General features: G+C 53.7%; 31 protein-coding genes across 32 annotated transcripts; 19 read left to right on the top strand and 12 right to left on the bottom strand.

The window, feature by feature from the left end:
* Nucleotides 1-9,598: 9,598 nt before the first annotated feature.
* On the top strand, nt 9,599-10,306 carry IUM83_12907 (putative storage protein LPV; the record flags this gene model as incomplete). The annotated part of the gene is made up of 1 exon (XM_067937553.1): nt 9,599-10,306. One exon carries the CDS (start codon nt 9,599-9,601, stop codon nt 10,304-10,306), a length of 708 nt encoding a protein of 235 aa, XP_067788155.1.
* Nucleotides 10,307-10,365: 59 nt separating this feature from the next.
* Nucleotides 10,366-10,650, top strand: IUM83_12906 (putative storage protein LPV; the record flags this gene model as incomplete). The annotated part of the gene is made up of 1 exon (XM_067937552.1): nt 10,366-10,650. One exon carries the CDS (start codon nt 10,366-10,368, stop codon nt 10,648-10,650), a length of 285 nt encoding a protein of 94 aa, XP_067788074.1.
* Nucleotides 10,651-10,851: 201 nt separating this feature from the next.
* On the top strand, nt 10,852-11,276 carry IUM83_12905 (uncharacterized protein; the record flags this gene model as incomplete). The annotated part of the gene is made up of 2 exons (XM_067937551.1): nt 10,852-10,874; nt 10,949-11,276. The coding sequence occupies 2 exons, from the start codon at nt 10,852-10,854 to the stop codon at nt 11,274-11,276; spliced, it is 351 nt and encodes a 116-aa protein (XP_067788073.1).
* A 1,449-nt stretch (nt 11,277-12,725) lies between these two features.
* On the bottom strand, nt 12,726-13,150 carry IUM83_12904 (uncharacterized protein; the record flags this gene model as incomplete). The annotated part of the gene is made up of 2 exons (XM_067937550.1): nt 12,726-13,053; nt 13,128-13,150. 2 exons carry the CDS (start codon nt 13,148-13,150, stop codon nt 12,726-12,728), a joined length of 351 nt encoding a protein of 116 aa, XP_067788072.1.
* Nucleotides 13,151-13,909: 759 nt separating this feature from the next.
* Nucleotides 13,910-15,316, top strand: IUM83_12903 (putative storage protein LPV; the record flags this gene model as incomplete). Its single annotated transcript, XM_067937549.1, has 1 exon — nt 13,910-15,316. The coding sequence occupies one exon, from the start codon at nt 13,910-13,912 to the stop codon at nt 15,314-15,316; it is 1,407 nt and encodes a 468-aa protein (XP_067788078.1).
* A 2,371-nt stretch (nt 15,317-17,687) lies between these two features.
* Nucleotides 17,688-18,938, top strand: IUM83_12902 (uncharacterized protein; the record flags this gene model as incomplete). The annotated part of the gene is made up of 1 exon (XM_067937548.1): nt 17,688-18,938. The coding sequence occupies one exon, from the start codon at nt 17,688-17,690 to the stop codon at nt 18,936-18,938; it is 1,251 nt and encodes a 416-aa protein (XP_067788077.1).
* Nucleotides 18,939-19,624: 686 nt separating this feature from the next.
* Nucleotides 19,625-22,822, bottom strand: IUM83_12901 (uncharacterized protein; the record flags this gene model as incomplete). Its single annotated transcript, XM_067937547.1, has 2 exons — nt 19,625-20,582; nt 20,676-22,822. 2 exons carry the CDS (start codon nt 22,820-22,822, stop codon nt 19,625-19,627), a joined length of 3,105 nt encoding a protein of 1,034 aa, XP_067788076.1.
* A 376-nt stretch (nt 22,823-23,198) lies between these two features.
* Nucleotides 23,199-24,182, top strand: IUM83_12900 (uncharacterized protein; the record flags this gene model as incomplete). The annotated part of the gene is made up of 1 exon (XM_067937546.1): nt 23,199-24,182. One exon carries the CDS (start codon nt 23,199-23,201, stop codon nt 24,180-24,182), a length of 984 nt encoding a protein of 327 aa, XP_067788075.1.
* Nucleotides 24,183-28,292: 4,110 nt separating this feature from the next.
* IUM83_12899 (Serine protease family S33) lies at nt 28,293-28,847 on the top strand (the record flags this gene model as incomplete). Its single annotated transcript, XM_067937545.1, has 2 exons — nt 28,293-28,664; nt 28,734-28,847. The coding sequence occupies 2 exons, from the start codon at nt 28,293-28,295 to the stop codon at nt 28,845-28,847; spliced, it is 486 nt and encodes a 161-aa protein (XP_067788186.1).
* A 582-nt stretch (nt 28,848-29,429) lies between these two features.
* IUM83_12898 (12-oxophytodienoate reductase) lies at nt 29,430-30,590 on the bottom strand (the record flags this gene model as incomplete). Its single annotated transcript, XM_067937544.1, has 1 exon — nt 29,430-30,590. One exon carries the CDS (start codon nt 30,588-30,590, stop codon nt 29,430-29,432), a length of 1,161 nt encoding a protein of 386 aa, XP_067788145.1.
* Nucleotides 30,591-32,771: 2,181 nt separating this feature from the next.
* IUM83_12897 (GAF domain-containing protein) lies at nt 32,772-34,907 on the top strand (the record flags this gene model as incomplete). Its single annotated transcript, XM_067937543.1, has 1 exon — nt 32,772-34,907. One exon carries the CDS (start codon nt 32,772-32,774, stop codon nt 34,905-34,907), a length of 2,136 nt encoding a protein of 711 aa, XP_067788151.1.
* A 417-nt stretch (nt 34,908-35,324) lies between these two features.
* On the bottom strand, nt 35,325-37,128 carry IUM83_12896 (lamin-like protein; the record flags this gene model as incomplete). The annotated part of the gene is made up of 4 exons (XM_067937542.1): nt 35,325-35,339; nt 35,416-36,724; nt 36,797-36,957; nt 37,069-37,128. The coding sequence occupies 4 exons, from the start codon at nt 37,126-37,128 to the stop codon at nt 35,325-35,327; spliced, it is 1,545 nt and encodes a 514-aa protein (XP_067788150.1).
* Nucleotides 37,129-39,587: 2,459 nt separating this feature from the next.
* Nucleotides 39,588-41,378, bottom strand: IUM83_12895 (putative serine protease family S33; the record flags this gene model as incomplete). Its single annotated transcript, XM_067937541.1, has 1 exon — nt 39,588-41,378. One exon carries the CDS (start codon nt 41,376-41,378, stop codon nt 39,588-39,590), a length of 1,791 nt encoding a protein of 596 aa, XP_067788153.1.
* Nucleotides 41,379-41,820: 442 nt separating this feature from the next.
* On the bottom strand, nt 41,821-42,303 carry IUM83_12894 (neurofilament heavy polypeptide-like; the record flags this gene model as incomplete). Its single annotated transcript, XM_067937540.1, has 1 exon — nt 41,821-42,303. One exon carries the CDS (start codon nt 42,301-42,303, stop codon nt 41,821-41,823), a length of 483 nt encoding a protein of 160 aa, XP_067788152.1.
* A 4,152-nt stretch (nt 42,304-46,455) lies between these two features.
* On the top strand, nt 46,456-48,867 carry IUM83_12893 (uncharacterized protein; the record flags this gene model as incomplete). The annotated part of the gene is made up of 2 exons (XM_067937539.1): nt 46,456-47,605; nt 47,756-48,867. 2 exons carry the CDS (start codon nt 46,456-46,458, stop codon nt 48,865-48,867), a joined length of 2,262 nt encoding a protein of 753 aa, XP_067788147.1.
* Nucleotides 48,868-51,252: 2,385 nt separating this feature from the next.
* IUM83_12892 (UDP-N-acetylglucosamine diphosphorylase 2) lies at nt 51,253-52,077 on the top strand (the record flags this gene model as incomplete). The annotated part of the gene is made up of 1 exon (XM_067937538.1): nt 51,253-52,077. One exon carries the CDS (start codon nt 51,253-51,255, stop codon nt 52,075-52,077), a length of 825 nt encoding a protein of 274 aa, XP_067788146.1.
* Nucleotides 52,078-52,554: 477 nt separating this feature from the next.
* On the top strand, nt 52,555-53,837 carry IUM83_12891 (uncharacterized protein; the record flags this gene model as incomplete). Its single annotated transcript, XM_067937537.1, has 2 exons — nt 52,555-53,577; nt 53,646-53,837. The coding sequence occupies 2 exons, from the start codon at nt 52,555-52,557 to the stop codon at nt 53,835-53,837; spliced, it is 1,215 nt and encodes a 404-aa protein (XP_067788046.1).
* Nucleotides 53,838-55,685: 1,848 nt separating this feature from the next.
* IUM83_12890 (uncharacterized protein) lies at nt 55,686-58,031 on the top strand (the record flags this gene model as incomplete). Of its 2 annotated transcripts, XM_067937536.1 has the most annotated exons (2): nt 55,686-56,349; nt 56,451-56,461. In XM_067937536.1, the coding sequence occupies 2 exons, from the start codon at nt 55,686-55,688 to the stop codon at nt 56,459-56,461; spliced, it is 675 nt and encodes a 224-aa protein (XP_067788148.1). The 2 variants fall into 2 exon arrangements, with proteins under 2 accessions (XP_067788148.1, XP_067788149.1); XM_067937535.1 differs by having other exon boundaries at nt 55,686-58,031.
* A 380-nt stretch (nt 58,032-58,411) lies between these two features.
* Nucleotides 58,412-60,712, top strand: IUM83_12889 (uncharacterized protein; the record flags this gene model as incomplete). Its single annotated transcript, XM_067937534.1, has 2 exons — nt 58,412-59,492; nt 59,994-60,712. The coding sequence occupies 2 exons, from the start codon at nt 58,412-58,414 to the stop codon at nt 60,710-60,712; spliced, it is 1,800 nt and encodes a 599-aa protein (XP_067788050.1).
* A 62-nt stretch (nt 60,713-60,774) lies between these two features.
* On the bottom strand, nt 60,775-62,208 carry IUM83_12888 (uncharacterized protein; the record flags this gene model as incomplete). Its single annotated transcript, XM_067937533.1, has 1 exon — nt 60,775-62,208. The coding sequence occupies one exon, from the start codon at nt 62,206-62,208 to the stop codon at nt 60,775-60,777; it is 1,434 nt and encodes a 477-aa protein (XP_067788051.1).
* Nucleotides 62,209-64,092: 1,884 nt separating this feature from the next.
* Nucleotides 64,093-64,663, top strand: IUM83_12887 (uncharacterized protein; the record flags this gene model as incomplete). Its single annotated transcript, XM_067937532.1, has 2 exons — nt 64,093-64,568; nt 64,642-64,663. The coding sequence occupies 2 exons, from the start codon at nt 64,093-64,095 to the stop codon at nt 64,661-64,663; spliced, it is 498 nt and encodes a 165-aa protein (XP_067788049.1).
* A 2,382-nt stretch (nt 64,664-67,045) lies between these two features.
* On the top strand, nt 67,046-69,490 carry IUM83_12886 (uncharacterized protein; the record flags this gene model as incomplete). The annotated part of the gene is made up of 1 exon (XM_067937531.1): nt 67,046-69,490. One exon carries the CDS (start codon nt 67,046-67,048, stop codon nt 69,488-69,490), a length of 2,445 nt encoding a protein of 814 aa, XP_067788097.1.
* A 198-nt stretch (nt 69,491-69,688) lies between these two features.
* IUM83_12885 (dead deah box rna) lies at nt 69,689-70,397 on the bottom strand (the record flags this gene model as incomplete). The annotated part of the gene is made up of 3 exons (XM_067937530.1): nt 69,689-69,944; nt 70,024-70,067; nt 70,149-70,397. 3 exons carry the CDS (start codon nt 70,395-70,397, stop codon nt 69,689-69,691), a joined length of 549 nt encoding a protein of 182 aa, XP_067788177.1.
* Nucleotides 70,398-70,709: 312 nt separating this feature from the next.
* Nucleotides 70,710-71,781, bottom strand: IUM83_12884 (malate dehydrogenase; the record flags this gene model as incomplete). Its single annotated transcript, XM_067937529.1, has 2 exons — nt 70,710-71,653; nt 71,715-71,781. 2 exons carry the CDS (start codon nt 71,779-71,781, stop codon nt 70,710-70,712), a joined length of 1,011 nt encoding a protein of 336 aa, XP_067788048.1.
* A 3,140-nt stretch (nt 71,782-74,921) lies between these two features.
* Nucleotides 74,922-75,726, top strand: IUM83_12883 (phosphatidylinositol-4-phosphate 5 kinase-like protein; the record flags this gene model as incomplete). The annotated part of the gene is made up of 2 exons (XM_067937528.1): nt 74,922-75,516; nt 75,653-75,726. 2 exons carry the CDS (start codon nt 74,922-74,924, stop codon nt 75,724-75,726), a joined length of 669 nt encoding a protein of 222 aa, XP_067788180.1.
* A 2,447-nt stretch (nt 75,727-78,173) lies between these two features.
* Nucleotides 78,174-78,533, bottom strand: IUM83_12882 (uncharacterized protein; the record flags this gene model as incomplete). Its single annotated transcript, XM_067937527.1, has 1 exon — nt 78,174-78,533. One exon carries the CDS (start codon nt 78,531-78,533, stop codon nt 78,174-78,176), a length of 360 nt encoding a protein of 119 aa, XP_067788181.1.
* Nucleotides 78,534-78,708: 175 nt separating this feature from the next.
* IUM83_12881 (Pleiotropic drug resistance protein 12) lies at nt 78,709-81,675 on the top strand (the record flags this gene model as incomplete). The annotated part of the gene is made up of 1 exon (XM_067937526.1): nt 78,709-81,675. One exon carries the CDS (start codon nt 78,709-78,711, stop codon nt 81,673-81,675), a length of 2,967 nt encoding a protein of 988 aa, XP_067788178.1.
* Nucleotides 81,676-82,732: 1,057 nt separating this feature from the next.
* Nucleotides 82,733-84,781, top strand: IUM83_12880 (GAF domain-containing protein; the record flags this gene model as incomplete). The annotated part of the gene is made up of 1 exon (XM_067937525.1): nt 82,733-84,781. The coding sequence occupies one exon, from the start codon at nt 82,733-82,735 to the stop codon at nt 84,779-84,781; it is 2,049 nt and encodes a 682-aa protein (XP_067788179.1).
* Nucleotides 84,782-85,662: 881 nt separating this feature from the next.
* On the bottom strand, nt 85,663-85,977 carry IUM83_12879 (uncharacterized protein; the record flags this gene model as incomplete). Its single annotated transcript, XM_067937524.1, has 2 exons — nt 85,663-85,842; nt 85,951-85,977. The coding sequence occupies 2 exons, from the start codon at nt 85,975-85,977 to the stop codon at nt 85,663-85,665; spliced, it is 207 nt and encodes a 68-aa protein (XP_067788133.1).
* Nucleotides 85,978-86,508: 531 nt separating this feature from the next.
* On the top strand, nt 86,509-117,561 carry IUM83_12878 (GAF domain-containing protein; the record flags this gene model as incomplete). Its single annotated transcript, XM_067937523.1, has 6 exons — nt 86,509-86,531; nt 86,601-86,998; nt 89,328-89,383; nt 89,509-89,571; nt 117,279-117,303; nt 117,413-117,561. 6 exons carry the CDS (start codon nt 86,509-86,511, stop codon nt 117,559-117,561), a joined length of 714 nt encoding a protein of 237 aa, XP_067788132.1.
* IUM83_12877 (uncharacterized protein) lies at nt 117,415-121,081 on the bottom strand (the record flags this gene model as incomplete). Its single annotated transcript, XM_067937522.1, has 5 exons — nt 117,415-117,595; nt 120,235-120,341; nt 120,415-120,732; nt 120,838-120,862; nt 120,993-121,081. The coding sequence occupies 5 exons, from the start codon at nt 121,079-121,081 to the stop codon at nt 117,415-117,417; spliced, it is 720 nt and encodes a 239-aa protein (XP_067788130.1).
* Between the last annotated feature and the right edge of the window lie 2,761 nt (nt 121,082-123,842).

Here is a 123,842-nt window from a genome sequence, read left to right as displayed (position 1 = left end):
GTCGTGCAGCCCGGCTGCACGACAGCATGCAAATTTCATCAGTGCGGTACGTTTGCAACCGCCCGCACTGTTTGCAGCGTCAACTCCCGGAGTTGACACGCCTTCGTCACCTCGACGCCATTCATTGGCGGAGCCCCTCATGACCGAGGGTGTGTCGGCTCTCGGAGCCGACGCGTCGTTGTCGACCTGACCTCTTCGGGTCAGGGACTGTCCCTTACTCGCTTGAACGTGGGTGTTGGTTCCCGGAACCAACACATCTTTTTCTTCCGACTCGGCAGCATTGCCGACGTGGGTCTCACTTGTGTGCGCCCTCGCGCACCCCTTGGGCACTCCGGGACAGCGGCATTAAGCGCTGTCTCGACTGGCGAGTCGCGCCCACCTGCTGGTGCGTGCGCTGCGGTAACAGGGCCATCGCTCTCTGTTCCGCTGTCGCGACCGAAGCGCACGCTCGTGCGCTTCTTCCAGTCTATTACCGGATCATGCCGCGCAAGCCACGGCATGTCCATAACAACGTCGAACTTATCGTCCAGGTCCAGGACGATAAAGTGTTCGACAAACACTTGTTGTCTGTACGAGAAGCGCACGTTCACGATGCGCTTCTCGGTCTTCACGATGGCACCTGTTGCCAGTCGTACTTCCAGAAGACTTCGAGGTGTATCTACCTCCTCGAAGTCAAGTCTCGGCAGGCTCCGTAGCCGAACAAAGTTGTTCGACGCGCCTGAATCTACCAAAGCTCGAAGAAAGTCACTCGCTCTCTTCGAGTAAACCTTCAAGATGACTAGGTTCGGCCTGTCATCTTGTTTCTTGCAGTGAGAGCTGGTCTCACCGGGGGCTGCAGTCCTCAGTGTCGCGTGCCCGATGTCGGCACGCGCGACTGCATTACCAGTAGGGCGCCCCGCGCCTACTGGATGTTCGCGTTCTTTGTTGGTCCGCGGCGATGCCTAGCATCGCCACGACGGCCACCTCCAGGGGGTATGGGAACTGTGCACTCCCGTGCAAAGTGACCGATCCTTCCGCAACGGAAGCATCGCACGTTACCTCCCTGCTGCTGGTAACCAGCAGTTGCGTTCGAGAGGTCCATTGGTTCTGGACCTCCCGTCCTCGCTACCGGGCGCGGTTGCGGCCTCGGTACATTTACATGGCGTTTAGCCTGCCGCAGGCTAAACTCCGCTTGCATGGCAAGGGTGATTGCAGCTTTGAGAGTACTCGGGTACTCTCGGAAGAGATAGGTCTTCACGGGCCCATCTCTGAGTCCTTTCATGAACGTGACGACCTTGGTCGCCTCGTCAATCGGGTTAGTCACGATATTTGATACCAAATATCGTGCGCGCTGCGCGTAAGCATGGACGTCATGCTTACCCTGCTGAAGGTCGAGGAACTCCGCCCTCGACCGGAACTCGTTTTGCGGGGGCTCAAACGCTTGTTTGAGCTCCTCTTTGAACACTTCGTACGTGCTGAAGCACGTAGAATCGGAGAGTCGGCGCTCGTACGCCCAACTCCTTGCGCGTCCGCCAAGGCAGGACATGGCGAACGCGACCTTCGACAGCGGGTCGACGATGCGTCGAGCCGCTATGGCTGTGTCGAGCTCGACAAGCCATCGGAGGAGAGGCTCGCCCTCTCTTTCCACGTAATTGCTTACGCTCAACTTTAATGGTTGAGCACGCGGTGACGTCCCTGACGACGCCGTCACTGAGGAAGCAGCATCACGCTGCTCCTTCATGTTGAACCCCAGAGCAACACCATGTTGCTCCGTCGGCGATAGCGTACGCAGCATCATAGCTATCGCCGCTTCTCCAATGACTGTTGACAGTCGTTGGAGGGTTTCCCACTCTGGGTCAGACAGGTGGGGGCAGTCAGCGCGTGCAACATGCGTTGCAGGCGTGTTGGAGCTCTCCATAGGCACCTCCGTGCTCATGTGGTTCTCGGCTCCGTGTTCGTACACCGCGTACGAACGTCAAGCAATCGGTCGTTGGACGGACTACAAAGTGCTACCAGGTGTAGTGGGTCTAACTTGACTCACTACTTTAGCTTACACGTTGCGCAACGTGTATGAGGAAGCGTAAGTACTTAGTAATTACTTAGGTTAATTATATTTGAATACACAAATATAAGTTAAGTAAGATAGGATTCCAAGTGACTTAGATTAGGTAAAATGAGAACTGTATTGTTTGTAAAATGATCTTCCTCCTAAATCTGCTAAAAACTGTTTATCATCTATGAAAGGGGTTGGCAGCGGCTGGCTGTCAGAGCCCCGCTAATATGCATGTCTCTGATTGGTAGAAATATGATGCTTTCTACCAATAGGATCTTTGGGTATGTGTGGACCACTCATTGTGGTGGACCACTTCAATATATCCATTGGTGTGTCTTACACCAAGGTGAGGAAGTTTCCAAAACTTTTAACAGATAACATATCTGTTAAATTCACAAGTGGCTTGCAGCCACTTGTGCGTGTAACCCCGTTACAACATGAGTTACGAGCGGCGGTGGTGTTTATAATTGCCGCAGACATTTAGGTGCGGGGGTGTTGCTGCTGGCTGCGAGCGAGGGGGTCGTGACTGGTGCTGGCAAATCGGTCGACCCTCGACTTGCGTGATGTATCCATTCCCGGGACAACCGGTTGAACTTACCCCGTACGCCGGACATGACGAGGATGTTGGCGGTGGCGGCGACCTCGCTGGAGGACCAAGGGCTCCGCTCTGGTCGTGGGCAAATTTTCTGGGTGCGCGAGAGCTCAGGCGCCGCTCTGAGACACCGTCTGATCGAGAACGCCGATCACCAGCGGCAACGGTCTTCGCTGCTGCCTTTGCGGGACTTCTTGGGCGGGGAAGGACTAGCTACAGCGGTGGTGGGGGTCCCGCGAACAAGGCAAGCCTCGCCGCGGGCAGGTGCCGCCAATGTGTCCGTGCCATGGACTCCATGGGCGGCACGGGGACGGCTACAGCTTTTTAGAACCCGACGGCACATCAGGTTCCATATTTCGCTGCAGTATACAAGTGCCCCAAAATCAAAGACTAACCGGACCCAATAATTGGGAAGAAAGACAGGAATGGATACTAATTTGGGGAAGAAATAAATAAAAAGGAACATAGTTGGGTAAAACCGCCTGCTCATTTAGCGACACCTATTCACCCCACATCCCTTGCACTTGGTCCGCTTGTGAGCGCTACAGCGGTAGTTTGTGGTCGTTGCAGTCTTTTGATATTTTGCGTTGAAAACCCCTCTGAAAATCCGGACGGGAACTTGGTATGTGTAACGGGGTTACACGCACAAGTGGCTACAAGCCACTTGTGTTTTTAACAGATAAAATATCTGTCAAAAGTTTTAGATGCTTCCTCACCTTGGTTGAAGTCACACCAATGGATACATTGAAGTGGGCCACCACAATGAGTGGTCCACACCTACCCAAAGATCCTATTGGTAGAAGCAGCATCTTTCTACCAGCCAAGCTCTACGTATGAGCAGACGGAGTTGTCACTCAGAAAGGTGATCACAAGGCGACCTGTAACCGATACATAGTATGCGGCACCAAAGTAGATCCAGTTCCAAATACGACAATTTTAGCGGCAGATATTTGGAAGCGATTGACGAGTTCGCTGTTTGTCACCCAACTCTCCAGCCGACTGCACTTTGGGAGATTATCCGGGAGAGCTCCTACGGAAACACCAACGCTTTGGCAAATGGTATCAACATGTCTCACGTTCAAGGCCGGTTTTACCGTACGAAGCTGAAATGATTCGGAAACGACATTTTCGTGGCAATAAAAATCGAGCCATTATGCAATGTTCCTGAAAATAATGACCTCAAGTTCTTTCAATATCACGGCTCATACTACAAAGGACCGGCACTTCACCATTTCATTGTTTGGGGATACTCCGCTTTGTTGGATAGACTAAAAGCTCGGCAAACTTCGATTTTTGTTGATGGCACGTTCCGATCTGTGCCGTCAAATATTCTACCAACTGGTTATCGTCATGGTCTATGACGCGATTTCAATTTGTCTATTCCCAGTTGCTATGCGCTAACAACTGGCAAAACGACAAAAGTTTACGATTTCGTGCTGTATCACACCAACGCAGCGGTATGGATTCGGCGTATGTTTTGTGTGAATTTGAACAAGCAATCGTGAGCGCAGTCAAGCACCTGTTTCCGCGCTCGAAGATAATTGGATGCCTTTTTCACTCTAAACAGACGTTACGACGAAAGACGCAAAATTGGGTATTTTGGAGAAAGAAGTAGAGATTGCGATGTGGCGAGGTTAGTGTGGCGAGGTTAGCAAGAAAATTCCGAACCCGCCAGTCGGCTACCCGAACCCGCTCGACCCGACCCAAGATTGACTACTTCGAACTTCAAGTGGACTGGCTCGCTCCTGGTGAAATGGCCTGTCTAGGTCTGTGACTTGAGCGTATTCCACCCAGACTCTGGGCTAAGTTGGCATGCAGCCGAGACCCGGGGTGCTTGATTTTGACCACCCGATTAGAGACGTTCATATTGGCGGGGCTCTGACAACCAGCCGCTGTCAACCCCTTTCATAGATGATAAACAGTTTGAGCAGATTTAGGAGGAAGATCAATTTACAAACAATACAGTTCTCATTTTACCTTAAACTAGCTACTTGGAGTCTTTCTTTGATTTATATATACTTGTGTACTCAAATATAACTAACTCAAGTTATTACTAATACCTACGCTTCCTCATACACGTAGCGCAACGTGTAAGCTAAAGTAGTGAGCCAAGTTAGGCCCACAACGGTATGTGTTCTTTGTTCAATCTTGACTCGACGTGGGCTTCTTCCTTCGTTTCATCTTCCTCATAGTTTGTTTGTCCTTCATCTATGTTGCGGTTGTAGTAGTCGATGGAAGTACCTGTATTGTCGCTTGAACAATCCGACCAGACTTCCGTGTCTCCAGACTCTTGAGATGAACGCGACGACACGGAGCGTAGAAACTCCATAGCAGACGAAGTAGGACGGAAGGAAGAGAACTTGTAGTTTGATAGAAAATGTGAAAGTGTGTGCACGAAAGTGAAACAAATACCACGAGAACAGGCGCCTCTGACGGTATTGATGCAACTAATAATAAGGATAAGAATGGCGACATTAAACTGGTAAGAACTACATTGATCGACTTTAACGATGTTATCAGCACAATATACAAGCTCCCATTCTTGCATATTCGCTATATACAATTTATCTGGGATAAGAACAGCTGCCCACAATGTATACGTTCATGAATAGACCTTTCTTTCAAAACGATTTTGTTTGATCCCAATTTTGATCCAACAAATGTTTTTGATCCTATTTTGGTAAAAAAAAAAAAATGATCCAAAATTTGATTCGTCTCGCGACAAAATCTAATCCAAATTTGACCTGTCCCGAGGTTGATCCAAAAAACGATATATCTTTGGGGCGACATGCCCGTGAACGAGCAATTCCAGGCGCTCCTGAACGAGACGTGGACCGAGGTGTCGGAGAAGGAGTACAAGGTGGAGGATGTGTACATGATGGACACGGGTCTGGCGCTGCTGGCGGCGCCAGTTGATAAATACAGTTGACCCTGCGCAGCGTAGTGCAAGTGCGGTAGTATAATTACTAGACTACAACATTCACACATTTCCTCGTGAGGTCGTATATATCAAGGTAAAAGACCATAACTTTACAACATCATTGTCCCCTGGACTCTCTGATGGAATCGTCCCTGTGATGCCACCTACGCAGAGAAAAGGAAGTTTCGCTTCTCCGATCACAAGCGTCAAATGTGGTTACCTTTTAAACAGGTCTACTCCGGGTCTGGTATGGTTCCTGGCCAGTCCGACCAGCACCGGACCCACGAATATGCATTCATGCCCGCCCAGACCAGACCCACCAAATAGCCATTATCAACCTGGGAAACGGTAACCAACATCCGTTTAACTACTGTACTAATATAACAGCCGTATTTATAGAACTGCTACGGTCCAATTACTATGCTGGATTAGTACCGTCTGTTTCGGCCACAAATATTCATAATTAGTCTATCCGAACTGGGCTCGACTTGGCTGCGTGGTTTGGTTCCTGCCCATCCATTCCCATGACCTGGGTTTGACTTCCGCACGTGATGACTATTCGACACTGGTGTTGAGGTGCAATTGCGCCAAGGACAGACGTTTCTTTTTTTTTCTTTCTTTCTTACGGGTCTGAGCTGAGAGTCTAGAGTCCGAGCTGAGAGCCCAGAGTCTGAGCGCAGCGTTCGCTGTGAATATGGAGTCTGAGCTGAGAGTCCTGAGACTGAGCTGAGATCCAGGAATCTGGGCCCAGCCTCCGCTGTGATCATGGAGTCTGAGCTGAGAGTCCCGAGTCTGGGCTGGAAGTATGAAGTTTGAGCTGAGATCACGGAGTCTGGCCCCAGCTCTCGCTGTGTCCGCCCAGCGTATGGAGTCTCGACCGAGAGTCTGAGATCTGGGCGAAGTCCAGGTTCTGAGCGGTTGGCTCAGAGGGGTCTGGGTGAAGTCGACTTGACAGTTTCAGTCAGTCACTTCATATTAGCCGTACCACCCTTAGGCAGGGTATAAGTGCCTCACCTGCAGTGACCAATTGGCATCGCCGTGGGCCTCTACGAGGCTGGCTTGACCTCGGTCGTAGTGGATACAATGATCTGCCCAGCACGAAGAGTCGCCCAAGTCAGTATTTGACGGATTTCATCTCACCATTGTTCAAGGTGTACCCAGAGGGAAATTGCGCCCTCACTTGATAAGTCTTAGTTTTTGCATGTGTTAAATTCAATCAGAGTTCGATTTGCCCCCCAAGACGCAGGTGGTGCTTCCGCAAGGTCCAAGGAGATCGTCCGCCCAAATTCAGCTCCACATACCAACTCAGTAGCTATTCCTACGGAGTGGCAGCGGTGGGGATATTTCATATTGCCACGTACTGGGGTACTTGCATGCACAGTGTCGTATTTCGTGTTTTCGGGCGGAAGGTGATTCGCCCTGAGGTTTCAGGCAGAGCAGCACCTGGGATAGTGGTTTCCAGGGCTGCTGGTGAATCCGTGTGGCGCGATTGATCTGGGATAGTGGTTCCCAGCGTCGCTGTTTCGCCTACATCAAGGCGTGATGCGCGGAAGTCCCAGGGCGCAGAGCGAGAACCCTGGATCAAGACAGGCTCAAGCCGAGCCAACTCTCGGGACCACCCTGATGTCTGGGGGGCGAGTGAAGACCTGTTACGCGGCTAACAGTCTGAGCCGCATGAGGAAGTGTCGTGACTGGAAGCGACTCGAAGCCGGAGTCGCAGAGCAAGGAGGAGACTGTTAAGGCCCAGAGTCCAAGGACCTGTGCAGAGAAGTGGACTACGTGTGTGTGGTGTCGTGCCTGCATATTCAAGGGGGTGAATAAGGCGAAGACACGTGCGGACTGAGATTTGCCAACCGAGGTACAAGTTTCGTCTGGTAACACTTGGAGACTTTTGGAATCGGGGGTAGCTGGTGTGGCCGACGCAAGTCTGGGCCCACAACGTAGCCCCATGAAGGACCGCACAAGGGATCACACGAGTGAGGAGGCAACACACGCCTCACCCACCTCGAACTGGGCTGAGCTAAGCCGAGCTGAGCTGAGCTGAGAAAAGCTGAGCTTTGCTGAAGTAGCGCTGAGCTGACCAAGCTGAGCGGTGCAGAAGGAGAGCTGAGCTGAGCTGTGTCGAGCTGAGTCAAGTCCGTGGTTGTGCGATCTGAGCGTCTTGCCGGTTTCGTTGAGAGGCGCTTCGCCACAGCGATGCAAGATGGAACAATCGACGAGCTGACAACTATTCGTCCAAGCGAAATATTGCGTTCGTGGATTCGAAAGGTGAGGCCGGCGATTATGAAAGAGTACCAGAAGAAGTGGCATCGGACACGTCGCTATCACCTGAGTTGTTTTTTAAACAATATATCCACTTTCGCTTCGATTGATGTAACTCTTTAATTACTGCAGCTATGTTGGTCAGCATCAAACCGGCAATTAAGACTCAATCGATATGTTTCAGACACATTTTGGCAAAATTAAGCATACAGATGGAACAATTCAGCATCTGTTCAGTGAAGAAATTTTGAGAAAAGCCTATATTTGGGTTTATGTATTTCTAAAGGCAATCGCTTAGAAATAGCAATTTCGAATCATAGAAATCTCCACCACAGTGTCCGTCCATGTAATAATGAGCGTGCACAGTGATGGGTCTGACGATTGTCAGCACGTTGTCCGAAGGTTCCACGGTGGTGATGTTGTTGCTCGACGTGCCAACCGCCGTGAGCGCGGCGTCTGTGCTGGTGGTGGAGCGTCGGAGTGTGGGACGGAGCCTTGATCCTCGTGTACACGCCCCAGGCGCTGAGGTAGTCGTAACGGTTACGATATGATTTCTTTTGTTTAACCAATTCCTTACGCTGCATAACAAACTGCGCACCGCACGCGAACAACTTGTTCTGGTGGCGTTTGTTGAGCCTGAGGCTCGACGGCCTGGCGCCGGTGTTGCGCCAGCCCCGTGGAACACCAGTTGCGGTAAGGAAACCGACCGGGCTTCCCGGGATGGGTACGCAAGCACCGATAAGATTAGGGTATATTTAGTTTAAGTATACAAAGGCAAGTGTCGATGTAGTCTACGGTACTACGCCAATGGCTGGTTTGGAGCCATTAGGATTAGGGATACTACCTCCTCTCTTTGATACATAGGCAGGATTTATGCGATGAGGAACGGAAGCAGCGGATCGGAAGCGAGGACGGCGTCCTCACTTCCGCTTTTGCTTCGGACTGAGCACGTCTGTAAGATATCATTAGGATAGCGGTAAAGTGACTAATAAAGCCAATTGGCAAACAAAACAACAGCGCTCTTTCACTTTAAAAGCGTTTCATGTTTCCATGTGTAGCAAAACGCTTCTTGCATTTGGGGCAAGTCTTGGAGCGGCGCGCCATTTTCCCAACTGAGCTTAAAATATATAAAATTTATCAGAATTTTGTATAATATTCTAAAGGTAGAAGTCCCGCGAGATGGAAAAACTTTTAGGTCAAAAACTATCTACGAATTAGATTATTCGTTACATATAAGTCTAATTCCTCGAATAAATAGTTGATCCAAAAGTTGACCTGTCTGGCGGTTGATCCAAACAAAAATCTCCGCCCCTAAAAAGTCTCATGCAACGTGGAGTGAGCGGCAGCGCTTCTTCTTGGCCGCCTTGTTCTCTGCCTTGACGTGGTCGACGTCGCCATCCGCAGCGGCAGTGGTCAATCTCTGGTACATACATGAACTGGTGGGCGTCGTCCACGAACGGATTGCAAACTACTTGTGCGGGTTGGACAGACTCGCGCTGCCCCACGAGCACGGTAGTCCACCACCTTCTCTTCTCCGTGGAACGCATTTCCTACAAGTGCAGCACCACACTACGCCGCTTGGCAGCCCTGATGAGACGAGATCCTCCACCGGCTGCAGTGCCCCTTCCAGAGGACGCAAACGCACCGCAGCCGATCGATCCAAGATCGGCGGCGACCTTCTCGTGTGGCTGGCTGAGTTCACCACTGGGGTCCGATCACTTTGCGATAGTCACTGTCCAGGAAGCATCGAGCACCACCAGACTAGCGGCACTGAGTGAGGGCTGTTGCCAACATGAAGTCCCCTACCAACTACGGGAGTGAGAACGAGGAGATGCGCTTCATCCGGCGCGTGGCGGCACCCGACCGCCTCAACAAGAAGCGGCGCCAGAAGAAGCGGCTGGCCGTGGCCGGCGCCACCATCGGCCTGCTGGCCGCGTCGGCCGGTGTGGGCTACGCCACAATGCGCGCGTCGAACGCGTCCAGCGACGTCAAGTCGGCCAAGCTGGAGGCCAGCATGGCCAACGACATGTTCGTGTCCAAGCTGGGCGACGCCTTCCACCCGTCCGACTTCGACCAGATCGACACGGACGGCGACGGCGAGCTGTCCAAGGACGAGATCCTGGCCGACCTGAACGACAAGGAGACGGCGGACGTCAAGTGCGTCATGACGTCCGACCTGCCCGACGACATCAAGAGCAACCTGGTGGCGCTACTGGAGGCCAAGCCGCAGAGTGACAGCAACTGCACCGGGAGGGAGCTGTTTGCGCGCCCACCAGCCGTGCGCCGCGAGGACCACGAGATCTTCTACTACATGCTGGACGTCTTCTGCCCGAGGGTCACGATTGCCGTGACGCCCCCCCGACCAGCGAGCCAGGCCGCCACGCCGGCCACCAGCCAGCAGACGGTTGAGATCCTGACACCCGACGGAGGCACCGCCCAAGTGCTGATTGTCGGTGACCCGGAGGACGGCAAGCAAACCATCGCGATCCGCAACAACTAGGGCGGCTACACCATGACGGAAGTGAAGTCCATCGAGATCCGACCGGCCAGCAGAAGATCTTGATCCCCAACGCGGACGGCGACATCACCCCGGTGGTGGTGCCGGACCTGCCTGCCGACGTGACGTCCCAGCTGAGTGACGACACTCAGGTCGTGGACGTGGTCACGCCCAGCGGGGAGACCGAGCCAGTCGTTGTCGAGGGCCAGCCCGAGGACGGCCAGCAGACCGTGCAGATCCAGGACAGCACCGGCGACTACGTGGAAACCCAAGCCCAGGTGGTTGAAACCCAGGCATATATAGAATGGGCATTCGTCGCTAAAATGGGCAACAGTGCCACTTCTTAAATTTAGAAATTGCCCAGTATAAGGAGGGGGGTTACAAGTGCTGTGAGGCGCCGCCAAAGCACTGCGAGAACGCCTTCTGCACTGGCGGCAGCACAATGGGGGAGAGATCGACAACAAGAACCGATATCTCTCTGTACGACGCGATACAGCAAACACCCAAGCCTAAGTCGAAGCAAAGGTCGACTCCTTTTCAGAGTGCCCATGAGCTCGAGTTTGGGCTCCAGGTTAGCGAGCGAGAACCATCAAATGGGAACAACGTGCTCAGCGTTCTTTGCCGTTTTTGCGCCGTCTTCGGCAGGGAAGAAAAGGTAGGCGCTAAGCGCAAGAAGACGACAAACATCAAGTACTTCCGCCGCCCCTTTCGTCCTGAGCACTATCGAAAACACCGCTACAATCAGCATCCCAACAAGTGGAAGCAGTACCAGCTTCTGACTGAAGCCGAGTGCAAAACGTTCTTTGACGACCGGTCTCTACATCGCTCCAGTATGCACCTGTACCTGAATGAGAACCAAGCTCCACTGGTCATCGAAGTTGACCGGGCTATTGTGGAGGGCATTATCGACAGTTTCCTCATCGGAGACGACGTGGATGATATCTCGTGGGATCGCATTCGCTCCCGCCTGTGATGCAATGTTGCCAACACTCATTATGTGCTGAACATATATTATTACAGTCAGCCTTCAAGACGCTGATGAATGGTAATTTCTATCGTGTTTTTACTCGAATGATAACCCACTTTCGCCGACAGCAAAACCTGATCTCCAAGATGCAAACTACCGCACCGCTACTCTCGGACACTAGGTGGGAATCAATGGGAAAGTGCTGCAAGTGGTTCAAGAAGTACCGGTCAGAGCTTGAGGCTCATCTTCGCGACAACGATTCAGGTTGTCGGCCACCTGAAGGCTGGTGGTTGGTGCTGACCATCGCCGAATCAGTATCAAGCAGCGCTATTATCTCCTTTCGTACCCTCGAAGGTAAAACGGCGCTCGTGGCCGAGCAGTCCGCGCAATTTCAAAGTCTTTTCGACAAGTACAAAGAGAAATTCAACGCGAAAGTAGGCCTCGACGATACTACACGCACGGAGGTCAAGCTCACAAATTGTGCGGCGCCCGTATGGCCGCCACTTCCTTGTATCTGCTCGCGGTATGCCTTCTCACCCAGTGGAACTATTGCGGTTGACGCTAACAGTCTGCTCGAACTGCTGAGACGATGGCAATTTCCAGAGCCTATCGCTGCCATGGGCGCGCGGACGAACTGTACAACCTTTTGTTTGAGGTCGCCCGCGTGTTAGCTGACCAGGTGATGGGGTAATACCTGAAAGGGATCGTCTCGAAGGCATGCCTCTCGAGTTAAACGAATCCACCACCGGTAAGCTTAAGCCCCCATCACCTTTCAGTTTGAGGGACACGCGGGCGATCTGTCTCAAACAATCAAGGTTGATCAACATTCGTCCGCGAAATCACGCATGGCAGCTAGGCTGAAATTGCCATCGTCTCGTAGCAGTTCGAGCAGACTGTTAGCGTCAACCGCAATAGTTCCACTGGGTGAGAAGGCATACCGCGAGCAGATACAAGGAAGTGGCGGCCATACGGGCGCCGCACAATTTGTGAGCTTGACCTCCGTGCATGTAGTATCGTCGAGGCCTACTTTCGCGTTGAATTTCTCTTTGTACTTGTCGAAAAGACTTTGAAATTGCGCGGACTGCTCGGCCACGAGCGCCGTTTTACCTTCGAGGGTACGAAAGGAGATAATAGCGCTGCTTGATACTGATTCGGCGATGGTCAGCACCAACCACCAGCCTTCAGGTGGCCGACAACCTGAATCGTTGTCGCGAAGATGAGCCTCAAGCTCTGACCGGTACTTCTTGAACCACTTGCAGCACTTTCCCATTGATTCCCACCTAGTGTCCGAGAGTAGCGGTGCGGTAGTTTGCATCTTGGAGATCAGGTTTTGCTGTCGGCGAAAGTGGGTTATCATTCGAGTAAAAACACGATAGAAATTACCATTCATCAGCGTCTTGAAGGCTGACTGTAATAATATATGTTCAGCACATAATGAGTGTTGGCAACATTGCATCACAGGCGGGAGCGAATGCGATCCCACGAGATATCATCCACGTCGTCTCCGATGAGGAAACTGTCGATAATGCCCTCCACAATAGCCCGGTCAACTTCGATGACCAGTGGAGCTTGGTTCTCATTCAGGTACAGGTGCATACTGGAGCGATGTAGAGACCGGTCGTCAAAGAACGTTTTGCACTCGGCTTCAGTCAGAAGCTGGTACTGCTTCCACTTGTTGGGATGCTGATTGTAGCGGTGTTTTCGATAGTGCTCAGGACGAAAGGGGCGGCGGAAGTACTTGATGTTTGTCGTCTTCTTGCGCTTAGCGCCTACCTTTTCTTCCCTGCCGAAGACGGCGCAAAAACGGCAAAGAACGCTGAGCACGTTGTTCCCATTTGATGGTTCTCGCTCGCTAACCTGGAGCCCAAACTCGAGCTCATGGGCACTCTGAAAAGGAGTCGACCTTTGCTTCGACTTAGGCTTGGGTGTTTGCTGTATCGCGTCGTACAGAGAGATATCGGTTCTTGTTGTCGATCTCTCCCCCATTGTGCTGCCGCCAGTGCAGAAGGCGTTCTCGCAGTGCTTTGGCGGCGCCTCACAGCACTTGTAACCCCCCTCCTTATACTGGGCAATTTCTAAATTTAAGAAGTGGCATTGTTGCCCATTTTAGCGACGAATGCCCATTCTATATATGCCTGATCATTGATCAACTTCGCGCGCGCATGACTAGGCTCTGGAAGGAGTCCGATCTCGATCAAATCGAGCAGGAACACTCAGCAATGCGGCAAATGTACGCTTCCAGCACTGAGTTCCGCGCGAAGGTGGAGCAAAACGTCAAGCTCGACTTTGCAAACTGCTGGAACTCGCTGGATGCTCAATATCCTGCGTTGAAGCGGTTTGCAGGTGGTTTAGCCACCATATTTCCGGGAACATCTACCGTAGAGAGCGATTTCTCGCTACTTAAGTGGGTGAAGCCGTCGTACAAGAGTCGACTGACGGATTTTTCTCTCGAGGGCGCTCTTCACACCAAGCAGTTTGAGGAGCTAGATAGCATTCCGCTCGATTAGATCACGGTCTGTCGCGAGGCTTCGCCTGGATATCTTGTACTTTGTATAATGCCCACCAATGCCCCTTCCAAACTATGCGATTTGCCCACTTTAGCTTATTTTCGTACAAACCGGCAATTGCCGATCTTATATATGTCTGTTGAAACCTCATCTGGCGAGCAGCAGCTCATTGTCGCGACGAGTGACGGCGACAGCATCCAAGTGCCAGTGGTGGAGTCGCTGCCAGAGTTGCTGCATAGTGACCCGAATCCGTACGCCAACCCGTACGCCAACCAGGAGGAGCCTGAGCAGCCAGTCGTGCTTACGGTGGATGTGGTGAACGACGATGGCGACCACGAGCAGGTTATCGTCGTGGGCGACGTCGAGGACGGCAAGCAGACCATTGAGGTGGCCAACGACCAGGATGATTACACCGAAAAGGAGGTCGTGGCTGTCGAGACCGACCAGAGCGAGTCGACCGTTGTTCCCGACGGAAATGGCGGCACCACAGTGGTGAATGTGCCGGACGTCCCGGACGTGATCGCTGACCTGGCGACGGATGACACCCAGGTGGTGAATGTGGTGAACCCGGATAACGGCGCGCAGCAGCAGATCGTCATTGAGGATGCACCGGAGCACGGTGAGGTGACTGTGGACATCGTGGACAAGTCGGGCGAGGTCACGACCGAGGATGTGACGGTTGTTGAGACCGACGACGGCCTAAAGCTCGATGTGCCGACGGACAACGGTATCGTGCCCGTTGTGGTGCCCGATGTGCCGCCGGATGTGCAGGGGGAGATTGCAGAGGAGGAGAACTCGGTTCCGCCTGTGTTGCAGACTGTTGATGTGGTCACCCTCAGCGGCGAAGAGAAGCAGGAAATCGTTGATGGTGAGCCCGATCACGGCGTGCAGACTGTTGAGATCCCGACTGACAACGGCGACTACGTTGAGACGCAGGTCGTGGGTGTCGAGACCGATGACGGTGTCAAGCTGGCGATCCCGGATGCTCAGGGCGAGACGACGGTTGTGACTGTTCCCGATGTTCTGGCTGCGGTCGCCCAGGAGGCTTCGGACGACACTCTGGTGTTGAACGTTGAGTCCCCGAGCGGCGAGATGCAGCAGGTGATCATTGTCGGTAAGCCTGAGAACGGCTTGCAGACGATTCAGATCGTTGACCAGCACGGCGAGCTGGTGACTGAGGAAGTGAAGGCCACCGAGACGTCAGAGGTCACACAAATCACCGTCTTGACCGATGGTGGTTACATCCCAGTGACGATTCCTGACGTGCCCAAGGAGGCCAAAGAAGAAATCGCAGACCAGCAAGCTGAAGCGGCTGACGCTGATGGCGACGCCGTGGTGGCGATTGTGCCTGAAGTTGTGGACGAGTTCGCAAAAATGGCGACGATGGAAGCGCTGACGAAGACTACTGCGAAAAACCTTCAATCGTGGGTGTACGAAAATCGTCAGTCGTTGAGGAGAGGCAACCCGTTCGACCAGGAGGAGGATGCTTCGGTTATGCAGACTACCGATGTGGCCAACGATTTCGGCGGACTGAGGTGAAGGTTGTTGAGTCTGACGAAGGCGTGAAGCTGGCGGTACCGACGGATGGTGGCTATGTGCCTGTTGTTGTGCCTGACATCCCGAGGGACATCCAGTAGGTGATCATCGAGCAGCAACCCGAGGAGCGTGTCACTGGAAGCAAGATTGCTGTTTGTGCATTTGATTTGGGTTTCTATGCATTTGCTTTTGTTCTGTGTGCACTTGGCCTCTCGAAAAGGTGTCTCCGTACCACTTTAAAAGTCGATGTGTTTATGGCCCTACATACTCTGACTCTTAAGGAATTTCACGACGACAACTGTATGTGTACGTTAGAGCAGCGAAGCAAACTGCTCGAAACGAGAGTGGCTGGTTCCTACTGAAGGTATTAAAGAGGTTTTACTTAAGTGCGAATTTAAATTCGAGGCTTCGATCGTTTTGCATCTACGACGCTATGCTATCCGACGAAGAAATTAGTATTTTCTGAAGTAATACATTCGAGAACAAAATTTGCACGCTGGTTTCATCTGAAGTGCATACTTCATATTCACTTTATATTGTATCTCTACTCTTTGTATTATAGATACTTATCCGGCTACGCGTACGATTGCTTCATGAGTCCGGTGACTGCTATGACTGCGAGGCCAGCAACTAGAGCTGTAGTTAATCGAGCTTGTCATGGACACTGTAGCCCTGCCAATTGCTAGTAGAATCTCAACGAACGACGGCTATAATTTGCCGCCACATTTATTTTCTTTGGTGAGCACATGAACCATCCCATTGATTGATATAACGGCCTTCAGTGGCTAAAGTACTTCAGGTTTGAAACAATTTCTGCTGACAGTAGGGATACTATTGCATTTCACTCGGCGTTTTCTTTTGGCACCCTAACGAACAGCACAACACACCGCCGCTGTCTAACTACAGTACACATTGTGCTGTATATGTGCTGCCCTTGCCAAAACCGACACGATCTACTTCAGCGTGTTTACCTGCAATTCCTATTCGTGTGTAGCCTCATCCTTCTTGGAAATATCAAATTGAAAATCCCCGCGCGTTTCGCTATGCAGCCCCAGCAGTTTTATTGTTCTGTCTTCTGTCTCAAGAGATATTTGGCTACTGCGTGCACTTATCACTAACCTCACGGAGCTCTGGTATATTACTGGATGAAATATTTGAAACCGTAAAACCTGCCATTATGTATACAGCTCCTGTTGGCTAACTCTCGACCACCCGATTTGTCTCGTCTGCTTTTGCAGTTAGTACTAGTGGCATGAGCTTAACTATTTGACTATCGCAAGCTAATTAAGTGGGTAGGCATCGATGGAGTCTCAGTGACGTGGCCCTCAACCACGCCTGACAGCTGAGGCAGAGCAAAACCTTTGTGAGTGGATAATGGGGCGACAGCTTATCATTGCCATAGCTGAGATGACGTGGCGCTGGTATGGTACAGGCGCTTTATGAAGCTTGGCTTCACGTGAAGAAAACCGTCCAACAACAGCTTCTCGTCCTCCCACCACCACGCACGTGGGCGATTGCTAACCCGTGAACTACTAGAGAACCTACAAGCAAAACCGTTCCCGACTGACACCGGTTCATACGGAGGTTGAAAATGCTCCAGGCGCACCCGAGCAATCGCTGTTTGAAGTTTAGTCAAGAGATAAGACAGACAGGCAAATCAATGTTAGTTACTGTAAGTCAATTGCACACACAGATGAGCAGATAATCATACCTTTATAACAGTGCGGAGAATTAACGTGTCCGAGGGGACTCGAACCCGCGACAACCATGCTCCCCGTAGGGCCCTCATTAAGCCAGCGGCGTTAACCGACTGAGCTGTCAGCACTGTCGACATGACAAATTATTTCCAAGATACATATCCTTTCAATACTGATGTGTTTGCGTTTTTATCGAGTATTATAGGTTACCTAATCACTGAACGAAAGAAACACTGTCCCAGTTTGAGAAATGCTGGTTCATACAAATACTAAGATAAAATGGAGCACTAAACTGGCAATCAGCAGGAAATAGGCCATTCACTACAGTCCATCCAAACTACCCAATAAGAGCCTCTCCATACCAGAATTAATCTGTGAAAGAGAGTAAACAAACACCTGTCTGGGCATGCATATTGCACACTGAAACTCACAGTAGACTTTCGGCTATCGCGCCTTGACTGATGCCCTTTGAAAAGTGCACTAAATTGGCAAATTCCCTTACTCGATTTCCACCTAGGATGGAGGTGAAATTCGAGTATATAAAAATGGCTACACTTTAGTCGACTCTGATAGGCTGGTTCATTTCGGTGGTCGCCGCAATCCACAATTTGATCGACGTTATAGCTACACCTTCCTCCAGCCCCCCCCCCTCGCCCACGACGCTGTCCTCGCTCATCATGGCTACCAAGCGGCGCAGCGTGGTGCTACACTTCGACCTGAACCGCACCGTGCTCATGTCGGACGCCGCGGGCGGGCGCACCATGGAGAACACGGTGGACTACCTGCTGTCCGAGTGCTCGTGGGGCTACGTGAGTCCGTCCAACCCGCTCGAGTGGGTCTGCGTCTCGACCGCCTCGTCCATCGATCCGCCAACCACCACCACCCCAAATGTAGCCAAGTTGATCACGTACAAGCAGTTCGTGGACGACGCCCACCCGTACCAGAGCCTGGCCTCTGCTGCGGGTGGCGACGTCGACCACATCAAGGCCGTGAACAAGGCGGCCAAGAAGAAGCGCACGGCGCTGCAGTCGGCCTTCACGAGCGGAGGTGACGACGCCCCCGGAAGTCGGGTCCGACCTTCCTTCGAGGAGGTCATGCACAAGCTGCACTTCCCCGAGGGGCAGCAGCGCGCCGCCGCCCAGCAACTGGCGGCCAACATGCCCCCGTCCCGCCTGCAGGAGGCGTGGAGTGAGGGGCGCTACTACCTGTTGCCGTCCTTCCTGCAGTTCTTGTCCTACTTGGCGTCCCCCAAGGTGGACGAGTCCGACCTGGACGTCAAACTGGTGTTCCGCACCTTTGGCGACGACATCGTCGAGGTGGCTCGGGAACTGGACCTGCTGGTGGACGGCCGCCACCCGGTCGGCCTGCCGGCGCTGCCGGAAAAGTTCCGGCTGAAATTGCAGCCCGGAGACCGTCGGGTGGGCACGTTCTACCGTGACGGCTTTGACGCCGACGGCACGGCGCTCGCTGTCGGCACGCTCACCAAGGTGCCGTTCTCGTCCAAGCTCGTGGAGCAGGGAGCGAGCGCGCCCAACAACTTCTACGCTGCTGCAGACCCCGGTGTGGAGGTCGTTCGAGGATTTCAGGCCATTCGGGAGACCCTGGAGGGCATGCTGAAGGGGGCTAGCACGCTCGCCCTCCGTGACTATTGGGAGTGGTGGAGCGCCCACGCCGAGGACGGACAGTACGGCAAGCTGCTGCTGGTGGACGAGGACAAGGCCGAGCAGGACGGCGATGTCACCGTGTTCTTCGACGACCACATCGAAGCCCACCACACGCACATTGTGGACGTGCGCGACGCTCGTTCGGGTACCCCCATGGACTTCGACAAGAGCCGCGGCAAGTTCCTCCAACGCGTGGAGCCGTTTGCGGCCATCACGGACCCGAACTACTTCACCGCGCTCTTCGACAAATACGTGGCCAAGTGAAGATGGTAGCTGAGTGATCTCTGAAGGTGATAGCATCAACACATTTGAGACGCCTGCAGACCTTACGGAGGGTTCAGTGTAGCTTATCTCACTCAGCAGCATTTCATCTTCAAGAAAATATCCTTGTTGTTGTCTTGGATCAGCGATTACGCACAGACCATCACAATGACGTTTTGGGTGTGAAGATCGGTCCGCAAGTCCAGAGGAGTAAAATTGTATAGTTTGGACCATCGGGAATTCATACGTTTTCTGCCAGTTTTGCCTCAAAAACTCGACGTAGTCCGGGACTAAAGCTCTCTTGTAGAGAACTTTAGATCCTGGATTTTTGAAAAGTCTGGACAACGCTTGCTCCTCCGGTTTGGACACGATTGGATGCGAATCACCAGTCAGCGCGAAGCTTTAACTAGGGCTTCGTGAAGACAATGGTACACCGCTATCAAATTGATAGTATCAACACGCACCACTACATGCGGTACGGCCGATCTAAAAGCAAAAAAAGCAAAACATGCAATCGAACCTTGTGAGATTTGGAAATTGCAAGTGCTTAATCCTATTTGTCGGAACTTGACCCCTCCTTTCCTTGCTCTTCTCTACAATAGATAGCACTTCGTCGCTTCCTATCCCAGTATAAACCGAAGACTATGATTCGCAGCTCGAAATCCGGTGTCTTTCGAGGGGTGTTATAGCTACACGTCTAGTATATACGCCAGCAGCTCCGGCGACTGCTGTCTCAGTGAAATAGCAAACATGGCTACCATCACCGATCCGATGAGCCACAAGATCGACACTGCGAGGTGGAATGCTAGCGCGTGCAGCGCGACCGAGCTCCCCTCCAATTCATTGACTACTTTGCGCAGTGTCACGTCGACGTAGATGGCTACCGCAGCCGCCACGATGTGCCCTAGTATATGTCGGTAGATGCGCAGGATGCTGAGTTTGCACACACCTAGCTGGTCTTGGCGCTGCTCTACCTTGGTCACTAGAGCCTCGCGCTGCGCTTGAAGCCCGAACTCGCCGCGTTCAGCCAGATCAAGAACATCCTCCGAGATCTCGTCCCGTGACGTGCGTTGTCGCTCGAGTCGAGTTTCAGAGAACCGTCCAGCTGCTGCTCCAAGACTGTAGATGCAGTGGATGAACCAAAGCGATAGCGCTACCAGCAGTACTGACAGGTCCGTGTGGGTCGACATGACGAGCTCCTGATCGCCCAGCATTTCCGCCTTCTGCACGTAGTAGAATGTATGCAGCGCTGCACCGCCGATGGCACAGAGCAACGCAGTCACCGCAATAGAGGGCAACACGAACACCACCCGCCGGATGAAATTGGTGCCGCTGGTCGGGAAGGCGAACAGCAGCAGCTGGAACGTCACGCCCCGAAACAAGTTGAACGTCGTCTTGGCGGCGAGAGCGACGAGCAGCTGCACAGGGTTTGCGTAGCTCGCGTGAATCGCAAATGAGTCCACGCTCAGCGCGAGTTCGTCGAAGCTCAGCGACTTGTCGGTGAGCAGACAGTAGAAGTCGAACCGATTCAGCAGCGATGCGTAGTTCACCAGCGTCATGAAAGTCACGACGAGCGTCCAGCCCATTGTCACAGCCAGGTGGCGACGCAACACACGCTCTTGCTGATACTCCTTCAGGTCGATAAAACTAAAAAATCAGCAACAAACAAGGAATTGGAGATCGTTAGGCGGCATAACAGGCAAATGCGAGCGGCAATTCAACAAGCCTTCGTAAACGTACTCGTCCTGTAATGCCGACAGCTTCGAGCGCAAACATCGAAGCACCAGGAGAGCACTGCACGATGTAAATATCGCTTTGGATACTAACAACGCCATGAGCCACGCGCGGTCCGTTGCCATTACATTTGAAGGGATCAGTAGGTATGACGAGGAGTTTGACGCAGATTCGTTATGAAGCGCGGACTGGTGGCAGAGTCCCCAGTCTATCTGCTGGCTTGTATATATCGCGGCCATGTTCTCTTGGTCCTGGAGCATATCGGGCGCCGTGTCTCCGTACAAAGTCAGCATTTCGTCCATTTCAACCATCAAGCCGAAGAAAAACCACGCATAGATGAGAAGTTCAGCCACTAGGTTGCAGTAATATCCCATGAGCTCCATCCACGTGCTACTTAGTGGAGCTGTAAACGCTGGTTTCCCATCAACCATCAACGCATGCGTACAGACTTCGGCGAAGACGTCGTTATTTCCGCCATTGATGCGCACCGCCACCTTTTCATCGCGATGAATCCATGCAACCTCGCCGTCTAACTTGGATACTTCTTTGCACGGACCTTCGACAATCATTTCGACTTCGGTGCCAATCCGCAAGCGGCGCAGTGATAGTCGAACACGATCACTGGGCACGTTCTTCTCTTTGCGGCCGTCTTCATATCTAATTGTATAAGTTTTCTCGAGATCATTCGAGCTTACGATTGTGCCAAGGAATACCCTTGCTCCATTCGAGACTTCCACAGCGCTACCAACCTTGAACATGCCCGCAGGGAGCTGAATAGACGGTAGCGAAAGACCGTCCATTACACCATCTAGCATTCCACTAAAAGGCATCCGAAAGAATCGCGCCTGGATATCACAGTTCTTGATTTCCTCGCGCTTACTATCACCATTTGGCCCAAAATACTCAACGATACAACATGCGTTCGACTTGGCCTTCATGATGACACCGTCTTTCCACACGACACGCCCAGTTTCCTTGTCCGTGCGGCGAAAGCGCACATTCATACCTCTTCGAAGAATGGGGGCGGAAAATAATGAAAAACTCGGCAAGCCAGGCAAGCCGTTCCAGCTTGGGAGGGAGTAGTCAAGCCACGGCACCGCTCGCAACTTCCCTACTGAAAGTTGTTTCAACATGGTTCCATCTAACAAGTCCTCGACATCGTAAAGAGTCTTGCCGGTGCTCTTGGACACTTTTAACACAATTCCCTTGCGTTCCGTGCCATCTTTAGTGCGATAGTAGACGTGCGTATTGAGCTGGAATGGTACAAAGTTTCGATTCGTCCCGCCAAACAAACGGCCAAATGCTGTTGTGGGTCGAACAACATCCAGAGCGATCCGCTTCGACACCTTCTCAGTGTCGCTTTCGTGCTCTATGTCACACATACGCTGCTCCCTGTTGAGCATTTTAATTCGACCACGGCGAATCCGTCCGCTTTTGTCTTCAAACTCGACCAATTGATTTACACGCAATTGAGCGAAGCCTGCGGCTCCATTGCGAGCTTGAAATCGCCCTTGCGGCCTCCGACCAACACTATCATCGCTGTCATCCTCGCTTGTCACCAACTCCCGTTTACCCTTGCCACCTCTCGGCTGCGCTTTTCTTTTCCGCATCGCACGCTTCTCGTCATCATTGTCGCTGTCATCGTCGCTCCCTGCGTCAGCATCAGCGCTTTTCTTTTTCTTCTTACTAGAAATTTTGATGCCGCTGCGCTCGCGAATATCTCGTCGCTCTACATTCTTCGCCACTTCATCGTCATCACCGTCCGCTGTGATGTCATATCGTCCATTGCTACGTACTTTGCCAATCTGGCCATCGCACCACTCACCCTTCTCGTTCTTAAACTGCACGATTGCGCCCACTTCCAGCTCAGCGCTGTCAGTTGTTTTCTTGTCTTCGTCGTTTCCATCCTCGTCTTGCCGTTTACGGGTTTTGCTCGTCCCTGCTCCCTTGTCAGCGCTCTGAATTCGGGCTTTTGGTACATTTTTCTCGATTTTGCCTGTATCCTCGTACTTGACAGTATAGTCTCCATTACGATGTTGGCGAACGATGATCGCGTCCTGTATTTCTCCATCATCACCGCGCACATGGACAGCCGTGTCTTCCTTGAACGACACCTTACCATCCTTCCCAGTGTCATCTCCATCGGAGCCCATGATCCGACTCGCACTTCGCGCACGTTATGTGTGTGCAACTGAGGTTTGGCAGTGAATATGCCAGACTGGGGCGTGTTGCAATGATTGATCGCGTATCGATTGTCCGATCCCGTGCTCGACAGCATCAACCCCACTATTTCTGGTGAACCAGCAACTAACCTCATCACAACCGCTGAACAACGACTCCGGCCGAAATAGCCACTGTTCTTGTTCTTTGTCAAGGTCTCCACTCGAACAACATCGCACAATCTATCATCAATATCCTGGAGCTGTTGATTATCGTGTCGCTATAAGAATGGGAGGGTTTGCATCTCATGAGTCCTATCCGACCGAGGGAGAACCTGCATCCGACACAGACTACCGCGGGTCCCTCCGGATGCTGACTGGTATGCTCACCCGCCAGCACGCGGCGAAGAAACATCGCGGGAAGTTGCTTCTGTTGGGTCTCGACGGCGCCGGGAAGTCGACGCTCGTAAATCACCTCTCACGGATTTCAATTGGTGACGACTTGACCCTTTACACCGCCAAAGGCATCGAGCTACCTTCCTACTTGTTCCCAGACCCGACGCGAACACTACAGATGGCATCCTATCGCTTTGAAACCAGTGACAAATACCTGCAGCTCGTCGATCCTCCGGGACGCCGTACATCTCGAGCGAAATGGTACAGCGCGACCGGCGACTGCTCAACCTTCGCTGGGAGCAGCAGCAACCTCAACAACCTCACGTCCACATCAGTCACCAATACGTTCCAAACCGCCGTGCCAATCCTCGCCGTGTTATTCGTCATCGACGCGTCTGACCCCGTCCGCTTCCCCGTCGTGGCAACGGAACTCGTCCGCTTCCTCAAGCACAAGTCTCGGAACAAGGTCTTCTTCAACACCCACCTACTCCTCGTGTTCAACAAAGTCGACCACTTTTTACCTCCATTGCCCGCCGAAACCCCGGAGGAGCCTCAATCCCGAGAGTACCAGCAACTTCTCAACAACCGCAAACAAGTCCAACGAGCGGCGATGCGCGACGCGCGGCGAGAACTCCGCAAATGCATCGACTACGAATTGAAAATGGACCAGCGCCGCCACCCAGTCCACTCGAGAGACTCCAGTGCAGCATCCTCCGCCTCCTCCTCTAAGTCGAAAGCTCTCATGTTCGCAGGCCCCGCGGCAGTAGCAGCGGAAATGGGATTCCCTAACCATCAAGCGAGACGGAACAACCACTCTTCCAGAGCTTCATCCACTCAGTCTCCCGCAGTTTCCTCCATCTTCACGAACGCCGTCGAGTGCTGCGCTCAAGACCGAGACAGCGTCCGAACGCTGCGTGATTGGCTCAACGAGGAGCTCAAGAAGACTTCTTCTCCCTAAAATATATATTTACAATGTTCTTCTCTTTCGTGATCGTTTTTTTCTTATCTTGAGAGAAAAATTATTCATCGTCGGATTCGTCGTAGTCGTCGTCTTCTTCTTCTTCTTGAGGGAGCTTCTTGTTCTGGTCTTGTGTTTTCTTCTCCTCTTCTTCTTTTGCTACCTCCTCTTCTAAAGCGCGTAGAAGCTCCGTCTCTGCGTCCGACGGCGGGGGAGCTTGCTTCTTGGAAGGAGAAGTGCTTAAACGAGCACGTTTGGGCACGTGATCCTCCACCGTCTTGTTCACGGGCGGAAAGGGGGGAGGTGATCGCTTCTTGTCCTCCATCTGAATTTTTCTCGGCTGCTATTGGTCGAAAAAATGGGAGTCAATAAATAATGTACCCATTTTGAAGGAAAAAGGAGCCGTACATGTACCATAATTAATTCAATTAATCATTTGTCTCCATGAGCATTCAATACAATTAAATTAATTGTATTGAATGTGCATGGAGACACACAGTGTACTTCACCAGTTGTGTAGTTGCTGGACGGGGTTGATAGAGCGTCCCGCGAAAGCTGGCTGATGGTGCTCAATGTTTTGGTGATGGTTCGGAGAGCCATGGTTTCTTCATGCGCCGTTGGGAGCGTCGTGGTAGTGCTGATCCTCAATTGGAAGCAGTACCGAGATACACAGGCGTGCAGTGGATCGGTGGGAGAAGGAGAAATGACTGTCCAGCTTCGGTCTTCAAGATGAATGCCGGTGTTGGGGTAGTACCACAGCGTTGCTCCAACTAGAACGACACGGCCCCGTTCGCAGTCTTACCCCACCTGGTATCGAACCAGTAAGCGTTTAGTGGTGACACCGTTGACTACGGGTTGGCCAGCAAGATAACTTACGAAGCGGAAGAACCGTCCAGGTCCGTGTTCGTGTTCGTGACAACATGTCTCCAATGTCTCGCGTTGAAGAGGCAACGGGTGTGACCAAGATGATGTGGGATGTAACAGCCTCTTCATGCGTGTCAATTGGTACATTTAGTGTACACGTCAATTGATAACTTGACCAGTGATAGTTGAGAAGAAGTTTTTGTCAATAGTTTAGCGGACGTAGCTACAACAGGGTAGTGCAGCAATGCTAACGACAGTTAAAACTCAATGTCACTCTTCAATTTCCATCGTGAGCGCTAGTACCATTACAGACTACGACGTTGTCCTCAAAAGTCGGTACCATCGCATCCGCCTCCAGGCGCAGCGCGTCTAAACTGCTGGCCAGTCTCGCGAGTAGCACACCAGAGAGAGTAGGCGGGGAGATAATGCTGTCGGTTGTGGGTTTGCGTGGAGCACGGACTCAAGTCCCTGTTTGGCATCAAGCAACAACAAGCACCGAGTTACATCAAAGATACAGCAACAATGCAAGAGCGTACTTCCAGAGTGGTCATCATACCGAGCAAGTAGCGAATAGAACCCAGAAATTTCAGCTGAGCGACCAAGGCGTCTCTGAGTTTCTGGTTGGTGTGCTCTGCGCAATCTTGCTCGGCGCGTGTAGCCACGGCGATGTCTTGCCATCCACGCGAGAATCTGCTCGCTTGTTGAACCAACGAAGACACGTGGTTGGTGTGTCCCGCGTGGGCTTGCTGCAATCGTTGGAGCTTGGCTGTCAACTCTTGGCTTCATATCGAAGTGCCTGGAGCTCGGCTGTCGTCCGGTGTTGTAAATGTGTTGAGTAGGGCAGTGGGCCTACCCGCCGACTTCGTTTCGATAGTTTAGGGGAATGGCGTTGAAGGGGCTCGACCTCGGGGCTGAGAGGCGCGGGGTTTCCGACGCGCTCGTCGCTCTCGATCGTGCCAATAGTGTCCAGAAATTCCAGAAACTCTGTCAGATCAAGTGTGCCGGCACCACTCATGATGCAGGACTGAGAATGGATTGTGTTGATCGACAGGCTGGTGATCCAGGCCGCACTGAGCTTCGCGAAGATGATTTCACCAACGTGACACCCGCATAATCTATGAGGCAGGACAAAGTGATTGATTTTATGCATTGGTATCCATCGGCGAGACAGATAGATGTACAAGACCCCTGCACAAGATCGCTTCAATTATCTCACAAGCATGTTACGCTACACGTCTCCATCGATACTTCAACCACCACAAAATTGCAGAGAAACCACGGATGATAGTTGAGTTGGTTTGGTCCAAAAGATTATTTACCAAACACGGGTAGGAGTTCGCTGGTTCTCGGTTTGAAATCATCCTATTCTTGTATTAAACCTGAGAGATAAGAGATATAAGTGAATTGAATAACAAGTTTAGAACCTGTCGTGAGACTGTATATCTAAGTGTCACCGGGCGAGGTATCCATACTTGCGCTGATGGGAGCCGTATACGCTCGACCGGTTCTGGGAACCTCAGGCGGAGTAGTACTGTCTTAAAGTCGTCCCCGTCGCGACGGAGCTCGTGCCAACGCTGGTAGAGAAACTGATAGTGCTAGCGGAAAGAACTATTCAACCGAGGAATACAGTATTCCTAATACTTGGAGGTAGCACTTCCACATTGTGAAAGTGGATATCGTTACGAAGTCGCCCAATAGGATAGCATGAAGAACTACATATGTGGTAGTGTGGATGTATTTGTCTGCTCGATAACGTTTTGATGAGACAATCCGGTAATTTGGAAAGTTTTGAAGTACATATAGTATAATACGTGTAGTAATGTAGCAAAAGACGAAGAGAAACACCATGCTATGAGCGTGAGAAGGCAACCACCGCGCCGCACGCTTGTCGTTGTATATTATATGATCATGGATTGCTCGCCATTGTAAATCCTGGCATAACCAAACCATCGGGCGAATCAAATAAATCGACTAATGTTCGATGAAGCTAAAAAATACTGTTTTAAGCTGGGGGTAGGAAAGCAAATAGATAACGGAGTAAACGAAGATGGCACAGTCAATTGCTCCAGTTTATTAGGCACTTCCTAAAAGCACTGCTCCACGGCCGCAACATTTCTGACAGGGCTGTTCACTTTCAACAGCAACATCACCTCGAGTACCATCGGGTAGAAATGGTGTCGCTCATGGCGGAGTACGGCGCGAGCGGCACTAAAAAGCCTCTCTATCATGTTCGAGGTTGGAGGAATCGATCTCAATAGCACGTAGTCTTGTTGTTTTGAGTGCGGGGAACTACCCAGCAAAACAAAATTGCTACATGTACGCTTGGTTGGGAGACCATTTTTTTCTACTTGTTTTTCCTCGAAGGATAAGATCTGTGTGGTAACCACACTGTGGTTAGTTAGCCTCAGACATACTACATGCATGTCAAAGCCCGTGTTGTAGATCAATAACGACTTTTGTGATTGTACAGCAGTGGCTTTGTTCGTGTCGAAGCATGTTCAGCGGTATTACTCGTCAAGGAAACAACGTAAAGCATCGCAATCGTCAAAATCGTTATAGTGTAGTGACTTCGTCCATGTCGAAGCATTTTCAACCATATTACTTGTCAATGAAACAAACATACAGCATCGCAATCGTCAAAGTCGTTATTGCTCGAGATCATGGGCTATGAAAAACGCTGGGTAGACCATTAGTACGTATATTAAAATACGACGGAAACCAGCAAGCACTGACACCTCACTCTTCAATCTACCAGCAACTGAGCATTCGCGAACAAGACTTGGAACCATGCTTCTCTCGGTGCTGTTGCTGTGGCTCTAATAGTCGGACAAGTGGCAGCAGGGACTGTCAACGTGACTTGGTCCCCCTGTCCAATCGTGTCGCCTGATTTAAAGGGGATTGAAAACTCAAGCGGTGCTGAGTACACGACGTACGCCGCGCCGTTGTGCCACTTCGGTGTGTGTAAGACACCCGATTCAGCCGAAGCGACCGTCGACGTTTACGTGAAGCGGGTTCCAGCGAAAACAGACCCGACGAAGGCTCCAAATGTGTGGCTTCTTCAAGGCGGCGTCGGCTACAACCCCAAAGGATGTGAGTACCGGATATTCGTTCATACAGAACGATGCAGTGCTGAAGTACTCACTTTACGCTCGTTGTGTTGGGCAGTGGATACGTTAACTATACACGTAATCGAAAAACTGGGTGGATCCGCAAACCTGTACATGATGGACCACCGCGGAACTGGTCATGGTACGATATGGAACACTGCTGGTGGAGCGCATCATGCATCTCGACCCCCCGGAGGTGACAGGCTACGTTTTAGATGCGGTCGCCACGACGTCGGGCGCCGCGCTCGACCAGTTCATGTTCATGACTGATACGGATGCCAATTTTGGGGAGGTTGGCGACGCGTTCATGGCCTTGTGTGCGGACGACAGCGAGTGCAACACGCATTTCAAGAAAAAAGGACTGAAGGTCAGCGTCCAAGAACTCATGGTCAAGCTCGACAAGAATCCCAACTCGACTTGTTCCCAAGTAGTCAAGATGTTGAAAACTGACGTCGGCACCCGCAACAGAGGCCAGGCTCTGGTACAGGTGGACATCGTCCACGAACTGGTTGTACGTGATCAACTTGGCTTCTATGAGCTTTGTCTTGTATCTCATCACCTTAAAACGGTATTTTGGTAGCATCTGTCACTTCCTACTGGCGGGGGGGTCTTGTCATCGCAACTTGCTATTCGCAAGAAGCAATGCGGACTGATTCACACCACAGCACCAATGCTACGTACTGGAACATCGTAAGCTAAAGGTTATGGTAAAAAGCGTGCGTTTGTAAAAGATATATTTTAAGTAGCAAGGGGTGGTGTCCGCTAGCGGGGCGACCATGACATCTATCATGCTCGTTGCGTTCTAGTTGCTGTGGTAATTATTTCAGTCGCTTCATTATGTAAGCACCGACGATATACCTATACATCTCCACATTCCTCTGGCCTATGGCACCGCATTTAACTGCCTGTACCGAGCTAAGACCTTCAGCGTTCGAATCAGCGCGCAGGCATGGTGTCCAAGAGTTTTAGCTCAAGTCACACACCACTCGATGAAATGCGAGCACAGGATCGTCACACAAATTCTTGCTACCTACATACTTCGAAGTATGAATTGTTCAGGGATAAATCTTCTGTCCACTCTGCTGTCAGTCCGGGTGTATGTGGCGACGTACGATAGATCCACCAGTAGGCCAAACGGGGGAGATAACTTCTGCATAATCGTCTTCAAAGCTGCCAAAGATCTGATCATCATCGCAATACCTGTTACCTGTAGTCGTTAAGCTAATTTTCGTTACTGCTACTACATCAGCAAGTTTTGCAAACTACAACGTACACCTTATGGGTCCACGGGATTCGCCTGCTTCTCCTTGTCCGCTTCCGCCTTCTTTGGGTCGTAGGCAGGGAAGTGGTAGCCCTCCAAGCCCTTCTTCGCGTTCCAAAAGAGCTCGTACGGGAGCGGCTCAGCTAGCGGCCAGTCATTACGGAAGCGCGCGGGGAGATCCGGGTTCACCAGGAACGGGCGGCCGAAGCCCACGAAGTCGGCCACACCCGCGTGCAGCACGCCCTCAGCCTGGTCGCGCGTGTAGCTGCATGTGGCCATCACGCGGCCCTTGAACAGCGTCTTGAGGTCGAACACCGTGAACACGCGGCACTTGTCAGAGCGGCCAAAGCCGAAACCATCGTGCGTGGCCAAGTAGCAGAGACCCATCTTACTCAGCTCCGTGATCACGTACGTGAACGTCTCATAGTTGTCCTCGCTGCCCATGCCGCCGTACACGCCGTTGGGCGAGAGGCGCACTCCAACACGCTCGGCCGGATACACCGTCGTGACAGCCTCGATCAGCTCACGCAGGAAGCGAAACCGGTTCTCCACCGAACCGCCATATTCATCCGTGCGCTTGTTGGTGCTTGTTTGCAGGAACTCGTCAATCAAGTAGCCGCCCGCACCGTGGAATTCCACGCCGTCGAAACCCGCAGCCTTCGCGCGCTCAGCACACTTGCGGTGGTCTTCGATCGCTTGGTGCACCTCCTCAAGCGTCATGGCGCGCGTCACCGGGAAACCTGTGGCGTTGCCCTCCGAATCGTGAGTGCGGCCCGTCGAGTAGCACGACGACGAGCACGAGGCCACCTCGTTGCTCGGGTGGAACGACGGGTGCGACTGGCGGCCCATGTGCCACAGCTGCAGGAACATCTTGCCGCCCTTGGCGTGCACCGCGTCCACGATCTTGCGCCAGCCCTCCTGCTGCTCGTCCGTGTACAGCGCAGGCGCGCCGTACCAGCCGTACGCCTGCTCCGACACCGCGCAGCCCTCCGACATGATGAGACCGGCACTCGCGCGCGCCGCGTAGTACTTGACGTTCTCGTCCGTGGGGCAGCGCGTCTTGATGTCCGACCGCGCGCGCGTGCACGGGCTGAAGACCATGCGGTTCTTGAGCGTCAGGCCGGGCGCCAGCTCCAGCGGCTTGAAGAGCTCGTAGTCGGCGACGTTGGCGGACATTCTGACCAGTCTTGGTGGTTGCTTGGTGGGTGGTGGGTGTCGTTCAAGGCAAATTGAAAAGTGAACGCTATTGAGTGCGCCGTCCAAGTGGCAACGACAGCATGGCCCAGTGTCCCCCTTGCTGCTCGAGCTGATACCGTTGACACCTTTCGGTAGACGTGAACGATTACGACGCGAGTCAAGCATGACGCAAATGTAGCCATCTGTCTCTTCGAGCGCGAATTCGACCAATCACGACCTGATCACGTTGGTATCCAACGCGTGACGCAAGCACGAGTCTGGGCCTAATTGTCAACGAATTATCTCGGTCGGTAATATAGATCCCCCGTCGCCACTTGGTTAGAAATGTTCGCCGCTGTTGTCGAGAGGGCGATCTTAGTTTGGAGCAGACGCACCACATTCACACGAATGCGCGCCTGGTAGCAAGTATGCAACTGATCGAAATGGGGTGGTGACTCCGCCATCGAGAACTCAACGGCTTGCTTGACGGAGCGGGCGAAACGGGATTGTTGGCGTTACCAGGTTCGCCAGGAGTTCATACCGATTGTGTGGTTGCTGTACTGGATCGAATTTTTCACCGAGGAAGAGGAGTGCTCCCACCTAAGCTTGGCGTGGTGGCGATAGCGAGGAACGACGACAGCGTTCATGGTGATCTTGAGGAGAAGTACCAATGGAGAAGAGGTGGCGTGGATGGATACATCAGGAGAGCTTGATACTGCAGAACACGGCGGAAATCCTGAGCCTGCACGACCGTCGACATGATATCCTCGCGCGTCGATGGAGTTGAAGTCTCTTATGCCAAAACGCATTGTCGTGACGAGCAGAGCTCACTGTCTGGGCACCACTGCTAGACACATCAGAGTGATGAATCCAGAGCCACACGCCGGTGCGCTCAGCATGTGCAACGTACACGTACGTCCACCAGAACGCGTTCCGCGTAGCACTTTGGAGATGTGTACTGATGGCAGTGGGATCGCCAGTATCCACCTGCACCAGCAGCAGGTCCTTTCAGCGCTGCTGGAAGCGCAGCTGGGCAGCTCCGCCGTCGTGCTTGTTCTCGGGGTGAGAGAGCAGCAGCAAGCTTAGGTAGACGCAGCTGATTGAAGCGAGAAGTATCTCCCACGCCAAGTGATGAGTGCCGAGATGTGGGGATCACCTGCACTCTCTCCGGTGCTGTCCAGGCATTCACTTCCCCTGTTGTTCGCTGCAACCTCGCGTTTGTACCTTGCTCTGCCTCCCCCGCTGCCAATGTGACACGATGGCAGGGGAATTGTGGCCACAGCGTCCAGCAGGGTGGACTTGAGACTACATCGCTCGTGTCCGACGATGCAACCCGAACAGTGTTCGACCCCGACACGTTGAAGTCACCGTCGACAGCTCTGACTCGAAAGCACAACTGGCGTTACCCTTGACAACAGCACCTTGAAAGTCCGGTTGAGGTCAACCCCGGCACCGATGATATTTCAGATCCCTGGGCTGAATCGAGTTCGTCTGCGCGTACCAGTGCAAGACGAGGCTACTAACGGAGCCCTCTGAACGGCGTCTGAACGGCCCCGCGAGAGTTTCAACGGCGACTTCTTCCACAACGCCCAGCAAACTCCTGCATACTCTGTCGGTAGAGCACACCCTGATGCATTGGGCTCCCTGTTCTCGCCACCATGCCGATGCTGAGAAGACGAGCAAGACGGCCGCTTCCTTCGAACTTCCGAGTCGACGGTTGTGTTCGCTTTCTGATCGCGACGTCCCTCGTCTTCACAGCACATTCACACTGGCGATAAGGCGAGAGCTCGCAGCTCTTCTCGCCGCCAGCAGGTACAATAGTTACTCGCGTGGGATCTCCTGGAGCCCGCAGTGGCGTTACGGAGCCCTGGACTCCGCTGCAAGCACACGCACGCACTTTTCAATTCGCCTCCAAGAAATCAAGCACTCCACGTTTAACACAAAAGTACGCTTCGATTGCCAACCGTCCACAAAAGTCGGCCCCCGAGTCAAATGGCATTTTCAGCAGATGGAGCCGACTTCAACGTGCGCACCAACGCCAATGACAACCAAAACTCCACTCGACCACGACGAAAGTTTTTGAGATGGAGGAAGCACCGATCCAACAGCAGCGACAGGGACGTCACGATCGAGATAAGCGGAAGTGTTGAACCCGCCGCCGAAGTTTCTCGGGTCTCGTCGATGCCCTCAATGAATATAACACACCACCGAGATGTCGAGGAGCTCCTCTGGGCGCGCACCCAAGCAGTAGCTGCTCCCGACATCGATTTCAGCAGCCTGTCGACCTTGTCGCTTGATACGTGGGAATCCAAAGACAAGCCCAGCAAAAACGAGAGCTTCCGTACCTTCACGCGCCAACTCGTCACCCCGAACATCCCCACCGTCACGGAAGTGCTCGTCACGGGAGAATTGCAGTGCAGCGTAACCGAAGCTGCTGCGTTGCTGTGCTCAACCGGAGAAAGCGAGTTCAACTCCGTCATGACGAGAATGTACGGGCGCTCGTTCCAGCGCGGCACTGTCGTGCACAGCTTCAAAACCGATAATCAAAGTGGCCAGCTTGACGGAGATTTTCTGCCGCCGTATCGATGCGTGAAGACTGCGCGCTTTGCTCGTCCACGTTTGGCTTTGTTCAACACCGATGAGAAATGGTGCTTCCTTGAGGAGTTTTTGCCTGTGGTGAAAGACTCGGCTGGTGTGCAAGACGGGTTCACGCTGTCTCAGCGATCCCTACGACCATCAACGCTTCCTCGAGCAGTGCGACCTCCGATTGAACTTGTCCGGCGTAGCCACGGTGTGGGCTTCACCCGTTCCAAGAAGCACACCCACCAGCTACTGGGTCTGTCACTTGGTTACTCGATCCAAACGATCAGCGGTCGGCATCCTGCTGCAGTCCGCGTCGTGTTTTATGGCTACTCGTCCGATGACGAGAACGAAGACTTCAACGTTGTCCGAAGGAGAATCAAGCTGCTGGCCCGCGGTGTCCTCAAGCTCCCCGATATGGTGCGCCGCCGTCGAATAAGCGCTCAACTTCCCGCTGATGCATGGTCCATCTCGAGATTGGCATCGAAGTACCCAGCATCCCCAGCGGCATCTCATTGCGTGAACTGCGCACGTAAATTCCACAAACTCCTCATGATCAAGAAGACGCGTTGCTACCTGTGCGCTCACTTCGTGTGTTCTCGCTGCTGGCTTCGACAGCCGCTGGAAACAGCAAACGGCAGGAAGATAGCCGTGCTTGTGTGTCCTCACTGTCTGGGCAGCATCCAGAACTGCAACTACGCGCACCTTGCGGCTTCCTACGTGTCTGGCCGTGGAAGTGGAAGCAGCGCAAGCACGTCAAGTCGCGTTTCAATGTTCCCCGCTGGAGGAGCAGGCGAGCAAGTCCTTCGGCCTGCACAGGTGCTATCTGACGCTGATGATGCACCCGAACCTGGTCATGCTGTGGTGTCATATCTTGCTGACGTCCTCAGCGACGAAGCAGAAGAGGAATCGTCTTCCAAGTCAGGCTCAACGGTGGATCTCAGCACCAAGGTCAGCACGGCTACCAACGTGCTGCAACAGCTAACGTCTGTCCTTGACGAAGGAGTCAACCGTGTCATGGCACACTGCTTTTATGATTCTGACAACAACACTGAAGAACCGGAGACCGAGATGTCTTCAGCCCTACAAAGACTGCAGGCTCAGTTTTCGAGAGAAGTACTGCCCCTGGAAGCTTGCATTCTCTCCAACGCAGTCGCTCGAACCTACCCCATCGACACCACGGGTGGAGAAAGTGTAGCCGCAGTTCCCGTCGGCCCCGTGCCCCCGAACGAAACACACCGGCTTGAAGCGATCACACAAGAACAGCTCCTGCTGGCGATGGGCTCCCCCGAACTCACGCTCGTCTGTGAGCTGGCGTCACAGGAAATGTCCTGCATGGCCTCGTTGGTGACGATAGTTGGGCGAACGCTGCAGTATGTCCTAGCGACCGACTACCCATCGCTCCAAAATGCCGAGCTGCCTCGAGAGCACACCCTGTGCCAGCACCTGTTGATGGGGGACAGACCAATGCTCGTGCAGCACCCCGAAGCTGATGTCCGATTCTGCAACTTGAGTCTCGTCGTGGACTACGGGATTCAGTTCTACGCCGGTTTTCCCATTTTCAGTCGTGACGGTCTTGCTGTTGTGGGGTCGCTCTGCTGTCTTGACATTCGTCCGCGAGAAATGACACAGTCCCAGTACTCGACACTCTTGCACCTCACGCGCACAGCTTCTAGCATCATCGTGGCCAAATGTGTCCAACGACGAGGTCTCCAAAAGCTGCGCAAGCGAGAGTAACAGTACAACGCGTTTTCTGTCGTCCATATCAATGTATCAGGCTCATCGGCGAAAGCGACACCAGCCTATGTCCAACGAAAAAGCGAAAGTGAGCAGTAACAGTGAAGGAATTGAGTATAAGCATCAAAGGTGGAAATGCATAATAATTCCGCCCACGTACCTGTTGCCCGTTACTACAACTTAGCGCATGTCCACCGTGCAATTCCCTGCTGATACAGCTCGCAGTTGGTCAGCCATCCAGCATGAACACGTCTCAAGCTCCAGCAACAAAGTCCAGTGGCGCGAATAGAGATGTGTCGCTTTATTACGGCAAGCAGTTCTCCAAGATAGAGAAGGGGAATGAGACTATAACACGCAAAAGGGCCTTTCCCGGTCTTCTTCTCTTGCTCGCATCATTACTGTCGATCTTTGCTTGCTCTACATCATGCCGCACTATTCCAAAACAAGACATAACATGTCGGTAAGTCAAACGTTCAGTAGCATGTCATACTCCTCAAGCGGGACTTACGTTTCCGGAAGGAGGAGCCTCGTCGTCCATGAAATCTGCTCGGAATTCCGCCTCAATTGCGCGAACTTCGTCGTCGGGAAGGCCTTCACTCTTCATGCTCACCGGAATACCATCAGACGTTATCAGGATGACACAGTCACCCTTGGGGTTCAGCGAAAACTTGTTGGCCAGGAAAGAATCCTCGCCCTTTTTCCGTTCATGCTTCGCGTTCTTGTTTCTCTTGTTGGAATGCACAGTTAGCGTAGACTGTGGCCGCATCAAATACGTCGGCGGGAAACGGAAAGTCTGATCCATCTGTCCACGTACTTCCCATCCTCCGAGCGGAACTTTGTCGCTGCTACTGTTCTTCAGCACAATCCGATCCTTTGCCAAGTCCAAGGCTGCAATCTGCACTGCAGAGGACGAAGATGATACTACTGACTCCGCCGCAAGCGCGCGCTTCGGCCGCTTGGCAGAAGATCCGTTAGTATTCTCGCTCTTCCGCTTGCGGCCCTTTGTGTTGGGCGTCGATACGGCTACACGGCTTTCCTCGCGGTCCAAAATACGGCGGTACTTCATAATCTCGGCGTCGAGCGCAATTTTCACGTCCATCAGCTCATTAAACTCCCGTTCCTTCGCCACCTTCGACGATCGGAATCTCTCCAGCGTCTCCTCATAGGCCTTGCGGTCCTTGGTCGACTTCGACCGCACTTCCCGGTACTCGCGCTCCAGCTGCGCCACCTTCTCCGTAAGCGACTGTCTCGCCTTCAAACTCTCCTCATAATCGTTCGCCGTGCGGTCGAGCTCCTTCTTGGTGCTGTCCAACTCCGCTCTCACATCGTCCAGCTGGCCCTGCAAGCTGCCGGACACGGTCTCGAAGTGGTTGCGGACCTCCATCTCCATCGAGAGCAGCCTGTCCTCCGCCTCCTTCTTCCACTGCGCCTGAGCGTCCAAGTGCTTGGCCGTCCACTCCCGCCGTAGCTTCGACAGCTCTGCGTCTCGGGTCAAGTCAAAGTCCGCGCTCTTCTTCCGCAGCTCCTGCAGCTCCTGCGTGGCGTCACCGAGCGCCGCCACATGGCCGCGCACCTCGCGCTCCAGATCCTTCACGCGGCGCCTGGCCACGTTCAGCTGTGTGGTCTGCTCCGAGAGCGTCTCCTTGGCCGAGTCGGCATTGGCCTTCTCCCTGTCCAGCTGCACCCGGAGCGTCTCCACCAGCACCTTGACCTCTCCGAGCTCCACCTGCTGCGCACGCAGCTTCACCAGCTCCTTGTGCTGCTCCTGCTCGAGCGTCTGCAGGCGCGCGTTCTGGTCCATCTCGTCGTCGAGTTTCCTGCATTAAAGCATAAAAGCATGATTAAAACCATTTCACCACGCATTAAAAAGCGTTTAAACCCGATCTTACTTGCGGGTCTCCTCCAGCTCCTTGGTCAGGCGAGCGCGCACGCTGTCCAGGTCCTGCTGCATGCGCTGTTTGATAGTCTCCAGCTCGCGCTCGGCGGCGTGCTTGGCACCTTCCAGCTCGTTCACGCCCAGCACGTACATCTCGAGCCGCGAGTTGAGTTTCTACATGAGTTTAAACGTGGTAAAACCACGAGTAAAAGCACACGTGCGTCAGTCGACCGTTCTCGGCTCACAGAGCTCCAATCGACGCGCGAGCGGCGGCGCTGCACGCACCTGGAGCGAGGCCTTCTCCTCCATCCTCTTGGACTTGATCGGGGACAGCTCCGTCGGCATGGTGGGCGCGGGAATGCAGGCGCCAAGTCGGAGTGGAGTGCCGCGCCAAAAAGGACGCGGAGACTTTCAAACTGGCGGATGGGAATGGGCTCACTTGGCGTTTGTATGGATGAATGGTGTGGCGCACACAAATGAGATGATAGCAGCAGCTGTTTATATATCGGATGCTTATTCGCTGTAAATGTAAATTCGGTGTGGTGTACAGAAGTAAATAAGAAACGCTTACTCGCTATAAATATGACCAATCGGGTGATGTAATAAGCCCCACTTCAACTTGAAGGGGTTTCAAGTCGGTTGGTGTTGTTTTTGGCACGATCGACTGCCCACTTCGGCTTTCTCCTCCTCTGGTGAGCAAGATTTGCATTCGCTTTGCTGCCAATGAGCCGACTTTTGGCTTCGGTGTCTTCGAATGCGAGCTCCTACCTAACTTAGATGCGGCGGTGCCCAGCAACGACCCGTTCGTGTTCGATGGCACCGACTCCGACCTGGCACAGCAGCTGTACTACCGAGAGCTCGCTGGGGATTCAGCCAGACAGCTCAACCTCACCGAAGTGCCAAGCGCGATTGAGGGTCGGCTTGCTACGCTTCAAATTGACTGAGACATCCTTGATGGGATTGCCCAACGTGCGCTGTTGTGGGTTTCCGGGTTTGGCTTCTCGATCGATGGCGAGCCGCTTCAGATTTTCACCGACAGCACGCACTCCACGGCAGATATCGCTATCCCGACCAGCGACTTTGAGGGAGCTGGCTGCGTATGGAATAACTGCACCCAACTCGACAACACAACGAGTTGCAGAAACCTCTACTTCAACGGTGACCAGATAATCTCGTCGACAAGATGCCTCATTGAGGACTTTGAAGACAGCTCCTCAACTCACACGGCGATATGGTCTACTGGTGGATCCCCAGACACGGTTTCACTTCCGTACACGCTTGGATGGATAGCACTTCCGGTGTGAAATTTACTATGCTTGCAATTCCCACAGCACCCTTTGAGGACGAGGTAGCATACGGAGAATGCCCTTCCGCCTCGCAAAATGGTGGATATGAGTCTCAGATGATTCCGTGCGCCTCGACATCAATTTTGCATCTACCTCGAGGTATGCCAGAGGCTAAAATGACCACGGTTGAAGGGAGTGGTTGGGTATCTCGATGGCTCGCGGAGAACTACTCAGCAACAGCGACGCCAGCATCTGCTACCACGAGCTCAAGCACGGTAATCATTGACAAACTTATGGTGGGGGGATTGGCACGTCAGCTATTGCTGGGATTATTGCTGCTTGCATCGTAGTCATGCTTTAGGATTCACGAGCTAGTCGCAGTCAAAATGCTGCTTCCAAGCACACGTCGAGACATGAAGCTTGTGAATGAATTTCTTGCTGAAGCCAAGCTGACCGCTACTATGGGCCACCCACGTATCGTCGCTTTCATCGGCATTGCTTGGGACTCGCTTTCTGATCTGTGCGTGGTGCAGGAGTTTATGGACGGTGGAGACCTGCGAACGCTGCTAAACACTTACCAAAAAGAAGGCTGTTCGGCGGGATTTGATCGCGAGAAAGTGACCATCGCGCTGCATGTGGCTCATATTTGCATTCATTGAAACCTCCGGTGATTCACCGTGACCTAAAGTCTCGCAGCATTTTGCTGAACGAAATGCACGAAGCCAAGTTGACTGATTTTGGGATTTCGCGATAACGACTCAACAGAACGATGACTGCTGGCGTTGGAACGTCATTGTGGATGGCACCTGAGGTGATGACGGGCGAGAAATACGATGACAAAGCAGATATTTCTCGTTCGGAGTGGTGTTGTCTGAGCTTGATTCCCACGCACATCCGCATGATCAGATCAAACAGGAGATGCAGCAATCGTATGCGGCGCAGATGACGGATGCCACCCTTCTACAAGAGTGGCCATGGAGACAATTAGTATCAAGTTTTCAGAAGCAGGCCTTCAGTTGATGCTAGCACTGGGCAACGCGTGTGCTTCTACGGACCCAAGCAAGCGTCCAAGAGCAGCCGAGGCACAATTCAGACTCGATGTAATTCCCTCAAAAGAGATTGTATGAATGCAATCAGGATATGCCGGATCGGCAAGAAGTACCTTTCATGATTTCTGGAAATAATGTGATGAAGCGTGAGATCCACAATAGTAAAGCTTCACCCGATAAGAATTCATTTAGCCGCCATGGCGTACCTTACTCAACTCAACCACTAGCCTCATTCCATTTACGCTATGCAATTTGGAGTTGCATTTATCGTGTAAGTATCAATGCTGACGGGTACGTAAGTGTCTAACTAAGCCTGTGCCTCCTCCTTGGCAGCGTTAGTGCTCTCAGTAGCTTCAGCCTTCGGAGCCTCGCTTTGCTCACATCAGAGCGCTAGCGTCTCGTCAACCTTCGTGGTGTTGTCGCCGCTCTCTGCAGCCTCAACTTTGGTTGCGTCCGTGCTGTCGTTCGCCTACGCTGCTGCTGGCTCGTCCTTCGCTGGCGTATCTTTGCCATCCGTCTCGATCTTGGTTTGCTCGGTCACAGAGGACTTGATAGCTTCAGCCTTCACTTCCTCGGCCACCGAGGTCTCGCCGCTAGCCTCAACGACCTCAGCCTTGGTCTCCTCGTTCACAGCAACTTCAGTAGTAGCCTCAACCTGCTTCTCCTCCGGCACTGCCACCTCGACCTCCTTGTCTTTCGTCACGACAGGTTCAGCCTTTGGTAGGTCAGCAGCTTCAATCGTGGCTGTAGCAACAACCTCGACCTTAGCGTCCTCCGTGGCGGCATTCTCGATCTCAGCGTTCTCCACAACAGTTCCAGCCTTAATCTCCTCCTTAGCACCTTCCTCGACCGTCTCACTCTTAATAGTCTCAACCTCTGGCACAGCCACCTCAGCATCTTCCTTCACAACAGCCTCGGATTCCTTCTCTTCCTTCTCAACAGTTTCGACCTTAGTCTCTTCAGCCACAACAGACGCAACGGATTCTACCTTAGCCTCCTCCACAACGACAGCCTCGACCTCCTTTTCTTCCGTCACAACGGCTGCAACCTTAGTCTCCTCACTCGCAACAGTCTCCGCCACGGCAGCTTCAACCTTGACATCTTCCGTCACAACAGTCTCGACCTCGGTAGCAATAGTCTCCACCTTCGTTTCCTCCTTCGCAGCAGCCTCAGCCTTCACCTCCTCCTTCACAACCGCCTCGACCTTCTTCTCCTCCTTAGCACTTTCCTCTGCACTCTCAGCGTTGGCCTCGTCGCCCTCCTCAATCTTGTCAACTGTCTCCGCTCCCTCCGGGACCGGGAAGCGCTTCTTGAGCCAGTTGTCCAGGAACACGAACACCGCCTCGGACTCCGGGTCATCAAACAGCGCGTGGAAGTAGTCCTCAAAGATCTTAAACTCCTTGTCCTGTGCAGCGAGTCTGTCGTAGAACACCTTGGCCAGCTCCAGACTCGTGACCTTATCGTTCGACCCCATCATCATCAGCATGGGCAGCTTGCACAGCGCGCTGTCCTTGTCCTCCACGCGCTTGTCCGCCTCCAGCGCCCTCATGGCCTTGAGCGTCTCGGCGCCCATTCTCGCCGTCACGGGCTCCGAGACCGTCAGCGGGTCGGCCCTAAAGTCAGTCAAGTAGCCCTGATCTCTACACAAGAAGTCTTCGTTGACCCCCGGCACAATTCTAGCCTTGGGGAGGAGTTTACTCAACGGGCGGGCGAACACCGCCTGGACCCTGAGCGTCGTGGTCATCTCCACCAGCAGAGCCGGGGCCACCAGCACCACGCCGCTGAAGCTGTGCTTGCCGCTGAGAATGGTGTGCAGGCTCACCAGCGTGCCGTACGACATGCCAGACAGCACGAGCTTGGGCTCATCGCCGCCGTTGAGCGCCAGCTGCGGGTACAGCTGCGTCTTGGCCAGCGTGACGAACTCGTTCGTGTCGTCCACGAAGTACTGGAAGTGCGCGCTGTGCGCACGCAGCCCGTGCCGGTCCGAGTCGCTGGCGCCGTGGCTCAGCAGGTCGTAGGCCAGCACGCCGAAGCCGGCGGCGCAGAGCCGCTCGTACAGGTGGAAGTAGCGGCGGCTGTGGTCGCCGATGCCGTGCAGGTACAGCACGACGGCGCGCAGCGGCGTGGAGGCCGGCGGGAACAGCGCCAGGTACGACAGGCTCTGGCCGCGAGCGTTCTTGAACTTGCCCTCGAGGTGGCGCAGGTGCGCCGGCATGTGCTGCGCGCGCAGCGCCGAGTTCACGCGGCCACGGGTCGCCATGGCGTTGAGGTCGAGGCGAGGTGACGACAATGCCGGAATGCACACGATGGGGCACGAGAAGCTGACGTCATACGCCTCGAAAGTGTTTACCCGTGGAAGAGTTAGGAGGTTATAGTCTATAACTTATAGAGGTGTGTGGGGATATGCAGAAGTGAGTGAACAAGGGGATGGGGTGGACGAGGAGTTTTGAGTAATGGCTACAGTTTTTTGCTACATGCATGCATGGGTTGCAGTGGCACAAACAGAGATTCTCTTCAACGTGTGCAGCTGTTCGCAGGCGTCTATCTTGTCTGTAGAGGTGGCGTGGGGGAATGGATGCAGGAGTGGGCGAGTGCTGGACTATGGCAGTGCAGGAATACAGAGTTTATTGGCAAAATAGGGAGGTGCCCGCACGCTCTCGTGGGTCGTCTCGAGCGGGCAACGCAGCAGCGACGTCTGTAACTTAAGCGGAGGCGGCCTCCTCCTTCTTCTCCGTCTCCTCCTGCTTGGGCTCCTCCACCTTGGCGACTTCCTCGGCCTTGGGCTCCACTTCCTTGGCGGGCTCCTCGACCTTGGGCTCCTCCTCCTTGGCAGCCTCCTCAACCTTGGGCTCCTCAGCCTTAGGCTCCTCAGCAGCCTCCTCAGCCTTGGGCTCCTCCTCGGCAGCCTCCTCGGCCTTGGGCTCCTCAACCTTGGGCTCCTCGGCCGTTGGCTCCTCGGCCTTGGGCTCCTCGGCAGCAGGAGCCTCCTCCGTCTTGGCGGGCTCCTCAGTGGCAGCCTCAGCGGGCTTCTCCTCCTCAGCGGCGACCTCCTCCTTGGCGGCCTCCTCGGTGGCGGGCGTCTCCTCGGCCTTGGTCTCCGTCGTGACGGCGGCGACCTCGGGCGTGGCCTCAGCGGGCGTGGTCTCAGCCGGGTCCTTAGCAGTGGTGGATTGAGCGCAGCCCATGGTTAATAGTACTTGGGGTGGTGGGTAGATGAAGTCTCGACTTGCGTCCGAGCGTGCAGATTCGCGAATGCCTCACGATGGACGGGGGGCGACAACGGAGCGTAAAGTCGCGAGGGACAAGCCCGGGGCTCGTCTGTGTGTGTGGCCGCCTTCCCTCGCCGTCTCATCCTCGCGATGTTCTCGCGGCTGCGAGCACTGCACCACGGAGACTCGCGCGCACCACGCCTGACAATGCCGCTCGTCACGTCGTGATTTCAACGGGGCGACTATGTCGCTTTCCGCGGTGATCTCGGCCGCGTCGCCGCCGCGGTGCTGTCGGCCTGCTGAAAGCGCCAGGTCTCTGCAGCTCGACGTTGGCTCGCGCCGCCGCATTGACTGGCCGTTAGTCGCTGCCGCGGCGCGTGGCTCGTTTGCTAACTCGCCATTGCTGTGACGCGAGTTCCGCCTCTCGGTGTCGATCGCAATCGGCACCAACGTCTGCTTGGGCCGAGCTCGGACTCACTGCGCAAGGGTTTCTCAATTATACAAGTGCATGTACAGACAAGGGTGAAGTCTACATGTATGCACTGCAAGTGCTGCTGCAGCAGATTGGAGGCCGGCGGTCGTGACGCGAGATGCATTGAGCCCAAATGTGACGAGTATGGTGGCCGTATATCGCCTCCACGGCCCCGCACAAGGCGACGACATGTCGGTAGAGCGCAGAGCCGCACGGCGGGCAACAGCCGGCCGGCCAGAGGCTGGGCCCCGCGCTCGAGCATGGTCCGCCTCATGATGGTTCTGGCGGTGGCGAGAGACGCGTGATCCGCCTGCGGTGAACAATGACACACGCAGCTCGCGATCGGGCCGAGCATTTCGCCTCGGACAGCAATTGCGCCGCCATTGCTGCGCCATTTGTCGTTGCAGGCTGCACTGGAAGGGAAGGGACCACTTCGGCGAGTTGAAGCGAAGCGTGCGGCTCGCGGGGATGATCCCCTGAGATATGGACAGCGATTACTGACGAGCTTCGGCCATGGTGACTCAAGGCGGGTGCGCCTTCCTGCAGGAGAAAGCGCAGCCACTTGCGATGGGGATCGGACCGTCGTGCCCAAGCGGAGATGCGAGCTCTGGCAGCGCCTGAGTCTGGGACAGCCAACACCTCAACGATGGAGATTTGGACCAGCCTGCGCTCTGTACGGGAGGCATCTCGAGCCATGCCCTCACTGCAATGCGCTACAGGGATGAGCTACGCCGAGGTAACGTCATACCACTCGATGATACGAGGATACCAAGCAGGGAGCGATATACGGAAACGTCCCCCGCGGCTCCTTTTACCTGTGTAGTGGTTACACAGTCGCTAATCTTCGACGCGGTTGAGATGACTCAAATTAGCAACTTAAGAACACATACCTCGTTCAAATCGGTGGATCTATTTTGTAAGGGGTATCCATGTTCCGCGAAGGGACACGATCTTCGCCAGTCGTTGTTGCTAGCAGCTGCCGGGCTTCAACCTGCTTCAACGCGGCGTGGCACGCGTCCTGCACTGCAACTTGCAGTGCAGTGGAGAGTCTCCACTGGCAGTCTGGTGAGTCTCCAGCGCCAGGTTCGGTCCGGGCACTGCATATCGCTTGTAGGGGCAATACCATTCACGCCGTTCGAGCGAACGAACCTGATTCCACCGTCTCGTTGACCGCGCAATGCTAGCACATCGTGTGGCAGCGCGCTACTAACGCGTATTTGGAATACGGTGTGGCAGGTTTGGAGCTGGTCGCGCACACAGCACAGTCCCCACATTGGTGTAGAGAAGCTGTGGGCTCCACGAACCTTCCGCTGTACCGGAAGAGAGTGCAGTGAACCCTCGATGTGGTGCAGGTTTTGGGAAGAAGAATAGCACGCGTGTTCGCCGACGAACGGCAGTGTTAGATTGTAGGCTCATTCACTAATCATCTGGCCAGCAGACCCCTCCACTTGACGCGTGCGGCACCACCGTTCGGTTCAAGCTGGCCCCATTCACTCGCGTTCTGCCTCGAATCTGGAGGCACGAACTGCGCCAGAAACGTGTAGTAAGAGTGTTTACCGAGCCATTCTGGCCCAGCGAGCACACCAACGCTACGAGAACATCTTTGAGCTTCAGGAGCTGCACTTAATGATCTGCTTACAGAGCGCAGAGCGATGTGAAGGCGAAATTTGCTGCTTCTCTCTAGCACTACATCCTGGAGGACTGTCCTCGTACCAGCCACGCCAGGATCGAAGGGCGGACCTTATCTCGCCAGTACGGTCCATTAGCTCAAGTTTTCGATTTAACGCTCGCGAGTGACTCGGCTTCTTTACGCCACAACTCAAAAACCTCGCTTGCGCGAGCAGGATCATCGCCCTGACATTGTTAACCACAATGCGCACAGCGCGAGACGACAGAGGTCCCCGTGCCTTTTGGGTGTGGGGCAGGTCACAGCCCATTGCACTGACGATGAATAACGCCGACGACGGTGACGACGGCAGCTCTGCATCGTCGGTCACGGCCTCCGATACGAACTTCAGCCGATTTTCAACGACCCAGCTAACCTTTGAGCAACGAGGCAGCACTTTCACAAGCGCTGGTACACTTCCATCTGAAGCAGAACTACTGCGACGAGCTCGAAGCACGCATGCTAATACTGACTTTAGTGTGCTCTTAGCGGGTCCTGAGCAAGGTGATCAATGGCAGTACGTGCAGACAGTCGATCGATTCTCCGTTTTCCAACGCCAGCGCGCTGTGACTTCAGCAGCAACAGCACCTCACACCATAGAGCGCGCTCGCTTGGAGGTGTTGTGCACCGGTCGTCTCAACGCCAGCCTTGATGAAGTCGCTCGAATCCTGCGCCCGGACACGGAGGCAGACCACAACGCGGCGATGAAGGGATTGTACGAGAAGAGCTTCATCTTCGGGTCCATCGAGCGAAAAGTACCTTGTACCAGACCTCTTCGCTATGGGGCGACAGAGACCGTAGTCGTGGAGGGAGAACAGCTTGCAGTGAAGACGAGTAGCTTCATTCACACCGCGCTATTTGCTCATAATGAGCAATGGTGCTACATCGACTTCTTCCAGCGGAATCCCGGGCGAGACGGCTTTACCATCTCGCAGCGTGCGCTTGGAGCGGATGAATCCACACCTGGACGCGTCGTTGGAGCGCATGCTCGAGTACACCAACTGCATGGTCTCGCCGCTTCATACGTCGTCGAGCAACTGCCTGAGCGACAGGGTCTCCGCGTTGTCTTCCACTCTTGGTTTGACGCTGGACAACCGAGCCAAAGCAGTTCGAGGCGTGGTGGTAGACGTCGGTCTTTCTCCGACTCGACTACGAATGCTTCAGCGGGATATTATCGTAGCGAGGCGAAGGCCCGGGCACGGCGTCTTCTAGCACTTGCATACGGCATCGCGCAACTCCCGGAGTGCGTGCGTCGCCACCGATTCAGCATCCAGGCACCGGGTGACCAAAACGCTCTTCAAACCGATAACGCCCGTTGTCCATGCTGCACGTGTAGTCTCTCCACCGTGAAGCTGACGTTGGCGACGGTCTTGTCGGACTGGAAGAGGCTCAAGAAGAAGCGGTGCTACCTCTGCGGGTATCTCGTCTGCGGATCGTGCTGGTTCGTTGCTCAAATGGAGACGGGAGCTGGGCGAGTGGCCTCCATCGTCGCGTGCACGCGTTGTCACACTCGCATCGAGACCATTGAGCCAGGATCGGTCGATCGCTCGGAAGGGGACGAAGGCAGCGAAGGTTAACTTGGTTCTCGGAATAATACAATAGTTTTGCGGTCGATAGACTACTACGCTTGGTCCGTACTGGGAACCACACGCAGAGCTTCGTTCGCGCCCGTAGGCCTGGGCCTGAGCGCTTCTGAGGCGAATCGCGTTGTGAGAAGTCCAGCGCCCGCTTGACCACGTTATGGAGCTCCCCATGTTGTGACTCGCAGGCCTCTGGCAAGTGATGAATTCTCTTGATGGCGCTCACCTTGACTTTGCATTATCCTTCGCACGGTTTCCATCGCCTGGGCAGCTCCGGCCCGAATTTGCCGCACGGGGGCTACGAGGACAGTCGTTCCGGAGGCTAGTCACCGAGGCGACAGGCGGATTCTGATATCACGCACGTTCGACCCTCCTTCACCGGACCGTTGACAGCTCTCGGCCACGACCGGATGGGGGGCAACAACAACGGCAGTTGTGAATCCGACGCACAACACCGCGTGACACTCTTCAACCTGCCGGCCATGAATTTGTCCAGAGTGCGCACCATGTTCGAGGAGGCTGGACGTCGACGCCGCCAAGGGTGGGGTGGGTCGTGGGGCGGATCGGACAATGCGTCCAACCTGTCGAGGCTCGGCTCGAGCCCGACCCCATCGATTTCGACGCAGCAGAGCGACGACGACATCCAGCAGGAAGCTCTGAGAGCTGCCGCGGGACTGTCGGATCAAGCGATGCTGGATCGAGCTCGAGCCGCTCACAACCGCGAGGATTTCGCGAGTCTGTCGGCCGGCCCCGAAGCGAACGGACCCTGGACACGAGTCGAAGGCGGCGACCGCTTCGTCGTCTTCCGGCGATCCGTCACGGGTCATAGCCACTCCAATGATCTTGAAGTGATGTGTGCAGGTCGGCTTGATGCTAGTATCGAGGAGGTGGCCAACATCCTCCGATCGAGCTCGGAGATCGAGCACAACGCCTCCATGGCGGCGTTGTATGCAAAGAGCTTCATCTTCGGGTCATACGAGCGGGAGGTGTCGTGCTGTCGAGATCGAGATCCGAAAGATAACCAATTGGATAACGTGGCCGATGACGATAGCGGGGAGCAACTCGCGGTTAAGACCAAGAGTTTCGCACGCACGACATTGTTGGGGCGAAACGAGCAATGGTGCTACTTCGACTACTTCCTGCGCAAGAAAGAGCGCGACGGCTTCACGATCTGCAAGCGCGCACTGCCTCCACTAGAATCAACGCCAGGGCGAATTGTTGGGGAGAACGCCCATGTTGATCAACTTCACGGCCTGAACGCTTCGTACTTGGTGGACAAACTTCCGAATCGAAAGGGACTGCGCGTGGTATTTCACGCGTGGTTCGACTCACCCGAAGCGGGGAAATCTCGTGGCATTAGTCGAAGTGCGTCCAGCCCCGGGAGTGGCTTGCGCTCGAAGTCGTTCGACTACGGAGATATGAACAAACACAAGGCACACATGCGTCGCCTACTGGCGATGGCCCATGGAGTGATGAATCTCCCAGACCTCATCCGCCGTCGTCGCTTTGGCGTGCAAATACCCGCTGATTTGGGCGCTGTGCACGCCTTGAACTCGCGTTGTCCGTGCTGCACTCACAGTTTGTCTCTTGTTAAATCAACGCTGGCGAAGGCGGCCTCGGCGTTTACAAGCAGAAGCTTGGCCCCACTCAAGGTGGACACGAGGCGTTGCTACTTGTGTGGATATCTCGTCTGCGTTAATTGTTGGTCAGCCGAGCATATGGAGAGTGTGGCTGGCCGAGTAGCTGCGATTGTGGTGTGCGTTCGGTGTCAAGCGAACGTCCAAGCCTGTGAATACGCGGAAGTGTTTGCTGGCACTGCCGCCGAGCGTGAAAAACACCGTGGGCCGCCTCGCGTTGTCGAAGACTCGAATAACACTCCAACCGTGTCGTTGTTGATCGACTTTTTGACTGCTTCTCTCTTGAACGCCACCGCAGGGAGCTCTGAACACGCTGCCGTGATGGCAGTAATCCGTACTCTACTTCGCCAAAATGAAGAAGATTCTGACGAAGACAGCGAGCTAGAAGACAGCGACAACAACGAATACGAGCGAAATGCTCCCCGCTTCAAGGTCTTCAACGAGACTGAAGCAGTGAAAAAGATCGGAGATATGTTGAGCGACGACCAGCTATTCCCGACACCGGAAGCGTGCAAACTTGGAAACGCACAACAACGCAGCTACCTTTTGGATCTACCTGCAGACCCCACGGCCGACGTCCCTCGTTCCCCGATTCCAAGCAACGAAGTTGAGCGAATCGCAAGCATTAAATCTTCGGGATTGCTGGAACTTGCCAACCTTTTTGCGCCAGAAACGCCCCCCACGGAGGTCTCTGAATTGAAAGGCTACTTGTCTGATGTCCACGACTTGGAATTGCTGTGTCATTTGGCTGTGAAGACTCTGGGCTGCGCTTATTCGTTCGTGACGGTCATGTGCGCGAAGCACGAGCACGTTATGTTTGGGACGGATCCAGGTTTTGTCGGTGCTGCCGTCCCTCGAGAGCAAACCTCATGCCAGCACGCGCTAATGTCTCCTTATCCTTTCATGGCCACGCACCAGGAAGCCGACGTACGTTTTCACAAGCAAGGTGCCATCTCCGCCGTTCCCATTCGATTTTACTTGGGGTTCCCTCTCAAACTGCCGATAGTTGGCGGCAAACCCGGCGATGGAGAGGTGACGGTGGGGATGCTGTGCTGTATCGACTCGAAACCTCGCGCCGAGATCACGCGCTTGCAATACGCGACCATGACTCGTCTTGCCAGCACAGCTACGCATTTCTTGTTGCAAAAAGGCCGTCAAATGCAGCAACAACAGCTACACCACTAGGCACAAACGAAGATATGTACATTGCGTTTGACTCGATATACTAAGTTCTAACAAGCGAAGCAAAATACTATCACAGTTCTGGCGATCAAACTACCATTTTGTTCAGCCGCACTACACGCTTTCTTCCAGGATCGAAGGGAATGAAGGTGACGGCCGCCCAAACTAACGATATCTTGGGTCACGATTCTAGGATGTTGAGAGTGCCGCAACGCATACGTCGTACAAACAATGAGGCTCAGTGGAGCTCAGTGACTGAGCTCCCCGATTTTTCGCTCAGCTTGACTTATCATCGTCGACAGTGCAAAAGCTTGACCTTTTCTCTCTCCGCTTTAACACCTTTCGAACCCAACAATACCAATTGAACGTATGGCTGGACGTTGAAGTAGCTGGACAGGTACTGCGGAATGCATTCGATGCTGGTCGAAAGCCACCACGGTAACAACCAACAAACGTGGGTTCTTCTCAGTGCCACTCGCCCATACACCAAATCTACTGTAGCCCAAGAGTAAACTCTAGCCACGCGGAGTTTTAGCTAGTTGTCTTCAATTCACGTCCGCGCTCTAGCCAAGCAAGACATAACCCAACGTCAAATGGCATCGATTCGCTTACACAGGCCCAAGCTGGACGACTGAGGGTCTGGGCTCCATAACGTCTGAGCTCTTGGCGCCATGACGTGCGGTAGAGTCCAGCAACCTCGCGATAGTGGAAAGTTGTGCATAGTACGCGGAGGGTTCTTGCCATATTATGTGTGTGGAAGCCACTGGCCTGAATCGGGCAGGCAGCCGCCGGAAGGCTGCATTATTGTCGGCGACAGGCGCAGGGATATCCTGGCTGAATTGAACGCCGCCGGCATGCCAGTCACAATTTTTTGGTCACGCACCTCGCTCAATATACCTCCACTTTGCTCGGACGTTCGCCATGAACCTGTCACGAGTTCGTAGCATGCTGGAGGAAGCGGGGCGCCAGCGTCGACAAGGTTGGGGTATTTCACCGTCCGGCGATACGAGCCAAGTTCTCCGTGCGACGCCGCCGATGTCAGTGCGACAAAACGGTGAATCTTTTCAACAAGCACCATGTGCGGCACTTTCAGACGAAGAGATGCTGGAGCGAGCTCGAGCCGCCTACATACGTGAAAACTTCACATCGTTGGCGGCCGGCCCAGAAGCAAACGGTCCTTGGTCGCGCGTAGAAGCCGCCGATCGCTTCGTTGTCTTCCGACGAGAAGTAGCAGAAGATAACAATGTTGGTGCCAAATGCAATGGTCTGGAAGTGTTGTGTGCTGGGCGCTTGGATGCAAGCCTGGAAGAGGTGGACAGCATTCTTCGGTCGAACTCCGAAGGCGAACTCAACTCTGCAATGGCGGCGTTGTACTCGAAGAGCTTCATCTTTGGGTCGTACGAGCGGGAAATACCTTGCACCAACGGCCAAACAAACGACGAAGAAGATGTCGACGATGGTCGTGAGCACCTCGTTGTCAAGACCAAGAGCTTTGCGCGCACGACGCTGTTGGGGCACAACGAGCAGTGGTGCTACTTTGATTACTTTCGCCGCAAGGAAGAGCGTGATGGCTTCACGATCACAAAGCGTGCCTTACCTGCGAGTGAGCCAATTTCAGGAAGAATTACCGTGAAAAACGCTAACGTTGATCAACTCCACGGGTTAAACGCCTCATACCTCGTGGATAAACTCCCCGATCGAAAAGGCCTCCGCGTTGTGTTCCATGCGTGGTTTGAACCATCCGAAGACGAAGACGACCAGTCTAGTGGTAGCAGTCGAAGCACCTCGAGTAACAGTTGTCATCGCTCAAATACGAGCTCGAGCTCAGAATCCAGGTCCAAGATGAATCGTCAAGACTTGAACAAACACAAAGCGCAAATGCGTCGACTGCTGGCCATGGCTCGTGGGGTAACACACCTACCGAAAATTGTGCGGCGTCGACGCTTTGGTCTGCAAGTACCCGCTAACCTCAGTGCTATTCGATCGCACAACACGCGCTGCCCGTGCTGCACTCACAGTTTAGCGCCCATGAAGCTCTCGCTGTCAATAGCAGCTTCAGCCATCGCAAATCGAAGCTTAGCGAACCTGAAAATTGCCACGAGAAGATGCTACCTGTGCGGATATCTCGTCTGCGCCAATTGCTGGACGGCCGAGCACATGGAGAGCTCAGCCGGTCGAATCACTGCAATTGCCGTGTGCACTCGATGCCACGCAAACGTCCAAGCCTGTGAATACTCGGAGGTGTTTGCTGCTCAGCACGAAAACTATCGTGGCCCTCCTCGAGTTGTTGAGGACTCGAACAATGAGCCTACAATACCGTTGTTGATAGAGGCTTTGAACGATTCTCTCTCGACGGAGACAACAGAAAGCGCAGAGCATACGGCCACGATGGATGTAATTCGCACACTTCTTCGCCTAAATGAAGAACATGAAGATGAAGGTGAAGGTGATATCGACACCGAATTCCAGCGAAATGTACCGCGGTTCGAACTTCTTGGTGATACCGAGACTGTGAAGAAGCTTGAGGGAGTTCTGACCGACAAGAACAAGTTACCATCTCTGAGCGCGTGCAAGCTCGGAAATGCTGAGCAGCGCAACTACCGTTTAGATCTTCCTGACAACTCCCACAACGAGGTTCCGCGTTCTCCGATTCCGCACAATGAGGTCAATCGGATCGCAGCCGCGAAAGCTGCAGGCTTGCTGCGGCTTGCCAACCTTCTCGCACCTGAGATTCCATCCACCGACCTATCCGAACCGAAGCCTGATACCCACGAATTGGAGTTATTGTGTCAATTGGCTGCGAAGACGATGGACTGCGCATACTCGTTTGTGGCGATTATGTGCGCCAAGCACGAACATTTCCTGGCTGGAAACCAACCGGGTATCGCCGGCGCAGTTATGCCACGAGAGCACACGACCTGCCAGCACGCGATTATGGCCCCCGAACCGTTCGTAGTAACTCACCCTGAAGCCGATGTGCGCTTGCACAAGACAAAAGCGACCGTGCAATTCGGAATTCGCTTCTACGTGGGCTTCCCGCTAACATTGCGAGTTACGGACGGCAGACCTGGTGGCGAAGAGATGACGGTGGGGACGCTTTGCTGCATCGACACGAAGCCTCGAGCCGAGGTCACCCGCACACAATACGCCACGATGAAGCTTCTCGCGAGTGCAGCCACGCACTTCTTGCTGCAAAAATGTCGTCAAATCTAGCAGTAGACCAATGATAACCAGAGCGTGACGACATCTATCGGCTCCAGCACACGTATCCAAAAGTCTACGGTACCAACCAGCACTACGCAAGCTTATTGGGGCGCGGCGGAAACTTGTAACCAGAACCGAACTCAAACGATACCTACCTAGCTGTCGGGAATTGTGGGAATGAGTCGAGTTGGACTGTTGGAAGCGGTGAATCGCGTCGCAATCGCTCGTGTGGAAGAGACCCAAACTAGGATATGCACTTCCAGCCCAATTTTTTTCGCTGACTCAGGTGTTCGGATGTCTCCGACCTGAATTTGTCCTCGAAACCACTTTGTAAGCCAACGGATCCGGTCTGTTACCGTCGACAGGCGCACGTGAAGGGGACGCCTTGGTCCCCTTGCGGCAGCAGTCCCGCAACGAATTCATCAGTCCAAAATCTGGAGGTTGAGAGCGAGACACGCTGTTATGAATTTGTCACGAGTGCGCAGTATGTTTGAAGAGGCTGGAAGACGTCGGCGACAAGGGTGGGGCGGGTCTGGTTCATCGGACGACGCGTCGAGCTGGACTCCATCGCTGTCAACGCAACAAAGCGACGAAGACGCCCAGCCAGAGTCAAAGCTAACACCTGTGACGCTGTCGGACGAAGAAATGCTTGAGAGGGCACGAGCTGCGCACAACCGAGAGGATTTTACTTCGCTTTCGGCGGGTCCGGAGGCCAATGGGCCATGGAGGCGCGTGGATACCGTCGACCGCTTTGTCGTCTTCCGACGAGAAGTTGTGGAAAGCAACAATGACAACCAAAACGATCTTGATGTGCTTTGTGCCGGTCGCCTCGACGCTAGTATTGAGGAGGTGGCCAGCATCTTGCGTTCCAGCTCTGAGGTGGAACACAACGCCTCCATGACGGCGTTGTACGCCAAGAGCTTCATCTTCGGCTCGTACGAACGCGAAGTGTATTGCTGCCAATACCCGAGAAGCAACCAAACACAAGACGATTCGAATAGTGGAGAGCAGCTCACTGTCAAGACTAAGAGCTTCGCACGGACGACGATGCTTGGACGCAACGAGCAGTGGTGCTACTTCGACTACTTCCAGCGCAAGAAAGAGCGCGACGGCTTCACCATATCCAAGCGTGCATTGCTTCCATCGGAGTCTGTCCCAGGTCGAATTACAGGCGAGAATGCTCGCGTCGACCAACTCCACGGGATGAACGCCTCGTACCTCGTCGATAAACTCCCGAACCGAAAGGGTTTGCGCGTAGTGCTTCACGCTTGGTTTGACCAAGAACAGAGAGCGGATCGGGCTCGCTGCAGCCCTCAAAGTGTCGTCGATGTGCTCAGGCGACGTCAAAGCTCCGACTCAAGCTCAAACTCGAGTCCGGGCTCCTTGTTGCACTCGAAATCGCTCGAGTATCGAGACGCCAACAAGCACAAGGCTCAGATGCGCCGTTTGCTGGCCATTGCGAACGGTGTCACCAACCTACCCGAACTCATTCGCCGTCGTCGCTTTGGGGTGCAAATACCCGCAGCTACCAGCACAGCACGTGGCTCGAACTCACGTTGTCCTTGCTGCACTCACAGTTTGGCGCCTGTCAAACTGTCGCTAGTGAAGGCAGCTTCGGCCATCGCAAACAGGAGTATGGCATCACTGAAAATGGACACCAGGTGCTGCTATCTGTGCGGATATCTCGTCTGCATCGATTGTTGGCGCGCCGAGCAAATGGAGAGTGTTCATGGCCGCGTGGCTTCGATTGTCGTGTGCACCCGTTGTAACGCGAACGTCCAAGCTTGTGAGTACTCCGAGGTGTTTGCTGGGACGGCGTCCGAGCGTGAAAAGCATCGAGGACCACCTCGTGTTGTCGAGGACTCGAACAATAGTTCGACCGCTCCCCTACTGGTAGACTTCCTGTCAACTTCTCTCTTGAATTCAAGCGCAGGTAGTGCTGAGCATGCTGCGGTGATAGCTGTGATTCGGGCACTACTGCGACAGCAAGACCCTGAGACTTTTGGCCATGTTGACGACAGCAACAACACTGAATGTGAGCAGGATCTGCCCCGTTTCAAGGAATTGGGCGCTGAAGAAGCCGTGAACAAGGTCGGGAAGATTCTTCAAGATGAGCAGCAGATGCCAGCTTTGGCAGCATGCAGACTAGGGAACTCGGACCAACGGAGCTACCCGTTGGACCTTCCCGAGGACCCCATGGTTGACGTGCCCAACTTTCCAGTTCCGCACAACGAGGCTGATCGGATTGCTGCTGCAAAAACCTCCGGACTGCTAGAACTAGCTGACCGCCTTGCACCCGATACTCCTCGTCCAGAGCTCTGGCAGCCGAAACCTGACACCCATGACCTGAACTTGCTGTGTCAACTAGCTACGAAGACACTGGACTGCGAGTACTCGTTCGTGGCGATTATGTGCGCCAAGCACGAACACTTCCTGGCTGAAAACCGCCCTCTCCTCGCTGGTACAGTTGTTCCTCGAGAACACACGACTTGCCAGCACGCTCTGATGTCTCCGTATCCGTTCATGGCCATCCACCATGAAGCCGACGTGCGCTTTCACAAACTCAGCACTACCAACCAGCTCAGCATTCGCTTTTACTTGGGATTCCCGCTCAAAGTCCCAGTTGATGGTGGTAAATCTGGAGATGAAGAAGCCACCGTTGGTATGTTCTGCTGTCTCGACTCGAAGCCTCGAGCCGAGATTACTCGAATGCAGTATGGCACGATGGAGCGCCTCGCCAGCACAGCCACGTGCTTCTTGCAGCGAAAAGGCCGCCAAATGCTACAACAGCAGCAGCACCTTCCTGTAGATTGATCGGATGTTGTGAAACTCCAGCGCTTAACTAATACACATTCTTATCGTTACAGAGTTGAATGGCGATGTCCTTGGGATGTCCTTGGAATTCATTGCAATTCCGGGTTAAAACCAACATTCGCAACGTGTTCGTGAATTCATTCCTTGCTTTTGACGTCAGGTACCAGGTACTCCGGCCACCCCAACAAATGGAAGACACCAACAGCCAGTACGGATCGGAACCAGCACCTAATACATATGAGCATTTCCATTTTCGAGAAACGAAGACCAGTAGCACAGGATCGAGTGCTTTGGATGGTGGCTCGCTGGTACTTTCACTGATCCCTTTGCACTTTCAGGGGCGTAGGACATTCGTCCTTACACGCTTGCAGACACTCGTCCTTAATCGCCCCGCACGCGCGTGTTTTTGCTGACGATCTCCGCCACAGTTACGGAGTCTTGACTCAATTGCTGCATTGCGATTTCAAACGACTGTCTTTCCTCCTGCACCACTTCAACACTGTTCAGACCAGTGAACGGCACCTCTGGACTCTGGTGCTGGACGAAAACTGCGTGGCGGGGAAGGGAAGCTCGCGTCACCCTCTTGAATATAAATGGCAGTCGAGCTGCCTCGTTTCGTTAGCGAAACTTCTTCTTGTACTGGCCACTCTCGCGCATGTTGCCCCCACAGTCCCATTTCATCACCGAGCGCTCTTCTTACAGCAGCTCAGTACCGAACGAGCAACGAACGGCATACATCCCCGTCCCCATTCGACAACCTCGTCTTTCGATCGATCTGACTCAACACTATCTATCTCCCATCCATGAGCCTGGCCAAAATGCGCAGCATGCTGGAGGATGCGAGCAAGCGTCGTCATCGAGGATGGAGCGGGTCGCAATACAGCGCGAGCGATCTCAACTCCGCGCCTTCCTTCTCCACCGTGCAGAGTGACGAGTTCGATCTTGACTCCAACTACAAACCTCTGTCCGACGCCGAAATGCTCGAGCGAGCTCGAGGTGCTCACATGAACGTGGACTTCACAGCACTTGCGGCTGGTCCAGAACGGGGAGGGCCCTGGCACCGCGTGGAAGCTGCCGACCGGTTTGTGGTCTTCAAACGACCATCTAGCGCTGAGACGAATGGTAATCGCATCCCTGGACTTGAAGTCATGTGTGCTGGCCGACTTGATGCAAGCCTAGAGGAAGTGGCTAGCGTTCTTCGATCCAATTCAGAAGCCGATCTCGCTAACACGATGCAAGGGCTGCACAAGAAAAGCTTCATCTTCGGATCCCTCGATCGCGACGTACCGTGTTCGAACGAGAAGCCGAATAACCAGGACGAAGACTCGAATAACTACGCCAGTGAACAGCTCAACGTGAAGACCAACAGCTTCATGCGCACAAACTTGTTTTCACGTAACGAGCAGTGGTGCTTTTCCGACTTCTTCCAGCGAAAGAAGGAGAGAGACGGCTTCACCATTTCCCAGCGTGCATTGCATCCTCTCGAGCCAACTCCAGGGCGAGTGGTAGGGAACAATGCTCGAGTCGACCAACTTCACGGACTCAATGCGGCGTATCTGGTTGATCAGCTCCCGAATAGAAAAGGCCTGCGAGTCGTCTACAACGCGTGGTTCGAGAAACCCGCCAAGGATATCGAGGTCTCCACCACAAGTAGCGACAGAAGCATGTCCAGTCGAACCGGTAGCCGACGACGGAGCTCTGGCTTGAGTGTGTTGTCCTCAACTTCGACCAATGCTAGTGATAATGAGTCCACGGACCCCAAAGCGCAGCTTCGTCGTCTACTATCGTTGGCTCACGGCGTGACAAAACTTCCCGAGCTCATCCGACGGCGCCGGTTTGGCATGCAAGTTCCTGTTGATTCCGACACTGTTCAAGTGGCCAACACTCGCTGTCCATGCTGTACGCACAGCTTGGCTCCAGTCAAGATGTCACTGTCAATGGCGGCCTCAGCTATTGCGAAGCGAAGTCTTCGATCCCTCAAGATGGACACGAGGCGGTGCTATCTGTGCGGATATTTCGTATGCATCGACTGCTGGAGAGCAGAGTACATGGAGAGCACCGTTGGCCGTGTAGCCGGCATTGTTGTCTGCACTCGGTGCCACGTCGCAGTAAAAGCGTGCGATTATTCAGAGGCGTGCATTTTCGACGACACCAGCAACCACCGTGGACCGGTGAAGGTTGTCGACGACGAGCCCAATGGTTCTTCAGCTTCACTCCTCACCGACTTCCTTGCAGCTTCGTTGATGAATGCGCCGGCCGGAGGGGCTGACCGAGCTGCGGTGCTCTCAGTCGTTCGGATGCTCCTCCGACAGAGCGAATCCACCGACGATGAAAGCGATGATAGCGACTTCGAGTGCGACGCCAATTACGAAGAAGGGCTTTACAACGAGCCTGAAAGCGACAACGTTACTGTGGAGGATCTCGAGCGTTTCTTGAGTGACCAAAACCAACTACCAGAGCTCGAATCCTGCGTGTTGGCCAGTGCTGAGCGGCGAGAATATGTCATCGATCTCCCGGACGACCCGGAGACTATGGTGCCGTCCAGTGTGATCCCCAGTCACGACGATATCCGTCTCAAGGTGGCAAACGATAAAGGTTTGCTGCTGCTCGCCTATCAGCTCGCACCGTTGGATTTTGAGCCTGGGATGTCATTTGATAATGCGTGCGACGTCCGTGACCTCGATCTACTGTGCCAGCTCGCCATACGCGCTACGGGATGTAGCGACGCGTTTGTGACAGTCATGGGACTCGTGCACAACCACGTTTTGGCGGCGACGAACCCCGGTTTCCACCACGCTGCTGTCCCGCGAGAACAAGGTATCTGCCAGCACACTATCATGACTACTAAGCCCTTGGTGGTGACCCATCCGGAGGCAGATGTCCGCTTCCACGAGATCATCGCCGTCAAGGCGTTATCGATCCGCTACTACGTGGGGTTCCCGGTCACGGTGCCCGTGCTCGACAACAACAACGGATACTCCGAGGCGGAGGTGTCTGTGGGCACATTGTGCTGCATCGACTCCACTGCTCGCGCCGAGCTCACGCGCTCGCAGTACGCCACCATGAAGCGGCTCACCGACACCGCGTCCAGGCTCCTCCAGCTCAAAGGCCGACAACTTCAACAACAGCTAGGACAGGCACATCCATAGCCGCATGCATGACTCAGCTGCTGCTTCCAGATCCACATCCAGAAGCGGCTAGCATTGGCACCACATCGCTTCCTATGAATACACATCCATTCGCATCAAGTCCAGCGCGACTTGCTAGTCCTGCGTGGTGCTGGATGGTTTTCCGTACATGTAACGCATCAGCGCCGTCTGCATCTCGATCGAAAGAGTCGCTGGAGATCCTGTATAGCTGTCCGTCAAGCTCACACACTGGAATCCGCTGGCCCGAGTCGAAGCCGAGTTAAAGGGTCCCCACACTACCGAAGTCGCCGCATACCTACCGAGCACTTCCGACGACAGCGAGGCACAAACGCTTACTCCTCTTTCCGTAGGTGTGGGCGTCAAGCAAGACCTCACGCGTCATGAACATGTCGATGGTGCGCGGAATGCTGGAGCAGGTCGGGAGGAGGCGTACCAGCTACCCGTGGCCAAGCTCGAGTGCTCAACGCAGTGACATCTCCGAGGGTGGTGAGTCCAGCTCGACACTTTCGACAGCGACGCAACCAAGTGAAGCTTCGGACGACGCCGACCGCGGACGAAGTTCCAGCAAACCTCTTTCAGATGCAGAGGTATTGAGGAAGGCTCGAGAGGCTCATGACCGCGTTGACTTCAAGAAGTTGGCTGCCGGACCGAATGTCGGCGGACCCTGGAAGCGCGTTGAAGGTGCCAATCGGTTCGTGGTTTTCCGTCGCCAAGACTCCAAAGCAGGGACCTTCGAGGCCACGTTCAAAAGCAGGATCGACACAGCACCCGAGGTGTTGTGCGCCGGCCGCATTGACGCCTGCATTGAAGAGATCGTCGGCATTTTGTGTCCACGAACTGAAGCTGAACACAAGGCTGCCATGACAGCATTGTACGACAAGCGCTTTTTGTGTGGATCAGTCGAGCGGGTCGTTCCCTGCAGTGAAGATGCAAGTGGAGACGGCGACCTTAGCGAACACCTCGTGGTCAAGACGAGTAGCTTTGCACACTCGGCACTGTTCAGTCCCAACGAACAGTGGTGCCATGCCGACTTCTTTCAACGCAAAAGCGAACGGGACGGGTTCACGATCTCGCAAAACTCGCTGGGGCGCTACGAGTTGACTCCGGGACGAATGGCGGGGGCACCAACTCGTGTGGATCAGCTGCACGACCTCACTGCAGCATTTCTGGTCGATCTGGATCCATGCGGCAAAGGACTTCGCGTTGTTTACAACGCCAAGTTCTCGACGGAGTCGTCTGAGAGAGATCGGAGCACGTCGAGTCAGTCGTCTAGTACTAGTGAAAGTCCAAGTTCACCAGCGTTAGATCGTAGTGCGGAGATCAAGGCGCAGACGCGGAGGCTTGAAGCTATCGCTCGAGGAGTGACACAGCTTCCGGAGCTTGTGCGTCACCGTCGGTTTGGCTTCCAGATTCCTGCCGACGTTGACGCCATCGAAGTCTCCAACCCACGTTGCCCATGCTGTACGCGAAGCTTATCACCGGTGAAGCTTTCGCTGTCAGCAGCAGCCTCGGCCATTTCAAATCGAAGTTTGTCGGCGTTGAAGACGGACACTAGGCGCTGTTACTTGTGCGGATATCTCGTTTGCATCGACTGCTGGGCTCCCGAACGGATGGAAAGTCTGTCAGGACGCGTAGCTGGCATTATTGTCTGTAGACGATGCCAAGCTAGTGTCGACGCATGCGATTACTCCGAAATCTCCACCGATCGAAGCCATGGACCAGCTCGAGTTGTTGAGGATCCACCAGAAAGCACCACAGCTTCGCTTCTTGTCGACTTTTTGTCAGAGTCGCTAAACCAAGCACAACCCGGTACTTCAGAGCGTTCAAGTGTTTTTGCTGTGGTTCGGACTCTGCTGGATCAGGACCAAAGCTTGAGCAACGATGAAAGCGACAATGACGATGACGATGGCGATAACGATATGGCTTATCTCGAGGAAAAATGCGACGCTGATGCTGACGCAGTCGCAAAGGTTGACGAGTTCTTGAGAGATGAAAGCAAGTTCCCCCTGCTCGAAGCTTGTACACTCGGCAACGCTGAACGCCGCAGTTACGTGTTGGACTTGCCAGACGATCCCGAGAAATCGGTGCCGCGTGGTCCGATTCCAAATAACGAAGGTCGTCGCCTATCAGCGGCGAAAGCGTCCGGCTTACTGCGGCTTGCTGACCAACTAGCACCATCCGAGCCGCAAGACACTCCGTCAGACAGCCGAGTAGATGTCCGCGACTTGGAGCTAATCTGCCAACTAGCTGTAAAAACCTTGGGCTGCTCGAACGCGATGATTTCAGTCATGGGGGCGAGTCACGAACACGTCCTGGCATCAACCAATGTGAATTTCAAGGGAGCTGCTGTGCCACGCGACTACACCATGTGCCAGCACCAGCTAATGTCCCAAGACCCGTTGGTTTTGATCCACCCCGAGGCCGATGTGCGCCTTCAAGCAATCGACTCTGTCAAGATGATGTCTCTCCGCAGCTACATCGGCTTCCCCGTCACCGCACCGCTAGTTGAATCCTCCACTGAACAAGTTGCAGTTGGGACACTGTGCTGCTTGGACAGCAAGCCACGAATCGAGCTCACGCGCTCGCAGTACTCCACCCTCCAAAACCTCGCACGCACAGCGTCCAGCCTTGTACGAATGAAGGCTCTGAAGCTTCAACAGCAGGCAGCTTCAGCGTCGTGAAGAATCTAACGCAGACACGGTCCAAGTAATGCAGAATACAATGTCATTTCCTCGAGTCGTACCTATCCCCTGCCTACCATGTGCCCTGGCCAGCTCAGCGCGTCTTCCTCGTCCTCCTCTTCTTCTCCATGCCGCATCCGAAGTCTTGAATTCGCTACTTCGGGAAGTAATCTCGATAGACGCCTGCACAGTTCACGGCTCTCGTCGCACTTGCGTTCGAGCTGTGCCAGCTTCATGTCCACGCTGCGCTGTGCGGTGGAATTTTTGCTACGAGGCTCCTGCTCGTGCTCCGGGTCGTGAGGCGACCCAAACGCCCCCTCCAGCTGCTGCAACCACTCCTCTTGCTGCGCCAACTGAGAGCGCACGCGCGACTCGAGCGCCGCGCGCTGGCGCGCTTCCTCCGCCAGCAGCTCCCCAAATGATCCACTTAACCGTGCCAGCGACGCCTCGTGCTCGCCCGCCAGCGCAGCCAGAACTGCGTTCGAAGACAGCGCCTCCTGTGACTCTCCTACGGGCTTCCCCGCTGCAATATCCGCCAACGCGGCATTGATCTCCGCCGTCAAGTCCGTGCGCGCCTCCGCGGTCGCCTGCTGCACCTTGGCGTCCACTTCGTCGCGCAGCGTCTGCACCAAATGCTTCACAGGGCTGTGCTTGCCCGGCTTCCCGGTCGGAATGCCCAACACCTTGGCAATCTGCGCCAGCTGCGACTGGAACGCGCTCTGTCGTCCTTCCAGCGTCGAGATCCGGTCACTCAAGACCGTGGCCGTGGCCTGGTCCACCGCCGCAGCGGGCGGCGGCGGAGGAGGAGGAGACGGCACCTGCTGCTTGAACTGCTGCTGCTTGGGCACGAACGGCGGCGCGTTGGCGCTCCAATTGCCACCACCGGCCTTGACGGTGACCCTGCCGACCTCGATGGCCGTGGGGATGGCGTGCTTGGTCAATTCCAGCACCTGATTCTGCAGCGCCTGCACCTGCACGGCCATGTCGGCCATCTGCGCCCTCAGGGCGTCGCACGAGCACCTGCACCTCGCCTGGGCCTTGTCGGGCGTGGCGTCTCCCAGGTGTCGCTGCACCGAGCCAATGACCAGGTGCTCCAGGGCCTGGGCGAGCTCCGAGCTCTTGCGTGTGACCTGCCCCACCTCGGGGGGGATAGCCACGGGCTGGGGTAGTGGCGCGGAGGGCGTGGGGAGTCCGGGAGCGCCGCGTTTGGCCGTGTAGAACGCAGCAGCCGGCGCTGGAGCGCTCGGGGCGAGGGTGGTGGGCGTCGTGGGCGCCGGACGGAACGCCGGCTGCAGGTACGACAGGTAGGACGGTAGGGCCTCCTCCTCGCGCTCCTCCTCGGCCGGTTCCATGCGGTTCCAGAGCGCGCGAGAGCCTGAGGCGCCGATGGCCCCGTGCGACGCGCCCGACTGGCTGGACGCCGCGAAGCCCCACACGCCGTCGCGCGTGGCGGCGCCGTCGTCCTCCGCGGAGAGGTCGCGGCTGTTGAGCCACATGCAGCTAGAGCAGGTAGAGCGGGTAGAGCAGGTAGAGCAGGAGAGTCTATCGCTGATGGACAAGGAGGTGGGGTAGTGGACGTTTGGACGTTTGGACGGTTGGAGCCCCTGTGCCCCGCCTGAGATTTCTAACACGACTCGTACACAGGCTTGAACACCGGGATAATGACCTGGCGTTTGTATGTGCCGGTGATGGAGACACGCGATCGGACGACGATAGAAATGGATACCGCGACCTCGTCACATGTTTCGCAGCGATTTAGAAATGTTTCTAAGTATGCAGTTTTTTTTTTTTTATTGTTTTTATACTGGGATACAGTATACATGTATATGGAAATTATATAGCTCAATTACCGTATTCCTTATGTGCTTGCTGACATGCATCTGCATGATTTGCAACTTGTCGTCCAAACATTGATCAACAGTAATCTTCGACAAATGCAACAGTAGACAAATGTAACAGTAGTCATCAAACGGAAAATTGTATTACGCGCTTACCACTCGTCGATCTCGTCGCCATCATCGCTATCTAAGTCGTCGTCAGACGAGAGATCGCCTACAGTCTCATCTACCATGCTGAACTCCCTCAAGAAGGCCACAGCGGCTGGTAGCGCTGCCGGTCGGGCGTATGTACTTTAGACTTGCTTGGCGGGGGTCGGCGCACAACTCTTCGAGTTGGTCGTGCTCCTTACGCCACTGGTACATTAGCTTTCTCTTCTGCTCTCTTGCATGGCCTGCCAGCTTAGGAAAGTATTTGTCTAGCGTAGCGTCGACTTTGTTGTTAGCAAAGAATCTTACTATCTCCAGCTTCTCACTCTTAGTGAAGGAGTCCCGAGTATGCTTCGGCTCCTTTCGGCCGGTGCCAGTCACGCGGCTGCGTCCTGGTGGTTTCCGCTTCATGTGCGCTGCTTATGTCGAAATTGCAAGTGAGAAATTTGTGGTTGAGCTGAGCTGTCAGCAAGCACATAAAGTAAAACTGTACAATCAACACTCGAATTTGATTGGCTACTTAGATTTGTCAGTAAAATGAATCAGTCAGCAAGCACATAAGGAATACGGTAGTGAATTTCATATTTAAGCGGGAGGGATACGAATTGACAACTGCGATCGGTTGTGCCTATTTTAACATCCGGAATGTGTACGTGTAAGGCTTGGTTATCTAGGTATACTACTTTTCTTTCGTTCACAAGGCCGCACCTAGTACACATTCCCATCTATCTAGGATTCAAATCTAGGAGCAAGTTGTGTTGCAGAGGCGCTCATGCGAGTAGTCTAGGTTTAGCAATACGCTTCTTGTTAGATTCGAGTCCTGGTTAGGCTTCCAAGCTTTCGATCTTGAATTATTCAGATCGACACAAGTTGCGTTGCGATGGCCACTTCACCTCGGGGAACACCTTTGGAAAGCCTGCGATGTGCAGGGCCAACTCGGTGGGTGGTCATGGCTTCTTCAACGGTTTTGGGCCAGTTAACGGTATGGTTTGCTCCTAGACAAAAATGGCAAGACGAAATGGGCTGGGATAAAATGCCTGTTTACTTCATGGTCTCAAATAGCATTATATCCCCACTGTGATCTCCGCCTAACAGCTCCTTTCCGCTAGTCCGTTGAGGCACCTTCGCAAATGAGTCTCCATCTCGCGCATCCTTCAATGTTCCGAGAGAGGTGGTTGGCCGCCGCATTAACTAAAACGCAACGCACGGAGCCTTCCGTCTTCGCGCGAAGTCGAAGTTCTGATGGGGCTCTCCAAGGTTCGAAATGGGCACCATCGAGACCGGAGTGGGTCGCAGCAATCGCAATCCCGCAAGCAAAGCACCGACTCAACGCTATCATCCAGCGATGGCAACAACACCAAGCTGGACACGATCAGACCTCTGACTGACGCTGAAATGCTGGAGCGAGCTCGAGATGCCCATACGAAAGTCGACTTCGGGGCTCTCGCGGCCGGACCAGAATGGGGTGGACCCTGGGAACGTGTGGAATCTGCAGATCGGTTTGTGGTCTTCAGGGGCCAGGCTGGTACGAGCAGCAAGTGCATGAAAAACGGGGTGGAAGTCATGTGTGCTGGACAGCTCGACGCTAGCGTTGAGGAGGTCGCCAGTATTCTCCGATCCAACTCGGAAGCTGAGTACAATGCTGCCATGACAGGATTGTACAACAAAGGCTTTATCTTCGGCTCCTTCGAGCGTGAAGTGCCGTGCTCGGAAAGCGAAAACCAGGACGATGACGATGACGACGATATCGAAGTTGACAGCAACGAGCAACTGGTGGTGAGGACCAAGAGTTTCTCGCGCACGGCGATGCTGGGGCGCAATGAACAGTGGTGCTACTTCGACTACTACCAGCGGAAGAAGGAGCAGGACGGGTTCATGATCTCAAAGCGTGCTTTGCATCCGATGGAGACGACTCCCGGTCGTATCGTAGTCGCCAACGCGAAGGTCAATCAACTCCACGGGTTGAACGCGTCCTATCTCGTCGACAAACTACCCGATCACAAAGGCCTTCGAGTGGTCTTCCACGCGTGGTTTGATCAGAAAAATATCCCCACCAGTACCAGCAACAGGAAGTTTTCTAGACGCAGGAGCGACGAAAGCACCAGCTCTGAATCCAGCTCCAGCTCGAGTTCGCGCTCGAACTCGTTCGATTACGGTGAAACTACCAAGCACAAAGCACAAATGCGCCGACTGTTAGCTTTAGCGCACGGTGTCACAAAGCTTCCCGATCTAGTTCGTCGTCGTCGCTTTGGCGTGCAAATACCCGCGGATCTCGGAGCTGTTCACGTCCAAAATACTCGATGTCCGTGCTGCACACACAGCTTGGCTCCCGTCAAACTATCTCTCTCACTGGCAGCGTCAGCTATTGCCAATCGAAGCTTGGGACCACTCAAGGCAGACACACGGCGCTGTTTCCTCTGCGGGTACTTGGTTTGTGTCGATTGCTGGAGCGCTGAGCACATGGAGAGCATGACTGGTCGAGTGGCTGCGATCGTTGTCTGCACTCGGTGTCGCGCCAATGTTGCGGCGTGTGAATACTCGGAAGTATTTGCAGGCACAACAGAGCAGCGAGCCAAACACCGTGGCCCGCCTCGTGTTGTCGAAGACTCGAACGACAAGCCCACAGTATCGCTGTTAGTTGATTTCTTGTCGGCTTCGCTACTCAATGCGACGGCAGGAAGTCCCGAGCACGCCGCTGCGATGGCTGTGATTCGGACTCTACTTCGTCAAAACCAAGAAGACTCTGAAGGTTCAGATTCCGACTCCGAAGAAGATGGTGATGATGAAGATGCTGATAACAACGATGAAGTTGAACGCATGGCTACCCGGTTCAAGGTGTTAGGAGAGTTTCTTGGCAACGAGGAGAAATTACCAGCCTTGGACGCGTGCAAGCTCGGGAACGGCGACCAGCGCAACTACCCTCTGGACCTTCCGGATGACCCGACCGTCGATGTGCCCTTCTCTCCAATACCTAGCAACGAGGCCGATCGCATCGCGGCTGGAAAAACCTCCGGACTGCTTCAACTAGCCGATCTCCTCGCACCAGAGAAACCACCCACGGACTTATCCGTACCGAAGCCGGACACCCACGACCTGCAGCTATTGTGTCACCTCGCCGTCAAGGCGCTCGGGTGCGCGTATTCGTTCGTGACGGTAATGTGCTCCAAGCATGAACACGTTCTGGCTGGAACGCATCCAGACTTCTCCGGCGCCGCAGTGCCACGAGAGCAGACGACGTGCCAGCACGCGCTCATGTCTCCGCATCCGTTCATGGCGGCGCACCACGAAGCCGACGTTCGCTTCCACAAGCACGGCGCCACCTCTCACGTTCCGATTCGGTTCTACGTAGGTTTTCCAGTGAAAGTCCCGCTTGCTAACAGCAAACCGGGCGATGAGGAATTGACGGTAGGAATGCTCTGCTGCATCGACTCCAAGCCGCGAGCCGAGATCACCCGTACGCAATATGGGACGATGAAGCGCCTCGCCAACACGGCCAAACACTTTCTGCTGCAAAAGAGTCGACAACTGCAGTTGGAACCGTAGTAAACCGGAATCGGTGAACTGTGTGCACACGTACAATCCAATCTGTTGCACGTTTTCAGCGTTGATCGTTTTTTGTTGAGTCCGTGACGAGAAACCATCGGTGGCATCGTACCCCTGGAATTGAGAAATTAAATCGGAGAAGCTTAGCGACGCATCAACGCGTACAGCTAACTGTTCGCGACGTATTGCACATCGAATTTGAGATATCTACGTCCTCATTGCGAGGTGACATACGCTTCCTTTCATCTGATGGCCTTCACGTTGCGCCATTTTCCAGCGGCTAGGCTAGGTACCAATACGTACAAGTGCCCTCCTGTCCGCACGAAAAGTAGACGCACAACTTTGGTGGCCAATATCTAGCGATGTCGCGAATGACATGGAATTTTAGTTCCACTGGTTGTTGAACTCGAGTACCATATCGCTAGCACTCTCACCCTCAATCTCCGGACCGAGCTCAGCTCACTTCACCCCACAACACAGTTACCAGTCTTGCTTTATTTGGCTCGACGAGCAGACGGTCTAGCCATTGCTGTCACCGCTCATGCCTTCAACAGCTTCTGGGCCAGTGAACGGAGATCGGCGGAACACTTTAGTTAGCTGTCATGTAACCTCCTGGGGAGTACTGGACATCCGCTCATGCGCAAGAGCTCTCTCGCATTTTATCCCCGGCAGCTAGCCCTCCTTGCAGCCCTCAGAACCAAAGCTGCAACGTACGGCAAAAGTCTTCGTCGACGCACAGCGTTCTCATCACTCGAAGACAAGTGATTGCATTGCAAGACCAGCTTCAAATCAACTAACTACGCATATGAGTTTCGCCAAGATGCGCAGCATGTTTGACGAGGCGAGCAAGCGCCGCCAGCGTGGATGGAGCGGCTCCCAGTCCTCAGATTCCAGCAGAAACACCTTCGACCCAACTCTGTCCTTCTCGACGCAACACAGCGGCGACGTCGACTGCGAATCCGATGTAGAAGTCAACTTGTACAAGCCTCCGTCTGATGCCGAGTTGCTCGATCGAGCTCGAGCAGCTCACAACAGCATGGATTTCGCAGTGCTTGCTGCAGGCCCAGAAAGCAGCGGGCCGTGGCAGCGCGTAGAGGCTGCAGATGACTTTTTGGTCTTCAAACGCCCGTCGTCTGCAGAAATCAAAGAAAGCAGGCTTCCTGGTCTTGAAGTTATGTGCGCAGGCTGTCTCGAGGCTAGTCTCGAGGAGGTGGCCAGCGTTCTCCGCTCCAATTCCGAGATCGACCATGCGAATACCATGGAGGGGCTTTATGCCAAGAATTTCATCTTCGGTTCCCTTGATCGCGAAGTGCCTTCACTCGAGGAGCCACAGAACCAAGACGATGACTCGAATGTTGACACACGCGAGCAACTCACAGTCAAGACCAGCAGCTTCTTGCGCTCGACAGTCTTCGGACGCAACGAACAGTGGTGCTTCTCCGATTTTTTTCAACGAAACCAGGAGCGAGACAGGTTTACGATATCGCAGCGCGCGTTGCCACCGTATGAGCCTACTCCAGGTCGAGTTGTCGGTGCCAACGCTCGAGTTGATCAATTGCACGGACTCAATGCGTCGTACCTGGTCAATCAGCTACCAAACCAGAAGGGCCTGCGAGTTGTCTACAATGCCTGGTTTGAGGAACTTAAGAACAGCGAGAGCTCCACCACCAGCACTGACAGGAGCGCGTATAGTCTTGGTAGCCGACAACGAAGCTCTGGATTGAGCGTGACTTCATCTTCAAGCTCCAACAACATCGAGGCCTCCACCACAAGTAGCGATAGTCGAAGCAGTGATCGCCGACGGAGCTCGGGCTTAAGCGTGGTGTCTACTTCGAGCGCTGCTGCTCTGTTTGAAGCTGCAGATGGCAAGGCTCAGCTTCGACGGCTATTGTCACTAGCTCACGGCATGACGAAGCTTCCTGGTCTCATCCGACGACGCCGATTTGGTATGCAAGTGCCCGCTGACTTCGACGTTGTGCAGGTGGCCAACACACGCTGTCCGTGTTGCACGCACAGCTTGGCCCCTGTCAAAATGTCGCTCTCGTTGGCAGCCTCAGCCATCGCAAAACGGAGTCTCCGATCGATGAAAATGGACACGAGGCGGTGCTATCTGTGCGGCTATCTGGTATGCATCGATTGCTGGCGACCTGAGTATATGGAGAGCACCGTTGGGCGTGTGGCATCGATTGTAGTTTGCACGCGATGCCATGCCGCAGTGAAAGCTTGCGATTACTCGGAAGCCTTCGCTCCTGGTCAAGAAGACACGCGGGGTCCCGTGAAGGTTGTCGCCGACGAACCGGACGACTCGACAGCCTCTCTATTGACGGATTTCCTAGCTGCGTCACTGGCCAGCACCTCGGTCGGTGGATCTGATCGTGCAGTTATAGTCTCGCTAGTTCGGGAACTTCTCCAGCAGAACGAGCCTTCTGATACTGACAGCGACGAATTCTACGACGACGACAGCGACTACGATGAAGAGCTCAGCGACGCAGACCACAACAACAGCAACAACAACAACGTCGCCATTGTGGAGCTCGGCAGATACTTGAGTGACAAAGATCAATTCCCAGAGCTGGAGTCGTGCGTTTTCGCCAACTCCGAGCGACGAGGATACGCTATTGATCTGCCAGACGACCCCGTGACCATGGTTCCACCCACATTGTATCCGAGTCATGAAGACGCCCGCCTCCGGCTGATTACCGAGAAGGGATTATTGCAGCTCGGTACTCAACTAGCACCGCTAGACCCTGCTCCGGACGTGTCCTACGATGATGTGTGCGACGTCCACGATCTTGACTTGTTGTGTCAACTCGCTGTGCGCGCCTCAGGGTGCGCCAACTCGTTCGTGTCGATCATGGGCACGCAGCACCTGCACATTTTGTCGTCCTCGAACCCGGCGTTTTGCCACGCCACCATGCCTCGAGAGCACACTGTCTGCCAGCACTCCATCATGACCCCGAAGCCGTTCATAACCTCACACCCAGAGGCAGACGTACGTTTCCACGAACTTGGGGCCATCAAGGCGCTGTCTACTCGATGTTACATGGCCTTCCCGCTGAACGTGTCGGCGGTTGACGAGAACAATGAGACTGAAATGGCAGTGGGAACTCTGTGTTGCGTGGACCAAAAAGCCAAAGCCGAGCTCACACATTCGCAGTACACCACGATGAAGAGGCTTGCCGACACGGCTTCCAGGCTGATCCAACTCAAGGGTCGACAGCTTCTGCAGCAGCAGTCTGCAGGTGCCTAAATCTTCGGTGATACTTTAAGTCCATGTCACGCCACTAGCAGTATGTCGCTTCGTCAATATCACTTTCTCGTTGATGGGGGACTGGGACCTTGTTGGTTGATGATGTTCACATTCTTAGAGACAATAAGCGCTGATGTTGCACTATCAAAACAAAACGAGGGCGTCTCGATGAAGCAGCGTATATTTGTTTGCCAACTGCTATGCGTGCACCCGGAGAAACGCAGCCAGCGCCGCTTTCGGAACACGTAGCTCTGCAGTGTCGTCGAGAAACTCTTGCATAGCTTCGGCGTCTGCTTCGTCGTAATGCTGCAAGTCCATTTGATTTCGTAACGCAGCGCCATCGATTGCTCTGCCACCTGGAGGATCGCCCGTTGGGTGGTGCCCGAGAGACCTGGTTGCGTGCAAGGCGGACGAGAGCTCGCGGGTGGAAACCTTGCCACAGGACGAGATGGCTCTACAAAAGTGAGACAGAGTGCGGGTCAATGCGAATGTACTTTCGCGCAACAAGCGACTTGCAGATCTAATCAACGTACCGGAAGGCCTGATCGAACAGCTCCTGCTCGCTGCTCTCCAGCACCTGCACCCGCCGCATGCGTCACGCTGCTTAGAAAATTGCCTATCACACATCGTAGCCTGCAGGCAAACGGAGACCACCCACCTTGGACAGGAAGATCTTCTGGAAGTCTGCGAGGTCGATGGTGCTCGTATCCGTGTAGTCGAACTCGTACACGAGCACTTGCGCTTCGCCCTTCGCGACGCTGAAGCCCAGGGCTCGCAGACACCTCTTGAGCTGCTTGACGGTCATTGCTTCAGATCCCTCCGCCGCAAGCTCGAAGATCACGCGGCTCTCGCACTCTTGTGCGGGCGTCAGCCGCTTGTCCTTGATCCGCTGCAGCACCGTCGCCATCCGTATGGGAATTCCTCAACGCACCTGCACAGACCAAACCACACAGCACCTCAACCGCCAGCAAACGGTTAGCAAGTGGCTCAGCAAGAACCAGAATAGCTCCTCCACCTCTGTCGCCGAGTATCTTCACGACTCCAAGCAGCTGCAAATCAGGGCTGCACCACCGACACAAACGATCCAGCTTACGTAGAACGAGATAATTGATTGATTTCAAGCAGTCGACGGGCGACCCAAGCAGCACGGCACGGCACAGCACGGCACGTCCTCCAGAAACAGCATCGCTAGGTGTTAGAGGCTGCTGTCCGCCTCGCCTCATTGGCGCGCGAGGATCTCGACGGCGTCGGCCTTCTCCTCCGTGAGCTCCGTGGCCGTGGCCTTCATCATGGCGTCGATGCGGGACGAGATGGGCAGCCCGTTGACCACCTCGTACGCGCCCTTGCCCGTGCACTTGACCGGGAACGAGTAGATGAGCCCCTCGGGCACGCCGTACTTGTTGCCGTCCGAGCAGATGGCCATGGACACGAACTCGCCGTCCTTGGAGCCGTGGAACCAGTCGCGCAGGTGCGCGCCGATGGCGGCGGCGGCCGACATGGCGCTCGAGAGCTTGCGCGCCTTGATGATGGCCGCGCCGCGCTCCTGCACGTCCTTGACGAGCGTGGTCTCGACCCAGTCCTTGTCGGCCACGAGCTGCTCCAAGGGCTGGCCCTGGACCTCGGCGTACGTCACGTCGGGCACCTGCGTGCTCGAGTGGTTGCCCCAGATGACCACCTTGCTGACGTCCTTGGCCGTGACCCTGGCGCTGTGCGTGGCGTTCACCTTCTCCACCAGGAAGGCGCGCAGGCGCTCGTGGTCCAGGCGCGTGAGCGCCGAGAAGTTCTTGCGCGGGATGCTGGGCGCGTTCTCCATGGCGATGAGGCAGTTGGTGTTGGCCGGGTTGGCCACCACGAGCACGCGCACGTCGCGGCTGGCGAAGCGGTCGATGGCGGCGCCCTGCGCCTTGAAGATGGCCACGTTCTTCTCGATCAGGTCCTTGCGCTGCATGCCCTGCTTGCGCGGGAAGCCGCCCACGAGCACGGCCACGTCCGCGTCCTTGAAGGCCGTCTCCAGGTCGGACGTGGGCACGATGGCGTCCACCAGGTCGAAGGCGCAGTCCTGCAGCTCCATCTTGACGCCCTCCAGCGCCTCCTGCGCCGGCGGGATGTCCAGCAGCCGCAGCTCCACGCGCTGCGTCGGGCCGAACACGTGGCCGATGCAGACTGGGCAGGCGACGACGTTAGCTGTGGGGGTGGACGAGAGGAGAGGAGAGGGCGCACGTACTGAGGGGCAGCAGCGAGTAGGCGATCTGGCCGGCGGCGCCGGAGACGACGATCTTCAGGGCGGTCATGGCTGCGGGTGACTGGGTGACTGGAGTGAGAGTGATGGTCTGCGCTCGACGAGGCAAATGCGGAAGTGAGAGGCTGGAGCGGAGCGGACTTTGGCAGGTTCACGTTGCACTTCTTTGGTAAGATTTCCGTCTTTTGAGGCGGAATGGGGTGCTGGTGTGCGTCAGTTTGGGAAAGTCGTGGAGTTGGATATCCCTGGCATATCGGATTGACTTAGATGTGCTGGATAGTACTCGTGCGACGAGAATAATAAAAGGAGCGGCTGCAGTCGTAGTAGTAGTACTTTGAATACTGAAGTCGGTGGCAGTTGCCGTGCCGTCGTAATGAACGAGCAATCAGCTTCACATCGCAGATAATGGATGTGCCCTGGCAAGCCTGTGATCACCAACGAGGCGCTGAAGTAGTCGACAAAGATGCACTTCCATGGCGCAGCCGGCGTCGCCTTGAACGGAGAGAGGCTTGCTGGGGTTCCAGAGCGAATTGTAGAGTGAGAGAAAACACGACCGCGGTCGCTGCTAGCTTGCAAGGCTAAGCACCACGACAAACCCTTGCACCTAGATAGGCAACGCTGATCTAAGTAAGCTAGCTTGCTTCGACTTGACAAACCGTGCATTTTGCAACCACCCGTAGTTGTGCAGAGACGGCGACGTGAAGTGCAGGAATTCGGGTGGGCCACGTAGGGAGGCGGTCATCGTGAATCCTGCTGAGACCCCATCGCCTTCTAGACCTCAGCAGTTGTATTGTACAAACCAGCGAGAGTTGGCAATACCCCCGTCGTGTTTGTCTCGAAGTCTCAGTCTCAGCCTGAAAGCTTTGTCATGATCACAGGCCACTTGATCATGCACCAACGCGCGCGCATGTAGCACTAGTAGTTCGATAGTACTACTATACTATAAGTTGAACAAATCCATTAGTATCAAAAAAAATTCTTTTTCCATTACTATCATGCTTTGTAATACCTTTGAGAACACATACGTAATTCATGAATAGATCTGAAAATTGGTGCGGTGCGACGGGTACGATCAAGTTGATGATTTGCAACTCTGGGAAGCTGCGTTGAGCTGCGCTGCGATCCACGGCGATTTGGCCGAGTCCCCCAGCGTCATCTCCAAGCACCAAATGCGCAATGCACGGCGGAAAAGGCTCTCGCAGACGGCGGCGAGCGGTGCATGAGCATTCGTACGCAGGGGCATGTTGGCATGTTGAAGGTGCGTTCCAGGGGTGCGCAAGCAGTGGTACATTCGCGCAACCTACGCGCAACCTCACGACCCTAATCAGACGCACTTCAACTCGGACCTTGCGTTTTGGGGGGCAAGTCGCGTCGTATGGTGCGGTTCCCCCCTGGTCGATGCCTATCAATTGATATGTTACAATGCGGTGGAGTGACGACGCCCCGTATACACCGAGTCCAATTCGCGCGACTCGCAGTCTCTGACGGGAATGCGTCATGCGCCAGCCTTCAGCGGCTTGGCGCGGACGTCTGCCAGCCTGGAAGTGCCAGGTGCTTGGCTATCAACATCCCCGACGAGCTGCCAGCGACTTTCTGCTAGCATCAGACTGGCGCCGTGCATTGCACTGTATCGTCGAGCTCATGGTCTCAACAGCCAGGGTGGTCCTCAACCGTGAGCGCTGCTCAATGGAAAATGAAATGGGGTCAACATGGTAGCACTGGTGCTGACGAACAGAGGGTTCTGCCCCCCCCCCCCCCCTCATTCCTCCGTCGAGTGTGTCTCGTCATGGAACCGCACTGCCCAAGCTTGGTGCTTGATGAAAGCAGGAAGGTATTGACGAAGTCGCCTGTGGACCGTACCGTCAGGACGCTTCCACGCGCTTTTTGGTGCGGGTGGTGGAGCGGGTCGACAAGCTGTCGACGGGGGCGGTGACACTTTGGTTGTGACGACGGGCTCACCACCACCGACAGACTCGAGGGAGCAAACTTGTGATGACCGTGGCGGCGCGTCGTGCAATCGAGCGCGAACTGTGCCGACAGAGACTTTGGTTCGCAGTGTCGTCGTGCGGTGCCAGGCTGCAGATCGAGAGACCGCGGCACGAGCGCGGAAGGCGAAGCGCTGGACCATGCAGCCAGAACCGACACCGTCCGGCGACGTCTGGCGCCGTGAGTCCAGCGCCGCGATTACTGCGGCCTGGGCGCGCTGATGTGTGCTGCGCTGAATCAAGCGGTGCAGCGCGTGTGAGTATGGGTGCGTCTGAGCTAGTTGTGGCGTCGCGCAGGCAAGTGATGCAACGAGTGAATCCTGTGCCTTTGCCTGGCGGGCAGAGCGTGATAGATATCAGCGCCAGGCTCGAGTGCGCGAGTGAAAGGCGTAAGGCGCGCGTGAAGCATTTGGGGGGGATGTCGGGGACGGCCAAGGACGGTGGGGGCGGAGTGCGTCACGCCCGAAACGGCGGCCCACGGAGCTCCGCAGAGACGTCGATCGTCACGACGAGACTCGGCGTCAATGGCGAGAAGGAGTGGGCCTCAAGTCGCCGAGAGGGGGCCAAGCAGCTCTCCGATGGTTCTCCATCCATCCACCGGCCGCGTTTTGCCAGTTGAAGCAGTCAGAGGGAGTCAGTGGCCCGCGTGGACAGCGCGGCATGTCCAGCGTGTGCAGCGTGTGCTGCTGCGCGGGGAACGAACCGTGGAAGAACGCGCGCTAAAGAGTCACGGCCGTCGTAACGGCTGATCGTTCTTTTGGAAAGCGGCGGCGGCGAAGGGCGGCAACGAACGCCATTTCGTGCTGCCCGGACGCGAAGCTCGGTGCGCGGCGCGCGAGAAACAATCAGAAAGGAGCCGCAGCCGCAGTAGGACAGCTCCCTCACCCGTGGCTTTGGCGCTGCGCCACTGACTGGTACGTCGAGCTCAGCTAGCTAGCTGCTACTCGGGTGTTAGGCTGGCAGGCGCTGACGGTGGTTTGCTGCAGGGTACACCTCAATTCAAGCAAGCCCCCGTTGTCGTCTCGTGCCATTGTGTCGTTGGTGTCTTGCAGTGATAGTCTCCCGAGGGGCACGCAACCACCATACTTCTGTCCGGAGCTGCGCACTTCAGCTGGAGTTTTAACGGTACTCGTTCGCGCCTCGCCAGCCCGACCGCTCCCTCAGCTCGCAAAGTTTTCGCCGCCGACACCAACTCCGCGGCCTCAGGATGTCCGATGGCGAGCTGCCGGGCTCCCAGGGAGCAGCCTGCCCGGTTGGAAGCATGCTGCTCCCCATCATGACGTCGGTGGCCTCTTTGATCGGGTGCTTCTACGTTGTCGGCACCTACTGGAGAGTCCTCGCACTGCGACAACACCCAGCGGGCATCATGTTCGGAATGAGCCTCTACGGAGCCATCTACCAGTTCTTGTTCTTGCTGGATCAAGCCACGAGCTCAGTGAAGTGCTCGGACATGGGCATCCTAGTGGACTTCTTCCTCACGGGTCAAGAGACGTACATGCTGATCTTCGCCATCGACCTGCTGCTGGCGCTGAAGAACCCTTTCTCGACGTCGAAAGGACAGATGACTAAGTACCATATTTTTGGTGGTCTCTGGAGCCTCGTGTGCGCGGTGATATCGCACTTTGACACCCGCTACGCGCTTTTCGGATTCTGCTGGTTGAGCTCGAGCGGTGACATTCTCAGTCGCGCGCGAAGTGAAGCGGATAATGGCGACGAAGCATCCAACGGAACACTCACAGCAGGAGTATTCTTTGCTTTGTACATTGTCGTGGTGTACTGCACGTCGCTGATTGCTATCGTGCGTACGTGGAACACGTTCATGAAGGGCCTTCCCGACACGTTTCGAACCCGACAGCGAATCCAGCGCCACCTCAAGTATTATGTGGGCTGCTACTTCGGCTATTGGACATTAGTGCTGGCATGCTACGCACTTTTCAGCTTGCTACCACACTCGTCGAATGCCGAAGATGACAACAAAAGAGATTTCCGCTGCCACGTCTGGCATCTCTTGACGTGCCTGCTGCTCGCCAAAGGGATGGTTCACGCGCTCATCTGGACACGGACATCGAACATTCTCAAGATCATCGAGCAGCTTCGCGAGCATGGCTCTATTGACCTCCCTGCACACGAAGATAGCATCAACTGGGCGCTCCGACTGGAAATTTTGACCAACACCACCAAAGGCATCTGCCAGAGCGTAGATAGAGCTGAGCGACAAGCACGCGCGTCCGCTGAAGCGTCAAGCCGATCGATATCTGTATCTGGATCATCCCTGGAAGAGGGAATTGTCATCGAAAACTCTGCCGTCCAAGACGACTATTGCGACCGAAAGGAGAGCTACACACAAATCGAGGAATTGATTCTTGAAAACCGCAACGATCAGCGGCCACGCAGTGAAGGTGTTGTGTTCAAGGACTTTGCTCCGCACGTGTTCCGGCGTCTTCGTGAAGAGGCCAAGGTTTCGAGTGCAAGCTACCGCAACTCGTTACAGCAAACCACAAAGGAACGCGTGAGCGAAGGCAAGAGTGGAGCTTTCTTTTACTTTACAGAAGACCGCAAGTACGTTGTGAAAACGCTTACCAACGAGGAACTCAAGTTTCTGTTGAGCATCCTGCCCAAGTACTATACGTTCATGAAGAGGCAACCAGACACATTCATGATGCGCTTTTTCGGCTGCCATGGACTCACCATGTACGGCAAGACCGTGTTTTTCGTAGTTATGCAGAGCGTCTTCGCGACGTCGCTCCAAATTCACGAGCGCTTCGATCTGAAAGGTTCGTGGGTCGGTCGGCTCGAAGGCCGAAAGCCCACAGGCACGGTTGCAACCTGCAAGTTTTGTAGTGCCGATTACATTGTCGGAGGTATCCACGACCAGCGTTGCGATGTGCGCCGCGGCGAAGGCAATTTACGACACCAGTACGATCAAGTGGGCAAAGACCTCAACTGGAATCGTCACATGGCGTTGCCCTACTCAACGGCGCGTGCAGTCGCATTTCAGCTGACGGTTGACTCCGACTTCTTGTGCAGTATCAACTGCATTGACTACAGTCTTCTTGTGGGTATTCACCACCGTAGTTTCAATGTTTCTCACTACTCTTCAGCCGACAGCTTCGAAGCACCCGCCTACGTACATCATGACAGTTGTTGCAGTGTTAGCAGTCAGTTTCGAGGCACCAACCGCAGCGGGCGAAGCAGTAGCAATGGAAGCAGCAGCGACTCCTACAGCTTCAGCACGAACTCAAGTTTTGTTCGCAACCGCAGCAGCAGCGGTGGCAACCAGCCTAGCCGCAGTGGCTGTTATTGTTCGTCCAACGGCAGGAAACCCATTCACCACTTTGCACGTGGTGGTGGCATGAGCGTCGATGAGGTGCACGGCCCAGGCCTGTACTATCTGGGGCTTATCGACATTCTCCAGCAATGGAACTTCCGCAAGCGTGTCGAGCACTTTGTTCGTGTCTATCTGTTGTTTCAAGACCGACACGGCATTTCGGTAGTAAACCCGCGTCAGTATGCGGAGCGGTTCCAACAGCGAGTTATCAAGGAGCTCATCTACGACGCTGCAACTATGCCAACTCGTGATCACGTCGAAGATATCTCCCTCACTCAACTGCGAATTCAGGATCAACGCAACGCTCAACTGCTCGAGTCGAGTCGGACATTGAGCACAATGCTCGCTTCTGTTGATGGAAGGTCGACGTTTGCCAGTCCTCCTTCAATGCAGATTGAGCTCGTGTCCAGTATTGCTTTGTCGCCGAACATAGGAATTCCGACATCACGTTCACCATGTACGCCACCGGTCTCCAATGTGGTGGTACCGTCAAAGACTGGGAAGTCGGTGCGCTCTGCTTCGGTAGCTTCGATGCCTCGGCATCGAGCATCGTGCTCGTGGGACAACAGCAGTCAGAGCAGTTCAGGTATTGGGAGACTATCCGGTGGCTTTGTGATGGAAATTCCCAATCAGCCAGTGGTTTACCCGACTGCACTAGATGCACCACATCTCCGTCGGTCATTAGCACCGCTGACTCCGTCTCCGCGAACATCTCGGAGAGATTCTGAGTACTCAAAGTCGAGCAACCAGCGGTCTAATTCCTCTGCTAATGCTAGTAGCTCCGATGCGGCTTCCAGCAATGGTAGCCGGCAATGCAGTACTGGTGGAAACAGTAACCATAGCACTAGCACTGCGGTACATCTTGAAGAGGGCGCTCTGCAAGACCCACCCAGCCCCCACGACTACCGAATCGTTTGTACACCAACGTTCCCAGACAAGTCCGCAAACCCCACCATGTCAGCCTAGAAGTCATTATGAATACCAAATGTACGTTTTTGTAGTGCATGGCTTCGAGTTGTGGTGCTACGCAAATCGCTGCTGTCTGCCCTAGAAAACCAAGTCACCTTCGCAGCATTTTAGTAAACAAAAAAGGGTTGACACCATACTATTACTCGAGTTTCATCATCTTCCTCAGCCCAGCGAGGTGGAGATGTACACGTGGCTTCGATCCTGCAGCACGTCGCAGATCACGTCGGTGAATCCGAGTTCGCGCTTTCCGTCCTTGATGATCTTGGTGGGGACGCCCAGCTCCATCCACCCCTGCGTGTCGCCCTCCTCGTCATAGCGAGCGATGGCCACGTGACCCAGCCACACAACCTGCTGCGTGCCGAAGCCGCAGTGCACAGGGATGATCTTGTCCCGCACGTGCGCCATAACCGTGATAGTGTCTTCCGCGCCCTCGTTCGGCGTCACCTCCGCATCCTCGTCTTCCTCCTCCAACCCAGGCCTCTCCTCCTTCTCCTCCTCGTCCACAGGCAGCAGTGAACTCATGGCGATCTTCCAGTGTAGCCATGTTCCGCGAAACGACACGCTATCGATGGAGTGGTCTACCCCAATCGTACCACTCCCTCGGTACATCTCATGTGGCAGCAGCCTCGCCAGTCACACCCGCCACCAGCAGCTATTCCTGCCCCGCTTCGTGCCACCGACCGCGCCATAATCGGCCATGGCGCGTCCCGCGCGCTCCTCGGCGAGCTTCCTGCGGCGCTGGCGGCGGCTGCTGGGCGCGGAGCCGGCGCTCTCGGCCGTGGTGGACTGCCTGTCGCCGCGCGAGGCCGTGTGCGTGCTGGTCTTCGCGCTGGACGCGCAGTACGAGCCGCTGGCGCGCTTCCTGTACGCGCACGCGCGGCTGCTGGCGCTGGGCGACGCGGCGCGGCGCTTCTCGAGCGTGCTGCACTGCGCGGCGGCGCACGGCTGCGCCGAGGTGGTGCAGTGGCTGCTGCGCTTCCGATTGAGCCACCGCGCGCTGCTGGGCGCCGAGACGAGCGTGCGCAACGCCCCCTGGACGCCGCCGAGCCCTTCCAGCAGGGCCAAGGCGCTGGCCTGGAGCGCACGCAACAGCGCGTACGAGTTCCCGGCCGAGGTCATGTACGAGGCCGCCAGACAGGGCGACCAGGAGGTCGTGCAGTGGCTCAGCTGCTGCTGCCGCTTCGACAGGCACCGCGCCATGGAGTACGCGGCCTCCGCGGGCCGCCTCGAGGTCGCCACGTGGCTGCACGCGCAGCAGGAGGGGCAGGAGGAGACGGCAGTGGTCGTGTACATGGTGCAGCCGCTGGAGAGCGAGCTGCAGGTGCTCAACTGGGTGGCCGTCTTCCCCAGGCGCAGGTGCTTCCGAGAGGTCTTCGCCTCGAGAGCGGGGCTGCTGGCCGACGTGTACGACCAGAGAGACCCGCTGCTGCCCTGGGACGACGCGGAGGCGCTCGGCACCTCGCTCGGCAGGAGGCGGTTCCGCGCGCTGGACACCGCAGCGGCACAGGGAGACCTGGCCATGGTCAAGAGGCTGCACGAGGACGGACGGTGGCCGTGCACCAGTCTCGCCATGGACACGGCGGCGGCGAACGGCCACCTGGAGGTGGTCAAGTTCCTCCATGAGAACCGACGCGAGGGAGGCACCGCGGTCGGCATGTGCAGCGCCGCGGGGAACGGACACCTGGACGTGGTGCAGTGGCTGCACAAGAACCGCAGCAGCGACGGATGCCGCTCCTTGGTGCTGGACCTGGCCGCGACCAATGGGCACGTCGAGGTGCTGCGCTGGTTGGCGCCGCGGTTCCCAAGGTTTTCGTGCTCGCCCGCCTTTTTGCCGAGCGTGGCAGCTCACGGCCACATCAAGACGCTGCAGTACCTGCACAAGGAGATGAGGATGCCGCTGGACTCGCGCACACTCGAGGCTGCGATTGGGTCGGGGCACTTGGAGCTGGTCAACTACATCACCGAGCGGATTCCGGCGGAGAAGAGGCACACGCTCTCACCTACCGCGGTGGAGAAGGCTGCCGCGAGCGGTAACCTCGAACTCCTGGCCTTCGTGGTCGAGCGGCTCGGTCTTTGGTCACCACAGGTGCTGATTGCTGCAGCGCCGACAGGGAATGTCGAGATGGCAGAGTGGATCACAAAGCGAACGGATAGTCCTCCTGAGGAAGCGCCACAGGTTGTGCTGGTGCGCGAGCGACGAGATCGGGCTGCTACCTCCAACGCTATCGACTCGATGCTTCCGAGCCAGCCAGCATCATCGATCAAGCGGCGATCATCTTTTGATAATCTATCGTCTATTGGATGTGCGCGTCCATTAGATGTTGTGGACGGCGGCACGCTATACCGATGTGCGTCACTCCGTCACTTCAACATGATCGAGTGGCTGCTGAAGCGTGGGTTGGCATCTCCCGGCTTTTCGCTGTCCATGAAAGAGCGAGAGCTAGTATTGCGCTCTGTCGTTGGGCGTGGAGTGGTCGAGGAGGACTCGCTGGATGTTGTTGCGTTAACTGGAAACAGCGACGCGAATGGTGCCACGACGGAGCCACCTACCGCCGCTGTGACAGCAGCCACAACTGCGGTTATTGGAACTGCAAACGGCAATGACAATGCCTCCGGGGCGAATGCGGGTGTTGCCCGCCTTGCTGGGGTTCGAACAACTACAGAAGACAAGCGGCCAGGGTTCGATCCTTTCGCATGGGCGCTGCCAGCGAAGACGAGCCCCTACTGGCAGAGGAAGTTTGTTCGACTTGCAGTGCAGTATTGCCCCGAGTCGTCGTTGAAGCTCGAGTGGGTGCCGCTCTGGGCAGCGCAACGTGGAGAACTGGATGTGCTGAAGCAGCTTTATACTGTGAAGCACCCGCAATTATTCACTCAGCAGACGTTCTCAGCGATCATGCGCTATACGAAGGCTGGAGATGCTCTGCAATGGTTTCAAACGCATAGTTCGACGCTCATGGGGGACTCGTCAATTGTGGAGTGGGGCGTGAAGTACCGGCAGTTCGCGTACCTCACTTATGTTTTCCTAAAGTTTCAACCTGCACGGGCTGAAGAGCGTTTTCGTCAGCACGGCGTCGAGTATGCTCTGCATGTGGCGTGTGCTATGGGTCACCTGGATGTCGTAACTTGGATCTGTGGCAACTGTGAAATTTTCCTGAATGTGCCGGCATCCGAGCTGCACGCCAAGCTTGGCCGACTCACGATCTGGAACGACGCTCTGATTGCTGCGGCGCGTTGCGGGCAGATTGGAATTTTAGTTTGGTTGCACGAGAAGTTCACCTTCTTCCGCAAGGTGCCGGACAGTCACCGCAAGATGACGCTCGTGGCGGCAATGGCCGACGCCGCCGCAGGATACGGCCAGCTTTGCGTGCTGCGTTGGCTTCAAGCTACGGTTGCCCCTCAGCTGGTATACTCGAACGTGGAGCCAAAACCCGGCAGTAAATCTACCCCACCACCGATAGTGGAGACAAGCTTCGTTTCGACAGAAGGGCTGCTGCAGGCCATGGTGAACCGCCATGTCGACGTGGTTCAGTGGGTTTGTGCTGTGGACATGGACCTCGTCAGCCGACAAACTGCAAACCGGCGTGCAGAGCTCGCGACTTTCCTCCGTGAAGAGGCTGACGGATTCGTACCGTCCAAGTTAGGATTCATCTTCCCCCCACTGTGAAAAGGGGCAGATTCTTTTTGACATGTCTGCTGAAATGCAGATACAACGCAACGCAGAGCGTTATATATCTACATCTAATTCATACATTTGTGCCATTAGCCGTCCGCTCCACAACGAAATTGAAGCTCGGCGCCAAAGCCATGTCCTCATCTTGACTCACGAAGTTGAAGAACGGATGGGGTAAAGGCGGACTTTTGTACTAGAGTTGCAGTTGTTTGTTCCGACGAATTCGCTAAAGAATTCCCGGCGGCCCAACCTCTTCTCGAGAGAGCGCAACGCAGCTGGAAATTGCTCTCGGCGTTCAGTGCGTTGCCGAGCCCAACGAACAACGTCAAAGCCAGTGCCGATTTTAAAGCTAAGCAGGCCGCTCACGCGGATGGCAGAGCTGTTGCCTACGGTTCGGAGGAAATCCCGTGCTCCTTGGCGAGCCGTCAATTCGTACGTCGCTCTCTCTGGACCCAGTGGTCTCTTGGGAGGTCTCAACAAAGCAAGCAAATGAATACCCTCGCCACCTGTACTATGAACTTTTCAATCGCTGGCAGTGACGGGACCGTGAGTCAGACTTAATGTGCTTGCAGCGCCTGCTGCTGGCGATAGAGCGGGGTGTCACGCAAAAGAGACTTCGCCTTCCCGAAAGCTTACAACGGTCTTTGGCTCGTACCAAGGGAGTTCTGGCGGCACGTGCGACTCCACCACATCGAAGGGCTGGGCACTAACGCTGCACCGAGGAGCCACCGCGGTCAAGGGCTTCAGTGCCAGCCGGCCAGAGGAAAAGCCGAGTGTCACCAACCCAAGCGCATCAAGTTGACCTTCGAGCCTTCGCTGGTGTTCCTCACAATCCCACACACCCACAGCACATAGTGGACACCAGAGACCGCTCTACAGTACACACACTGTCGAATCTGCACACAGCAGGCCACCGCGCTGCATTTCAATTCGTTCGTCTCTCACTTCCGCTTTCGAGCTGCCAACGACACCAACCACCATCCCCTTCAGATCCACATAGACACGTGCACCTCCTGCCACGTCGAACGAGGTCGACCACCAAAAAGAGCTCATGCCATTCCGGACCACACGCCGCAGCCCCACGCTGGACGAGAGCTACGTGTCCAATGCGGACACCTCGGCTTCGTCACCGCAGGACTCAACACGAAAAGTGCTGGTCGACGACCAAGAGCTACTGTTCCGCGTGCGCAATGCACCGTTGGCGGTGGCGCTCAAGCGGGCGTTGACCGACCCGGTGGACTCGTGGGACTGCATCAAGAGCACGCCGTGCATCCGTCTCGGTCCGTTGCGGTCGGGCGACGACACCTTCGAGTTGTCGTCGCGGGCCAATGACGACGGATACGAGGTGCTGGCCGTCGGCAGCATTGCGTGCAGCCCACAAGAGCTGGTGTCGGTGCTGTGCTCGCGGAACGAGAACGACTACAATGCGGCTATGAAGGGCATGTACGCCAGCCAGTTCATTTATGGCTCGGTAGTGCACATCTTGGACGGCAAGCAGTCGCAGGGCGCCATGCCTGACGGCCACCAGCTCACAGTCCGGACTGGCTGCTTCGCGCGGTCGAGGATGCTGGCGCGCAACGAGCAGTGGTGCTTCCTCGAGTACTTCCAGCCGACCAGCGATGCTGGAACGAATTCTGTGTCGCCGCCCGATACCTCGCAGGGATTTTCGGTGGCTTTACTGTCGCTACCGGAGAAGGAGATCGCTGTGGGGAAGGCCAATGGCGGTCGAGTTGACCAAATCGACGGTGTCACGGCGTTGCTGGTCGTGGACACGGAGCCAAACATTTCGGGAGATGAGGGTGCTACCAAGCTGCGCGTGATGTTTCATGCACTGTACAAGGGGAATGAAGAGCCTGCTCCAGGACAAGCGACCGACAAGATGTCCCGGATTCGACTCCAAGGTTTGGCCGCGGGGATTCCACGCCTCCCGGCGGTTGTGCGGCGTCGGCGGCTTGGCACTCAGGTGTTTGCACACCAAGCGGTCACGACCGAAATGCAGAAGAGCGAGGCTCAGAACACGCGGTGTATCTCGTGTACGAAAGGCCTGCGTCTGAGTGCCTTGATGCGGGTTGCACGTCGGTGCCAGCTCTGCGCCTACAATGTTTGCACGTCATGCTGGTCGCGCGAAAACGTGGAGACGTACAACGGGCATCTCTCGGCTATGGGCGTCTGCAAGCGCTGCCTTGAGTGGATCGACCGCTGCGACTACTCTCACGTTCAAATCGGCGGTTGTGGGCCCGTGGAGATCACGGACGATCCTGTGCCAAGTGAGTGCTCTGCGCCAAGATCAAACAAGGGTCAACAGAGTCTGCGAGAAGACCTTGCAGTCGAGTCCACCAAGAGTGCCGCAGTCAACGTGATTAAGATGCTTTTGGATCCCTCGAAAGCTGCTACGGAGACGACCTACAGCAGCAACAGCGACGCAGAGAGCACTGACAGCGAAGAGGATGAAAATGAGGAGAAGTACATGTCGGCAGTGGGGGAGTACTTTGAGCGGCGAGCACGCGAGGCGCCAGAGGCGAAAGACTGTGTGCTCTCGAACGCTCAGCAGCGCACGTACCCGTTGCATCCGATGGATAAATCCTCTCCATCTGCTCCGTTGCCCGAGAACGAAACTGCACGACTGGAGTGCATCGCCAAGTTCGGTCTCATGGATCTGAAGGAGCCGATTCCGGAGCTGGACATCATTTGCTCCTTCCTGGGCAAGGAACTCGGGTTCTTCTGCACGATGATTACAATTGTTGGAGATACACACCAGTTGATCTTGAGCTGCACGATTCGAGACTTCATCCAGGCTCTCCTGCCGCGCGAGCATACTTTCTGCCAGCACCTGCTCATGGGCAACGCTCCGTTTATTATCAAGAACCCCCAAGCAGACGTCCGCTTCTACAACTTGAACCCTGTCACCCGGCAAGGTGTCAAGTACTACTGCGGAATCCCGATCACCGGTCCAGGTGAGATCATGGTAGGCTCCATTTGCTGCGTGCACAACGCTCCGATGGACATCACGCGCTCGCAGTACGACACGCTCGTGCGGTTCGGTGAGATCGCGTCTAAGATCATTCGAGTCAAGGCTGGGGCGAACCAACAGAAGTCGTAGAATTGCGCAAGGATGACACGCATAAACAGAAGTCGTAGAATCTACAGATAGCTGACGTAGGCACCTGTAATGCATTATTTATTCGTCGATCGATTTCAATTCAAGGCAAAAGATACTCATACAAATTCGGCTACATGTACTTCACAGTTGCGAAGGAGAATCTTCATATTTCAAAGAAGTACTTCTTCGGGGTAAGGGCATATGTGTTGACTGTGCGGCAGAAGATCAAGTCTGCCAAAAAGTATTGCTGCTGTTGGGCGAATGTCTCCCCTTGTCAGCCTCCCTCGGGTACAAATTATCTGACCCCGAAGCGTGTGCAACTTGCGTGTACATGAGATCACTGACGTTCTCCTGCCCGATGCCAAGTATCTGTCGAAGTCAGCGACCGAAAAGTCCGTTTACTGAGTCGAGGGGTGTGACGAAGGCGTTCGTAGCGAGCCGACCACTACAAACGAGTCGACACGTAGCCCATGGCAGAGGCTTCCGCGCGCTGTCGCCGTCTGCGGCTTCTGCTGTACGTCCGGTGGCACTTTCAAGTCCTTCTCTTCGTCTGGACCGTGGGGCCGGATGCGGCTTCGCCCGCGTGGCATAGTGGACGTCGCAGCGGAGTTCTACGGACACAGTTCCAGTCAAAGAACCAGCGCATGTACACGTAGTTCCTCCGGATTCGCTGTGTGCACGCGCACGCAGCAGTGGCGCTCTCTGACCCACGCTTCGTGCTTCTCGGGGCTTCTTCGAGCGAGGTCGCCACAACAAACGAAACGACGAAATACCAGTGCAACTTCACCTCGTGGTCTCCGCACGGCAGATAGGGAGCACTAACGCCAACACTGCACCAAGAGTCAGCCCGTACACGAAAATCGGCACGGGTGCCCTCGAGATTACTGAGGAGACTCGCCGTTACGCTTGACGCGCCGAGTGTTGCGGTCCAAGTAATAGTGCCACCCTTCGCCGAGAGTATCCAATGCGCTCCGTATTGGCGTTGCACACATGTACGATCCATCGACGGTCTCGCCGCCAAAACGTGGGGCTCTCGTCCGTCTTCGCGGTTGCGGCACGAACTGCATGGAGGAGGAAGCGGATACAGTATTATTAGAGAGCCTCAAGCTACTGTATAAATCCCTCAAGAGGTTGCATCATGCGAATTTCGGCGCTCTGAGTGTGCCTACCCTACAACTCCGACAGACGAGCTCCATAGACGCCAAAGCTTCGTGTAGAATACGTCTCGACGCCCTTTCTCTGCGAGCCACAGGTGTCCAGAAGGACGCTGAACATCTTCAAGGGGAACTCCATTAAATATTTCCTGTAGTGGAAGCCCCGCGCAGCCAAGAACTCAGCGACGTGCGTGCTGCCCCCGACGCTTTCTGAGCTGCTGGTCGGACCTCCGTCGAATTCCCCGCGTTACGCTCCATGCGCGCGGTCCAGAGCAATCAATGAGGATGCGCTCACGCAGCAAAAACACGCACAAGTCGCACAACTCAATTCGTCTCGCCCACGCCACCCGCAACTCGTTTCGCTTCGTCCTCTCACCTCTCTCGCAAATGCCAATCCATTTCCCGTTTGTCTCCCGCCGGAAGAAATCAGCGTCTTCGTCCAGCAATGGCCGTCGAAATACCAGTTACCGTGACCAGGACCGCGAAGTCCTGGGAGATATCGGTGACTCATGCTGGCAACCCAGCGCCACGCAGACTTCATCTCGGCGCCGTCGATCACACTTGACGAGCTCCATGCGCACGGTACCGGCGGACAGGTCGTCGCGTGCGACGTCGTTGCGGGCGGGGTTTGACTCCAATGGGCTGAAAACGTTTACTTTGTCCAGGAAGATCTGCGTTTCCGACGCAGAATTGGTGCAACGCGCTCGCAATTCCAGTCGTGCCAGTCGCCGAGGAAGGCTGCTGCGCGTGCCCTCGGTGATGTGGGAGTGCAAGGAGATCTCGGGGTTTGCTATGCTGTCGCGCCGGACTGGAGCTGGTGGGGAGAATTTCGAGGTGCTGACGACAGGCGAAGTGGCATGTGAATCCGACGACGTCGAGCCGATTCTGTGTCCGCGGACGGAGAGCTACTACAACACGGTCGCACGGGAGTTTCTTGGTGATCAGTTCATCTACGGCTCCATTGTGCACGAGGTGCAGCCTCGTGGATTCGGAGACGATTCTGACATCGAGAGTGACGAGGAAGAAGAGGAGAAGGACGAGGATGGGGCCAGCGGAGACTTTCGTCTGCATTGCGACGACCACGTGGCCGTGCGAACTGCTTGCTTCTCTCGATCTCGTCGCTTCGCACGAAACGAGGAGTGGTGCTTTCTTGAACATTTTCGATCTCGTTCCGTGGCTCTGGAGAAGCCGTTCGAGCCAAATGGTTGGTCAGCGTCTTCGACCTCATCAATCAACATCGACGACCCCACGGGATTCACCATCGTATTGAGCTCGATGTCACCAAGCGAACTGAACGCTGGCAAGATGGCCTGCGAACGAGTCACACAGCTACACGGGATCACCGCGACCTACATGGTGAAACCGCTTCCGCAGACGGAGGGGTGCCTAGGCCCTCGAATCCGCGTGAGCTTCCACGCGACCTTCACCGCCCCCACAAATACCCCAGAAGGGTACGCCGATTCACAAACCGTGCGCATGCGACTGACAGCCATGGCGAGGAGCCTCCACCGTCTGCCAGACCTGGTGGCGCAGCGACAGCGGCGCACCAGTCAGTTCAGTCCGCGAGTTGAGCCGAGCAGGCTGTCCAACCCGGAGTACCACACAGCGCTTGAGACTAAAAACTCGCGGTGCGTAGCATGCACGAAGCGCCTTCGCTTGTGGTTGCTGGACGCCCCAACACGTCGATCGAAGCGCTGCCAAATCTGCATGTACCGTGCGTGCGCTTCTTGCTGGTCGAAACAGAGCGTCGAGACATTCAGCGGCCACGCGACTTCCATGGTTGTGTGTCGTCGTTGTCAAGAAAACTTCGGAAGCAGCGAATACTCTCACATCCAGCTGACCTGTTGAGCAGTCGAGGCGAGGCGAGGCTCGCTTGGAAGGGGTCAATGCTCCATAGTCTAAGAAGTATATATAATCAGATTAGAATAACCTATTCTGACTGGGTGTAGATATTGCATAAAACGTTTCCTTCCGGGGCTGCTTGATTGGTCCGTGCCTTAGTTGCTGTTGACGTAGTGGGTATCGCACTGAGAATACAGGCTGTCAATAATTAAGAGGCGAGTTTTTCAGTCTTGAACACTGTGTGTACTCCGGATTGGACAGCCTGCTCATCTTAACTCGCGGGCTGAACTGAGCATCATCCATCACCTCTGGCTGCCGATGGACACTCCTCGCCGCGGCTATCAGATGCTTACGCACGCCGTGCTGGCCGTTTTGCCAGCATTCAGCTCTCTTGGTGAAATGGAGCTAAAGACGACGGTGAATCCCGTGGGGTCGTCGATGTCGATCGATGAGGCTACAAAGTTCGCAGTACGAACCCTTGAACTGGAATGGCTTCGCCTGATCCACGACACGAGATCGAAAATATTCGAGAAAGCACCACAGCTCGTCCAATGCGAAGCGACGAGATCGAGAGAAGTAAGCAGTTCGAACAGCCAAGTGCTCGTCAATACGGCCGCTGGCCCCGTCCTCTTCCTTTTCCTCCTCCTCAGGCATCGACATCGGCGTTAGCATAGCAGTTTTAGTCCAGCGCGTGATGGCTGCCAGCCATTATTGGCTGGTCGTGACGAACGACAGTTTTAGTCCGCCCCAAATTTATGTGAGGCTTTTTTTCCTCAGATCAGATGTGTTCTATTTTTCGGACTATTTCTCGTTGATGAGATGTTTCGGCGCAAGAGCTCACTTGCTGTGGTGCTCATTTGCCTGCTCCCTCGGTATTAGACCGATAGCTCCACCCAGACCAGCCTAGCCAGCATGTTCAGCGGTGCCGCCTTATCTCCGCACACGGCCGCTCAATACTCGACGGCGACTCGTGCGCGCGTGGTCTCGTGCCGCTTCTTCTGTTTCCACTGCGGGGACGACACCAGCTCCCTCTTCCAGGAGCAGTACTCCAGGTAGGATAGGACGCTAAATCGTTGTGGCGGCTTCTTCAATGATTACTCAGTATGAGATACGCAGCAGCCTGCAGCTGGATGAAGTCCAGGTAATAAGACGTCGACAAGGGACAACTTAACACTACACTTTTAGCTTGATTATAGTCATCGGCAGATATCGGTGGACCATTCTGGGAAACAAACTTTGTCTTGTCTGCCAGTTGCTGATTGTGTGTATACATGTCGCCTTGTGGGTGTTTTAGGCGCTCGAGTGCTTCCCTCATGGCTGCTCGGGACATCATTCCGACTTCGGCTCTCCACTTCATCTTCTCGTGACCTTTTCGGGCGACGCGACTGCGCTCCGACAGAGTGACGAGCTGGTTGTGTGCTGCAGATTTGAGCCGATGGAGTTGAGCGCTTTCGACAGATCCAACAGGTCTCGATCTGACCTCGAAGCACTCGCTGTCGGCGACACGGTGGCGCTGCCTTTTACAGAGCTGTCGAGCGCGTTGCCGTCAGGCAGTTGGTTCCTCGGTGAGAAGGAGAGCCACGACAACCAAAGCGAGTTCCCCAAGGTTAGCCTAAGCTAGTCTAGGGTAGACGCTAACCTGCGCGCACTGCCTTCAGGAAGCTGCGTGGAGCCTCGAAACGTAGCATGGCTGACCAACTAATTATCTGGCATACTCATTTTGTGGTGCAGAACACGGTTGTCTACGTCTTCAACGACCACCGGCATCGACAGCCCAAATGGGTCTGTAACCATGTGAGTGATCCCGCCCGTGGATCACAGAAGATGAAATACCGATTGGTGGCGTACGTTTTTGAGCCTCGGTCTCGGAGCTACGGTGATCAATTTGAAGGCGAGCGACTCATCTATCGTGCACCGGACGTCCTCGTGCCTGTTGTGTATCGTCATCCATCCCCAACCTTTACAATTGCATCTCTCAACCCACCAAAACCAGAAGATGTCTGTGATTTGTTCGAGACACAGCGCGGTGGTGTATACGACGACGAGAAAGCTAGCGAAGTGGGTTCACCAAGCCAACAACAATCTAACTGCCCGTCGGAGAAGGTCGGCACATCGTTCACGCGCTTTCAGCACGCACGGGGCGAGCCTGAACCTCCACCGTTCCCTGCAGCACAAGCTACCGTACAAGGGAATCCCGGCGGTTTTGCATGGCTGCTCAATCGCCATGTTTCGGAGATCTCCTTCAGTGACAAGATGGTGCACTTGGCAATTCCTCTGTTATTCCTGGAGTTCACACCGTTCAGTGCCGTTGGGTGTGTCGTGGGTCATCGGAGCAATCACACGCCCCAATGTGTGATGCTACCTTTGCAACTTCATCTCGTTTGGCATTATGGACAACCATTCAACAGCTAGCGGGTGCTACAGCTCGGACGTTTGGCTCGTCCACACAGTGGTTTTGGCCTGAAGATTACAACGTGGTGCGGAGAACTATCCTACTGCTCGCAGACGTGCTGACGTCTCCGTCGACTCGACAATTGATAAGCTCAACGTTCACTACCACCGCCGCAACTGAGCTCACTACCGGTGTCACCGGACTTCACACCAACGGCATTGTGATACCCACCAAACTACAATTCCAAGAGCGCTTCTACGAGTTTGTGGAGAATCTGTACCACCTCGTTGATGCACTATCACACGCACTAGACCACGAAAGTCCGTCCCTGAGTATTTCCGACCTGGCGAGCAAATTACTAACTGTGATCTTCGAGCACGCCCCACTTCGACCGCTACGAGAACTGGTCTTGGAGATGCTCCTGAATCGATCGACGGTGCCGGTGACTCGCGCGATCCAGACCTTCACAGCTCAACTCCGTGAGGTGTATGTAACACACTGGAAAAGTCTGGCGGACGAGCGATGCAGCGGAATCCGCTCACAGTCCTTGAACGAGAGAACACACCACGAGGGCTCGCACGTGCACCGATGGAATGGTCGATGGACTATGGATAAGGACGCAACACGTGTGGTTCCTTATAGTGATGCAGCAAGTGGTGGAGTGTTGATGTGGTTATTGTGCATTCAACAACTCTCAACCATTGATGTTCACGTGTCGAATGAAGAACCCAACCCTGATCACTGTGGATCGACCTCCACCCTTTCGATTGCCATATCGCCACTTGAATTGACCGATATGTCGACAACGACGCTGCCAGCTGGGATGCGTCTCGTGCTTGACGGTTGTTTCCGAGTGTTTCGCATGCTCCCCGGAGGTATTTCATCGTTGGCGGCTAGCCTCGGTAGTCGGTGGGACATTGGAGACTACATTGGTTCATTTGGGTCGGATGAAGGAGATGAAGTCGAGCTGCAGTTTTACGCGCTTGATCATGGACCCGAGAGAGGGAGTTCAGGTCCGTCCGGAGGCGATGGAAAAGTGAATCCATCGAAGAGCTTGAACGTGTACAAACTCGACTTGAGGCTTTCAGCATCCAGTGAACGATTACCCAGTAATCTAGGACCGCCAACCCAGACCTTCATCGACGTCCAAGGCCATATATCGGTCGCGACGCTTTCCACAGACAGATGTGAACTTGTGGCTCTGTCCACAACTGATCGAGGGGCGAAGATGGCGGCGCTCTACTGGGTCCCAATCATGTCGCTCCATAGTCGCTACGAAGCTGCTGAGATCGAGTACATGGTGAGTCTATAACAACGAGTACGTCGTGAATGTCTACAAAAGAACTGCAGTTTGTATATCGGCATTTGTTAAAACAAAATAATGCCTTACGCGCATTTGCTTCATTGCTCCGTCACAGCTCAAGGTTTGAAATTTGAATTAAGAGTGCACCTTCTCTCCAACTAGTCACGCCGTGCAACCGCCAAGTGGACAAGACGAGTGTACGCAGCCGTGGTTCGTGATACTCGTCGTACCGCAATTGATTCTATGAAACTTAGCAAGGATCGTGATAGACAAGAGCGTCCTCTGTGCCAAGAGCAGATGTGTTGGTGCATCAATGCACCATCGCTCTGGCTTGCTGACAGATTTACGATGAACACGTATTGTTGAAAAGGAAACAAAAAAGTTCGGCTGCTCAACGCTCAGGACCCTACTCTTCCGCTCAACATCGCGGCCCTTAATTTGATGACGTCTTTTGTAGCTGAGATAATAATCAAACGGACTGGAGCAAATCGATTCAGTGGGAAATCTTTATGTCGTTCTTCTCGATTGACTTTAATGGCGATTTTTCTTTACTTTTTTTCCGTTTTAGACGGAAGATGTCTGGGCAATAATTATGGTGGTCCTGGAAGCAAGCACATTCAGCTTCTTCTACTTGGAAGTACAAGTGACACGGTGTATGCAGACCCACGCAGTGAAAGAAATGGATATTTTTGAGTTTTGGAGAAAAATGATGGCTCCGCGGTATGCAACTTCGTCCTAGTGCATCCAGTAAAAACTTCAGTCAGCAATGTTGCTTAAAGATATGGCTGATCCGATCCCTCGCCGTTTGTGAAGTAGGTTTAACAACAACAGATTATACGTCAACAGTATTGTACACAAAAATAAATATGCGAAACCATATTGCAGCGAGTGATTCAACATGGATTGGGCATCACCTTCACCTGAAATGGGAAGACGTAATAAGAATGTATACTTACCCCACAAGGATCTCCCCCAATCGACAAAACGCTCTCACTAAGAGCTCGTGCTGCTGTGATGTTCAGTTGTACCCGCGCGTTGAGTTGAGTAGGCTGTCCAATCCAGAGTACTACACAGCGTTTGAGACTGAAAAACTCGCAGTGCGCGTGGTGTGCATGAAACGCCTCCGCACGAAGGCGCTAGACGCACCAACACGGCGATCGGAGCGCTGCCAGATGTGCATGCGGTTTATGTTGGTCGAAACAGAGTGTCGAGACGTTCAGCGACTTGCATGGTTGTTTGTCGTCGGTGTCACGAAAACTTCGGAAACAGCGAGTACTGTCACATCCAGTTGACTTGTTGAGTTTGAGGATAACGCTCCGGACCCGGATCTTCCGCTCAACACCGCGGCCCTTAATTCCACGGTGACTTGTGAAGGCTCGGAAGCTGAAATAATAGACTGTAGCTCGAATGAGCGCGCCGAAATAATTATCTTGGACGTTGGTTGGAGTAAAATGTTGCTGCTGAACCTCGGTCCAGTGGGAATCTACATGTCGCTTTACTCGATTGACTTTAAATGCAACTTCGTCCAAGTGGAGCTAGCAAAAGCTGGACCAAATCGTAAAATCTAATCCCTCGCCGCTTGTGAAGTAGGTACAACAACAGCAGATCAAAAGTACAAAGTACAAAGGCATATTTGCACCGAATAATTCAATTTGGATTGGACATCACCTTCACCTAAAATGGGAAGACGCGATAAAAATGTATGCTTACACTACAAGGATCTGCCGCAATCGCCAACCGCTTTCACGAAGAGCTCGCGGCGCCGCCCTTATTCATCGATATCGCACAATGCGGCTTCTTTTAGGTTGAAATAGCGTGGCTATTTGCAGTTTTTTTTTTTTTTTGCGGGACCCTGAACTAAGCACACGCGCACTAATAGTACCATCTGCCAACAGAAAAATGAACTAATATATGCTTCAATTTCTATTCAAACCTTTTGATTCCTCGTTCTTACACTCATCTGCCAATTTTCTTTGCTTCCCAGCTTCCAACCGAGCATTGCCCTGCCGAAGCGAAAATATGTCAAGTACCAAGCCGAGAGCGATACCTCTGTGGCACCTCTGCACCTGTTCAAAATTACCATCTTTTGCAGCGTTTGCCAAACCCGACGGGATCTGCTGCAAATTCCTCGACGAAGAAGAATAATGACGTTGATTAACTGGGAGGTAGAATTGCCGTAGTGCTGGCTAAGCGAAACTAAATCAAACCTAAGGCTGAGGTATCATACACGCGTAACTGCGAGTTGAACGTCGTCATGAGGGAACGCCAGGCCGCGCAAAACTGTCCTGATCTCGTCACTATCAAGATTGAACTCGGTTGATCGGCGATAGAGGTGCTGGTAGTGTTGCCGAAACGAGCAGCTCAAACGGGGAATGTTGGGCTGATCGCACGCACCCCGTGGAAATAGATATCGTTCTGGAGATGCTATAGCGCGTGTAACACAATGGCTGTGTGGATGCGCCATAAAATGAGAAGAATCTCATGAAGATGGCGCCAGTCGTCATGGACATCGCGGTCGGACGGGAAGATCAGCAGTTTCCACCCCAGGGAGCATCGAAGCAAATTCCTCGAAGTCTCACGGACCAGCAGCTCAAATTGCTTACAAATGTTCGCTTTGAAGAAGCTCACGAGTCGTTCGGCTGTTACATCTGAAGTGTCTACATGTACACACTACTTTCACACATCAACCGACTGTTGCTGTGTCAATTGTCGACCTATGAGCAAAACATGTTCCCACAAACGGTCTTGTCAACCGACTGTTGATGTGTCAATTGTCGAATCTGTCCGGGACATAGTTACTAGAGATTCTCCAGTTGAATGTCACCACAACGAGAAACTGAAGAAAAGGAAACAGCTATAAACACCACTTTGGACAGTGAAAAGCGCACCTAACTCGACAAATACCAGCACGAACTCTGTCCTTGGTGATGTCAAAACATTTTGACTTCTCAATGGTGTTAAATCATTTGACTTAAAAGTACCAGCACGAGTTTACGTATACAAAAGTGTTAACGAATTTATTGTTGAGCCGACGAAATTTTTTGTTTCCTCTTCAACAATACGTGTTCATCGTAAATCTGTCAGCAAGCCAGAGCGGTGGTGCATTGATGCACCAACACATCTGCTCTTGGCACAGAGGACGCTCTTGTCTATCACGATCCTTGCTAAGTTTCATAGAATCAATTGCGGTACGACGAGTATCACGAACCACGGCTGCGTACACTCGTCTTGTCCACTTGGCGGTTGCACGGCGTGACTAGTTGGAGAGAAGGTGCACTCTTAATTCAAATTTCAAACCTTGAGCTGTGACGGAGCAATGAAGCAAATGCGCGTAAGGCATTATTTTGTTTTAACAAATGCCGATATACAAACTGCAGTTCTTTTGTAGACATTCACGACGTACTCGTTGTTATAGACTCACCATGTACTCGATCTCAGCAGCTTCGTAGCGACTATGGAGCGACATGATTGGGACCCAGTAGAGCGCCGCCATCTTCGCCCCTCGATCAGTTGTGGACAGAGCCACAAGTTCACATCTGTCTGTGGAAAGCGTCGCGACCGATATATGGCCTTGGACGTCGATGAAGGTCTGGGTTGGCGGTCCTAGATTACTGGGTAATCGTTCACTGGATGCTGAAAGCCTCAAGTCGAGCTTGTACACGTTCAAGCTCTTCGATGGATTCACTTTTCCATCGCCTCCGGACGGACCTGAACTCCCTCTCTCGGGTCCATGATCAAGCGCGTAAAACTGCAGCTCGACTTCATCTCCTTCATCCGACCCAAATGAACCAATGTAGTCTCCAATGTCCCACCGACTACCGAGGCTAGCCGCCAACGATGAAATACCTCCGGGGAGCATGCGAAACACTCGGAAACAACCGTCAAGCACGAGACGCATCCCAGCTGGCAGCGTCGTTGTCGACATATCGGTCAATTCAAGTGGCGATATGGCAATCGAAAGGGTGGAGGTCGATCCACAGTGATCAGGGTTGGGTTCTTCATTCGACACGTGAACATCAATGGTTGAGAGTTGTTGAATGCACAATAACCACATCAACACTCCACCACTTGCTGCATCACTATAAGGAACCACACGTGTTGCGTCCTTATCCATAGTCCATCGACCATTCCATCGGTGCACGTGCGAGCCCTCGTGGTGTGTTCTCTCGTTCAAGGACTGTGAGCGGATTCCGCTGCATCGCTCGTCCGCCAGACTTTTCCAGTGTGTTACATACACCTCACGGAGTTGAGCTGTGAAGGTCTGGATCGCGCGAGTCACCGGCACCGTCGATCGATTCAGGAGCATCTCCAAGACCAGTTCTCGTAGCGGTCGAAGTGGGGCGTGCTCGAAGATCACAGTTAGTAATTTGCTCGCCAGGTCGGAAATACTCAGGGACGGACTTTCGTGGTCTAGTGCGTGTGATAGTGCATCAACGAGGTGGTACAGATTCTCCACAAACTCGTAGAAGCGCTCTTGGAATTGTAGTTTGGTGGGTATCACAATGCCGTTGGTGTGAAGTCCGGTGACACCGGTAGTGAGCTCAGTTGCGGCGGTGGTAGTGAACGTTGAGCTTATCAATTGTCGAGTCGACGGAGACGTCAGCACGTCTGCGAGCAGTAGGATAGTTCTCCGCACCACGTTGTAATCTTCAGGCCAAAACCACTGTGTGGACGAGCCAAACGTCCGAGCTGTAGCACCCGCTAGCTGTTGAACGGTTGTCCATAATGCCAAACGAGATGAAGTTGCAAAGGTAGCATCACACATTGGAGGCGTGTGATTGCTCCGATGACCCACGACACACCCAACGGCACTGAACGGTGTGAACTCCAGGAAGAACAGAGGAATTGCCAAGTGCACCATCTTGTCACTGAAGGAGATCTCCGAAACATGGCGATTGAGCAGCCATGCAAAACCGCCGGGATTCCCTTGTACGGTAGCTTGTGCTGCAGGGAACGGTGGAGGTTCAGGCTCGCCCCGTGCGTGCTGAAAGCGCGTGAACGATGTGCCGACCTTCTCCGACGGGCAGTTAGATTGTTGTTGGCATGGTGAACCCATTTCGCTAGCTTTCTCGTCGTCGTATACACCACCGCGCTGTGTCTCGAACAAATCACAGACATCTTCTGGTTTTGGTGGGTTGAGAGATGCAATTGTAAAGGTTGGGGATGGATGGCGATACACAACAGTCACGAGGACATCCGGTGCACGATAGATGAGTCGCTCGCCTTCAAATTGATCACCGTAGCTCCGAGACCGAGGCTCAAAAACGTACGCCACCAATCGGTATTCCATCTTCTGTGATCCACGGGCGGGATCACTCACATGGTTACAGACCCATTTGGGCTGTCGATGCCGGTGGTCGTTGAAGACGTAGACAACCGTGTTCTGCACCACAAAATGAGTATGCCAGATAATTAGTTGGTCAGCCATGCTACGTTTCGAGGCTCCACGCAGCTTCCTGAAGGCAGTGCGCGCAGGTTAGCGTCTACCCTAGACTAGCTTAGGCTAACCTTGGGGAACTCGCTTTGGTTGTCGTGGCTCTCCTTCTCACCGAGGAACCAACTGCCTGACGGCAACGCGCTCGACAGCTCTGTAAAAGGCAGCGCCACCGTGTCGCCGACAGCGAGTGCTTCGAGGTCAGATCGAGACCTGTTGGATCTGTCGAAAGCGCTCAACTCCATCGGCTCAAATCTGCAGCACACAACCAGCTCGTCACTCTGTCGGAGCGCAGTCGCGTCGCCCGAAAAGGTCACGAGAAGATGAAGTGGAGAGCCGAAGTCGGAATGATGTCCCGAGCAGCCATGAGGGAAGCACTCGAGCGCCTAAAACACCCACAAGGCGACATGTATACACACAATCAGCAACTGGCAGACAAGACAAAGTTTGTTTCCCAGAATGGTCCACCGATATCTGCCGATGACTATAATCAAGCTAAAAGTGTAGTGTTAAGTTGTCCCTTGTCGACGTCTTATTACCTGGACTTCATCCAGCTGCAGGCTGCTGCGTATCTCATACTGAGTAATCATTGAAGAAGCCGCCACAACGATTTAGCGTCCTATCCTACCTGGAGTACTGCTCCTGGAAGAGGGAGCTGGTGTCGTCCCCGCAGTGGAAACAGAAGAAGCGGCACGAGACCACGCGCGCACGAGTCGCCGTCGAGTATTGAGCGGCCGTGTGCGGAGATAAGGCGGCACCGCTGAACATGCTGGCTAGGCTGGTCTGGGTGGAGCTATCGGTCTAATACCGAGGGAGCAGGCAAATGAGCACCACAGCAAGTGAGCTCTTGCGCCGAAACATCTCATCAACGAGAAATAGTCCGAAAAATAGAACACATCTGATCTGAGGAAAAAAAGCCTCACATAAATTTGGGGCGGACTAAAACTGTCGTTCGTCACGACCAGCCAATAATGGCTGGCAGCCATCACGCGCTGGACTAAAACTGCTATGCTAACGCCGATGTCGATGCCTGAGGAGGAGGAAAAGGAAGAGGACGGGGCCAGCGGCCGTATTGACGAGCACGTGGCTGTTCGAACTGCTTGCTTCTCTCGATCTCGTCGCTTCGCATTGGACGAGCTGTGGTGCTTTCTCGAATATTTTCGATCTCGTGTCGTGGATCAGGCGAAGCCATTCCAGTTCAAGGGTTCGTACTGCGAACTTTGTAGCCTCATCGATCGACATCGACGACCCCACGGGATTCACCGTCGTCTTTAGCTCCATTTCACCAAGAGAGCTGAATGCTGGCAAAACGGCCAGCACGGCGTGCGTAAGCATCTGATAGCCGCGGCGAGGAGTGTCCATCGGCAGCCAGAGATGATGGATGATGCTCAGTTCAGCCCGCGAGTTAAGATGAGCAGGCTGTCCAATCTGGAGTACACACAGTGTTCAAGACTAAAAATCATCGCAGTGCGCGTGGTGTACATGAAACGCCTCCGCACGAAGGCGCTAGACGCACCAACACGGCGATCGGAGCGCTGCCAGATCTGCATGCGGTTTATGTTGGTCGAAACAGAGTGTCGAGACGTTCAGCGACTTGCATGGTTGTTTGTCGTCGGTGTCGCGAAAACTTCGGAAACAGCGAGTACTGTCACATCCAGTTGACTTGTTGAGTTTGAGGATAACGCTCCGGACCCGGATCTTCCGCTCAACACCGCGGCCCTTAATTCCACGGCGACTTGTGAAGGCTCGGAAGCTGAAATAATAGACTGTAGCTCGAATGAGCGCGCCGAAATAATTATCTTGGACGTTGGTTGGAGTAAAATGTTGCTGCTGAACCTCGGTCCAGTGGGAATCTACATGTCGCTTTACTCGATTGACTTTAAATGCAACTTCGTCCAAGTGGAGCTAGCAAAAGCTGGACCAAATCGTAAAATATAATCCCTCGCCGCTTGTGAAGCAGGTACAACAACAGCAGATCAAAAGTACAAAGTACAAAGGCATATTTGCACCGAATAATTCAATTTGGATTGGACATTACCTTCATGAAATGGGAAAACGTGATGAAAATGTATAATTACACCACAAGGATCTGCCGCAATCGCCAACCGCTTTCACGAAGAGCTCGCGGCGCCGCCCTTATTCATCGATATCGCACAATGTGGCTTCTTTTAGGTTGAAATAGCGTGGCTGTTTGCAGTTTTTTTTTGCGGGACCCTGAACTAAGCACACGCGCACTAATAGTACCATCTGCCAACAGAAAAATGAACTAATATATGCTTCAATTTCTATTCAAACCTTTTGATTCCTCGTTCTTACACTCATCTGCCAATTTTCTTTGCTTCCCAGCTTCCAACCGAGCATTGCCCTGCCGAAGCGAAAATATGTCAAGTACCAAGCCGAGAGCGATACCTCTGTGGCACCTCTGCACCTGTTCAAAATTACCATCTTTTGCAGCGTTTGCCAAACCCGACGGGATCTGCTGCAAATTCCTCGACGAAGAAGAATAATGACGTTGATTAACTGGGAGGTAGAATTGCCGTAGTGCTGGCTAAGCGAAACTAAATCAAACCTAAGGCTGAGGTATCATACACGCGTAACTGCGAGTTGAACGTCGTCATGAGGGAACGCCAGGCCGCGCAAAACTGTCCTGATCTCGTCACTATCAAGATTGAACTCGGTTGATCGGCGATAGAGGTGCTGGTAGTGTTGCCGAAACGAGCAGCTCAAACGGGGAATGTTGGGCTGATCGCACGCACCCCGTGGAAATAGATATCGTTCTGGAGATGCTATAGCGCGTGTAACACAATGGCTGTGTGGATGCGCCATAAAATGAGAAGAATCTCATGAAGATGGCGCCAGTCGTCATGGACATCGCGGTCGGACGGGAAGATCAGCAGTTTCCACCCCAGGGAGCATCGAAGCAAATTCCTCGAAGTCTCACGGACCAGCAGCTCAAATTGCTTACAAATGTTCGCTTTGAAGAAGCTCACGAGTCGTTCGGCTGTTACATCTGAAGTGTCTACATGTACACACTACTTTCACACATCAACCGACTGTTGCTGTATCAATTGTCGACCTTTGAGCAAAACATGTTCCGACAAACAGTCTTGTCAACCGACTGTTGATGTGTCAATTGTCGAATCTGTCCGGGACATAGTTACTAGAGATTCTCCAGTTGAATGTCACCACAACGAGAAACTGAAGAAAAGGAAAACAGCTATAAGCACCACTTTGGACAGTGAAAAGCGCACCTAACTCGACAAATACCAGCACGAACTCTGTCCTTGGTGATGTCAAAACATTTTGACTTCTCAATGGTGTTAAATCATTTGACTTAAAAGTACCAGCACGAGTTTACGTATACAAAAGTGTTAACGAATTTATTGTTGAGCCGACGAAATTTTTTGTTTCCTCTTCAACAATACGCCCTCATCGTAAATCTGTCAGCAAGCCAGAGCGGTGGTGCATTGATGCACCAACACATCTGCTCTTGGCACAGAGGACGCTCTTGTCTATCACGATCCTTGCTAAGTTTCATAGAATCAATTGCGGTACGACGAGTATCACGAACCACGGCTGCGTACACTCGTCTTGTCCACTTGGCGGTTGCACGGCGTGACTAGTTGGAGAGAAGGTGCACTCTTAATTCAAATTTCAAACCTTGAGCTGTGACGGAGCAATGAAGCAAATGCGCGTAAGGCATTATTTTGTTTTAACAAATGCCGATATACAAACTGCAGTTCTTTTGTAGACATTCACGACGTACTCGTTGTTATAGACTCACCATGTACTCGATCTCAGCAGCTTCGTAGCGACTATGGAGCGACATGATTGGGACCCAGTAGAGCGCCGCCATCTTCGCCCCTCGATCAGTTGTGGACAGAGCCACAAGTTCACATCTGTCTGTGGAAAGCGTCGCGACCGATATATGGCCTTGGACGTCGATGAAGGTCTGGGTTGGCGGTCCTAGATTACTGGGTAATCGTTCACTGGATACTGAAAGCCTCAAGTCGAGCTTGTACACGTTCAAGCTCTTCGATGGATTCACGTTTCCATCGCCTCCGAACGGACCTGAACTCCCTCTCTCGGGTCCATGATCAAGCGCGTAAAACTGCAGCTCGACTTCATCTCCTTCATCCGACCCAAATGAACCAATGTAGTCTCCAATGTCCCACCGACTACCGAGGCTAGCCGCCAACGATGAAATACCTCCGGGGAGCATGCGAAACACTCGGAAACAACCGTCAAGCACGAGACGCATCCCAGCTGGCAGCGTCGTTGTCGACATATCGGTCAATTCAAGTGGCGATATGGCAATCGAAAGGGTGGAGGTCGATCCACAGTGATCAGGGTTGGGTTCTTCATTCGACACGTGAACATCAATGGTTGAGAGTTGTTGAATGCACAATAGCCACATCAACACTCCACCACTTGCTGCATCACTATAAGGAACCACACGTGTTGCGTCCTTATCCATAGTCCATCGACCATTCCATCGGTGCACGTGCGAGCCCTCGTGGTGTGTTCTCTCGTTCAAGGACTGTGAGCGGATTCCGCTGCATCGCTCGTCCGCCAGACTTTTCCAGTGTGTTACATACACCTCACGGAGTTGAGCTGTGAAGGTCTGGATCGCGCGAGTCACCGGCACCGTCGATCGATTCAGGAGCATCTCCAAGACCAGTTCTCGCAGCGGTCGAAGTGGGGCGTGCTCGAAGATCACAGTTAGTAATTTGCTCGCCAGGTCGGAAATACTCAGGGACGGACTTTCGTGGTCTAGTGCGTGTGATAGTGCATCAACGAGGTGGTACAGATTCTCCACAAACTCGTAGAAGCGCTCTTGGAATTGTAGTTTGGTGGGTATCACAATGCCGTTGGTGTGAAGTCCGGTGACACCGGTAGTGAGCTCAGTTGCGGCGGTGGTAGTGAACGTTGAGCTTATCAATTGTCGAGTCGACGGAGACGTCAGCACGTCTGCGAGCAGTAGGATAGTTCTCCGCACCACGTTGTAATCTTCAGGCCAAAACCACTGTGTGGACGAGCCAAACGTCCGAGCTGTAGTACCCGCTAGCTGTTGAATGGTTGTCCATAATGCCAAACGAGATGAAGTTGCAAAGGTAGCATCACACATTGGGGGCGTGTGATTGCTCCGATGACCCACGACACACCCAACGGCACTGAACGGTGTGAACTCCAGGAATAACAGAGGAATTGCCAAGTGCACCATCTTGTCACTGAAGGAGATCTCCGAAACATGGCGATTGAGCAGCCATGCAAAACCGCCGGGATTCCCTTGTACGGTAGCTTGTGCTGCAGGGAACGGTGGAGGTTCAGGCTCGCCCCGTGCGTGCTGAAAGCGCGTGAACGATGTGCCGACCTTCTCCGACGGGCAGTTAGATTGTTGTTGGCATGGTAAACCCACTTCGCTAGCTTTCTCGTCGTCGTATACACCACCGCGCTGTGTCTCGAACAAATCACAGACATCTTCTGGTTTTGGTGGGTTGAGAGATGCAATTGTAAAGGTTGGGGATGGATGACGATACACAACAGGCACGAGGACGTCCGGTGCACGATAGATGAGTCGCTCGCCTTCAAATTGATCACCGTAGCTCCGAGACCGAGGCTCAAAAACGTACGCCACCAATCGGTATTTCATCTTCTGTGATCCACGGGCGGGATCACTCACATGGTTACAGACCCATTTGGGCTGTCGATGCCGGTGGTCGTTGAAGACGTAGACAACCGTGTTCTGTGCCACAAAATGAGTATGCCAGATAATTAGTTGGTCAGCCATGCTACGTTTCGAGGCTCCACGCAGCTTCCTGAAGGCAGTGCGCGCAGGTTAGCGTCTACCCTAGACTAGCTTAGGCTAACCTTGGGGAACTCGCTTTGGTTGTCGTGGCTCTCCTTCTCACCGAGGAACCAACTGCCTGACGGCAACGCGCTCGACAGCTCTGTAAAAGGCAGCGCCACCGTGTCGCCGACAGCGAGTGCTTCGAGGTCAGATCGAGACCTGTTGGATCTGTCGAAAGCGCTCAACTCCATCGGCTCAAATCTGCAGCACACAACCAGCTCGTCACTCTGTCGGAGCGCAGTCGCGTCGCCCGAAAAGGTCACGAGAAGATGAAGTGGAGAGCCGAAGTCGGAATGATGTCCCGAGCAGCCATGAGGGAAGCACTCGAGCGCCTAAAACACCCACAAGGCGACATGTATACACACAATCAGCAACTGGCAGACAAGACAAAGTTTGTTTCCCAGAATGGTCCACCGATATCTGCCGATGACTATAATCAAGCTAAAAGTGTAGTGTTAAGTTGTCCCTTGTCGACGTCTTATTACCTGGACTTCATCCAGCTGCAGGCTGCTGCGTATCTCATACTGAGTAATCATTGAAGAAGCCGCCACAACGATTTAGCGTCCTATCCTACCTGGAGTACTGCTCCTGGAAGAGGGAGCTGGTGTCGTCCCCGCAGTGGAAACAGAAGAAGCGGCACGAGACCACGCGCGCACGAGTCGCCGTCGAGTATTGAGCGGCCGTGTGCGGAGATAAGGCGGCACCGCTGAACATGCTGGCTAGGCTGGTCTGGGTGGAGCTATCGGTCTAATACCGAGGGAGCAGGCAAATGAGCACCACAGCAAGTGAGCTCTTGCGCCGAAACATCTCACCAACGAGAAATAGTCCGAAAAATAGAACACATCTGATCTGTGAAAAAAAAGCCTCACATAAATTTGGGGCGGACTAAAACTGTCGTTCGTCACGACCAGCCAATAATGGCTGGCAGCCATCACGCGCTGGACTAAAACTGCTATGCTAACGCCGATGTCGATGCCTGAGGAGGAAAAGGAAGAGGACGGGGCCAGCGGAGACTTTCGTCCGTGTTGATGAGCACGTGGCTGTTCGAACTGCTTGCTTCTCTCGATCTCGTCGCTTCGCATTGGACGAGCTGTGGTGCTTTCTCGAATATTTTCGATCTCGTGTCGTGGATCAGGCGAAGCCATTCCAGTTCAAGGGTTCGTACTGCGAACTTTGTAGCCTCATCGATCGACATCGACGACCCCACGGGATTCACCGTCGTCTTTAGCTCCATTTCACCAAGAGAGCTGAATGCTGGCAAAACGGCCAGCACGGCGTGCGTAAGCATCTGATAGCCGCGGCGAGGAGTGTCCATCGGCAGCCAGAGATGATGGATGATGCTCAGTTCAACCCGCGAGTTAAGATGAGCAGGCTGTCCAATGTGGAGTACACACAGTGTTTGAGACTAAAAATCATCGCAGTGCGCGCGGTATGCACGAAACGCCTCCGCACGAAGGCGCTAGACGCACCAACACGGCGATCGGAGCGCTGCCAGATGTGCATGCGGTTTATGTTGGTCGAAACAAAGTGTCGAGACGTTCAGCGACTTGCATGGTTGTTTGTCGTCGGTGTCGCGAAAACTTCGGAAACAGCGAGTACTGTCACATCCAGTTGACTTGATGAGTTTGAGGATAACGCTCCGGACCCGGATCTTCCGCTCACTATCGCGGCCCTTAATTCCACGGCGACTTTTAAAGGCTGAGGAGCTGAAAAAAATAGACTGTAGCTCGAATGATCGCGCCGAAATAATTATCTTGGACGTTGGTTGGAGTAAAATGTTGCTGCTGAACCTCGGTCCAGTGGGAATCTACATGTCGCTTTACTCGATTGACTTTAAATGCAACTTCGTCCAAGTGGAGCTAGCAAAAGCTGGACCAAATCGTAAAATCTAATCCCTCGCCGCTTGTGAAGCAGGTACAACAACAGCAGATCAAAAGTACAAAGTACAAAGGCATATTTGCACCGAATAATTCAATTTGGATTGGACATCACCTTCACCTAAAATGGGAAGACGCGATAAAAATGTATGCTTACACTACAAGGATCTTCCGCAATCGCCAACCGCTTTCACGAAGAGCTCGCGGCGCCGCCCTCATTCATCGATATCGCACAATGCGGCTTCTTTTAGGTTGAAATAGCGTGGCTATTTGCAGTTTTTTTTTGCGGGACCCTGAACTAAGCACACGCGCACTAATAGTACCATCTGCCAACAGAAAAATGAACTAATATATGCTTCAATTTCTATTCAAACCTTTTGATTCCTCGTTCTTACACTCATCTGCCAATTTTCTTTGCTTCCCAGCTTCCAACCGAGCATTGCCCTGCCGAAGCGAAAATATGTCAAGTACCAAGCCGAGAGCGATACCTCTGTGGCACCTCTGCACCTGTTCAAAATTACCATCTTTTGCAGCGTTTGCCAAACCCGACGGGATCTGCTGCAAATTCCTCGACGAAGAAGAATAATGACGTTGATTAACTGGGAGGTAGAATTGCCGTAGTGCTGGCTAAGCGAAACTAAATCAAACCTAAGGCTGAGGTATCATACACGCGTAACTGCGAGTTGAACGTCGTCATGAGGGAACGCCAGGCCGCGCAAACTGTCCTGATCTCGTCACTATCAAGATTGAACTCGGTTGATCGGCGATAGAGGTGCTGGTAGTGTTGCCGAAACGAGCAGCTCAAACGGGGAATGTTGGGCTGATCGCACGCACCCCGTGGAAATAGATATCGTTCTGGAGATGTTATAGCGCGTGTAACACAATGGCTGTGTGGATGCGCCATAAAATGAGAAGAATCTCATGAAGATGGCGCCAGTCGTCATGGACATCGCGGTCGGACGGGAAGATCAGCAGTTTCCACCCCAGGGAGCATCGAAGCAAATTCCTCGAAGTCTCACGGACCAGCAGCTCAAATTGCTTACAAATGTTCGCTTTGAAGAAGCTCACGAGTCGTTCGGCTGTTACATCTGAAGTGTCTACATGTACACACTACTTTCACACATCAACCGACTGTTGCTGTATCAATTGTCGACCTTTGAGCAAAACATGTTCCGACAAACAGTCTTGTCAACCGACTGTTGATGTGTCAATTGTCGAATCTGTCCGGGACATAGTTACTAGAGATTCTCCAGTTGAATGTCACCACAACGAGAAACTGAAGAAAAGAAAACAGCTATAAACACCACTTTGGACAGTGAAAAGCGCACCTAACTCGACAAATACCAGCACGAACTCTGTCCTTGGTGATGTCAAAACATTTTGACTTCTCAATGGTGTTAAATCATTTGACTTAAAAGTACCAGCACGAGTTTACGTATACAAAAGTGTTAACGAATTTATTGTTGAGCCGACGAAATTTTTTGTTTCCTCTTCAACAATACGCCCTCATCGTAAATCTGTCAGCAACTCAGAGCGGTGGTGCATTGATGCACCAACACATCTGCTCTTGGCACAGAGGACGCTCTTGTCTATCACGATCCTTGCTAAGTTTCATAGAATCAATTGCGGTACGACGAGTATCACGAACCACGGCTGCGTACACTCGTCTTGTCCACTTGGCGGTTGCACGGCGTGACTAGTTGGAGAGAAGGTGCACTCTTAATTCAAATTTCAAACCTTGAGCTGTGACGGAGCAATGAAGCAAATGCGCGTAAGGCATTATTTTGTTTTAACAAATACCGATATACAAACTGCAGTTCTTTTGTAGACATTCACGACGTACTCGTTGTTATAGACTCACCATGTACTCGATCTCAGCAGCTTCGTAGCGACTATGGAGCGACATGATTGGGACCCAGTAGAGCGCCGCCATCTTCGCCCCTCGATCAGTTGTGGACAGAGCCACAAGTTCACATCTGTCTGTGGAAAGCGTCGCGACCGATATATGGCCTTGGACGTCGATGAAGGTCTGGGTTGGCGGTCCTAGATTACTGGGTAATCGTTCACTGGATACTGAAAGCCTCAAGTCGAGCTTGTACACGTTCAAGCTCTTCGATGGATTCACGTTTCCATCGCCTCCGAACGGACCTGAACTCCCTCTCTCGGGTCCATGATCAAGCGCGTAAAACTGCAGCTCGACTTCATCTCCTTCATCCGACCCAAATGAACCAATGTAGTCTCCAATGTCCCACCGACTACCGAGGCTAGCCGCCAACGATGAAATACCTCCGGGGAGCATGCGAAACACTCGGAAACAACCGTCAAGCACGAGACGCATCCCAGCTGGCAGCGTCGTTGTCGACATATCGGTCAATTCAAGTGGCGATATGGCAATCGAAAGGGTGGAGGTCGATCCACAGTGATCAGGGTTGGGTTCTTCATTCGACACGTGAACATCAATGGTTGAGAGTTGTTGAATGCACAATAACCACATCAACACTCCACCACTTGCTGCATCACTATAAGGAACCACACGTGTTGCGTCCTTATCCATAGTCCATCGACCATTCCATCGGTGCACGTGCGAGCCCTCGTGGTGTGTTCTCTCGTTCAAGGACTGTGAGCGGATTCCGCTGCATCGCTCGTCCGCCAGACTTTTCCAGTGTGTTACATACACCTCACGGAGTTGAGCTGTGAAGGTCTGGATCGCGCGAGTCACCGGCACCGTCGATCGATTCAGGAGCATCTCCAAGACCAGTTCTCGCAGCGGTCGAAGTGGGGCGTGCTCGAAGATCACAGTTAGTAATTTGCTCGCCAGGTCGGAAATACTCAGGGACGGACTTTCGTGGTCTAGTGCGTGTGATAGTGCATCAACGAGGTGGTACAGATTCTCCACAAACTCGTAGAAGCGCTCTTGGAATTGTAGTTTGGTGGGTATCACAATGCCGTTGGTGTGAAGTCCGGTGACACCGGTAGTGAGCTCAGTTGCGGCGGTGGTAGTGAACGTTGAGCTTATCAATTGTCGAGTCGACGGAGACGTCAGCACGTCTGCGAGCAGTAGGATAGTTCTCCGCACCACGTTGTAATCTTCAGGCCAAAACCACTGTGTGGACGAGCCAAACGTCCGAGCTGTAGCACCCGCTAGCTGTTGAACGGTTGTCCATAATGCCAAACGAGATGAAGTTGCAAAGGTAGCATCACACATTGGAGGCGTGTGATTGCTCCGATGACCCACGACACACCCAACGGCACTGAACGGTGTGAACTCCAGGAATAACAGAGGAATTGCCAAGTGCACCATCTTGTCACTGAAGGAGATCTCCGAAACATGGCGATTGAGCAGCCATGCAAAACCGCCGGGATTCCCTTGTACGGTAGCTTGTGCTGCAGGGAACGGTGGAGGTTCAGGCTCGCCCCGTGCGTGCTGAAAGCGCGTGAACGATGTGCCGACCTTCTCCGACGGGCAGTTAGATTGTTGTTGGCTTGGTGAACCCACTTCGCTAGCTTTCTCGTCGTCGTATACACCACCGCGCTGTGTCTCGAACAAATCACAGACATCTTCTGGTTTTGGTGGGTTGAGAGATGCAATTGTAAAGGTTGGGGATGGATGGCGATACACAACAGTCACGAGGACATCCGGTGCACGATAGATGAGTCGCTCGCCTTCAAATTGATCACCGTAGCTCCGAGACCGAGGCTCAAAAACGTACGCCACCAATCGGTATTCCATCTTCTGTGATCCACGGGCGGGATCACTCACATGGTTACAGACCCATTTGGGCTGTCGATGCCGGTGGTCGTTGAAGACGTAGACAACCGTGTTCTGTGCCACAAAATGAGTATGCCAGATAATTAGTTGGTCAGCCATGCTACGTTTCGAGGCTCCACGCAGCTTCCTGAAGGCAGTGCGCGCAGGTTAGCGTCTACCCTAGACTAGCTTAGGCTAACCTTGGGGAACTCGCTTTGGTTGTCGTGGCTCTCCTTCTCACCGAGGAACCAACTGCCTGACGGCAACGCGCTCGACAGCTCTGTAAAAGGCAGCGCCACCGTGTCGCCGACAGCGAGTGCTTCGAGGTCAGATCGAGACCTGTTGGATCTGTCGAAAGCGCTCAACTCCATCGGCTCAAATCTGCAGCACACAACCAGCTCGTCACTCTGTCGGAGCGCAGTCGCGTCGCCCGAAAAGGTCACGAGAAGATGAAGTGGAGAGCCGAAGTCGGAATGATGTCCCGAGCAGCCATGAGGGAAGCACTCGAGCGCCTAAAACACCCACAAGGCGACATGTATACACACAATCAGCAACTGGCAGACAAGACAAAGTTTGTTTCCCAGAATGGTCCACCGATATCTGCCGATGACTATAATCAAGCTAAAAGTGTAGTGTTAAGTTGTCCCTTGTCGACGTCTTATTACCTGGACTTCATCCAGCTGCAGGCTGCTGCGTATCTCATACTGAGTAATCATTGAAGAAGCCGCCACAACGATTTAGCGTCCTATCCTACCTGGAGTACTGCTCCTGGAAGGGGGAGCTGGTGTCGTCCCCGCAGTGGAAACAGAAGAAGCGGCACGAGACCACGCGCGCACGAGTCGCCGTCGAGTATTGAGCGGCCGTGTGCGGAGATAAGGCGGCACCGCTGAACATGCTGGCTAGGCTGGTCTGGGTGGAGCTATCGGTCTAATACCGAGGGAGCAGGCAAATGAGCACCACAGCAAGTGAGCTCTTGCGCCGAAACATCTCACCAACGAGAAATAGTCCGAAAAATAGAACACATCTGATCTGAGGAAAAAAAGCCTCACATAAATTTGGGGCGGACTAAAACTGTCGTTCGTCACGACCAGCCAATAATGGCTGGCAGCCATCACGCGCTGGACTAAAACTGCTATGCTAACGCCGATGTCGATGCCTGAGGAGGAAAAGGAAGAGGACGGGGCCAGCGGAGACTTTCGTCCGTGTTGATGAGCACGTGGCTGTTCGAACTGCTTGCTTCTCTCGATCTCGTCGCTTCGCATTGGACGAGCTGTGGTGCTTTCTCGAATATTTTCGATCTCGTGTCGTGGATCAGGCGAAGCCATTCGAGTTCAAGGGTTCGTACTGCGAACTTTGTAGCCTCATCGATCGACATCGACGACCCCACGGGATTCACCGTCGTCTTTAGCTCCATTTCACCAAGAGAGCTGAATGCTGGCAAAACGGCCAGCACGGCGTGCGTAAGCATCTGATAGCCGCGGCGAGGAGTGTCCATCGGCAGCCAGAGATGATGGATGATGCTCAGTTCAGCCCGCGAGTTAAGATGAGCAGGCTGTCCAATCTGGAGTACACACAGTGTTCAAGACTAAAAATCATCGCAGTGCGCGTGGTGTACATGAAACGCCTCCGCACGAAGGCGCTAGACGCACCAACATGGCGATCGGAGCGCTGCCAGATCTGCATGCGGTTTATGTTGGTCGAAACAGAGTGTCGAGACGTTCAGCGACTTGCATGGTTGTTTGTCGTCGGTGTCGCGAAAACTTCGGAAACAGCGAGTACTGTCACATCCAGTTGACTTGTTGAGTTTGAGGATAACGCTTGGGACCCTGATCTTCCGCTCACTATCGCGGCCCTTAATTCCACGGCGACTTGTGAAGGCTCGGAAGCTGAAATAATAGACTGTAGCTCGAATGAGCGCGCCGAAATAATTATCTTGGACGTTGGTTGGAGTAAAATGTTGCTGCTGAACCTCGGTCCAGTGGGAATCTACATGTCGCTTTACTCGATTGACTTTAAATGCAACTTCGTCCAAGTGGAGCTAGCAAAAGCTGGACCAAATCGTAAAATCTAATCCCTCGCCGCTTGTGAAGCAGGTACAACAACAGCAGATCAAAAGTACAAAGTACAAAGGCATATTTGCACCGAATAATTCAATTTGGATTGGACATCACCTTCACCTAAAATGGGAAGACGCGATAAAAATGTATGCTTACACTACAAGGATCTGCCGCAATCGCCAACCGCTTTCACGAAGAGCTTGCGGCGCCGCCCTTATTCATCGATATCGCACAATGCGGCTTCTTTTAGGTTGAAATAGCGTGGCTATTTGCAGTTTTTTTTTTTTTTGCGGGACCCTGAACTAAGCACACGCGCACTAATAGTACCATCTGCCAACAGAAAAATGAACTAATATATGCTTCAATTTCTATTCAAACCTTTTGATTCCTCGTTCTTACACTCATCTGCCAATTTTCTTTGCTTCCCAGCTTCCAACCGAGCATTGCCCTGCCGAAGCGAAAATATGTCAAGTACCAAGCCGAGAGCGATACCTCTGTGGCACCTCTGCACCTGTTCAAAATTACCATCTTTTGCAGCGTTTGCCAAACCCGACGGGATCTGTTGCAAATTCCTCGACGAAGAAGAATAATGACGTTGATTAACTGGGAGGTAGAATTGCCGTAGTGCTGGCTAAGCGAAACTAAATCAAACCTAAGGCTGAGGTATCATACACGCGTAACTGCGAGTTGAACGTCGTCATGAGGGAACGCCAGGCCGCGCCAAACTGTCCTGATCTCGTCACTATATAGATTGAACTCGGTTGATCGGCGATAGAGGTGCTGGTAGTGTTGCCGAAACGAGCAGCTCAAACGGGGAATGTTGGGCTGATCGCACGCACCCCGTGGAAATAGATATCGTTCTGGAGATGTTATAGCGCGTGTAACACAATGGCTGTGTGGATGCGCCATAAAATGAGAAGAATCTCATGAAGATGGCGCCAGTCGTCATGGACATCGCGGTCGGACGGGAAGATCAGCAGTTTCCACCCCAGGGAGCATCGAAGCAAATTCCTCGAAGTCTCACGGACCAGCAGCTCAAATTGCTTACAAACGTTCGCTTTGAAGAAGCTCACGAGTCGTTCGGCTGTTACATCTGAAGTGTCTACATGTACACACTACTTTCACACATCAACCGACTGTTGCTGTGTCAATTGTCGACCTTTGAGCAAAACATGTTCCGACAAACAGTCTTGTCAACCGACTGTTGATGTGTCAATTGTCGAATCTGTCCGGGACATAGTTACTAGAGATTCTCCAGTTGAATGTCACCACAACGAGAAACTGAAGAAAGGAAAACAGCTATAAGCACCACTTTGGACAGTGAAAAGCGCACCTAACTCGACAAATACCAGCACGAACTCTGTCCTTGGTGATGTCAAAACATTTTGACTTCTCAATGGTGTTAAATCATTTGACTTAAAAGTACCAGCACGAGTTTACGTATACAAAAGTGTTAACGAATTTATTGTTGAGCCGACGAAATTTTTTGTTTCCTCTTCAACAATACGCCCTCATCGTAAATCTGTCAGCAAGCCAGAGCGGTGGTGCATTGATGCACCAACACATCTGCTCTTGGCACAGAGGACGCTCTTGTCTATCACGATCCTTGCTAAGTTTCATAGAATCAATTGCGGTACGACGAGTATCACGAACCACGGCTGCGTACACTCGTCTTGTCCACTTGGCGGTTGCACGGCGTGACTAGTTGGAGAGAAGGTGCACTCTTAATTCAAATTTCAAACCTTGAGCTGTGACGGAGCAATGAAGCAAATGCGCGTAAGGCATTATTTTGTTTTAACAAATGCCGATATACAAACTGCAGTTCTTTTGTAGACATTCACGACGTACTCGTTGTTATAGACTCACCATGTACTCGATCTCAGCAGCTTCGTAGCGACTATGGAGCGACATGATTGGGACCCAGTAGAGCGCCGCCATCTTCGCCCCTCGATCAGTTGTGGACAGAGCCACAAGTTCACATCTGTCTGTGGAAAGCGTCGCGACCGATATATGGCCTTGGACGTCGATGAAGGTCTGGGTTGGCGGTCCTAGATTACTGGGTAATCGTTCACTGGATACTGAAAGCCTCAAGTCGAGCTTGTACACGTTCAAGCTCTTCGATGGATTCACGTTTCCATCGCCTCCGAACGGACCTGAACTCCCTCTCTCGGGTCCATGATCAAGCGCGTAAAACTGCAGCTCGACTTCATCTCCTTCATCCGACCCAAATGAACCAATGTAGTCTCCAATGTCCCACCGACTACCGAGGCTAGCCGCCAACGATGAAATACCTCCGGGGAGCATGCGAAACACTCGGAAACAACCGTCAAGCACGAGACGCATCCCAGCTGGCAGCGTCGTTGTCGACATATCGGTCAATTCAAGTGGCGATATGGCAATCGAAAGGGTGGAGGTCGATCCACAGTGATCAGGGTTGGGTTCTTCATTCGACACGTGAACATCAATGGTTGAGAGTTGTTGAATGCACAATAACCACATCAGCACTCCACCACTTGCTGCATCACTATAAGGAGCCACACGTGTTGCGTCCTTATCCATAGTCCATCGGCCATTCCACCGATGCATGTGTAAGTCCTCGTGGTGTGTTCTCTCGTTCAAGGACTGCGAGCGGATTCCGCTGCATCGCTCGTCCGCCAGACTTTTCCAGTGTGTTACATACACCTCACGGAGTTGAGCTGTGAAGGTCTGGATCGCGCGAGTCACCGGCACCGTCGATCGATTCAGGAGCATCTCCAAGACCAGTTCTCGCAGCGGTCGAAGTGAGGCGTGCTCGAAGATCACAGTTAGTAATTTGCTCGCCAGGTCGGAAATACTCAGGGACGGACTTTCGTGGTCTAGTGCGTGTGATAGTGCATCAACGAGGTGGTACAGATTCTCCACAAACTCGTAGAAGCGCTCTTGGAATTGTAGTTTGGTGGGTATCACAATGCCGTTGGTGTGAAGTCCGGTGACACCGGTAGTGAGCTCAGTTGCGGCGGTGGTAGTGAACGTTGAGCTTATCAATTGTCGAGTCGACGGAGACGTCAGCACGTCTGCGAGCAGTAGGATAGTTCTCCGCACCACGTTGTAATCTTCAGGCCAAAACCACTGTGTGGACGAGCCAAACGTCCGAGCTGTAGTACCCGCTAGCTGTTGAACGGTTGTCCATAATGCCAAACGAGATGAAGTTGCAAAGGTAGCATCACACATTGGGGGCGTGTGATTGCTCCGATGACCCACGACACACCCAACGGCACTGAACGGTGTGAACTCCAGGAATAACAGAGGAATTGCCAAGTGCACCATCTTGTCACTGAAGGAGATCTCCGAAACATGGCGATTGAGCAGCCATGCAAAACCGCCGGGATTCCCTTGTACGGTAGCTTGTGCTGCAGGGAACGGTGGAGGTTCAGGCTCGCCCCGTGCGTGCTGAAAGCGCGTGAACGATGTGCCGACCTTCTCCGACGGGCAGTTAGATTGTTGTTGGCTTGGTGAACCCACTTCGCTAGCTTTCTCGTCGTCGTATACACCACCGCGCTGTGTCTCGAACAAATCACAGACATCTTCTGGTTTTGGTGGGTTGAGAGATGCAATTGTAAAGGTTGGGGATGGATGGCGATACACAACAGTCACGAGGACATCCGGTGCACGATAGATGAGTCGCTCGCCTTCAAATTGATCACCGTAGCTCCGAGACCGAGGCTCAAAACGTACGCCACCAATCGGTATTCCATCTTCTGTGATCCACGGGCGGGATCACTCACATGGTTACAGACCCATTTGGGCTGTCGATGCCGGTGGTCGTTGAAGACGTAGACAACCGTGTTCTGCACCACAAAATGAGTATGCCAGATAATTAGTTGGTCAGCCATGCTACGTTTCGAGGCTCCACGCAGCTTCCTGAAGGCAGTGCGCGCAGGTTAGCGTCTACCCTAGACTAGCTTAGGCTAACCTTGGGGAACTCGCTTTGGTTGTCGTGGCTCTCCTTCTCACCGAGGAACCAACTGCCTGACGGCAACGCGCTCGACAGCTCTGTAAAAGGCAGCGCCACCGTGTCGCCGACAGCGAGTGCTTCGAGGTCAGATCGAGACCTGTTGGATCTGTCGAAAGCGCTCAACTCCATCGGCTCAAATCTGCAGCACACAACCAGCTCGTCACTCTGTCGGAGCGCAGTCGCGTCGCCCGAAAAGGTCACGAGAAGATGCAGTGGAGAGCCGAAGTTGGAATGATGCCCCGAGCAGCCATGAGGGAAGCACTCGAGCACCTAAAACACCCACAAGGCGACATGTATACACACAATCAGCAACTGGCAGACAAGACAAAGTTTGTTTCCCAGAATGGTCCACCGATATCTGCCGATGACTATAATCAAGCTAAAAGTGTAGTGTCAAGTTGTCCCTCGTCGACGTCTTATTACCTGGACTTCATCCAGCTGCAGGCTGCTGCGTATCTCATACTGAGTAACCATTGAAGAAGCCACCACAACGATTTAGCGTCCTATCCTACCTGGAGTACTGCTCCTGGAAGAGGGAGCTGGTGTCGTCCCCGCAGTGGAAACAGAAGAAGCGGCACGAGACCACGCGCGCACGAGTCGCCGTCGAGTATTGAGCGGCCGTGTGCGGAGATAAGGCGGCACCGCTGAACATGCTGGCTAGGCTGGTCTGGGTGGAGGTATCAGTCCGATACCAAGGGAATGCGAGTGAGCAGCAAGTTAGCTCTTGGCGTTTATGTCGCACATCTCGTCCGGAAAATAGAAAAAAATACGCTTTTTTTGTCAAAATAGTCCAGGTTTGTGTGTGTTGCTTTGGGTTGACTATATAATGAAGCTGATGACAGTAATGATGAGATCCATTACTGGCAGCCGTTTTGTCAGTCCGGTGCTGCATTGGTCATTGACAAGTGCTTTTCTTTAGTCCGAGTGTGCGTATGCCGGAGCATTCTTGTCCTCTCGATGAGCCGCCTCACCTGGTGAGCTGACCATGAATTATACGAACGCAACAGATTTATAGCGAGCGTGCAGTTCCACCACTGGGGTCCAAAACGCTTCCGCGAAACGTGCAGCTCGAGAAAAGCTCGGTATCTTCTGGAGGGTGCTTGCACTGCTCAAAAGTGAGGTCGCATCGATATCTCCGCGCACAAGAATTGCGTGGGCAACGCTTGTAATCGGAATGTCAACAGCAGCCTATGTACAGTCACACGAGCAGGTTCAAGATTCACACTGGTAGTATCGTGGATAACGGCGAAAAACTGAGCCGCGAAGTGTTTGCGTCTGCAGAAGTGATGGCGTACAGAATTTTTTTTAAATTCAGCCTGATCAGCATCTTCACCATTTGCAAGACCACCGACCGAGAATATCGAGTGCCGTATCGCTGGAGATGTAAGTGCATCGAGTAATAGTAACGCGACGCTTTGCCGCACCGCACCGTGATTGTCAGGTTGGAACCAGTCCGATGATACGTCGTATGGAGAACTTAGTCATCGATAACGTTAGCTGGGTCCGGAGTATGAAGACCAAAAGTCGAAGGTCCTTCGTTTGCGCAGAGCTTGGTGCTGCGTCAACTGCTTGACTGTGTTTAGCAGTACTTGGTGGATTTTCTGTAGATTCAGTACAGTTAGCGACAACTTCACCCCGCAACGCAAGGGTGCACTTTGACGACGCAATCCTTGGCGTGATTTAATCCTGAACCTTGGAGATGGGTGCCGGAAAGTTACAGGTGTGACTCGGTCTGAAGCACATACGCTGTTAATTAGTGCTCGAGAGCACCTGCGCCGTTGGTGTTGTAGAACCATGCAGCACGTAGACTGTTGTTGAAGACGAACAGAATGGTATTCTAACTCACAATTATTACCACCACCACCATATCCAATCAGGTCACGCTCCCGTCCACCAACTGGATATCGTAACGGTACCTGTGGTAGTTTTTCCAAGTGGGCGTAACTGTCCTGCCTAACAACAAACCAAGTGCGTTGGCCTGTACGCAACTCTGCACACGGGATAGCCAACTTGTCACCCACCTCCAACGAAGATGTCTGGTTGATCTATTGCGTGATGCCACGGGGTCAAATCGGCTGCACGCTAGAAGCTCGCCGCTTTGCCGTAAAGCAGTGGTATCAGCGGAAAAATCACGAGGAGATGCAGTGAGAACCTGCATGTGAATCTCGTGACATGCTCCGGGCAGCAGTGCGGGAAGCACCGCAGCAGCTATCGAATTGAACGGCACGCATGCGAGGTTTCAACATAATGCACTAAGGACTAAAACACAAAACAGTACTATACCTTGCCGCCTCCTCGTTGTGCGCTTCTGTTTTTCGATGTCCACGACAAGGGATTAGTTCGTGTTGGAGTATCTATGAGAAACTGCGAGTTTTTAGGCACCAACGGCGTATTCATTGAGGAACAGTGTGAGCGCATCGTCTCCACAGCCGAGACACAGGAAACGGAACAAGACCACTCGGATGTGCGCACGTGGTGGTGGTGGTGGTGGGGGGGGGGGGGGGGGGGCGTCGAAGCTGAAGCTGGCGTGCCTTGTGGACTGTTGACGGTTATCCTGACAGCGTGGGGACTGGGGCTACGACTGCAAATGACGAAAGCGACAGCCCGTAGCGCAGGAGCTGGCGCAAAACCCGGCCAAGCGGGACCAAATAGATACAGTACATTTCAATTGGACTTCTGACCTCTCTTGGGACCGCCGACGCTGTTGACGATATGTTGTTGTGTAATTCCATCACATGGGATTTCGTGGTCGCACTGGTGCGGCTTTTGTCAGGTGCAAGCTGATAAATCCAAAAATATACGCAGGGTGGTTCTGTTTCTGACTATTCATCTCGTTAAAACCCAGGAGACTTCCGAGGAACAACAACTCGGTGAGTATTTTGGTTCTGGATGAGTGGATTTAGATGCATATAGAGGACAGAGACTCGTTTTCGCCGCTTCGACACTGCTGAACTGCTATTAATCGACAACGCATATTAGAGTTACAAGTCGACATCATGAGCTGCCTGCGCGTCGTCGCCGAGATGACGGCGAGCAGAACGCCAGCCGCTGCGGATGAGGCTCTGCTGGGCGACGCCGAGCTCTCCTGCCTCCGAGGAGGCCGTGGAGAGGGCCTGCTCCGTCTCTAAGCGGTCGCTCGTGCTCTTCGACGACATGATGATGCTGAACCACGACATGAACTGGGTGGTTCTTCAGCTTACCCTCCTCTCAGCCAATCAGAACCGTGTCATTGTGATCGACCAATCAGATTGGGTACCAATCTTTTTGAGATTGGAACATGTATGTGTACTCTAGGGTACACATGCATGTACTGCCAACACAACGTCTGAATATGCCGCCTCGGGGACGACTAATATAAGCGGAAGCCGCGGCTTCTACGTGAGGTTTGTTTACGAAACGATAGGACGGCAACTCCTGCACGTATCCAAACACAAATTGTGTTGCCGATCACAGCTCTAACATCTAGGGTTGTCGAAAATCTTCAGCTGGTCGACAGCAACTAGCATTTTGGGTTGCTAAAAATCTTCAGCTGGTCGACAGCAACTAGCATTTTGGGTTGCTGAAAATCTTCAGCTGGTCGACGGCAACTAGCATTTTGGGTTGCTTCAGCTGGTCGACAAGACGTAGACACTACGCTCTTGCGAGATTGTGTACATTTGTGCACGTATGCAGCAGCTGCATACGTAGCACTCAATCGCCTCGAAGCCTGGCGAAGAAAGCTTGAAACCCGAGAGCAATCGACCATCTGAGCTGGAGGACGTGACTACACAGGCACACTTAAGTCTGCAGTGTACCGACTATCGAAGTAGTACAACCCGTATTGACGGCTCCAATTTCCGTATAAACATCAACTGGATATACCCACATACACTGCACGTGCCTCATGAGCTAATGACCAGACACGATCACCCCGCCTGCTGGATGCTCCCCGGGCGGTAGTTATTTTCACAAGTACGGAAAAGCTGTTCTCTCCGGCTTGCTCCTCCTCCAATGTAGCATGTATAACCACTCGTTGCGCCAAGTTCGAGTTACCGGTAGTATCAGCCCTGTGGCTTGACTCGCTGGAAGGTAGGACCGTCAAAAGCAGTTCAATCGACGATCGGTCGTCGGATATCTGGCCTTGATATTCGTTTAGGCCCCAGCAATCTCCGAACACCGCCGCTCCTGCTGCCACCACCATACCATTTGGAAAAGTTTTGACGCGATTCATTTGCCCGTCTAGAACAAACACTGTCCCAGACACGGCTGAATCTTGATCCGTGTAACTCATCGATGATCCAATGGAAAGCTGCAGGTTTTCGAGAGCCATGTCTACGCTGGTAAAGATCTGAACGAGCCCCAACACGGACAGCAGAGAGGGTCCGGACAGCGAATAGATGCCGTCTGCTTCCGTGACAGCAGGGGTGATGGAGATTGATGCTGGTTCTAAGAACCATCGACGGGTCCACCTATCCTCCAAAGTACTTGACAAGGTTCGTTCAACTTTTTCCTGCTTGAAAATTGACTGGGTGCGTGTGTGCTCTGTTGTACGTCTACTGAAGTAATGGTCGGGGTCGTTGCACGCTTGGTGCTGCTGAAGCACGAACGCTCGAAACAGTCCGTGCGCTGCAGTCTCTAAGGCATAATTTTTACGGAGAAGCAAAGCGGACGCTGCGCTACGCAGTGATTGGTACTTGAGATCAGGGTATATCAGTGACAGCATATCGTCCACGAGATGTGGGATGTTGGCGTACCCATGAACGAAGGCGCGAGGAGAGTACACGCCGAATCGAGAGCTGTGGTAGTTGCAGCGATCAGCCAAAAGATGTGTGAACTCGTCAAAAAGATCCGCGACCAACTGGCCAAAAAGCTCACATGATTCGGAAACTGTGCGCACGTTCTGGCTTGCTCCTGCATCGACCCGGATTCCTCCTATCGATGATAGTATTTGCTGCACACGGCTGGAGGAGAACGCGTCGAGAAGTAGGTTGGCACACGATCGTAGCACTATTTTCTCGCGCAAATGACCGTTGACGGAGGGGGCGGTGTCCAAGTGTTCCCCGGGTAAGAAACACGCCACTGAGAACGATGACCTGACGTGTGCAATTAACTTGCGGGCCAAGGCGTCTCCGCTTGGGCGATTACGCCCAAGCGGCGAAAGGCTAGATAGCCAATTACGTCGAATTCGCGAGTCCATCTCGTTGAAATGAAATCTGAAGTCTCCAAGCGGAGCGTGCCTCATGAAGAGCAGCAATAACAGCACCATCTGTAGACGTTCCAATGTGTCGTGATTTGGGGCATGCGGAGGGAGCAGCAGAGGGTCTTGGCAAAACTGGCATCGTGGCGTTCGCTGTGGCGATCCCATGCCCAGCAGCGGGACGGACGAAAAGGGGTTTTCGTCATCGATCCCCAGTTGTTCAAAAGTTCTGGAATCGGCCTGGGACCCCGCTGCGCTGTCGCACTCTGCATCGACTTGTAAATGGCTAGTAGCCCGCCCGACATCCATGCTCATCAGAGCCTGAGCTATTGCGATCCCGGTTCTGTCGGGCTGCTCAAGTGTCGACGATATACGTGACGCAGACTGCTTTGGCATCACATCGTCTGCGCACCCAGCTCTAGAGACTTCAGAGATCTCACCAAAGCCTTCTGCCTCTCTGGAATCTCTTGCACTCTCTCGCTCTCGGCGACGGATGTTGCTTTGACGTCGATAAGAAACCATCGTGAACGAAGGCGACGGATGGCGCGCGACAACAGTTGCGAGGCGTGCAATAGGCTGTGGGGTACCCCGACGAGCTGAAAGTGGATGCAGCGCGAGAGCGTACACAGCAAGCACATGCTTCATCTCTCTCTGGGTCTTAGTGGAGCCGCTGTCGTAACCATAATACCATTGAGGGCTGCGGTGGTTGTTCAGCACATAGAGGATGGTATTCTGTAGTCACAGCATAAAGGCAAGCAGTTAGTGTTATGATGACACAGTTCTATCTGCGTCTTACAGTGCTCACCTGCGGAAAATTCTGCTGGTAGCTGTCGCCGGCCTTCTCAGCTCGAACCCAGTCACTTTCGGTGTCTCCAGACGGGAGCAAAGCACTACTGGGCAGCGCTACGATGTCATCTCTCTCCATTGCGCCCACCACATCACCAGCACGGGAAGCTGCTCCAGTGGCCGTGGACTCGAAGCGCGCACACACCACGAGATCTTCATTCTGGCTCGCTGTTGTGGCATCCTCCACGGTCTCAAAAGTGACAAGCACATGCAGCGAACATCCACAGTAACTTCGAGGCGCGTGATCTGGACAGCAATGAGGAAAGCAGCGCAGTATCTATAGACACATTCAGCGATTAGTCTATGTGATCCAAAATGCGCCAGTAGCTGCCGGCGTTTTGGGAGCACCATTATCAGATTTAGGTCCAACCAATGTACCAACCTTAGAGCTGCGCTTCTTGTTGCTCCTGCGCAATAAGAAAAACACATACCATCATCGCGAACCAATATATGAGACACTGGTTGAAGGATTTCGGAAGATCCAGCGGGGCTTGCTCGATTCGTTCGCCGCCAGCCCGTAACTGGGGGAAGCCGCACCTGACGTAGGAGGGGGAGAACAGCTCGTGCTCGCTGCGGCAACTCAAGCGCAGAAAGCAGCAGGACGCGACGTGGTAGTTTGCCGCCATCGATCGATCCGAGTATCCGAGGGAGGGGACAGTTATGAAGCGTCTCAGCTTGGGCGTCGGGGGTCTTTTTTTGCCAGACCTGTGTCTATCCGTTACGCAAGGCGGAGAAAAGGTCCCAGCAAAAGGTCCCGACCAAATTATTTTGGCCCCCGTTTCTATTGTGTTTTGGACACGTGTGAAGCACGTCAACCACGGTGGGGATGGAGCGCACATGAGCGCGTATGTACAATACACTGCTCAGACTTCACTACATGTAGCAATCGCGTGCGATAGTGAGTCACTATCGCACGCGATTCGAGTCTGACATCATATTTGGGATTTTATATACCCGTTTTGACTGTCAGAATCGATGCTTCCGTCGCGAGACTCATCAAGGCAACCGGAAAGCCTGAAGAATCTTCGATGAAGAAAGTAGCAGATTGAAGTGGCGGTAGATTCAGACCCCCAGAAGTTGAATTAGTACATTGCCAGAAGTCTGCCTGCGAGGGGTCAAATGGTTCATCACAAAATTTGTGTACATGTATCACAATTCTACCAAAATTGGACGCACAAATCCTGGTGAGCGACCATAAAAATGACATCACAGACTCGATTTCGAGTCTCCTGCGAGCTGAGTCAGCTGTCGGTCTCGCGGGGATTGGGAGTTCTTGAACTGAGGCCACCGATTCGCTGATCAAGGCCCTCGGTCCGAGGTGGACGAAGGTTGAAATGCTTGTTGGGTGATGGCTGATAGCCTATCTCAGTGCGCTAAGCAGCTTCATCTGGTCGACGGTCGACAGCCGCAATAATACTTCGAATCAGGAACCTCGTGAGCACTACGTCAAACACCTGGGGGCTTGTCTTTTCAAAACTTCCATGTTACCCAACGTCCAGTTAGGTATTTGTATAGCTCCTGCCCAAAGAAAGGTGTACTCTCCCAGCTCAATGACCATTAATTCACTACACCCAAGAACACTAGAGCTTTTGCAGCGCTGCCCCCCAGCTCACGATATTTTGCTACGAACAAGTGCCCAATGAAGACCGTGAAGATTTCCTGTTCGATAGACGTAGACATCGCTATTCCGTCAGTTGGAACGTGTTTGAATTAAAGCACAGGCTGGAAAGCCGCTCATCTCGACAAATACATCTTAATATATCATCACTGGCACTGCATAAAAAATGTCAACTCGACATCACACATTCAGATATACCCACCCAACCAGCAGCAGCCAGCAAGACTTTTACCGATTCCGTTGCTTTTCCCACTGTACACCTCGATCAACCGCGTCACTCACTGTACATGTATCGGTCCATACAGAAGATTTTCTGTAGCGATTACCATACCCGACAGTCTTCCACAGGCGCGATGCATGTGCGTGGCACAATCGACCAGCCGAACTTGCTCATAGACCACAGGCTGATCGGAAATCCTCCTCGACTTCGTTTAGCCAGCACCAGCCCCAAGCGACATCGCGCATCATCCTTAATCAAAAATCCATGCTTGTTATCTCACGCCCTGGTTCGCCACCACGGTTGCATCTCTACCTAGACACACAATACCACCAAATTATTCTTCCAGGCAAAAACAAGATTCTCGGTCGCCTTCCACCCAAACCAAACGATAAGACTGCAGGCGCGTCCTTGAGCGTTGTCGGATGTATCATCGCAGCTCGGGCCTCCAAATTCGCCTTGGCTCCAATCGAGCAGCGGCATAATTCTGCTGTCGGCGACATTGTGCCGCACGATACCGTTCATGCAGAATCAACAACGTTCCTGGCCCGATAGACAACAAATGCGAAATGATCATTCTGCGTTGCAATGCGACGGTACCTGCAGGATTCAGGCCTTTTATGTTCCTTGGCGTAAGCGTTTGCCAAGGTCGAGATGTAGGATTCATACAGTACTGTACATTACATTTATGTACATGTGCAGTACAGTAATTCATGGCTATCATGTAACGTCGTAAAAAGTCCAATACATAAGCGTAAAAAGTATCGTAAACGATTTCTCCCCGCCAACACGGAGGTATTTCCTATCTGATAGGGGGCCACACGTTTGTCCATCTCTCTGATGAAAGCGACAAGAAAATTCAGCGTCGACAAACTTTTTACGAGACTTTTTACGCTTATGTATTGGACTTTTTACGACGTTACATGACCGCCGTGATTTACGGGTACCTAAACGCTTCCTGTACATGTACAGTCTTCCCAGGCAAATCTGGAATTGCGTCTGTAATCTACCTTACAGAGATAGTGCAGTCGAGATTTGCGCTTCTTGCATGGTATTTTAATAATATCATGAAACTTACTGTAAAATCTGTAATTATGCCCCACGGGGCACTCCGTTTGTACCACCGGGGTACTATTAAAGGCATGGGGCACTATAGTAGTCAAGTGAGAGTCGTGTTGATTTAGGAAGAGTCTTAAAAGCCGCATGTGCTTGCTTAGAGGTCATCCTCTCCGATGATGTCGATGAACGCGTCGCCATCTTCAGACTCGCTGCTGTTTTCCGCTTCCACAACTACATCGTCGTTGGTAGATGCAGCCGCGCGATGTTCAGCCAGCAAAGCCACAGAAGCCTCTCCGCAGATGGAATGCGTGGTCAAATAGAGTTGATCATATCCGCTCTGAGGAAACAACGACGGATGCTTGTAATGATGGCCTCGCTTGACACAGCCTTCCAAGCACGGGTCAGCCAGCAGCGAACCACATCGTTTCACGGTACTTTCATGTTACCACATCGAGTGTACTGAAAGTTGCCGCTCATTTCCCATTCGTCAATT

The sequence above is a fragment of the Phytophthora cinnamomi genome, assembly GCF_018691715.1.
Source record: "Phytophthora cinnamomi strain GKB4 chromosome Unknown Contig55, whole genome shotgun sequence".
Lineage (NCBI taxonomy): Eukaryota > Oomycota > Peronosporomycetes > Peronosporales > Peronosporaceae > Phytophthora > Phytophthora cinnamomi.
Note: the sequence above shows the minus strand (reverse complement) of the source record. Positions and strands in the feature narration are given on the sequence as shown.